Source organism: Rhinolophus sinicus, chromosome X, assembly GCF_036562045.2.
Source record: "Rhinolophus sinicus isolate RSC01 chromosome X, ASM3656204v1, whole genome shotgun sequence".
Lineage (NCBI taxonomy): Eukaryota > Metazoa > Chordata > Mammalia > Chiroptera > Rhinolophidae > Rhinolophus > Rhinolophus sinicus.
In genome coordinates this window covers 39,844,948-39,982,135 of record NC_133768.1, presented here as the reverse complement: position 1 = coordinate 39,982,135, position 137,188 = coordinate 39,844,948, and the positions used below count along the sequence as shown (strand labels likewise).

Sequence of the window (137,188 nt, the reverse complement as noted above, 5' to 3'; positions counted from 1 at the left end):
AAACTAGGAGAGTGTGGTGTCCTGGAGACCAAGTGAAGAAAGTATTTCAAGGTCAAGGAGATGATCAACTGTGTCAAACGCTGCCAATAAGTCAAGTAAGATGAGGTCTGAGACGGGACCACTAGTGTAACTACGTGAACATCATCAGTGACTTCAGCACTTTTGCTGACGTGGTTAGGCAAAAAATCTGATTGAGGCTGTTTCAGAAAAGCATTGGAGCCCTAGAGAAGAAGAACTGAAGAAAGGTGGTACAAAGTTTTACTGTGAAGGGAAGTAAACAGAGGGTGCCAAAAACATGTATACACATTTAAGAAAGGAAAAAAACTGTATTAAAATTGTAATACTCGATATATGCCGATAGCAAAAGATGAATACAAGTCACATCTGACTTCTGCAGTTACAAGAGGTGCTCAAAGTGGTTACCATCAGCGTCCGGACACTTCTGATGACGGTGAACTACTGCTCGAGCAACAATGACCAAAATGTCCACTTGTACATATTTTTTGGCACCCCCGGGATATGGTGTGTTATTTTGCTATGCAGTTTTTAATTTGCATGCAGTAAATATATCTACCCTTTCGAAGCTTCTGGGTTTCCTGTTTTGAGTTAAAAATGCAATGTCTGTGGACAGCAACTCTGGTATGAATTTTTTGCAGCACATTAACTCCTCTGTCCTTTCCGAGGCCTTCCCAATCTTGGAGGCAAAAGGGTCTCCCTGCTGGTGTCAAAGGCTGTTGTTGTTTTTTCCAGTGACTTCAAAACCTTGTGGCTGATTCACAAGCTATCCCCACATCCACAGCTGACCACATCCACCACCGCAACCAAGTGTGTGACACCAAACCCTCACGTGGCCACCACTCTTCCTCACTCCCTGGCAGAATGTGGCTCTTACCAAAGGACCTGCCCCTCAACGACCAGCAGACCACAAGGTGAGGTGACACAGATCCTCAAGGACATATTGAAGTAGCAGCAGCAGGCGTGACCATGTCCCACCCTTCATGCCCCACGGTGGCCCTCCCATAGAACATGACCACTCAGCACACACGCCTGAACAGGAAAACACTGCACAGCAAGACACATCATTTCTCATAGAGCTCTATTGTGGCATATAATAATAGTTACTCTATATAAATTAAATTAAAAATAAAGCTCCAGCAGGTTGCACAGGTTGGCTGTTAATAAATATATCTCTGGGTAATTGTGCCCCAAGACCAGCTCACGACCACTCTCCCTCATCCAGAGAATTATATAAAAATAAATACAGGCTCGGGGGACGGGTATGGGGGAAGGTAGAACATGCCCAGTTCCATTTTTAAAGTTCTCATTCCCACCATCCACCAGTCCCCTGTTCATCTCCACTGGTATCACCACAGGAGCCCTGTGCGGACTCGAGAGCTCAGGGTGGGGAGGTCTCTCTCCAGTCAAGCATTTTCCAAAGCAAAGGACCCCTCACTATACAGGCCCCTTGTCCCATCTGAATCCTCTCCTCTGGGGATGGTGCTGCCCCTCCCCAGATCCCAGAGAGGGAGACGCCTGTTATTGCTGGTCCCACAAGTAGCTCCTACGATAACCAAGCCAGAGAGAGGCACAGTACAAGTACCAGGAGGGACATACCACTGTTCAGAGCCACGGGGACCACCACCAGGCCAGCCAAGACTCCCAGAGTCTGGGTCAAGGGCCCCCAGAGCTGGGGAGGCAAAACACACATACATTCTGCAGGGGCTGCTAGGATGGGAGACCTCTTTGGGGACTCGAGGCTTAGGCTTGAACCCTCTTCATCCTGGGAGCTCACATGGGACCTGGCCAGGCTGGAAGAGCAGACTTCAGCCCCCAAGGTACCCAGGAGGGTGAGATTTTGCCCCTGCAGGACTGGAGCAGCTGGTTCTTTGCCAGATATAGGAACCCAGCTGTCTGCCCACTCAGTGGTAAACTCCTTCGGGGCTTCTGTACCTCCCAGGGACCCAGTCACCCCAGGTATCACCCTATTAACATGCAAAGAGTCAGTGTCCTTGCCCATCCCCTTCTCTGGAGCCCCAGTGAACTGACCCTCTGTACCCAGAACCACAGGGCTGTCACATCCTGAGCCCTCTGCCCACGGGAGCCATACATCTCCCATAGTAGCTACCACAGAATGAGCCCCGGAGAGGATTTCTGGAGGTGATTCCTTGGGGGTGCCCCCTTCTGGACTGGAGGGTATCACAGAGAGTCCCTCTTCACCCTCACCCTCCTCATCAGGGTCCTCCGTGTCCTTGATGAGCTCCACACCACGCCCCAGCCGGGCATAGTGCAGTGTGATCTCCTCAGCCAGGGCACTGTTCAGGGCCCGCTCAGGGCCAGGCCACTTCAAGATCAGGTCGCGGTCCGTAAGTATGCCCAGAGGATGGCTGGGGGACACCCCTCCATCTGTGGAGCCCTCCCCACCACTTCCTACCCCACCTGCGGCCACAGCAGCCCGCAGGCGACTCAGGTGGGACAGGTAGAGCTGCTCCAGCTCCTGGTCAATGGTGTCCTCGCCGAGCAGCTCTTCCAACCCACTCACAATCTCCAGACCCCCGGGGGGCTCATCCATAATAGCCCCCACCATGGAGTCCTTTCGGCCCCCTCCGTTTTCACTTGATACTTCCCACGTGGCCTCCACCCGTTGCTGGCTAGGTTCCAGGAGAGGCCCAGCTGCCCCCTCACTTGCATCAGGCCCTGAGGCCTGGTCCCTGGGGGAGCCACCCAGGCCATAGAGAGAGGAGGACGGGGGAATCCTGATGGCCGGTGCCTGATGGACCTCTGTGAAAGCCACAGGCAGCCTGCTTCTGGGGATGTCACCTTCCTCTGGGGGGTTGCCAGTCACTGTAACTTCAGACACCTGGAGCCATTGGGGGGGGTGGGAGAGGAAAAAAGGGGAAGGAAATGAAGTAGAGGAGGGGATAGGACAAGCAGAGACAGTGAGAACTGATAACAGCCCACACCCAGCCCCACAGGTGTTTCCAGATAAAAACGCCTTAAAGAACCCTCTATAATTCTCTAAATTCCAAAGATTATGTAATGAAGATTAAAATAACAAAATTAGATGAAGTCAAAGGGGGCTTCCCGCAAATCATAAAGCTGAGGAATTCAGCGGGCACCAATACTCAGTGAATGACTGTCAGTAAATACTGTTGGTTGACCTCTAAAACATATCTAGAATATCTTCATGAATTTACGTATTTTCTCTTTTTAAAAAATGTATTTCCTAGCTCTATCTTTTGACGAGGCCTAGAAACAATGACCGATCTCGTAGCAACAAGCACACCTAACACCCAGATCTAAATACCATTCTCCCCTAAAAGGAACCAGGGCTCCTTAAATAAATGGCTGTTTCTAGGTTGGGGGCAGGTAAAATACAAGATGAGTCTAGGACATACTGCCATACCAGCCTGTGAGAAAGCGCTCAAAGAACGATGGGTATGTGTCAAAAGGATTCTGAAGCCAATCTAAATAAGCTTCCACTGGCCAGAGACAGTTCAATTTAAGCATCAGAATAAATAAGGGCTATGGGTTGACATTTATCAAATATGTTTAAAATTCATGAGTTAATAATGATATACCAAAAACAAAAATCCTTTATTTGGTCACCTATGGAGAAGTTCATTTCTTCTAAAGACTAGAAAATCAAAGGGGAAAAATTAAGTATTTATGCAGCTTTTCTTATACAAACTATATACCTTCAAGGTATATACTGTCAAGGTAGCCAGACAGCTGATGTGAGAAAGTTTTTCTTTAGAGAAAAATTCTAGCTAATAAATGAAGTGGGAATAAGAGAATTAAACAGAATCAATTCTATTTTAATTAATAACAGATTATATCTAATAAATTATTTTCATTAAATTAATAGTTTACTAAATTAATTAAATGTAATAATGGATTGACTTAATAGAATTAATAAATTAATAAAAATAGAGTAAGAAATATGTTTCCACATGGATGCAATCAGCCAAATCCAGACTGTGGGAAACTCTATAAGACAAACAAGGTTTCTTGAACAAATTACAAGAAAAGTGGGGGAGATTTAAAACTCCCAAAAGACCCATCAACCAAATGTAATGTCTTGACCTTGTTTGGATCCTAAAACACTTATGAGGTAAGAAAATTACAACACTGACCAAATATTTGATGACACTAAGGAATTATTGCTAATTATCTGAAGTGTGATGATGGCAGGTTGTTGTTTTTTAATAGTTCTTAATTTTCTGATACAAACAGAAGTATTTATGGATGGAATAATGTCTGGGTTTTTTCCAAAATAATTCCATAGGGAACGGGAGGAAATGGGTGGAGTGTAAAAACGTAGGAATAGACATGTGTTGAAATTTGTTGAAGCTGGGTGATGAGTATATATGAGTTCATTACATTAGTCTCTTTATCTATACTTGAAAATCTTTGTAATAAAAGTCACACACACACACACACACACACACACACACACACACACACACACATTACACATTAACAACATCTCCAGAATCTCTCCACCTCCCTGCCAGCACTTGCGTCACTTGCCTGGCCCGCTGCAGTGGCCTCCTCCTTCACTGTCCCCCTGCTTCCTGCCCTCACCCCTGCAGTCTATTTCCCTCACAGCAGCCAGAGGGAGCCTGTGAAATCCTAAATCAGATCGTAGCCCTTCTCTGTTCACGACACTCCCGTGGCTCCCTTGTCACTCAGAGTAAAAGCCAGAGTCCTCTCCATGGCCCTCGAGGCCCTACACAATGTGTCCCCACCACCTCTCCAACCTCACCTCCTCCTGCTCCCCCTCACTCACTGCTCCTCGCTATTCATTACACACATTAGTCACGGCCTCATCTCTGGGACTTTGCACTTACCTGGGATGTTCTTCCCCTAGTTATCCACGCGGCTCACTTTCGCACCTTCCTCAGGTCTTTGTTCAAATCTCGCCTACCACTAAGGCCTTCCCTGGCCGCTCTAAAATCTAAAGTTGCAAACGTGTCTCCCCCCACCCCGTTCTTTCTCTCTCTCTCGCTCTCGCTCTCGCTCTCGCTCTCTCTCTCCCCCCCATCCCTTTATTTTTTTCCTGAGCACTCATCATCATCTACAATACCATATATTTGAACTATTATTTTGTTTTGTTGTGTCTCACTCCACTGAAATGTCAGTAAGCCCCATGAAGGCAGCATTTTTTGGCCACTACCATATTCCCAGCATCCATAACAGTGCTTGGCACAGAGCAAGCATTCAATAAATATTTGCTAGGTTAACAAGTGACATTTCAATAAGCCCAGGTGAATAACTGCATTCTACACCATCGAGTTCTGATTTAGGGGATGTTCTTGCAATCTAGGGTGGACCTAGAGCAAGCCAGCCCCCACCATCCAGCCTCCTATCGGGCTGTCCATCCAAAGGCTGCCAGGGCCTACTTACCTGAAGTGTCATCTGTGGCCATGGGCGGAGAGGGGTGGGGGCCACCAAGGGACCCACTGACTCCTGGATATCAGGGCGCTCTGCTGGAGAGAAAAGAAGGGCAGTGCTGGGGCGAGGCAGGCGGACAAGCAAGCCAGGTTTGGTTAAGAAAATCTGTTCTAGCCAATTGGCAGTTATGCTTCTGAAGCTTCCAGTGACAGTCTAAGGCAGAGGGTGCTTCTTAATTTGTATAGAAAGGAAAAGAAGAGGAAGAAAGAAATGGTAAATATAAGCGAAAATTCCCACCGCCTGCCAATTGCTTACCCACAGCAGGTGTATTATCATCCATGCTCTTCATCCTCAGCTCTTCCTCATTAGGCCTGTGGGGCACAGAAGAGAATGCATGGATCTAACACCCTGAGAGGCCAGTTCTGCCACCCACCAGCAACTTCTGAGCCTCTGTGGTGGTTCAGCCTCACCTGACAGCTGTTCTCTCTTCTGCTGCCTCCTTCTATCCCACTTATAAAAGTCCTACACACTGATTGTAGAAAATTTACAAAATACAGGAAAGCATAAAGCAGTAAAAAAGTCACACATCAGCCAGATGCAACCACCATTACCATTTTGGAAAACTTCATTGCAGACGTTCTATGAAATCATTTAGATTCTGCAGCTATAATTCCACAGCTGACTTTATCCATTTAACAGTAAGAAGCATCATGATGTACTTTTGTAAACATTGGAAATGGCTGCTTACTATTCCTATCCTATGGGCTCACCATAAGGTATGTAGCCATTCCCTTCCTACTGAGCAGCTAGGTTATTTCCTCCATTTTATTCTCACAAAGCAGCTTCAGCAGACATCATTGGGTATAGCTTTATGAACAATTTGGATCACTTCTTTAGGGTCTCTTCCTGGCTGTGGAGGAGCCCATCTTTTCCCAGAAAGGGCAGGCAAGGACTGGGGGGGGGGGACAGGAAGCAGCAAAGGGAGGAAGTGACTTGAGAATGGGAAGGAGGTCAGCAGAAAAGGAAGTAACTTGGGGTCACAGAGGCATGGTTCCCTCCGCCAACCCTCCAGCCTGGCAGGGCACATAACTTCCCTGAGCGTCACCCTCCTCACCTTAAAACGGAGCACAGGGGATCCAGGATGTGTACACCAAGCACAGGGCAGTCAAGAGAAATGAGGACATCAATCCAGACACCAGGGCCTGGCCCAGAGCAGGGGCTGAATCAACTGTAGATATTCGTTGGTCTTGGTCCTCCTTCACCAGGCAAGTCGGACCCCAAGGTCTAAGTGGCACAAGCTAAGTGTATTTAAGCCAGTCCCTGCCATGGGTGGGGTCACGGGGATCATGGAGAAAGCACTGTTCTCATTCTCACAAATGAGTATCAAATGTTTACAGATTAAGGCAGCGAGGAAAGCATTAACTAAAACATGTTCTGAGACCTCACAGGAGGCAATTGCTCAAACCTGTTTCTTCCTAGAGGTAACTTGATGATGTTGACATTTCTGAAAATGGTTACAATATTTTGAAAACATGTAATCAATTACCTTCACTCACACAGAATATGACTAGCTGACCCAAATAGTTACTATGGCATTAGGCACTGTTTTAAGTGTTCCACGTATACTATTAATTAAATCCTCACAGCAACCCTGAGATAGGTACTTTTAATCATCTGAAGTAGTCAGTATTATCCTCATCTTACAGATGATGAAATTGAAGCTGAGTAAATGGCTCAAGGTCACGCAGCATGGGTCAAAGCCTAGGCTTTCCAGCTCCTAAGTCTTCTCAAACAACAAACTGCTGCTTCTTGGGTGAGGGAGACTGGGGTTTTACCTCAACCTGATCTCCAATCCTTTCCAGGAGATCAAGGTAGGCAGCAATAGTAGACGCTCCCTCCCTCCACCTTCATTCAGGCTTTTCTTTGGACCTGCCTTTTGCCCACATAATTCATGCCATTTCCCTGCCTTCATGGGACATGTGGCTAGGAAACCACCAGACACAGAAGTGGCTGCAAGAACTGCTTTTTATTAGCACCCTTGGGCAGGAAACTTGAACCATGTACATGGATTTAGAGCCTGGAAGCTCCAGAAGGAACCATCCATCTTTTTCCATGGACTAGGGCTCACGTATCCCACCAGAGGTCTTTGAATGAGAATACTACAGGGCGTGGAGTGGGCGGCTCCAGGAGCCCAGCCAACAACTATACACGACAGACAAGAAAGGGGGATGTGGGCAAACCGGCTTGGTCCTGTACCAGTCCCCTCAGTGGCTCTAAAATCCAGGTTTTTGGATTTATGGCCTGACAAGACTTCTTTTGCTGGTATATTCCTTCATTAAAGAAAATGTCATCTTCCTAGGATCTTCTAAAGCAAGTCACTTTGAGAAGACTCACAAACAGACAGAAAGGCAGCTTTCTCTCCCAGAGGCAGGACTAGGCAAGCTGTCCCCTGCCATCTGGCCCAGGGCTGACATGCACAACAACCAAGCTTCTGACAGCCACTCCAGAGTCCTAGGTGTATGTAAGAGAGCGGGGGGGGGGGGGAATCTCAGGACGCAGTCAACCAGCAGGAAAAGAACGCCACAGGTCAGTTGAAGAAAGAGAAACAAATAAAATCAAATCCTCCAGCCCCCAGAGCATCTCTTCTGCAGCCAAGGAGGGTGAGAACAGGGGCAACATGCAAAAATCAGGTCAAACGATTTAGCCAATCAAAAGATCCACGAAGTGAGAAGTACACAGGTAACTCACAGGTACCTCCCTACCTCCAAAGTCAGCAATGAAAGCAGGAGGCACCAGCATCTATTGTCTGCGCCTACAGCATGGGCCCTTTTCATTGATACACCAAGTCATTCGAAAAACCTTCACATCTGTCCTTCAAAGCAACACCCTTCCCTTTTTACAAATGCAGAAACTGAGGCTCAAAGAACCATGTCTCTACACCCACTAACGATACATCACACAGATAATACCCAAAGAGGGCTCCATTTTGAAGACAGTGTTTGAAACTGTGAGCTTAAAAACAAAGGAAAACCTAAATATCCTTGAATGGTCTTTCACAGTAAACATTCGAGGGCAGCTATGACTTTAACCAAAAGGAGCATAGTGACAGAAATGGATTACCAATGTATACTGACTCACTGATCAGTAACAGAGAAGAAGGGTTCTTAGAAAAATGGGGAGGGAGGAGATTAAGAACAAAACTGTACCTCCAGTGTGCTTGATCATTTTTGAGAAGGAAGCCTGCTTTGGGCACCAGCCCCACAAATGCCACGTGGTATCTCCTCATGAGCAATGGGCAGCAGTGGGCTGGCACACACAAGCCCGGGGACATCTTGAGCACATGTCCTTCGGTTGCTTGTGAGAACCAGTCAAAATGGTATAGCCTAGAAGGGGCCTGCCTGTACGCCAGCCTCCTGGGTGTGAAAATTCTTCCTGCCATCAGGAAACTCAATGGCCACTGACCTCAGATGGCACCCAGAGACCAAGGGGTGAGATTTCAGAAAGAGGTACCATTGGCCCCAGCCTAGGTCAGCCGAGACAGAATAAAACACTGAATCTCCACAGAGTGAGCGAGCAAACGAGGCCTGACAACCCCCATGGGAAAGAGCAGAGCAGACTTTCAGAGCAGTCACATCACGGACAGCCCCACCACCGGAGTTCTCCGTGAGCACCCCCAACGCTCATGTTTTCAAAGAACTTGGCCAGCCAAAAGTGGGTCACACACTGAAACCCAAAGGCAAACTCAGCAGACCCCAGCAATGTGCAGTCAACCTGAAGATAAGGCTGACTCTCAGGGAAGGGGGGTGGGGACAGGTGGCTTCAGAAACCTGCCCTGTGATACTTGGAATCCCGGTTACCCTGAGCTATCTGCTTTCTGAAAAGAACAGGGTTTGAAGGCAGCTATGAAAGCCACCAAGTTGTGTGGGGCATTGCTCTGACTTCTCCAACTATAGTCTGTGTCAGTGTCAACTCTGGAACTTAGGGACAATCCAGGAGGGTGGAAGGAGGAGTATATTGTGCTAGGGGCTTGACAGCAGTGACTTCATTTGGCTATGACCCACAGTAAGAAACACATTGTGCATGATAACCCAGCACATCCCATACATATGTAAATATATATACATATATGTAAGAAACAGCTGTTCTTTGCATGAAACAACACTTACCTTTACTACATGTTGTGATTATTTCCTGTGCCGTTTCTTTTTTTTTAATGCTTGTTGGAATCCAGTACATGGATTTCACATCTCAATAATTAAGGGTCATGACACGTAACTTTGAATAAACCCAGCTCTGCCACCTACCAGCTATGTGACCTGGAGCAAGTTACTGTACCTCTCTATGCCTCACTTTCATCTGTGAGGAAGGAACAATGGTAATACCTACCTCAGAGAGCTGTTGGATGGATTGAGGAAATGGAGGGAAATCGCCTGTGAAGGGCTTACCAACCAGTAATCCCCTCCACATTCCCACTAAGGGAAATGGAGGCTCTGAAGAAACAACTTGTCCAGCATTGCCCAGCAAGTCAGATGTGTCACCCAGCCTGGTAGAGCAGTTAAGAACTGGGCCACTAGAGCAGGACCCCAACTCTGCCCCTCTCATAGTATGTGTCCTCAGGCCCACGTCCTTAACTACGACACTACCGGTTTTCTGTGGCATAAGAGTATCACTCACGTTAAGTCCTCACTCTCCAGACAACTAAGATCACCCCTGGCCCATCCTATTTCAACTTTGTTCTGGTTTCCCGACGCTGACAACTCAGAAAGCCAGTTGGGTTCCCACCCATTCAGCCACAGGTGCACCTAAAACTCGAGGCCTTACTGTGCATCAGCCCATGGCAGACCGTGGAGACACAATGGTGAGCAAACCCAACTAGGAAGCTTACAATTTAGTGTGAAGGAAAACATTAAAAAAATACTCACACTCAATCTTTCAACAAACATTTATTGAGCACCTGTTAAGTGCCAGGCACTGAGGCAGGCCCTGTGGGAATACAGAGGTGAACACAAGCGGACCATGTCCCTACCCCTCGCGGAGCTTACAGTCTAGCAGGGCAGAGTCATCCAAAAATCCCTTAATGAAGTCTAACTACAAACTGAGGTCAATGCCTTCAGAAAAGTAAAGAATGTCCCAGAACAAGGGGCCCTGGCCCGAACTACAGGTCAGGGAGAGTTTAGGATGCTTAGAAGGAAAACGGGCAAGGGAGGGCTAGGGGCGTGAGAGGCTGTATGGGAGGTGATGGATTCAATCTGGAACAAGGGGGAGTTTGAGGCATCTCTGGGACTTCAGCTAAGTGGAAACAAAAGTTTGGATACATGAGGCTGAAAGGAAGGGCAGGAGAAAGAGAAGGGCCAGGGAATTAAGAGGAAAAGCAGAAAAGTGTGGTCCCAGGGCAAAGGAAGAAAGTGTCTTAAGTAGGAGTGCTCAACCACTTCAAAAAGAAAGCCAAAATCCTAGCTGTGGAATCTGATAGATGCAAGGGGCCAAAGCAAGTGTAGAAACAAGTGCAGCAACTCTTTAGAGGGGATTCAGCAATGAAGGGAGGAGGGTGATTAGGTGCTGGCCAGAAGCAGCAGGGACAGAGGTGGGGTCAAAGGACAGATTTTTAAGGCAGTAGAGATGCTGGCATGTATAAAGGCCGATAGAGGATCAGGAGAGGAGGGCAGTGAAAAGCTGCCAGGAGAGAAAGGGAAACTGATTATGTCAGGTTCTGGAGCAAATGGCAGAAAATGGAACCCAGAGCACGAGTTGGGGGCCTGGCCTGAGGAAGAAAAGGACCCACTCCTCCCCTGTAACACAAGGGAGGGAAATCAGTTTGCAGGTTTGGGAACTGCAAGTTGTGGGGAGTTCCATTCTTACGGCTTCTATTTTGGTTTTTTGAAGCAGGAAGTAAAATCTGAAAGTAAAGAACATTTAAAAGAGTCACATCAGGGAAGAGACAAGAGTGGATCTACTGGCAGGCAGAGTGGAAAATGATCCTGAATGTCTGGCAATGCTCATCTGCTCTACTCCAAGACATTCTCTAACAGGGCTTGCATGGTTGGCTCTATAAGAAAACCGGGACCTGAGGAAGTTAGGATGGACAGGCTTCCTGGAAGAAGCCCTCTTAGAACTGAAGGATCAAAATGAGGAGCCTGCAAGGGGCACAGGACCAACATTCCCGGTGACAGAAACAGCATGGGCAAAGGCCCTGAGGCAGGAAGGGGCAAGGCACCTTGCAAAGACCATGGAGATAGGAGCTCAGAAGGCAGACGACGGCCTGAGGTGTGACTAGTAGCCATGGAAGCCAGGTTGGGGGAGAAGGCAGGGAATGCCTGCAGGCCACGCTGAGGCTTTCTTGGTCTTTGTTTTTAAGGGGACGAGGACACCTCCTAAGGATGTTAAGCCAAGGCAGACCAGGACTCCTCCCCACATCTGCCCTGGGACTGTGGACTCAGAGCCTCAGTTTGCTCATCCAGGAAAGAGGGATAAAACAGTCTATCTCACCAGGAACACTTAAAGGATTAGGTGACACGTTGCATGCAAATACTCAGCCAAGTGCCTAGCAAAGAGCAGGGTCTCTGCCAGGTCTCACATAAGCCCTCTGTGCCTGGCCCTTTCCACCCAATTGCACCACAAGCCCTCTGACATCTCAGCATCTTTTTCCTTGTTTGAACCTAGCACTGCGCCCAGCACATAGTAGGCCCTCAATAAACGCTTGCTGAGAAATCATCTCTAAGCTTAAGGGTTATCAAAAGACTGGTCCAGCAACCCAGGGAATGCAGCCATTTCGGTTTCTGAGCTGTCTCCCGATGGCTTCTCCCACGTCCTGACCTGATGTGGCTGCGCACAGCGGGCCTGCAGCCAAGACTTCCTGAATGGGAGGCCCTCCACGACAGGGCTCCCGCAGGTTAAGGCTATCTCCTGAGATCCTCCATTTCCCAAGAGGGCTGGGTCACAGGGGGCGGCTGTTCTTCAACAGCGCTCCAAGTCACCAGCAGCATAAAGGTTTTAAAACAATAATAAGTTGAAATGTACTCGCCAAGAAAGCCACCAACCTACAAAGAAAATCTTATCGCTGATCTTGCAATGAGCACCAACCTCTCCTTTGCAAGAGCTGAGATCAAAAGATTAAGAAGCTATCAAAAAGCCATCTGCCCACTTAAAATAATATCACAAGTCATGTTAGGAACCACAGACCTGGGGCCAGATACCAAAACAATTGTCTGAACGGGCTGCTTCAATTTCTCCTTAAAACCACCCATGTATTTTAAAAGAAAAACACCCTCTCCACCCACCTTGGCCCTGCAAGCTTCTGATTTCTCTGTTCCCTTCCTTTCACACTCTAAAATTACCAAACTCTATTACCCAAACTGTCGCATCTTACAGACAGGGCTCCCACGACAACCGGCTGGGATGACGACTTGGGAAAAGTGACATAAACAAAGGTGATTCTGGGGCACTGGAACAGCTGAATATCTTCATCTGGGTGATGGTTACACAAGGGCATAAATATGTAAAAATCCACTGAGCTCAACACTTAAGTTCAGTACACTTCATGTAGCTGTACCTCTCAGTAAAGCAAAAAAAAAGGAAAAGGTAACAAGCTGGGAACACCAGAAGCAAAGTGCGGAATCTGTCCCGAATCCTATCAGACCTTCAAGAGGACCAGATTCTTTTTCAAAAATGCCCCTAGCATCTCCTCCCTGGTCTTGCCACTCACTGAGTGAACTTAAACAAGCCGGCTCACCTCTCTGAGCTACCTCAGTTTCCCCCTCTATTAAATGGGCATAATCATGGCACTTAGAGCACACAGCATGCACAGCAGGACTCAGAATGGACTCGAAGCTTTAGCACAGAGATCAGTAAGTACAAGCCCGCCACTATTGTCTTTCGCGGCTACTGCCACGCTTCGGTTACCTTGCCCATGTTTGCTGTGTCCAAGCCAACCACACCAAGTGACTGTCATTCCCCTTTAGCAGATGATGAAACTGAAGCAACGCCATACAGCTGGTGGCAGGCAGAGCCGAGTTTGGAACAGGAACCCAAGGAACCGCATGTGTGATCTACTGAGTGCCAACTAGCCAACACCTATATGGCACCACTATGAGCAAGGCTCGATTCTGAGTGCTCTTACTTGTCACCTGTGAAGTAGGTGCTATAATTATCTGTTTTACAAATGAGGATACTGAGGCACAGTGCAGTTAAATGAGTTGGCCAAGGTTACAAGGCCAGTAGATGGCAGATCTGGGGGAGAAGGCAGGGAATGCCTACAGGCCATGCTGAGGCTTTCTTGGTCTTTGTTTTTAAGGGGACAAGGACATCTCCTAAGGGTGTTAAGCCAAGGCAGACCAGGACTCCTCCCCACATCTGCCCTGGGACTGTGGACTCGGAGCCTCAGTTTGCTCATCCAGGAGAGAGAGATAAAACAGTCTATCTCACCAGGAACACTTAAAGGATTAGGTGACACATTGCATGCAAATACTCAGCCAAGTGCCTAGCAAAGAGCAGGGTCCCTGCCAGGTCTCACACAAATCCCAGATGCCAGAGTGCACTCTTAACACTGTAAGGAAAGAGCATGCTGCCTGCCCCCCTTAGACTGTCTCAGGTTACTATGGAGCTCACAGGTCAGTAAGTGGGTGCTTGTGTGCTCGCTCAAGTACCCAGGCACATCTGCCCACTGCCTGAGCTAAACCATTCTGAACCACCCACAACCTAAGGCCTTGCCAGGACCACAAAACATCGCGCTGCAACCAGAGGCTTCTGATCCAGCATATACAAGGTCCAGAAAAGCACTTTTCCATTCCCATTTCCAGTCCTCTCAGGACCAGGGAAATGTATGCATTTCCCATGCATGCAAGGAGAATCTACATATCCCAGACTAGACTTTGGTAACCCCCAAAAGAATCAGGCCTAGCTGCTAACCTTGAAGAACATATAGCTTGATAGAGAAAACCTAGGAGAATCTTGTCTCAGGGCCTCTTGTGTTAACTGCTTCTCCTAGGCCTTGAATAGTCACAGGTGGTGTGGCAAAAACAAAGGAAATGAGCGTCCAAGTCCAGGCCCATCTGGTTCTGCCTCTGCCAGAGCCAATGCTTCCCTGTGAGAGCATGGGCCCAGCTCACCTCCCCAGGCCTCAGACTAGAGCATAACAGTAAAGAGTGCACAGGTTTCAAGGTTAGACGTGGCCAAATTGGAAAAGCCAGGTGGCATCACTTCCTTAACCAGTTTCTCCCTGGTTTCCTGCTGTCAAATGGATCAGATTCACTGCCCCCCACTAGCAAGGCCCCTGGTCCACACTACCATGTCACTGCAGTTGTCTCTACTCCAGCACACAGCCCATTCATACCGAGCTCATTCCCATCTCAGGACCTTTGCAATTGCTCTTCTCTCTGCCTAGAACATTCTTGCTCTCATGTGTGCATAACTGCTCCTCTTTATCATTCAAGGCTCAGTTTCAATGGCACCTCCTCGGAAAAGTCCTGTTTCCTTCTCTACAAACTTTCTCCCTCCATATCTGTGCATAACTCTTTTTATCATCATCCAGGACTCACCTCTTCAAAGGCCCTCCCTGAACACCCTGTCTAAAGCAGCTATTCCCTCCCAAACTCTCCCCTTATTTTACTTTCCTCTCAGCAGCTAACTTTATCCCTATGTTTCTTATCTGCTTGCTTGTTGTTTTTTCCAACTGTCTCCCATAGGAGCCTGTATGATCCTTGAGGGCAGGAAAGATGTCTGTCTTGTTCAGGGCTTTACAGTGGAATTCAATAAATGAATGAGTGAAACCCCAGTAATTAAAACAGAGCCTAGCACATGTTTGGCCTCCATTACTCTTTGACTAACTGACTGAATGTGCCCTCCTCCCTGTCCTGGAGAGAAGGCCTGAGGGGTTCCTGGGTCAGGATGCTTGTCCTCCATCCTAGACACAGCCCTGCCTTGGCGGAGGTGGCGCTGGCAGACATTACCTGCGCCTCACCGGCTTCATGCAGCTCTTCAGCTGCCTGGCCTCAGCCTCCACGGGACCCTGGCACTCGGGCTGTGGCTCCAGCTGCTGCTGCTGGAGCAGCCCTTCAGCATCAGTGGGTGTGGGAGCGGGTGCGATCCGTAGCAGGACTGTGTAGTTGCGGCCGTGGTTGTTGGCCCAGAAAGTGCCCTCGGGGGTCTCATAGCGCACCACGAAGTCCAGGCGCGCCCCATCGCCCGCGCCCTCAGCAAAGGGCAGCTGGAAGGCAAAGCGGTCTGTGCGGCCGCAGTCGTCGGGTGAGGAGGCAGACGCCTGGCCAGAGCCCAGGCCAAGGCCCGGATCCAGGATGGGATCTCCTGCTCCTGGTCCTCCCGCTCCTGCCCCCGGCGGGCTGCGCGGGACGTAGCGGGCTGGGTGGTCGAAGAAGGAAGCCCAGCCGTCGTGTGAGGCCCGCACGTGCACCGCCTTCTCGAAGGAGCGGTTCAGCACGCGCACCAACCCGCGCAGCACCGGAGGGCGTCCCCCAGGCACCCACACCCCGGCACCCCCGGGGACCGCTCCGGGAGGCGGCAGCAGTGCCTCCAGCTCCACCATGACGCGCCCCAAGCGCTCCAGACGACCCGGCGCGGGCGGCAGCGAAAATGTGGGCACCAAATAAAACCCCCCGCCGGCGGGGACAGGGCACAGCGACGAGGGCTCAGGGCAAGCCTCCTCTTCCTCCTCCCCTTCATCCCCATCCTCGCCATCGTCGTCCTCATCAGCCCCGCCACCTTCGCCATCTTGCCCGGCCGCCTCCGCCATCTTGCCCGCCCCAGGCCCGCCCCACGGCCGGTAGCGGCGCAGCTGCGCCAGAGGCAGCCCCAGGGCCTCGTCGGCGAAGAGCACCCTCCGCGGGGCCACCGCTGCCTCGACAGAGGTGCGGGGCTCGCCCACGGCTGGCGAGGGGGGGGCGGGAGGCCGCAGCGGGGGCTCCACAGGGGCCGTGCGCGCCATATCGGCGGCAGCCGCGGCACCGACGGCACCGGCGGCGGGACCGGCGGGGGCAGGGCCTGAAGGGGCGGGCAGCCAATGGGAAGGTCCGCGCGGGGGGGTATGGCTCAAGGGGGGCGTAGGCGGCGGGATGAAGACAGGTGTAGCAGACAGCCAATGGGGAGCCGCACGCAGGTGACGTAGCGGTGAATCGAGTGCCGGAGAAGCACGCCGCCAATAGGGATGCCTGAGAGTGGGCAGTGTAGGAGGCGGGACGATCGGTAAATCAATAGGGAGGTCTGAATGGGGGTGGAGTAGGTTCTGGGATGCAGAGAGCATCAGTAGGACTGCTAAGGGGAAGTGTGAGCAAGACTGGCATCTGGGTGGCGGGGAAAATGGAATGGCTATAGGCGATGGAGGCAGCAGGCAGCGAACGGAGAGGCCCGAAAAGTAGGAGATCCCTGGGTTGCGAAGATAAGTAGTGGGATGGAAGCTAGAGACAGCGAACAGCCAATGGGGAGCCGCGCGCCGGTGGTGTAGAGGAGGGGTGACGATAAGGGCTGCAAGGAGTCAATGGGGGGTGTTGTGTGCGTGCATGACACCCTCAAGGGGCGGTGCCAGGGCGGAATTAGCCAATGCAGAGGCTAGAATGCGTACAAGAGGTGGTTTGTGAGTCCTCGGAGGCGGAACTGGAGGGGCAGAGCCAATGGGCGTGGGCGGTGAAGGCGGGAGCAAGGAAGAGAGATGGTGGATAGCCAATGGGGGAGCCAGAGTGAAGTTGTGCCTCCCAAGGGCAGTGCGGAGGGACATGAAGGCGGGACGTGAAAGAGCAGAGCCAACCGGAGCGTTATAGATAGTGAGGGATGAAGAGCCAATAAGGAAGCCAGAGAAGACGGTACGTACGGTAGCCTTGTCTGGACTGTAGCGTGTTCTAGCAGCAGAACCGTAGAATGCCTCTGGTGAATGGATTTACCTTCTCCCTAACCTTCCATGACTCCCTATTGCCCCCACCAGCTGTGACTCCCCAGAGCCCCTGAAAGAACTAGACTGCACCCAAGCATGAGATCTAAGAAAGCAAAACGGATTCTCCTGTCGCAGTTACTGGGTCTCCTCTGCCCACCTCCAAGCTTTTGCTTGAGTAGTGGCACTAGCCAAGAATGCCCCTGATTGTAATCCTCAGCATTCTCCAGGACGTGGCACCGTCGTTGAATGAATGGCCAAAAGAGAAACTGAGCTTTTTAGGAAGATTAGCTTTTTCTAACCAGCTCAGCAAAACACTGAGCCTGACAATGCCGCCAAGAGTTGACCGACATAATCACAAATCCAAGCCCTGTCATTCTTGCCCAACTTGGCCCTCCACACCCCACAGTGGCCTCACTTTCTTTCTGTCTGTCCCCATCTCTGCTTCTGTTCCCTCTCCCAAGAGCACTGCCCCTTCTGCTTCCTCTGTCTAGTCAACTTTGACTCTCCCTTTGAGGTCTCACCTCCTGTGGGAACTGAATTGTAGCTTTTGGCCACTGATCATGTCCCTTCATACATTTTCCCCTCCATCCCATATGCAAGGTTTGACTCAGCATCCCTAGGAGGGAAGCGGTCCTCTCACCAGCTCCCCCCGCCTTGTGTCCCAGTGTCCAGGCATCATGGGTAAGGGAGGAATATGTTCCGCTGAAAGTAGCAGAGAAATCATGAAATAATGGGAGTTCAGCAAGGTAGAACTTTATTTTTTTTAATCACCTAATAGTTCAAGCTCGTAAGTAGCACAGAGACTCCAAGTTAGGGCATTGTCTGTGTCCTACTCTGGCCCCAAGACTCATCTTTCAACAGATCCTGTCAGCCCTCCATTCAAAATATTTCCCAAATCCATCCTCTCCTCACCCACTCCGCTGCCAGCACTGTCATTAGTCATCTGGACTATTGCAGTAGCCTGCCCTTTACTGGTTCCCCTGCTTCTACCTTCACTCCTACAGTCAGTTCTACACTCAGTAATCAGAGTGATCCTGTTAAATCCTAAGATAGCTCACGCCTCTCCTCTGCTCACAATTGTCCTGTGGCCTCCTCACTCACAGGAAAAGCCAAAGTGCTCACCATGGTCTACGAGGTCCTGCATCTTCCAACCTCCCTGGTCCCCTCTCTGACCTCACCTCCTACCCCTCTTTCTCTTGCTCATGCCACTGTAACCACACCGACCTCCTTAGTAGATTTGGAGTAAATCAGGCACACTCCCACCTCAGGACCTTTGCATTGGCCATTTTCTCCGGAATTACTCAGATATTGGCATAGCTCCCCCCCTCACTTCCTTCAAGTCCTTGTCAAAGGCCCCCTTCTCTGGGGACTTTCACCCACTTCTCTGTTTAATCCTGCACACTCTCCCCCAGAAGCTTTCCATGCAAGAGGATATAGTCCAGTACAGAGAGGAGGTGGTGACCTCTGCCCCTGTCTGCCTACCTGACCCCCAGTTGTCCCTTTGCAAGGGTCCTGGCTGTCAGCAGCAGCAGCAGTGTCACCTCTACCGCACTCCAGGCTCCACTCAAGTAGCCTTCTGGGACTCTTTGGGCCACCACACTCACTCAGTTTTCCTCCTATTTCTCTGGCCACTCCTCTCATGGAACAAATGACAATAAGGGAGAGATGATCTAGAAGGGTGTAAGGGAGGGGTGCAGCCCACACCTCTAACACTGAAAGAGAAAAACAGCCCCCTCTCTCAGGAGGGGCAGGTCCTGGAGCAGGGAACGAGACCTCGGCTTTTAGAACTGTCCTGGTTATTAGTTACACAGGTGGCGTAGAGAATGTTCAGGCCAAAGTCCACAGGAAGCAAGGGGTCATTAACCTTGCGGACATCCCTAAAATCGGCTCCCCAGGACTCCTTCTTGACAAGCACACTCCTCACCCCTTCTCTTTTCCCAACCACACGCCACATCTGTTAAGCCCCTGCTGTACACGGTCCCTGCAGGCCTTCACCTGAGGACCTCATCCCACCTTGGTGCATCCCCTGAATGCCTGGCGCACAGGCCGTCTTTGGGTCTCAGACATGTCCCACCAACTCAGAAGCCTCGACCAGTGAAAGTTTGTTTTGAACTAATGGTAGGGAGGGTTGGGTTTTTTTTTTTGTTTTTTTTTTTTTTTTTTTGCTTTTTTTTAATTGTTGTTGTTGGCTGATTTTTTTTTTTTTTTTTTTTTTGGTCTTCTTTTTTTTTTTTTTTCTCTTCACTTTTATTTTTTTCCCTTACCTTTACAAAGCCAGGCCATCAGGCCCCTCTGGGCTTTTCCAGAAAGGTGAGTCTGAGCTGAGGAAAGAGGCTCTCCTTCTTTTGAGGGCTTGGGAGGTTGAGTAGGAAAAGAGACAAAGGGGTGAAGGGGTGAAGGGGTGGGTCTTGGCCACTAGGTTTGTACTATGTGAATAAAAAGCTGTTTCCAATTTCTCTTCCCCAGGCCTGAAGCTAGTCTTGCAGAGGGTTTGGAGTGGACGATGGATGACAAAACCCTAAGCCATGCAAGGCGCTGGGGAGCCGCAGACCGGGAGTCTCAGCCATGGCCTGTCAGGAGAAGCCCCGGGGGGGCTTATCTCCCCTGTAGAACATTGGTTGGAGGGGGTATTTGCTAAGGTAAGGAAATGCCGCCGCCAATTCTTGGACAACCTTAAAACCTCACAAGCTTCAAGAATCTCCAAATCTCAGAACCTCCCTGTCATTGCATCCTAGAATTTAAAATCTCAGACCATTGGTCTCAAGAAAACCTGGGAGTTTCAAAGCCTGCCACCAAGGAACACAGAGCCCCCATTCATCAGCTCTGTGATCTGGGGCAAGTTGCTTGACTACTTCGCACCTCCGTTTTCCCCTCCTGTATAACGTCCATGATGACAAGATGGACCTCAACGGGTTGTGGTGAGGATTGAATGTGACCATTTGTGATAAGTGTTCAGCATTGTGGCACATGGAGAATTTGAGATAAGTGTCAGGTACGGGGATAATGACAGATATTTGAAATCCTAAAACCTTGGAAACTTAGATTTTTCGAAGTAGAAAATGTCAAAGGCTGAGGGCCTCAGAAGCATCAGGTCACGGTGTCCCTAACTACAAGAGGGTCGGAGACCCAAGGGTCTCTGGGCTTTGTGAGGATGGATGCATTAATACGGGTGTCCTGGTCAGTACCTTCCCTGTAGGGTGGCCTCCGGGTCAGAGCTCTCAGGCACCAAGACATAAGGCGAGACTTTTTTCCCTTTCTTCACTCAGTGATGCTCAGTGGATTCTGGGAGCCAGTGATTCTGAGACTCTTCGATTCTGTGAATTGTGGAGGGTGGGGAGGACTCCCTGCTTTTTACTCTGTGAAGTAACTTCCATGCCCCTCACCCTCTGTGGGAAGATGGATTGCAAGAGTGTCCAGAGCTCCCCGTCCCTGAGCAGTGAGAGTGGTGATGACCATATCAATCCCACCTGCAGGGAAACTGAGGGCTGGAAACCCAGCCCTATTCTGTCTCTTTCCCTGGTGTTTCCCATCCACACATAGGGCCTCAGCACCTCTTTTTCTTTCCCCAGAAACATTTAAATATCTACTCACTCACAGAGTGGCATCTCTGCTTGCCTGGGATGCCCCTGTGATTTAATTGAGTTCTTTTCCTTTGTTTTGGTTTGTTTTTTTTGTTGTGTGTTTTTTTTTCCCTGACTCTACACACTTTTGTTTAAAAAACTGTGGTTTCTCATGAGCCGTGTTATCTCATTGATACCTCTCACTTCTGTGGTGAGGGGAAGAAATATTTTAAGATGACTCGTAAAGGGCAAAGAAAAAAACCCAAAATTTCAAAATTTCCGTTAAAGTCTCATAATCAAGAAGAGGAGAAACAGCGAGAGAGAGCGAGAGAGAGAGAGAGAGAGAGAGAGAGAGAGCGAGAGAGAGAGAGAGAGAGAGAGAGAGAGAGAGAGAGAGAACTATGAGAACCCCCCCACCCCGTGATTATCAGCGCACACAGTCATCAAAAAATTTTGGATTATTAGAAGAGAGAGGTCTGTGGCTTCCACACCGTGGTTTTTCTTCTCGGTATAAAAGCAAAGTTGTTTTTGATATGTGACAGTTTCCCACAAGCCAGGCTGATCCTTTTCTGTTGGTCCACTTCACCAAGGTGAGTGTCCCCACTCTCCCCCACCAGAGGAGGGTCCAATGGCAGAGATGGCTGTGAGGTAGGCACTGGAGGGGCAGGCATCGTCCAGTCCAGTCCAAACGCATGCAGCTACCGTGCTCCTGGGCAGGTAAGGTATTTTTTACAATAATAATAGTAATAATCAATGCCAGAAGACTGATAGGTAAAGTACTTCATCAATGCTTGGCCAGAGGGAAAGATAAATACATTGATTGATATGTAGATTGGTAGGATTTTTTTGGATATGTCAACTGCCAGTCTTTATGAATTTTAGAGCTTTAAACAACTTGAAACACTGTGTATGTATAACTAGAAATTTCAACTACATCTCTCAACTCTCCGTCTCTTCTTTCTTGATAGCTCCCGTCCCTTTGTCTCTATTCACCCTGTCTCGCTCTTTGTGTGTTTCTTTGCCCTGTCTTTCTCTGTCTGTTTCCCTGGCACTCAGAGTCTCCATCCCTCTGTCTCTGTCTACTCTGACCATCTTCCCTGTCTTTGTCTCCTCCATCTTAACCATACTTCGTCTATCTCCTTTCCTCGGTCTTTCTCCCACTGTCTCTGCTGCTCTCTTGTCTCACCTTCCCCCACCTGCCTTCCCACCCAGCATCCAGCCCAGAGTTTTATACAGTTAGCACTTAATAATAGTGTGTTGAGCAATGTCAGTGAGGACATTTGCATTTTATGAGAATGAGCATCAATTCTGTTTGCTCCGATCAAAGAAGGATCGTGAACTGCTGGGTCAGGCTAAGCACTTCCCTGAACTTGTGCTGGCCCTGTGTGAGAGGAGACCCTCCTAGGGAGCCACTTCATGCCATTGTCAACCGCGGCTTAGCTGTATGGTCCTACGCCCAGGACCTCCTGTGTGTGTATGTGTCTGGCCAGAGTCCATGTCCAGAAACAGAGCAGGCTGTTCAAGTCTGGGGTGAGTTCGTTTCTGCAGGCTTAGCAAGTGCTCACTTTTAGCTGCTAGTATTTTTTTGACCAAATTAGAATCACTCTATCTATTGGCTTTGTTCCTGCTTTATTCAATTAATAGGTATATTTTTGTCGACCACTAAAACTTGTTTCAACATATGATCTTTCATGGCTGTCAAGACTGACCTCACATTGGTGTGAACCATGATTGGTTTGACCAAGGGCCGATTATTGGACATTCGAATTATGTCTCGTTTTTCCCTATAAATCATCCCTGATTAGTTCCTTGGGTTCCTGAAAATGGAGTTGCGTGAGCAAAGGGTATGTGCACTTTTAAGGTTTCTGACCCTCTCTGCAAATTGTTCTTTCAAATGGTTGTTCTGTTTTATGCTCCCTCTACTCAAGTTAATCCTGGGTGGGTATTATCATTTTTTAATCCTTTCTCAACATAACAGGTAAGAAAAAAATGCTACCACATTATTGAAATTTGCATTCTTTGATTCTTATACTGTTTATTGACCATTTGTGCTTTTGTTTTAGTTGTCTGGTCATATACTTAGCCCTAATAGGGTGTTCATCTTTTTTTCCTTATTTATTTGTCACAGCTCTTTATTTAGAAAGGATATTAACCTTCCATCAGCCATACATATATAGCAAATATTTTCTCCTATGCATCATTTGCCTTTTCTATTTGTTTATGGTGTTTTGTGATGCTTGTGATGTTTTTATATGCTAGTCAATTAGGTTAGTCTTTTCTTGTGTGGTTACTACCTCTGGTTTTGTGCTTAGAAAGTCCTTTCCCACTTGAAAATGAGATAAATGTTCACATGAGTTGGCTTCTAGTCTCTTTTATGGCTTCATTTTTTCCATTTACTGTAGAGGTTAAGAGTGTGGGTACTGGAGCCAGACTGTCTGGGACAAACCCAGACTCACCCCAAGCCATTTGTGTGATTTTTAGCCAGGTATTTAAACTCTCTGTACTTCCATTTCCTCATATGTACTGTGATGGTTATGATAATACCTACCTCAGGTTGTGAGAATTAAATCTATTAACCATGTTAAGTGCTTAGCATAGGGCCTGGCAAACAATAAACCCAAGATCAATCTTAGATATTATTACTTATCTGTTTAATGGATCTGGAATTTATTTTAGGGTATATGATGATGGTGACATTTCAAACTGGGCAGGGAGGGGTTAGTGGGAAAATAGAGTGACTGTTCATTCAATAACTTTATTTTTCCCTTAATTACCCCAGAAACATTTGTTAAACAATATATTTGTTAAGCAATCTATCCTCCACCTTCCCCCAGTTTGAAATGCCACAGTCATCACAAACTTGATCCCCTCTAGCCATAGGTGTGTGTTTGAGCTTTCTATTCTGTTCTTTTCCTCAGTGTCTGCTCTTGTACCAGGTCCACACTGCTTTGCTAATTGTTGCTTTGCAATACAATACAATACCCACCCCATCTTGCCCTTGGTTATTACTCGGTATTTCAGGCAGAGGCCAGCAACTGTTCTTATTTGAGGCCTCTCTCTCTCTCTCCATATATATATATATATATATATATATATATATATATATATATATACACACATATATATATGTGTGTGTATGTATATATGTATATATGTATATATATATACATATATATGTATGTGTGCGTATATATATATGTATATATATATAGTATCCTATGGATCCCACACGCACCCACTCTGTCTCTCCTTCTCTCAGTGTCTCTCACTGTCTCTCTTGTTCTTTTTGTCTCTCACTCTGTCTATCCCTATCCCACCTCATGTCTCTCCCATCTCTCTCTGTATCTCTTGTTCTCTGTGTCTCTCTCTTCCCCTATGTCTCTCTCTTTGTTTCCGCCTCTCTTTGTCTCTATGTATCCTTGTATCTCAGTCGCCTGGATAGAAGCGCAGTTGTCAGTCTGAAGCCCTGCAGACACGTAACAACAACTCACCCCGACACAGAACAGAAGGGCCCTGGCCCTCATCTAGTTCACACCTCCCCCCTTACCAGTGTACAAGAGAAGCAAACTGAGCCCCAGAGATGGGCGAGCGGGCCTCTCCCAAGGCCGCACAGAGATGTAGTGACAGAGTTGAGATCCAAACTCAGATCTCAGGACTCTTGGTGGGACCCTGACTTCATCCCTCTCCCCCACTGTGGGCCTCAATTTACCTCTCAGCACCCATGGTGGGGCAAGGAGACCTGGGCTGCCCCCCAGCTGCTGCCATTCCCCCTTCTGCCTTTTCACACGTGGGACCCTCCCTAAGGCAGGAGAATCCACAGTCACAGTGTGGGAATCAGCCTCCCAAGAGCTAGGCTGGGTGGGGTCCTGGAGCCCCAGGGGTCTGGGGGCCTCATGGCCAGAGAGTGGTGATACTGGAGGGACAACAGTCAGTCTCTCTGTGGGCCTGGCTGTGAACTGAACTCAGCCGTGTCCCCAGAGTTGTCACTGGTCCCTGGGAACGTCCATCCCAGGGCCTTTCCAGGGAGCCTGGTGGTGGGATGTCTCCTGGCAAAGGCCACGGCTTTTCCTGCTCCCTGCCATGAGGCCCTCCCCTTTCTTCCCTCCCCATCTCTGGCAGAGTGGCTGTGAGTCTGGGAACATTGTCCCAGAATGGACAGGGAGACCGAGGCCCTGCAGGTGTCCGTTCACCGATCACTGACATTTTGCTAAGCGCTTCATGTGCATTAACTTTGGAAGATGGGTACTGTTATTGTTCCAATTTACCTATGAGCCTGGGGAGAGTTGCAGCTATTTAGCGGCAGAGCCTGGCTCCAAGCTGGGAAAAGTGGACAGGGGTAATTCTGACCTTCCCGCCTTCATAGAACGTAGGAGAGAGGCTGAGGGGAAGCTTGCTGCAATTCCAGGCCTGGTAGGTGGGTGGCCTGATGAAGTAGTAAGCTTTCTGTCCTTCGGGGAGTTCCAGTAAGTTTGGACCCCAGGGATATTGGCCTTGACGTACTGAGAAGTTAGTCCCCCCGTGGCCCCCACAGAATGTATAGGTTCGAGATTCTGAGATTCTTTGAATCTAAGAAATGATGTTCTGTGATTCTGAGCTTCTGGTGTAGTATCATCTGAAGACCCTGAGGGTCCCAGTATTTGTAGGGTCTGCATGGCAGTCCCCAAGCATCAAACCTTGGGCCTCTCCATGGCCCAAGAAGGGCCAGGTCTACAGGGCCCAGGACTTGTCATGGTGGCCAGATGGACGTCACTCACCACATCCGCCAACACCCACATCACCCCACCTGGGCCAAGCGGGCTACAGGATGGGCCAGCCAATTCTCGGAACGAAACCCGTGGGGTGGGGTGTCTGCCCCCTTCTCTTCCTCCTTGGTGCTGATGAAGCCCAGCGCATCCGGCCGCCATGACGTCAATGGCGGAAAAATCTGGGGAAGTCAGAGGCTGTGACAACAGGGCCCAGATGCAGACCCCGATATGAAAACATAATCTGTGTCCCAGAAACATCCTCCATGCATCTTCTGAGAAATAGTCAGAAAGGGACGCCCCAACAGACAGTGCAGGAAGCTGGCTGCCCAGCCCGGCCCTCCAGTACCCCACTGCCAGACAGACCATATCCATGTCCCCTTTCTGAGACTGTATCTATGCTTCCCTGAGTCAGGCCATTCCAGATATTTGGGGAGGAGATTTCTTATCAACTCTGGCCAAGTGTCACAGCAGCTTCAGAGGTGACCACAGGCCAGCTGTGTGGGCCAAGCCAGAGTAGTGGAAAACAACCAAACATCCACTCACTCACTAAAATCAGTATTAGTGTGCTCAGGCTTCTGTAACAAAGTATCACAAACTGGGGGGCTTAAACAACAGAAATGTATTGTCTCGGTTCTAGAGACCAGAAGTCCTAGATCAACATGACCGCAGGGTTGGCTCCTTCCAGGGCTGTGAGGGAGAATCTGTTCATGCCTCTCTGCTAGTTTCTCATGGTTTGCTGGCAGTCTCTGGCGTTCCTTGGCTTGTAGAAGCATCACCGTGATCTCTGCCTTCATTTATTCACTCCTTCATTCACTCAACTCCTCATGGTCACCAGTGTTCTCTCAGGCCTTTGTTCTGAGCCTCCATAGACCCAGGCTCCTGATTCTCACCGAGTAATGTTCTAACCTCCAGGGAGTCCAAGGGTTGGATACCTGGATTCTCACCACACACCCCCCTCAGCACCACAGCTCTGACAACCCCCATGGGCTGACAGCAAAGAAAGGAAGGAGCAATTGCTCCCCCAGAACCCTCCGTGTACTTCCCCGAGCTGCTCTCGGCAGCTATGTGCCCAACCTGATGCTGCGGAGTGGGGGGGAGACACACACACACACACACACACACACACACACACACACGGCCCCGCAGCAGGGGGCTTATGACATGTGCACACATGCACACTTTCTGGAGAAAGAAATAGAGCTCTCAAGTCGAGCCGGGCCTGTGGAGCACTGCACCTGGGTATCCCCTTCCGTAAAATGGAGGTTGGACTAGTCAGGCCCTTCCAGCTCGACCTTCCTCTCAGACTGGGATTACAGGATTCTAAGAAACCAAGGCTTCAGCCATTGGAGAGTGTCGGATTCTGGAACCATTATAGAGGGCTTTCTGGATTGGCCTTGGCTAGGGGACGAGGAAGAAAAGCAGGAACTCCCGAGGGGCGAAACCGCGTGAGCAAAGACTCGGCGGTAGTCTGAGGGTGAACTCCGTGCGGGCTGAGTCGAGGAGCTCCCATAGACTCAAGAGAACCCATCTCTCCTCCTTTCTGGCACCTGCCATGCCAGCTCTGTGCAGGGTAGAGCCCTGAGATGAGTAGAACCTACCCTGCCTGAGCTCCAGACTCCTGTACTCAGCTGCGCACTCAGCATTTCCACTCATATGTTTAATGCCAGGCTCTTCATACCCATCCACACCCCCCACTCAGCTCCCCCCATCTCCCCCAACTCAGGTCACGTCAGCTGTATCCTTCCAGCTGCTCAGGCTAATACCCAGAAGTGCCTCCCTCTCTCACCACCACATCCAAGCTGCCAGAAAATTGTCCTGACTCCACCTTCCAAACATTCTCAAAATCCACCCACTTCTCACCATCTCCACTGCCACCACCCTGGTCTGTGCCACCTGGACTTTTACCAGTAGCCTCTTCACTTTTTAAAAGTCGTTGCTTACCTGGATTTTTGCAGTAGCCTCTTCACTAGCTTCCGCCCTCACCGTCCTAAAGTCTGCCCCTTTCACAGCAGCCAGAGGGATCTTTTGACTCCATGCCCCCCGCCACTTCCAGATATGCCCAAGTCACTGGGGTAAAATAATGCTCCCAGGAGAAAATCCGAGACCAGCCCCCCGCAGGCAGGATCAGCAGAGGTGGGGGGGCCTGTGCCTGGTACAGGGAGGATGGGAACACTGAGGCCAGAAGACAGGCCCCAAGCAGTGAGGGAAAGAGCTGACTTACCCTGGCTGAAGCCCCACAAACCCCCCTGAACCCCCCACCCCCCTCTGGAGGATAGATCCCCACCGGGGCTGTGCCAGCACGCACAGGCAAGATGTGCTGGACCTGTGCGAGTCTGCACATGGGGTGTGCGTGAAGACACAACACACCTGTGTTCCTGAAACTTGTGTGTGTGTGTGTGTGTGCATACACACACATATGACCAGAGCTGGGACCCAGCTGTATGTGGGGCCCTTGGGGACATGCCCCAGCCAATACCTGCTCCGACCAGAGGGAATGTCCACATGGTTCAGGTGGTTGAGTATTTTGCACATCCTTCGGCACATGTGTAATTCCTTCCCCCTGTGTATCTACAGCCTGCCCTCGGACAAGGACCCGATGCCCAATCCCAGGCCAGCCAAGCCCTCGGCCCCTTCCTTGGTGCTCAGCCCATCCCCAGGAGCCTCTCCCAACTGGAGGGCTGCACCCAAGGCCTCAGACCTGCTGGGGACCAAGGGCCCAGGGGCAACCTTCCAGGGCCGGGACCTCCGAGGCGGGGCCCATGCCTCCTCCTCCTCTTTGAACCCCATGCCACCATCACAGCTGCAGGTGAGGCCCGGGGCCCAGGATGGGGCAAGCAGGGTGGGGTACCTGGGCCTACAGGTGCCGACCTTTACTGTGGCACTGGGCGGGGGGCCCAGCTGGGGCACAGGAAGTGGTTTTCTGGGTCCCAGGCAAGTCTGTGACTTATGCAGATATCACAGGGCCAAGAAAGTCCCCACTTAGCAGGTCTCAGAGATTCAAGCCTCTCCCCGACCTCCCAATCCATCTCAGGAGAGGAGACCCTATCGTAGTGCCACAGGCGCATCCATGTGCCTCCATCCCCATGTGACCGAGAGAGGCCTGGGTCCCAAGGAGGTGCGGTGACAGGGTTGAGGCCACTCCAGCACTTACTAGCTGTTTTATCTTACGCCGCTCCGTCTCCCTGAGTCTCAGTTTCTACATATGTATAAAGGGGATGGTCATAGTCGCTACCATGTGAGGTTGTGGTGAGGAGTATATAAATTAGACATGTGGAACAGTGAGGGTGAAGATGGCCTCTCACCTTCCCGCCTTTGTCCCCCAGCTACCCACAGTGCCCCTCGTCATGGTGGCACCCTCTGCAGCGCGGCTGGGACCCTCACCCCACTTGCAGGCACTGCTCCAGGACAGGCCACACTTCATGCACCAGGTACCAACCCTGACCAGGCAAGGAGGAGGGAGCAGGTGGGGAAACTGAGGAGGGGGCCCAGCTGAATCATGGCCCATATGTGCCCCCAGCTCTCCACAGTGGATGCCCATTCCAGGACCCCCGTGCTACAGGTGCGCCCACTGGACAGCCCAGCTATGATCAGCCTTCCGCCACCCACCGCTGCCACCGGGGTCTTCTCCCTCAAGGCCCGGCCCGGCATACCACCTGGTAACACCACACCCCAAAGCTCCACAGAACCCCAAAGCCCCCAAGTCCTTGAACATGAGCAGTGTAGGCTGCTGAATCGTGGCCCTGAGGTCAGAGGTGTCAGGTTTCATCATCTTGGAAACTCCAACCTCCCAAAAATGTCAGGCTCAGAACCTGAAAGATGCAGAATGTCAAAATCACAGAACCACAGATCTTTGCAAAGTTAGTCAAAATGTCAGCACTTGCAAATGGCAGTCTTTGAGCTGCTGTACCAGAAGCCTTGGACATTAGGGACACCAGAGCTCCCTGGGAGTCAGGGCCCGCAAGGCTCAGGAGAGTGGGCAACTCAAAAAGAGAGGCCTTGCGGGCCAAGCTCCAGAGCCCAGCTTGCAGTCCCCAGAGGTGCCCTGTCCTCACCCGCAGGGATCAACGTGGCCAGCCTGGAGTGGGTGTCCAGGGAACCAACACTGCTCTGCACCTTCCCAAACCCCAGTGCACCCAGGAAAGACAGGTCAGTGGGCAGGACTGGGAAGGACTCTCGTCCTGCCATTCCCTCCCCTGACACCCTCTGTCCTTCCAGCACCCTTTTGACCGTGCCCCAGGGCTCCTACTCACTGCTAGCAAATGGCATCTGCAAGTGGCCCGGATGTGAGAAGGTCTTTGAGGAGCCGGAGGACTTTCTCAAGTAAGTAACCCAGGCCCATTCCAGTCCAGGGGGTTCCCCAGTTTGTGGAAGGAGGTCTGGGATGCAGGTCTCAGCTCAGGCCTCATCCTGATATGTAGTAAGATGAATGAGGCAAAAGCTGAGACTGGGGGTTCAAATCCAGACTCTGTCACTCACTGGCTGTATAACCTTGGGCAAGTTACTTAGCTCCTCTGGGCCTCGGTTTTCTCATCTGTATATGGGGCATAATAGTGTGCGCTGTTATTTACCTCCATTTTACAGACAAAGAAACTGAGGCCAAAGAGGTTAAGTGTCTTGATCAAGATCACCCATTTCCTAAGTGACAGAGCTGCAATTTGAACCCAGGCTCCAGAATCCACACTCCTAACTGCTTTGCCCTGCTACTCCTCATGCCAACACAGCAGCATGATTTTATTGATCCCCAAAGTCCCTGCACCTCACAATAGCTGTTGCTGCCTCACCTAGACCCCTCTCTCTCTCTCTCTCTCTCTCTCTCTCTCTCTCTCTCTCTCTCTCTCTCTCACACACACACACACACACACATTCTCCAGCCCTACCCAACTATCAGCAACAATTCAATGCATCCTGTCCTCTTCACTACCGGGCCTTCCCTCCATGTGGAGTGTGTTTCCTGCTCTCACCTACCTGACTGCTCCCAGCTCACCACTCTTCAAAATCATCTCCAACACCCTGGCTCAAGTGGCGAGCTCAGGCCTGGCGCACAGTAGATGCCAAGTAGCATGTGTTGAAGGAAAGATGGGTGTGAAAGGGAGACGGAGTAGGGGGGTCGGTGCTGAGGCTCTGAGAAGAGACTTCCCAGAGGGTCTAAGCCCTCCCCACTCAGAAAATGGATCCAGAAAGCCAGGCCTGCCATGGTCACCTACATAGCATCTCCCCCCACCCCAGGCACTGCCAGGCGGACCATCTCCTGGATGAGAAGGGCAGAGCGCAGTGTCTCCTCCAGAGGGAGGTGGTGCAGTCTCTGGAGCAGCAGGTGATGTGGGGCGGGGGGTATGGTGGGGAGGATGATGGGCAGAACTTATTTCCTCCCAATGCCAGGAGCCAGGCTCACCCAGGATGGGGGCTGGCATAAAGGAGGGAATGGGGAAGGGCACTCCCAGGGAAGACCACAGTCTGGGCGAAGACATGGTGGGGAGACCTGGTTGAGGCCTCACTTTGTGCCTGTCCTCACAGCTGGTGCTGGAGAAGGAGAAGCTGGGTGCTATGCAGGCCCACCTGGCCGGGAAGATGGCCCTGACCAAGGCTCCATCCGCGGTGAGCCACCCCAGGCCTGACAGCAGCACAGACTGCTGAGGCATCAGGGGAAGGGCCCTGCAGGGTACAGGGTACCTATCCTCACACCCAGGCCCTGGGATCTGTGGGCCCTGTCACATACCCAGACCTGAGAATTTGTCCCCCTCCACTTACAAACCCTCTGACCCTAAGCTCTTGAAACATTTTGTAAAGCAACAGCAAATAGCTAGACACTTACTGAACACAGACCACGTGTGGCTGGCAGGACTGGCTATAGAACTCGCCAGGCCCGTGGCAAAATGCAAATGCAGGGCTCACATTTCAAGATGACCACCACGGAGCATTCAACAAAGTGCAGGGGCTTGTGCAGCTGTACAGATCACACACCCAAGAGGTGGTATGAACTTCTTCAATTCTCACGATGGCATCCCTAATCCACAGATGAGGAAAACTGAGGCCGGGGAGGCTGACAGGACTTTCCCAAGTCACGCTTGGGTACCACAGGAGCCTGATTCAAGCCCAGCTCGCAGCCCTGGCATCGGTGCCCTACACACTAGTGTTCACCCTACACTCTGATCAATGTGGCTCGTGCGACTTTGTGGGAGTCCACATCGGACTGGAGTTGAGAAGAGGCTGCCCTTGCTTTTAAAAACACTTATTTAAAATTAAAGTGGAAAGTTTCAGCCTCTGTGTCACCAGCCTCTCCCTCCTCCCCCAGGTGTCATCCGACAAAGGCTCCTGCTGCATTGTAGCCTCTGGCACCCCAGGCACCACTGTCCCAGCCTGGTCTGGCCCCCAGGAGGGCCCCGATGGCCTGTTTGCTGTGCGGAGGCACCTCTGGGGCAGCCATGGACACAGCACGTTCCCAGGTAAGGATGGTCTGTGCCCTACATGGTGCCCCCCCCCCAGCCCCTAATCCCCAGACTAGCACGGAATGTGGGGGTGGGAAGGAGCTCCACGCTGCTCTTCCCTCCACCGCCACCGCCACCAGCCTTTGGGAAAACACATCTGCATGCAAAAGCTTCCTCTCAGGGTTTCAATGGCCTGCAACACCCCATTGTGGTCTCAGATGTGTAGTGCTGTCTTTGCGGGTTGGGGCTCACTCACTGTGCTGGGGATGAGGGTTTCTATTCTATTTGGTTATCAGAAGGGATGGAACTAGCTATGTGACTCCCAGAGACTATCCCCAAGGGAAAGTGGGGTGATTAGCCCAAGCTCATTTCCCTTCTTGTAAACCTCAGGGGGAAATAAGCCTTATTTTGGTGGGAGTGGTGCAAAGAGTAACTGATGCAAGTTATACCAAGTGCTCAGCAAATAGTCATTGTTTCCATGGAGCGTGGAGGGTGAGAGAGGGAGTGAGGAGTTCCAGATGGGGCCTGACTCCTCCCCCCCCCACAGAGTTCTTCCACAACATGGACTACTTCAAGTTCCACAACATGCGACCCCCTTTCACCTATGCCACCCTCATCCGCTGGGTAAGCTGGGCAGCTGAGGCCAAGGAGAAGGAAGAGAAGCGGGGGGTGGGGACCTGCCTCCCAAACGCCTGACTGCCCTCTGAGCACCCGCAGGGCAGGCTCCTACAGGAAGAAACCCATGCCTCAGATGGGATCCCCCACGTTGGCTTCACCCCAGATCTGCCCCAAAACCCAAACCTAAACCACCATCCAGGCCAGAGCAAGCCAAATTCGGGCCCTAAACCCACCCCTTTCCTCATGTCCAGTTCAACCCCATACCTAATCCCCTTCTGGACCTATAAAATCACCCAAAAACTAACCTGATCTCTGCCCCTTCCTTGCCTTAAACCCTCGCCAGGTATTACCCTCCTTCCCCAGCACCAACGTACCCCAGTATGTAAACGCTTCCCCTCTGGACCCCGTCCCTAACCCCTTCCTTGTAACACCTATCTGACCCTTAACCTCAACCCATCCCAACCCCTTCATCAGAATCTCCCTACTGCCTTCCCAGAACCTTCACAAGAGCCCACCCGGACCCTCATCCTAGACCCACACCTCACACCGAACCTGAACCTGAACCTAACCCCTACGCAATAGCACAGTCGCCTCCCTGGCCCCATCCTGAGCCAGAACTTCACTGCCGCTGTAGTCACAGCCCCGACTGCATCCCATTCCTAAATCCGACTGCATCCCATTCCTAAATCTGTACAGACTGAGTTCCCTGACCTTCAGCTCCCTGCACAGCTCACCCCAGCCCTGCCCCTTAACGGCAATACACAACTCACTTCACCTTCACAACTAATGTCATTCTTGACTCTGAACCTAACCACATTCCTGACCCATGAAATAACTAGATAACTAGGCCCACCTCTGACTCCTGACCTAATGCCACACGTCATCCTGTCCCACGCCCCTTGAATCCTCCCAGTCCATCCCCAGCCTGAGCCTTGACCCACCCCTTCCCTGACCTTTAGCTCTGGCTGGCCCTTTACCCCTTCCAAATCCTTAACTGGACCCCACTCCTGGCCTTTAACCTTCCAAACTCTGAGACTTCACCCCTACAGAGAACCCCTACCTTTAACCTAACTCCAGCCCTAACCCTGCACTGGACCCCACTCCATCCTCAGCCCTGATCCTTTACCTAACCCCATCCCGGCTCACCCTCATCCCACTTCTAATCCTGTCTCTGATCTATCACTTCACACATCTCCCTCCCTCCCTCCCCTCACCCCCACAATTGTACCCCATGTCAGATGACCCAGGGCTACTACCCCTCTCAGCCCAACTTTGGGGGAGCGGCTCCCCTTATCCCCACACCCCCTAACTTCCAGGCCATCCTGGAGGCTCCAGAGAAGCAGCGGACACTTAATGAGATCTATCACTGGTTCACACGCATGTTTGCCTTCTTTAGAAACCATCCTGCCACCTGGAAGGTGAGTACCTCTGGAGGTGGCGGTGGCTGGGGTGGCCTCAAATGCTACTGGGCGGGCCTGGGGCTGGGCTTGCAAACATGATGGGAAAGGGCAGGGCACTGGTTTTTGGTGGGGATGGCTGACCTCAGAGGATGACCGCTCGCCCCCTCCCTCACCCCGGCCTGGCTGGCTGGTCCTCCTTCCACAGAATGCCATCCGCCACAACCTGAGCCTACACAAGTGCTTCGTGCGGGTGGAGAGCGAGAAGGGAGCTGTGTGGACCGTGGATGAGTTTGAGTTCCGCAAGAAGAGGAGCCAGAGGCCCAGCAGGTGTTCCAATCCTATAGCTGGCCCCTGACCTCAAAACCAAGGAAAGGAGGGAGGACAGGGGCCAAAATGTGAGGCAGAAATGGCCGGGGGCAGGGGTCACAAGCCCTGGACATTCCCACAGGGACCAAGAAGTGAGGTGTGCACTGTCTTGCCTGCCAGGGGCACTGCTCCCCCCTGGATCATATGCTCTCTACCAAGGCTGCTCAGAGGGGCCCCAGCCCTGTGCCCCCACCCCAGCCCCCTGTGATGGGCTCTCCAGGCAAACTGAGCCTTCACAATCAACCACACACACAGCCTACATCAGTCATTCACAGACAACCTCGGGCTGGAAAAGACATGCAGACGGTCATGATCCTGTCCCTTGGACTCTAAACAAACCCCCAAATACAAAGAGCCTATCTCAGTACACTCAGACCACCTCAAATCTTCACAGTCACCTAGACAATCACGCCTGAGTGGACATGTCAACCACATACCCCAAAGCACATACCCAAAGCCAGCCTCCGGGCCCCAGGTCAGTGTCACATGGGGTATGCCCAGACATTCACACAGAAGCAGCCTTAGTGCCTTCAGGGTCTCACATCCCAGAAAGCTACAGAGATACATACTGGTCACACACGGTCTCATACAGGTCCTGTCACGTATACTTGGTCACACAGTCCATTAGAACTCAACCTGCTTACCACGCACACATACACACACATCCATACAGCACCCCAGTGTGTCTCCTGAGTCCCACGCAGACATGCACGGCCACACATACTGACTCACCAAAACTTACCCTGTGTCTCACCTGCCACCCACCCCGTGCCCCACCCTGAACCCTGTGCCCCCATCCATGCCTCCATGCCTCAGCTTAAACGAGAGACAGAACTCCTCATTTATTTGGGATCCAAGGCCCAACCCCCCAATGCCCTCTCCAATAAACCGCAGCCATGCTTCCACACTCTGGACGTTCACCCAGAAGAGGGTTGGGGTCAGGTGGGCAGGGGTCACCACAGCAGGAGGGACTGGACGGCAAACACAGGGAATGGCTAGGTCCAGCGCTTGGCCATTGCCTCCAACACTCCAAATCCCTGCTGAAGGCCAGAGTCAGGGAGACCTCTGCTGGGGCCCCCCTCAGGCCTCACGGACCCGCCCCAGGAGGCCAGCGTTCTCCTGGCGAAGGGCCCGATAATCCTCGCGGATCTTCTCCAGGTTGCTGAGGGTCTTCTTTCCCATCTCCGTCTCGATCTAGGGAATGTGAGTCGCATCCCTTCAGCACACAGGACCCCTTTCCCAGCTCCTGCTCGCCACCCACTTACAGCCACTCAGGGCCCTTCCCAGGGTCCTCCCAACCCCCCCAACAACAGCCTACTCTGTCCCACTGCCAGACTTTTGCTCGAGTCGTCGGTGCACCTAAAGCATCATTTGCTAAGTGGCAGGATTACCCACCACATACGCTAGCTGAAGCTTATGCCAACAGCCCCAGGAGGCAGGCGTGTGGACACTCAGGGCAGAAGGTGAGGCTCAAAGTAGACCCCTGGCCTGGCCCAGGTCACGTGCATGGATAAGGGGCAGAGCAGAGACATAAGCTGTGCCAGGTTCCATAGCCTGTCTTGGCACAAACTGAGGGGCTGTCCCTTGGCCTGCCTTGGTTTCCTCTGCCACCCCCAGGCCTCACCTGCTCCTCAAGGTCTCGAACCTCACGCATGATAGTGCCTGTGTCCTCAATGGTCTGGATAAGTTGGCTGCAGTTCTGGGGACAAGAACAGAAGGCTTGCAAGCCAACCCAGCCGCTCCCCAGCCAGCCCCCTAAGGCGTGCTTCTCCCCTCACCTCGTGCAAGGCAGCTAGATATTTGTAGGCCTTCCGAACAGCATCGTCCTTCTTGGCATCCTGACAATACAGAAAGGACCTCCAAGGTATCAGTGGGCTGCCCCCACCCTAACCCCTACATACCACCCCACAAGGCCACCCTCTCCCACCCCTAGAACGTCATCCTGCACAGAGCAAAGCCAGGCCTGAGCATCGGTGTAACTACGAGATGCACAAAGGGCCCAGCTCTAAGCCAGCCGGTGAGCAGAGGGGCCGGCAGCAGCCCAGCCCCACACCAGCCCTCCACCTGGCCCAGCCTGCCCCATACCTTGAACACAAGCTCATCAGTCACCGCAAACGTCCGGTCCAGCTTCCCAGACAGGGAGTTGATTTCCTTCTGAAGCTCCTTTGTGTCCGACAAGATCTGGCAAAGAACAGGGTGGCCATGAGCCCATGTTGCGGGTGGGGCAGCCAGCCAGCTGAGGGCACTCACGTGCCTGCATTCGCATCCAAACAGGGCCTGTGTCACTGCGTCAGGTGGGCGGAGTAGACTGTGGGGGACTGTTCTAGGTCAGGGTGTGGCTCTGCCTCTCGGGGTGGAAGGTCCCTATATGGCCACGCTGCACACATCAGCCCTTTGGGCATGTCTGCCCCCTGGCCACGGTGGCGTACCTTAGTGATCTCTTCCTTCTGCTTCCGGATGTTGCCCACAATCTCCAGGATGCGCTGGGTATAGGCCAGCCGGGATACGTCTCTGGGCAGGGTCTCCAGCTCGGACACCTAGGCAGGGACACAGCACACACTCCCCCAGGACCCACACCCCACCCACTCTGAGCCACCCGGTGCCCTGGCATGGGCCTTACCAGCTGCTTATAGATCTCCTCCTTCCTGCGGGCCTCCTCAGCAGCTGCCCGAACACTTTGGTGCAGCTCCTGGATCTCTGCCAGCCGTCGAGAAGATTCCAGCTGCCAGGACCCCATGGGGAGAGGGCAGTGAGCAGAGCACCAGGATGGCTCCAAGGGAGGGACCCAACCTGCCCCACCCATGGCCCAGGACCCTACCACCTACCTCTCTGCAATCCTGGAGCTTTCGGAGGTGGCGGTATTCAGCAAGGAGCGGGACCCGGTGCTTTTCCCACTGGCCCGCCAAGTGGATAACCCGCTGGGCACTACTCTCTACTACGAGCTGGGGGTGGTGATAGAAGGGGACATGTCACACAGGCTGGGCCCTTCCACCTCCAACCCTCCCCGCCAAGCCCCAGCACCAGCCCCACCTGCAGCCTGGCGAGGTTGGCAGCCCCATCCGGCAACAGCTCCACCGCCCGGCTCTTCAGGCGCAGGGCCTGCTCCCGCTCTGCTGTGCTGAGCTCACTCTGCCGACACTCGGTCTCCACCTGGCACCCCAGGACCCCCACTCCCAGTCAGCGGGGGAGCTCGGCCACACACAACAGTCCCCCAGCCCCACTGAGCCTGAAAAGCCCTGGCCTAACCCAAGCCCCCACAGATGGCAACATACCTCTCTAGCCCCTATCTGCTTCTTGACCCCCTTCTGATCATGACAGAGACCTATAAGCAGTGACGGGCACCCACAGGCCCCTCTGACCCCTCTACCTCCACACTGACCCTCAGGATCCGTAACGAGCCCCACATGCTCCTCCCTGTGCAATCCCATCATGCCCCACAGATGCCCAGAGACACTCACACACCACCTGATTCTCACAGACACCCACAAGGCCAGACTGATGCCCACAGACACCTCTCACCCCTACAGGTCCACCAAGCCCCCCAACCCTACATCCCCCTTTCACCCCCACTGATTCTCCTGAACCCACACATCCACCCAAAGGCCCCCATGGACCCTTCTGACATCTGCAGACCTCTATGGAGTACAACTTGGCCCCCTCAAGTCCCCCTAAGCCTTCTAGGCTCGACTTGTGATGTGCCCCCAGGCCATCGCCCCTCCCCCACCCCTACCTGTACGAGGCCGATTCCCAGTGTCTTCATGTTGGCTTCAACCTCTTCAATGTTGCGGTTCATTCCCTCCAGCTGCTCCTGAAGGGCCTCCAGCTCCTGCTCCTGAGCTGCCCGTGTGTCCTGGGAGGAACACGCCAGTCAGGGTGGGGGAGTCAGGCCCACTAGACAGGCAAGGGCCCAAGACACCCCCACTCACCTGTTCAGGCCGACCGGAGGTGGCCAGCACATCTGACACCTGGGCTGCCTGGGCCTCAGGCTCCTAGGGAGTCAGAAGGGAGCATCCTGGCTTAGGGGGAAGGCCTTGTCCCTCACAGCCCAGCCTCAACACCCCCCACAAGCACCCTCCCAGCATCGTACCCATGCCCACTCAACTGCTGACAGCTGTCAGACGGTGACTGTATGAGGATCAAGGCATTCTCTGTGACCTCAGACTAGAGTGTTTGCTCATAAAGAAATCTCCCTGACCCTGACACAGCTCCTGCTCACCTGCCCCATCTCGGACACCCCAAATGCCCATGACAAATGAGGGCCCCTCTGGGTGACCATCCAAGGAGAGAAGTTACGTCCAGAGGAAACTTCCTGGGGAAGGCTGGCGTTTGCACAAAGAGCACCCCTTTACCTTTACATGGTTCCCACCCCTCCTCCCTTTCTCCACTGAAGTCCCTGAGAAGCCAGCGGACCCCCTCTGTGTACCCGCCCCAAGTGGGGAGAGGATATGCCTGGTGGGAACACAGGCACCTGTGTGGATAAAGTGTGGTGCTTTTATATAAAGCAACCCTCCGGGCCAGCATGCCCCATGTTCACTCAGGCCCACCCACCAGATGGAAGGTGAACTTTTCTGAATGCGTGAAGCGGGAGCCCTTGGGAGTAGCAGTCCTGGCCCCAGCACCCCAGGCCTGAAGCAGCTCTCCCAGGTCTCGGACTTGTGGGGGTGGCCCCAGCCGGCCCCAGGTCTGGCGCAGATGCTCAGCCAGGTGCTTTTGCAGCCGCTGCCGCTGAGCCCGGGTATCCTCCTGGAAACAGAGGGTGGGACAAATGGGAGAGTGTAGAGGCCTACCGGGCACCCAATGCCTTGCCTCCTCCAGGGAGCCACCTGGCAATGTGCTACCGACAAGTCACACCCACCCTCCAGCCTCTTCTATCAAGGGGTCCCCAGACCCGCTCTCCTGTCCAACAGGTCTGGGAGCTTCCCAAGGAGAGGGTCTCCTCTTCCTCACAGACACACTTCTCCCCACCTACTCACTCCTCACACTGGAAGAGAATGCGAGAAGGTAGAGAAGCAGGCCTGCAACCCCCAAATCAGAGAATGACATGGAAAGGATATGTGGGGACAGAGCAGAGACAGAGTCAGAGGTGCTGGGCAGAGAAGAAGGTGGAGGCAGGGAGTGGAAGAGAGAGAGGGAGAGGGAGAGGGAGGGGGAAGGGGGGAGGGAGGAGGAGGAGGAGGAGAAAAAGAAGAAAGGAGAAGGACGAAGGGGGAGGAGGAGAAGGGGGAGGGGAAAGGAGGGAAAGGGGTAAGAGACAAAGAACAACAACAACAACAGAGGCAGTTTTGAGACAAATGAGGAGATCTGATTATGAACAGTATTAAGAAATCGTTCTTGGGCCGGCCCGGTGGCTCAGGCGGTTGGAGCTCCATGCTCCTAACTCCGAAGGCTGCCAGTTCGATTCCCACATGGGCCAGTGGGCTCTCAACCACAAGGTTGCCAGTTCAATTCCTCGAATCCTGCAAGGGATGGTGGGCTCTGCCCCCTGCAACTAAGATTGAACACGGCACCTTGAGCTGAGCTGCCTCACGGATGGCTCAGTTGGTTGGAGCGCGGGCTCTCAACCACAAGGTTGCCAGTTCTATTCCTCGACTCCCACAAGGGATGGTGGGCAGCGCCCCCTGCAACTAAAATTGAACACGGCACCTTGAGCTGAGCTGCCTCACGGATGGCTCAGTTGGTTGGAGCGCGGGCTCTCAACCACAAGGTTGCCAGTTCTATTCCTCGACTCCCACAAGGGATGGTGGGCAGCGCCCCCTGCAACTAAAATTGAACACGGCACCTTGAGCTGTGCTGCCGCTGAGCTTCCAGATGGCTCAGTTGGTTGGAATGCGTCCTCTCAACCACAAGGTTGCCGGTCCGACTCCCGCAAGGGATGGTGGGCCGTGCCCCCTACAACTAGCAACGGCAACTGGACCTGGAGCTGAGCTGCTGCCCTCCACAACTAAGACTTAAAGGACAACAACTTGACTTGGAAAAAAGGCCTAGAAGTACACACTGTTCCCCAATAAAGTCCTATTCCCCTTCTCCAATAAAATTCAAAAAATATATATATATATTTTTTAAAAAGAAATCATTCTTAATTTTGCTAGGTGTGAAAATGACCCAGGGCTACATTAACAAAAGAATGCCCTTATGAGTTAAGAGACATATGCTTAAGTATTTAGAGTTGAAATGACATGAAGTCTGGGCTTTGCTTTAAAATAATACAGAAAAAAAAGCTGAGGGAGAATAGATGAAGAAAAATTGGCAAAATGCTTCTAGTTCAAGGTGGATGACAGAGACAGGTACACAGGATTCATTAGAATAGTCTCTCTACTCCTGGGTTTGAAAATTTCTGTAAGTTTCAAAAAGAGATAATGATAAAGACAGAACACATGGCAGTGGGAGAGGTGGGGGGAGACAGAAAGAGACAGTCGCAGAGGTGGACAGAGTGAGAGAGACACAACACAGAAATGAGGAGACAGAGGGGCGAGAAAGAGGGGCAAAACCACGGAATGAGAAAGACAGTGACCAGCAGAGATAGTGTAGAGATCTTGAAACAGAAGAAATGAGCATGGCTGACAATGGCAGAGACAGAAGAAGTGTGAGAGCTGCAGGGGTGGGACGAAGGTAGTAGAAACAGGGAGTATGGAAGCACATCCTGACTGCTCTGATTGCTTGGAATCTCACGCACATTTTTCAGTCAAATGCAAAGCACTATCACCATCCATGTGTTAGAACAGGAAATTGAGACTCTGAGTGAGGATCCACAGCCTTTCTGACTCCAACGTTCTTGCAGGTGGGGAGCCGAGTAGGTGCACACAGAGGGGAGGTGACGGAAGAGAGGGACAAAGTGGGGAAAAGAGAGGGCAGAGGACCAATGGGAAACACAAATGGGAGCAGCAGGGAACAGCATCCTCGACAGCAGAAAGCCAAGCATTGTCGGGTACCTGGGTGGGCAGGCGGGACGCCCTGTGGGCCCAGTCTTTGTCCCTGGGGTGGTCCCGACCCATGTGCTGGCAGAGCTGGAGAGCATGGCATTCGAGGAGCGACGCCACCCTCCCAGCAGGCTGGCACACCTGGGTGGGAGCTGGTAGTAAAGAAGGACTCGCCTGGAACTCTCGGGGCTCTGGAAGCAGGAACAGAGTCAGCCAGCCCTCCCGCCTTGCCCCACAGTCAGGCCCACCTCTCCCCTTCTCTCCAGCACCTCCCCAAAAGCCCATACTCACCTCCTCTGGAACTCAATTCAGGCATGACCAGCCTGCTGGCATGGAAAGGCTTCTGGGGTGCTGTGCCCTGGTAGGAGAACAGAATCAGAGCCTCTAGGAGGAACTGGAATGGGGGACACTGATGGAAGGGAGACAAAAACCTGAGCACCCAGATGGGGACAAAGAAGGCAAGATCAACATAAGTTGGGGGGACTCACCTGGAGGTGCTGCAGCTTGGGAGTTCGAAGGAGGGGTGGAACCCAGGGAAGGGCCAGCTGGTCCCGGATTTGGCTCCCAATGGCCCGGAGAAGGATAGCTGAGTCACCTACGGGGAGTGGGGAGGGAGTGTCAATCAAGTGACAATACCACAACTCAAAAAATACATACCATGGGGAAACAGCCTCCTCCATCCCCAAGATACATATCTATCTAGCTATCAAACTCACACTTAGTCATTCAACAAACACTGAGCACTGACTGTGTACCAGTCACCACTCTAGACTCTCAGGATATCTCAGTGAACAAACTGATAAAGATCCTGCTCTCCTGGGGTGCAGGCCGGTAGAGAAGATAATGACTAAGGTCATAAGGACCACACAAAAAACTGTCAGACGGTGATTATGAAAGGAAAGGACGATAAGGACTGTTGAGAGGAGGATGTCACTTTAAATGAGGCGTTGGAAGAAGGGCTCCCTGAGGTGACATGTGATCAGAAATCAAGAGGCTATCTGAGGGAAGAATAATCCAGCAAATATAAAGGCCCTGAGACTACAACACACCTGGTGTGTGTGAGGTGCATCAAGTAGGCCAGTGGGGTTAGAGGGGAGTGGATGAGGGGGAACAGCGCAGGAGTTGAGGGGAGTTGAGGCAGAGAGGCCCCTCCTAGCACCAGCTCACCAGCCGGGTCAGCCCGAGCCCCGGCCCCTTGCCCCTGCCCTGCATCCCCTCTCCCAGCCCCAGTCTTCTCACCTAGCTCCCAGGAAGACATATACCCCCCCACGCCCCGTCTGTCAACCTTTTTACCACCCCCACCTCTCTCAGCTCCTATAATACCCAGGAACACTACCCTCTTCCCTGACTCTTACCATACCCCAGGCGCCCCACCGCATACCTGCGGGCTGGTCTGCATCGTCAGAAGCATCGGTGGGCAGACGCTCAGCCAAGAAGAGAAGCAGGTCCCGGAGGTCAGGCTCACTGGGGTAGAGGAAGTTCTGATAACCAAGCTCCAAAGGATAGCCCAGGTCCTAGGAGTCGGGGAGGGGGCCCCTATCAGCCAGCCAGGCAGGCTCCTCCTGCCCTGGGAGCCCTGAGTCTAGACCCCAGATGCTCCCACTCTCTCACCAACCACTACCCTCCGCACCTCCCCTTGGCTCCCCAAGGCCCCGAGGCCTCTCTGGGAGCCACAGAGCGATTCTGGTCAGTGTTACAGAAAGCAAGAAATAAGATTAAAGCTCTGGCCTTTCTAACTGTGGCTCAAAATCCAGGGACCATAAAATAGAAGATGGGTATTTCTGAACACATGAAAAGAAATAAAAATGTTAAAGGAAAAATATAACAAGCCAAGTCAAACGAGTAATGACAAGCTAGGAAAAAAAATTTGGAACTCCTATTATAGACAAAGAGTAAATCTACCCAGTATATAAACAGTGCCTAAAACTAAACAAGCAAAAAAGACTAGCAATACAACAGAAACATAGGCAAAAGACAGGCACAGACAGTTTACCAACAAAGGAATGAAAACAGCCCTTAAACATATAGGAATATGTCCAACCTGGCTTATACAAGAGATGTGAATCGAAGGCACACTGAGAGACTTCACGCAAGCATCAAGCATCCGGGGACAACCTGATGCTACCATCTCCTGGGGTGCACACTGGGAGGGAGATATTATCTCAAGGGCAGTGTTCCCTGAATCTACTCATGAGAAAACACTCAGAGCAATCCAGGCTGTGGGGCATTCCTCCAAACAACCAGCCTGCACGCTTCAAAAACATCTGTCATCACAAAAGAAACAAAGGCAAAGTAGGACTCTTCAATATTTAAGATTAGAAATGTAACAATGAAATAAAACGTGACCCTTGGTTAGACTCTGGAGTTAAAAAAACAACTAGAAATGATACTTTTGTAACAACTGGGGAAATCTGACCACTACTAGACCTTAGATACTATTAAATGTCCTGGGTGTGTTCATGGTATTGTGGTTACACTGAAGAACGTCTTTTTGCTAGGAAAGGGACTCTCAGCGTTTCAGGTATGAAATGTCATGAGGTCTGCTATTCTAAATGGTTCGGCACAAAAAGTGTGTATATGTATGTGTGTATATAAGTGTACCTATAGAGAGAAAAAAATGGAGCAAAATGTTACAATGTAGGAAGCTAGGAGAAGGGTATACAGCTGTTCACTGTTCTATTTTCATTTTTCTTTAAATTTGAAAATTCTTTCAAGGTACAAAGCTGGGGGGAACTATACTGAGATACCATTTCTCACCTATTGAATGGGAAAAAAATCCAAAAATCTGACAATAAACTTCAGTGGGCGAAACTGTGGGCAAACAGGCACTCTCTCCTACACTGCTGGTGGGAAAGCAAAATTAAACAGTCCCAGTAAGGGCAATCTGGCAAAATCTAACCAAACTACACCTGCATTTACCCTTCCACCTAGCAATACTACTTCTATGGGTTCATCATGAAGATATGCCTCCAACAATTCAAAAATATATATGTACAAGATTATTCATTATAGCATTCTTTGCAAAATATTGGAAACTCTGTAAATGTGCAATCATAGGAGAGGGCTTGAATAAACTATGCTACATACACATGACGAACTACTATGCCACTGTAAAAAGGAAAAAAATGATAAAGATCTCTATTGTTTGATATAATATGTTTCCAGGATATACTGTTAGGTAAAAAAAAAAATCTAAGAAACTAAGTATATACTTTCTTTTGTGTAAGAAATATATTGTTACTAAAATATATATTCATATTTGCTTATATCTGCATTCAAACATTGGTAAGATACACAAGAAACTAATCAAAGTAATTCTCCTATAGCAGACAAATAGGGGTAATGGGGTGAATGGTTGGGCATGTGAGTGAGATGTCTCAAAGTATTGTGCTACTTCTGTCACTCCTGGCGATCTCTTCTACCCTTTCAGTAGTTAACCACCTTTTACCTAGTTCACAATTCTTTATAATAAGATATCCCTGTTCAAACTGCAGCTGGGGTTTCTGCCTCGATTGGACCCTGGTTGATAAAATAACCTAGTCAAAGCAATAAATAATTTTTTTAAAAAGACACTACAGGCTTTGAAGCAAAAAAAAGATTGGGGTTCAAATCCAGCCTGTGCTACTTACTGGCTAAAAGACCTTGGACTGGTTATTTAAACCTAGAAGCTCAATTTCCTAGCTGTAAAATAGGGCTGACAGTTCTTTCCCTACGTGGCTGCCATAAGGGATAAAAGGGCCCTTCAGGGTTCTGGGTGAGAACTGAGAAATGGGCCCAGAAAGAAAGCCTTTTTCTGCCAGAGTTGCTGTTGGTCTGGAGCTACATGGATTCTGAAATCAGACTTTCCTAGATTCATATCTAAATTTTGCCTCTTACCAAATGTGTGACCTCAGGCAAATCACTTAACCTCTCTGGGCTTCACTTTCCTCATGTGAAAAAAGGGATACCAACAGTACCTACCTCAGAAAGTTGTCATGAGAATAAGTTAACACCATGTTACCACAGTGCCTGGCACAGAGTACACATTCAGAAAACTTTTTCTTTTTTTTTTTTTTAAGGAGGGCGCAGCTCACAGTGGCCTGTGCAGGGACTGAACTGGCACTCTCTAACCAACTGAGCTAACCAGCCGCCCCAAACTTTTACTTATTTAAATGTGTTTTTCCAGGACCCATCAGCTCCAAGTCAAGTAGTTGTTTCAATCTAGTTGTGGAAGGCGCAGCTCACAGTGGCCCATGTGGGGATCGAACTGGCAACCTTGGTGTCATTAGCACCACGCGCTAACCAACTGAGCTAACCAGCCACCCAGAAACCTTTATTATATGCATATGTGTGCACTGGGTCATGACATAAGATATATTTATTTCAGAGGGTCACGGTCAAAAAAGTGTGAAAACCACTAGCTTTTAAGCTACTTTACTTTGGGTTGTTTTTCCGACACCTGCAATCAAAGAGTTGTGACTGATACAGAAACTCATTCCAGGATTGGGGTGTGTGAAGTGACAGACACCAAAATATGGAGGTGGTTGAGTAGCAGAAATTGGTGGCAGAAATAGTGGTGGCACATGAAGAGACAGACAGCAGAAGGCAGCATTGCTGAATGGAAGTGGGCTCCAGGGGTGGCACACAGCTGAGTGAAGAGACACCCTTTCTGCTGGCTGCGGACAAACAGACGCTCTGGGGCCAATCACACGAACCTCCTGACCACTAAAAAAGCCATACTCTCGGCCCCACCCTAAATCCAGTGTGAGCAAAAGTAGGTCACCACCAAATCCAGGGGAACACAGCAGTGAGAGAAGAAAGGAACAGAGCACTGGGGAAGCCTGACACCCACCCCTCCACATCTCCCACTATGCACTGTCCCTTGCCAAAAAGAGGACATATCTTCCCCCTTATCAAGTGCCATCCTCGAGAATACATACCGGGGCCAGGGGACAGACTGCTTGCCTCTTAAGGCCACCACAAGCCCCAGCAAGAAGGACCTGAGAACTAGGCGAACCTGAGATGTGAGGGATAGGCAGAACACTGAAGCCTATTGCTGAGAGACAGACACTGCACAAGCAAGGTCCAAATTCAAGTAATCTGACCACCCTGTTCCCTGGGTCGAAGTGGAAGTGTTCACTATAGTTACTCTATTGTCCCTCTGCCACAACATACTGGGTATGTTGGACGCATTTACATTCATTATGTAGCCACAAGTTGGTGGAAAGCAAGCAGCCAGATCAGGTCTACCCAATAATAGTAATACCACTTACACAAAGCTAATTATATCCAGCTTTTCATATATTCACTCACTTTTAATCCTCATGGCAACACTATGTGGTAGGTACAATTCTTACACCCACTTTACACAGGAAGAATAGCCCCAAAGAGATGAACTCTTTTGCTGCCACATTTGGATATGGTTTCCTATGGCTAGCACTATCAACAATAAAGATGTTTTGTATGCCATATTGTGTAACATTTTGTAATGAATTTTTTATGTCATCAATGGTATTAGATTCTAATTTATCTATACTTAAATCTAATTGATGCCACTTAGTATGTTTTGTGTATTTTTTGCTAAAATTCAATAAAATGATAAACTTATTACCATATAACAAAGGTTTAAAATAAAAATAGTGTCATTTATGTACAAAACAGCTCACAATGTAACTAAACGCATAAAATAGTCAAAATATCAACTTTTTTTGTGCAGATTTTTGACACATTTTGAGAAAAAAAACACTTGAAATCAATTAACGCAGTGAAAGAGTTAAGAGACTGACCCAAAGTCACAGAGTTAGTGAGCCAGGAGAAATAGCATTACTGGGAATACTTGGATTAGCAACTGGACACAGGTCTGTACTGGGGAGGCACGGGTGCTTCATCAGAAGGCACATTATCTCTGTAGAGACAGTTTGGGGATTATTCTCACAAGAAGCAGGATGCATGTGGCTGTCATAGGACAGAGTGCAGTGTCAGCGCAGAAGTACAGAGACACTGTTTTAATTAACCAGCATATCTTCCTTTGGGTAACCATCCCTACCCTAAGTTCCTGGGATCCTGAAGGAGCAGCCTATCACGGTTCACCGTGGTTAATTCAGGAGTGAACATGTGAACCAAGTAGGGCCTTTTCTGAAACTGGTAAATGGATACTATCGGGGAAAAATTCTTGGTGCTAAGCTTAAAATGTGGCAGTCAGGGGCAGCTCAGGCATAAACTGGATCAATTCCTTTAATGTTCGTAACAACCCTAATTTTATCATCTTGATTTCACAGATAAGAAAGGACACTGAGGCCCAGAAGGGTTAGCGTCACACAGCAAATGGTGCAGTGAGGGTCTGAACTATTCAGACAGTTTGACCATAGAGCCAGCGGCCTTAACACTAAGCCACAAGGGGAGGTGACAGAGAGGAAAGGCAAAAGTTTCAAAAGAGCTTGGTAAACTGGTGAAGGAGGAAGGAAGAGGCTGTGTGTATTAGAAGGAGGGCACTCACCATGCAGGCCTGAGCCAGACTCATGGCCAGGCGGAAACGGGCGGACATGGCGATAGGCAGCAGGGGGCTGAGGCCAGAGCCCACTGCAGGGTTGATCACTCGAAGGCAGCGGACAACAGCTTCTACAACCAGCTCAGTGGTGAAGGCTCGCAGGGTCTGTACTTCGGGAGGAACTGCCCTGAAGAAGGGGGGCAGGCTTGATGTGGGGAGCACTCAGGAAACAGGGATCAGGCTGGACCGTGCTGCCTTCTGGAAACTTTAGTACTGGGGTGGGGGTAAGGACCATGGCCACGGTTCAGACAGGTCCTGTGTGTTGATGAATGTGACTTCCATTTGGAAAACTAAGAACAAAGGAAGTCCTCAGATCCTAAGAACTTGGTGTAGGAGAACGTTCTATGGAAGGGATATGAGCTGAGGAAAATCTCAGATTTCCCTATGCTTAAAAGCACCACATTTCTGGGGTCTGGCAGAGGCAAGGGGCCCATGTGACATGATCTCGTTTTCTGGGTCCCCAGATATAGCATTCCCTGCATGTCAGGGGCCCCTAGATACTGAGCTACTTTGGTTTTGAGACTAGATGTTGGGAGGCTAGGGTTTTCAGAAGTCCCAAATGTCAGGGTCCCTGAATACAAGATCCTTGGATATTAACACCACCTATTTTCAAGCAATTCAGAAATCAGGCTCTCTAGATGTTGGCATCCTGGGTTTTTAGGGCCCTCGAATGCAAGGACCCTGTGTGTCAGGGTTACCAAGTATCAAGACCTCCAGATTTTAGGGTCTGGGGTTTCAAAATCCCCAGGTGTTGGGAAACCAGGTTTGAAGATTCCCAAGTATCCAGTCCCAGGATTTTGGAGTCCCTGAGTGCCTGGGTCCTGGGGTTTAAGTTCCCTGGTTCTCAGGATACAGGTGTCTAAGAATCTCCAGATATCAGGGTCCCAGGGTATTGCTGTAAAGATCCACAGATTTCAGGGTCCCAGGTCTTGAGTTTCCAATGTTTTAAGGTCTCAAGGTGTCTAGGTCCTTGAGTTTGGGGTTTACCAAGTGTCGGGTTTGGGGGGCCCCTGATGCCAGAGTGTGTGTGTGTGTCTATATAAGGGGAGGAGGGCTTAGGGTCCTGGAAGTTGGAGCCCTGGGTGTCAAGGTCCATTGTTTTAAGGTTCCCAGGTGACTGAGTCCAGAGTTTTGGAGTCTCAGATACGGGCATTCCGGGGTGCGTGGGGGCTGTGTCCTTACGTGCCGGCCTGGCGCAGGGAATGGATGAGTATTCGGTCCGCCTCCTCCATGGTGGAGCTGTGTTCGACTTTGAGGCCGGGTCCAGGGCCGGGTCCGAGCAAGAGAGACAAACCCCGATCTGCGCTGGCGGTCCAAGGAGTGTCACGGGCTGCCGCTGGAGAGCCGGGAAGTGTAGTTCCGACAGTGAATACAGCGCGAGGCATGCGTCCTGATGCGAATGTGCGCGCGCAGCGTTGTATGCGCAATGGCTGCTGGGAGTTGTAGTTCTTTGGCCTGCGGTCCAGGGAGCTCTTCCAAGTGGGCAAGGGAGTGTATCTTGTGTGTGTGTGTGTGTGTGTGTGTGTGTGTGTGTGTGTGTGTGTGTGTGTGTGTGTGTGTGTGTGTGTGTGTCCACGCGCGCCCGCGTATGTGTTGGGAGGACGGGATGGAGGAGAGTGGCTTCTTGACTCATTCATTTAAGGCGGCATTTATCTTCTAGATAGTGAAAGTGTGCAAGTTAAGCGCAGGGGCTTTAACACAAAGGGACTAGGGTTGAGTCTCAGCTCTTTAGCTCAACTTGCTAAATGTGCAAGCGTGGACAGGTTGCATAACTTCCCTGTGTCTTAGTTTTCTCATCTGTAAAATGAGACTACAGCAGTCTCCTCCCCATCTATGGTTTCGCTTTCTGCTGTTTCAGTTACCCGAGATCAGCCGCCATCTGAAAATATTAAGTGGAAAATTACAGAAATAAATAATTCATAAGTTTTAAATTGCATGCCATTCTGAGTAGTGTGATAAAATCTCCCTCCACCCCGCTCTTTCCCCCACCCTCACACACGTGAATCATCCCTTTGTCCAGCGTCTCCTCGATGTATACCCTGCCTGCCCATTAGCCGCTTAGTAGCCTTCTCCATCATCAGATCCACTGGCGTAGTATCGCAGTGCTTATGTTCAAGTAACCCTTATTTAACTTAACAATGGCCCCTAAGTGCAAGACTAGTGATGCTGACAATTCGCATATGCCAAAAGAAAGCCAAAAAGTACTTCCTTTAAGTGAAAAGGTATGTATGCATAGGAAAAAAAAACATAATATACCTAGGGTTCCGTACTATTGCTGTTTCAGGCATCCACTGGGGGTTTTGGAACGTACCCCCATGGATAAGGGGGGACTACTGTACCTGCTTTCTAGGATTAAAACAGAATTAATTCGGGGTGGCTCAAGCGGTTGGAGCTCCATGCTCCTAACGCTGAAGGCTGCCGGGTGGATTCCCACATGGGCCAGTGGGCTCTCAACCACAAGGCTGCCAGTTCGACTCCAGCAAGGGATGGTGGGCTGCGCCCACTGCAACTAAGGTTGAACACAGCACCTTGAGCTGAGCTGTTGCTGAGCTCCCAGATGGCTCAGTTGGTTGGAGCACGTCCTCTCAACCACAGGGTTGCCGGTTCGACTCCCACAAGGGATGGTGTGCTGTGCCCTCTGCAACTAAGGACCATAATTGGACCTGGACCTGAGCTGCGCCTCCACAACTAAGACTGAAAGGACAACAACTTGACTTGGAAGAAGTCCTGGAAGTACACACTGTTCCCCAATAAAGTCCTGTTCCCCTTCCCCAATAAAATCTAAAAAAAAAAAAAAAAAGAACAGAATTAATTCATGCAAAGGACATTGTACTGTGCGCCTGACCCACAAAACAGTATGTAAGTTTTACTTACTAAGTATTCATGCGTTCAATATATGCTTTAAAGTTATACATACAAGTATGTATACACTCCAAAGAATAATTACACAGTAAACATTCATGTAACCACCATTCATTTAAAAAAACCACCCTGTTCTCACTGCTCAGTAGTGGGACATTTGTCATAAATCATGGGTACATATATGTGGGGCTCAGGTTTGGAACTGTTTTGTTCTTAATTACTGTAATTTTATAACAAGCCTTGATATCTGATATGGCAAGTCCTCCCACAATTTTTTTTTTCAAAGGATTTTGGCTTTTCTAGGTCCTTTGTATATCGATATACATTTAAAATCACTTTGTCTAATTCCACGGAAAAGTCTTCTGAGATTTTGTTCGGGATTGTATTAAATCTCTAGATCACTTTGGGAAGAATTGACATCTTCACAGTTTTGACTATTTCAATTAGTTAATTTAACATGTTTACCCATTTATTTAGGTCTCCTTTAATCACTTGATAATAGTTAACAACTTTTTTCATGGAGATCTTGCACATATACCAGGGGTGCCAAAAAATGTGTACACATGACTTATATTCATCTTTTCTTATTGGTATATAATGAGTATTACAATTTTAATACAGTTTTTTCCTTTCTTAAAATGTGTATACATTTTTTGGTACCCTCTGTATTATGTTAGGTTTATTCCTATGTACTTAAAATTTCAGATGCTTTTCGGAAAATGATGTCATTGTTCTTATTTTAGTTTCTGGCTCTTTGGTGCTGGTATATATTTTGTAAAAATACTTTTTAAAGAAATCAGTGCCTTTCCTGTTGCAAGGCTCTGCCCCACAAAAGTCCCATCTTCGACCCTGCTCACCCTCCCATCTGACCCTGTGATGGCCCCGCCCTGTGACCTTAATCCTTCCAAAGCTGGGGGAAGAGAGGGGAGCTATTTGCAGATGGCTCTTCAACCTGGAAAGAAGGATGTCGGCATCTGAAGGCGGGAAAGGTGAGAGCAGCCTTCTACCCCTGCAGACCCTTTGAGCAAGCCTGGGCTCTGCTCTACCCTTGGCCCCTCTGACCCACCCACTGCCCACTGGGACCCCACCGCTGGAGAGCCACCAGGGGACCAGAACCAAATCACCCTGTTCCCATCCCAGCCAGTCCCTTACACAGCCTCACTGCCAACTGAGCCCTGACACTCAGCCTGACCCAGACACTGTCCCCTATTGCCTCCTAGTCCTATCCACAGCCATAGTTCCTAGTTGAAATCCAAACCCAACCCTGGCCCTGACCCCTATCCTAGCTCCCACCCCAACTTCAACTCCAAAGTCAGCCCCAAGCTTAATCCTGACAAAAACCTTACCGACCAGATGGCAAACCCCTGTTAGAGTCCAAATCCCAACATGAATACAGACCTTACCATGAACTCTAAAGTCACCTAACCTCAACCCCAACCCCTGGAAGTCAATAGTGTTAGTGAATGGGTCTCTGACATTCCAGAAAGAATGCAGACTCGTTTTTAAGGATAAGGAAAATTAGGAAGACAGAAGAACACACAGTTAATGGTGGTAGTAAGTCATGAGGGCTTGGAGTCAGAGCTTGCCTGGGTTTGACCCCCAATTCAGTGACTTCATCAAATCACTTACTGCCTCTTTTGGCATCAATTTCCTTACCTGCAAAATGGGAATAATACTATGTGCCAGACAGTCTTCTGAATGCTGAACTCATTTAATCCTCACAACAACCCTATAATGTAGGTTCTCTTATTACAATCCCATTATAAAGATAAGGAAATTGAGGCTCAGGGTGGTTATGTAACTTGCTCAAGGCCACACACAACTACCAAGTGGTAGAGTCAGGATTTAAACTCTGACAGCTTCTTTTCTCCGAAGGTGGGGATCTTAACCAGGCCAATCTACTGAACCTCAGAAACTGAAACAAGGCCATGGGAATTAGGAATGGCCTTAGCTGAAAACCCCAATGCAAAACTCAGATCCCATCCAAACTCAATGTCAACCCTAACCTTGATTCTAATTCTAACCTCAGCTCATTCAAACACTCAGTCCTAACCCTAAATCATAACCTATGCACACTCCATTCCCACCTTTATTTAAATCCAACCCAGAAATCCACCAGGTGGATTTAACCCTAAATTTGCCTCTAGCTATACACTTAATCGTACCCCATGTCAACTTAAACTCTACCCCCAATCCTAAGACCAAACCCTACTTCACTTGGAAACATAATCTCACCCTCACTTCCCTATAAACTCTCACTCTACACCCACTCAATTCCAACACCAACTCTTACCTCCCAATCCTTAACTCAGGTACCCCCAACTCTTTCTAATTTTGCATGCTCTTTTCTCCTTCCCTCAGACAGAGAGATGGGATCAGGTAGGAGGCAGCGATGATTGCCCCAACAACCTGTCCCTCCTAACTCGGTTTCTCCACACAGACATCACCCCAGAGCCCAGTCCAACCAATGGATCAGTCCCTGGTCCCGAATGGGGGCTGTGCCCTGGGCCCCCAGAAGCAGGAGGTGAAACCAGCAGGGCATTGGGCTTAGGGACCCCTAAGCGAAGGACTCAGCACAGTAAGCACAAGACGGTGGCAGTGGCCAGTGCCCAGCGGTCACCCCGGGCACTCTTCTGCCTCACCCTGGCCAACCCTCTGCGGCAGTCCTGCATCAGCATCGTGGAGTGGAAGCATCCTGGAAGGCCAGGGGCAGGCATTGGGGTGAGGGTCATCAGGGTACCAAGGGTCAAGGATTGGGTCAGGGCTAGAACGAAGAAGGGCTACGATTACCAGGGTCCAAGGGTGTCGAGAACTGGCTTAAAGGGGGAGTTGAGAAAAGTGAAAGTCATCAGGGGAATCAACAGTCAAGGAGTAAGTCACAACAAGATTGAGGATGACTAAGCTTTGGGGGGGGGGTCAGAGTCAAGGCCTTGGACAGGGCAGAGGCTAGGAGTGTGAGGGCTGGTCACCTTGGGGTCAACAGTGAGCACTGGGTGGAGAGGTCAGCAAAGGAATGCGAAGGTTCTGAGGCTGCTCTGCCTGGGTCCTTGACTATGTCCACCTGAGGCCCTTCGACATCCTCATCCTGCTGACCATCTTTGCCAACTGCGTGGCCCTGGGGGTCTACATCCCCTTCCCAGAGGACGACTCCAACTCTGCCAACCACAACCTGGTGAGGCTCACCCCGCCATGCCCTGTCTTTCCAGTCAGATCCAGCCTTAGTCAAACTGCTCCTCAAGCCTTCCAGCCAGGCCCCACCCCGCACTGATCCAAATGACCCTCCCCTGCCCAGACCCACACTCTGTCCCAGCTATTCCCTCTTCCCTGCCTCCCCTCAATCCCCAACCCAAATACCTCCCCGATCTCCACTCTTCCCCCAGGAGCAGGTGGAATATGTATTCCTGGTGATTTTTACTGTGGAGACAGTGCTTAAGATCGTGGCATACGGGCTGGTGCTCCATCCCAGCGCCTACATCCGCAACGGCTGGAACCTTCTCGATTTCATCATTGTCGTGGTTGGGTGCGCATCTGCGGGGGACACCCCCACCCTAGTTCAACTTCCCACTCCAGACCCCCGCTTAATTCGGGGCTCAGGGAAGCGACTACTTCAGACTGTCCCCATTTGGCAGCCAGAATCAGGAAGATTAACATATTTTAAGCCTATTTGCTTTTCCGGTTACAGGGACTTGTTCTTTCCCGAGCAGAGAGGAGGCGTGGGAGAGGGTGCCAAGGCCTGACCCCCACCTCGTCCCTGGCTCTCCCATCAGGTTGTTCAGCGTGCTGCTGGAGCAGGGCCCTGGACGGCCCGGGGACGCTCCGCATACTGGGGGGAAGCCGGGGGGCTTCGATGTGAAGGCGTTGCGGGCATTTCGGGTGCTGCGGCCACTGAGGCTGGTGTCTGGGGTCCCGAGTGAGTGGAACGCCCCCGGGGTTGGAGGTGAGGGGGGAGCAGGAGAGGGGCTGAGCGGACCCTCCCCTACTTCGCCCACTTCTCGCTTCCCCTAGGCCTGCACATAGTGCTCAATTCCATCATGAAGGCGCTGGTGCCGCTGCTGCACATCGCGCTGTTAGTGCTCTTCGTCATCATTATTTATGCCGTCATCGGACTCGAGCTGTTCCTCGGACGCATGCACAAGACGTGCTACTTCCTGGGATCTGGTTAGCCAGTCTGCCCTTCTCAGGATAGGAAACGCCCTCTCCACTGGTTCCTAGAGCCCACGGTGTTCTCAAGGCAACCCTAATTCACAAGACTCCACCCACAGGTTCAGGCTCCACCCCCAATAAACAAGCCCTACCCCTATATTTAAAGCTCCGCCCTCAATCCCAGACTAAAACCGCCCCCCTCACTAATACCTCGGTCCTATCACAAGACCACCCTTCAGCCAAGGCCCTGCCCAGCACTTAAGATTCTAAGCTTCCCTACTGGCCCCATGTATTCAGGCCTTTCTTTCAGACACCAGCCCAAGCTGACCCCACCCTCTTTTTTTTTTCAATTTTTATTGGGGAATATTGGGGAAGAGTGTGCTTTCCCAGGACCCATCCGCTCCAAGTCAAGTCGTTGTTTTCACTCTAGTTGTGGAGGGCGCAGCTCACTGGCCCATGTGGGAATCCAACCGGCCACGCTGATGTTATGAGCACTGCGCTCTCACCAGCTGAGCCAACCGGCTGTCCCACCCCACCCTCTTTTAAAGATCCCCTCCCAAATCCACAAGACTCCACTGCCCCCAGTCTCATGCCTCACTCTTATTTACAAGATTCTGCCCCAAGATTTACAGTCCCACTCCCTAGATCCCTGTGGTTGGGGTTCAGCTTCCCAGTGATTCAGAATCCTGACCTGGCAGAGTCAGGGGCTAAGGGTTACCCTTGATTTAGAAAAGTCTAGGACCCTGAGTTGCACTTCCCAGGTGGGCGGGGCTGCAATGTGGCAGTGACTGTGGGTGAGTGTGCTTCGGAGCTCAGAGCTCCAGTCTTCCCACAGACACGGAAGCTGAGGAGGACCCATCGCCCTGTGCATCTTCGGGCTCAGGGCGTGTGTGCACCCTGAACCAGACCGAGTGCCGCGGGCGCTGGGCAGGGCCCAATGGAGGCATCACCAACTTCGACAACTTCTTCTTCGCGATGCTGACGGTCTTCCAGTGCGTCACCATGGAAGGCTGGACCGACGTGCTCTACTGGGTGAGGTGGACCGCAGGCACACAGTGCGAAGGCTGCACTTGCCTTTCCTCCCTGAGCTCAGGCGGGAGTGTCTGCATAACCTGAGGGATGCATGCTCTCTCTCTCCCCAGATGCAGGATGCCATGGGATATGAGCTGCCCTGGGTGTATTTTGTGAGTCTCGTAATCTTTGGGTCCTTCTTCGTTCTCAACCTTGTACTTGGCGTCCTGAGTGGGTGAGGAGCCTAGACACTCCCTTCATCTTGTCCTTCATTCTCCCATTATCCTGCCCCTCAGCCCTGTCCTTTATTTTGTTCCTGGCAAACTCCTACACAACCTTCAAAACACATCCAAAATAACCCTCCATTCAATCAACATTGAGCATCTACTGTATCCAAAGCACCGTTTTAGGAATGGAACAAGAGACAAAAATCCCTGCCTTCCTGGGTATTACATTCTGGAGGGGAGAGACAGATAACAGCAACATACACAATAAATAATATATATGTAGTGTTTTACATGGAATATGAGCTATGGAAAGAAAGGAAGGATAAAAATAAGAAGGGGAAGATCTTGCAACTATAAATAGGGACAGTCACGGCAGGCCTCCTTGAGAAGGTATTATCTAATTAAAAATGTGAAAGAGATGAGGGAATGAGCCATGTAGATATCTGAGGAAAAAGTGTCCCAAGCAAAGGGAACAGCCAATGTGAAGGCTCCAAAGCAAGAATGTGCTTGGCATAGTCAGTGAACAGCCAGTGTGGCTGGAATGGGGAAGGAGAGGGGGCAGGGTGGTTCCCCCACCTAGCCCCCTATCCTTCTCCCTCAGGGAGTTCTCCAAGGAGAGGGAAAAGGCAAAAGCACGAGGGGATTTCCAGAAGCTTCGGGAGAAGCAGCAGTTGGAGGAGGACCTGCGGGGCTACCTGGACTGGATCACACAAGCGGAGGAGCTGGACATCGAAGAACTCTCAGCTGATGGAAACTTTGGTTCTGTGGCTGAAGAGGGCCGAGCTGGCCACCGTAGGCAACCCTAATCTGGCCCATTCCCTGCTTCATGCAGGCGTCAGATGTGGGCTGCCCTCCTGAGACCCAGCCCCCAGTTGGACACAGAACCCAGACCTAGACCCAGATCCCCTTCCCAACTGTACCCAGAACAAAGATTCCAAGTAACAACTCCCCTGCCACACCCACAAACACACACCTACACACACATACGGCTGTAACTTCACTCCAGGCTGTGCTCCCTAACTGTCCTCCCTATACCCTCAGGGCCACAACTGGCAGAGCTGACCAATAGGAGACATGGACGTCTGCGTTGGTTCAGTCATTCCACCCGCTCCACACACTCCACCAGCAGCCATGGTGGGGCTCCATCCAGGTTGGGGAGAGGGGCGGGGTGGGTAGACAGAGGAGAAAACCAAGGATGGAACCCTCAGGCTTTCATGTGCTGACCTCTATTCCCACCCTATCCACAGCCAGCCTCCCAGCCAGTGACACTGGTTCGATGACAGAGTCTCCAGGCGATGAGGAAGAGGAAGAAGGGGCCCTGGCCAGTTGTACACGCTGCCTGTGAGGGTCCCCAACCCTTGACCTCTAACCCAACCCGGAACCCAGTCCAAACCCGGACCCTTGTAGTTACTTTAGACCCCAACCTTGACCTCAGTCCCTGACCTCCAACGCCAGCCGCTGTCTGCCCCCTCTGCCCCTTATGACACCTACCTCTCATCCCCCTCTTTTCCAGAAACAAGATCATGAAAACCAGGGGCTGGTGAGTTGGGGAAGTTATGTGACTTCTGGACCCCATGACTTTGTGAGCCCCACCCGAGCACCCCAGGGCAGGCTGAAGTGAGTGATCTCAGCCAGCTGGCTCCCCTTTCCTCCCAGCCGCCGCCTTCGTCGAGCCAGCCGGGGCCTTCGGGCCCGCTGCCGTCGGGCTGTGAAGGCCAATGCCTGCTACTGGGCCGTGCTGCTCCTTGTCTTCCTCAACACGCTGACCATCGCCTCAGAGCACCACGGCCAGCCTGTGTGGCTCACTCAGACCCAGGGTGCGCCCGCCAGCCTACCAGCTGTCTCCCCCGGACCCCCATTCCCTCCACCCCAGAAACGGCAATCCAGGATCCCTCAGGTGCCTCAGACCCCCCAACACTGCCTCACTGAGCAAGTACATGCAGAAACCTTAGCCTGTCCCATCCTACCTCGTAGCTCACGCTTACATAGTGCTTGCTGAGTGTCAAGTTCTATTCGCAGGGCTTTACATGTACTAACTCAGTTTCTTTTCACCACGACCTTATGAGAATGAAGTACTAAGGCACAGAGTACTGAGCACCAAGATACTGAAGAGTTAAGTAACCAATCCCAGGACTCAGCTAGTGAGTGGCAAACCCAGGCAGCCTGGCTTCAGAGTCCAGGCTCTTAACCCCGCGCTGTCGGGACAAGTCAACCCCTCTGTTCTTCAATTTCCCCATCTGCAAAATGGGGCTAGTAATGGTATTCACTTCATGGTGTGGTTAGGAGGATTAAATGAGTTAAAGTGAAAAGTGCTTAGAACATTGCATGGCCCACGTAAAGCTAACACTTTGTAAGTGGCAGGTGCTACCCCAATATTAATATTTGAGCACTCTTCTAACCCAAATCTTCAAACCAGCCCAGTCCTAACTAAACCTCAGCCTCTAACTCTACCCTTAAAATGTAGCTTTTCTGGGCTCTCAGAAGCTGACTGAGGCCCCACCCCAACTCTGTCCCTTGCCCCAGCTTCAAGCCCCTCAAAACCTCACCCACTCTGACCTACAAACTCATCTTAATCCCTAACCCTAACCCCACCCCCAGCCTGTGCCTGACCTGCAATACCAGCTACCCCAGATCACCCCATGACCACTACCTCCCCACATGTCACCATGCAAACTGGCTAGCCTGGTTGCCCCTCCCCCTCTCCCCACAGAGTATGCCAACAAAGTGTTGCTCTGTCTGTTCACCCTGGAGATGCTTCTCAAGTTGTATGGTCTGGGCCCCTCCGCCTACGTTTCCTCCTTCTTCAACCGCTTTGACTGCTTTGTGGTCTGTGGTGGCATCCTGGAGACCACCCTGGTGGAAGTGGGCGCCATGCAGCCCCTGGGCATCTCGGTGCTCCGATGTGTGCGCCTCCTCAGGATATTTAAGGTCACCAGGTGTGTTTGGGGGGGAGGGTGGGTAGGACTGGAGCCCCAAAACAAAGCCCAAACAGTCCCCACCCCAGCTCCAATGATAACTTTATCCATATCACCATTCATTTCGCAAATATCCATTGAGTGCCTACTGTATGCCGGGCACCCTTCCAGGTCCTAGGGAAACACCAAAAATCAAAGCAGACACAAGTTCCTGCCTTCATGGAGATTCAAGTCCGGTGGGGAGGTTGTCTACTCCATTTCTTTCCCCTTCCTTAAACTCAACCCTGTCTGTGAACTCAATTCCATACTCATGTCCAACCCAAACCCCATCCCCAACCCCCAACCATAGCACCAGCTCTAACCCAACCCCAACCAGTCATCATCCACAAGCCCATTTACAACCCCAACATGCAATCCCAAGCCCATCTTCAACCTCATCCCTAACTCACAGCCTCATCCCCATCAATAACCACAACCCCCATCCATAACTTCTCACCGTCAGCTCATCTCCAACCACAACCCGTTCTCAGCCCCAGCCCCAATCTTATTCCCATCCTCTCCTGTCTCAACACTCAACTCAAACTTGGTCATCTGCAAATACTCCCTATCCCCGAACCCCCATCCCATCCCCATCTCCAATTCCTAACCCCATCCCCAGTCCTGGTCCCAACCTCAAACCCAATTCTAGCTCCATCAACTTCCATTTACCCTCCATCCTAACCTCATTTCCCATTACACCCCTAATGCCAACCCTAACCACAAACTCAGCCTTCCCCTCACTTCTTATTCTCAACTCACCCCAACTACAAAATTACTACCAACCCTGACACCAAAGGTCGTTTTAACCTAGCCTGCCCCAATGCATCCCAAGCTGGAGCCCTACCCTGGTTCCTGACTCACCATTCGACATATCAACCTTGCCTCCTCCATTTCTGCTGCAGGCACTGGGCATCTCTGAGCAATTTGGTGGCATCCCTGCTCAATTCAATGAAATCCATCGCATCCTTGCTGCTTCTCCTCTTCCTCTTTATCATCATCTTCTCCCTGCTTGGCATGCAGCTGTTTGGGGGCAAGTTCAACTTTGACCAGACCCACACTAAGCGAAGCACCTTTGACACCTTCCCCCAGGCCCTCCTCACTGTCTTTCAGGTGGGGCCTGGAGACCATGGGATGGGCAGGTCATGAGCATCCTAGAGTCGGGGGAGGGTCCCAAGAGCTTCATGGTGACCTCCCACCCCCAGATCCTGACGGGCGAGGACTGGAATGTGGTCATGTATGATGGTATCATGGCCTACGGCGGCCCCTTTTTCCCAGGGATGCTGGTGTGTGTCTATTTCATCATTCTCTTCATCTGTGGCAACTGTATCCTCAGAGCCTTGGGTTGCTGGATAGTGGCAGGGTGGGCGTGGATGGAGGGACTTGGGTGGTCCAGAGGCAGGCTGCTTCTCCATCCTTTGCAGCCTGAGCTCACTCAGACATCCTGTTGAACGTGTTTCTTGCCATTGCTGTGGACAACCTGGCCAGTGGCGATGCAGGCACTGCCAAGAACAAGAGCAGGTGATGTCTGGCTCTGCCTCCAACACAATCTCTCGCTGGGTCCCTGCCGAGGAACCCCCCCACACACACACATCCCACACCACCAGAGATGGCTCGGTCATCCTGGCAACCCCTACCCGCAGATCCAACCTGCAGTCCTCATTCATTCCACATGCACTTATTGAGCACCAACTTTGTGCCAGGCTCTGGTCTAGATACCGAGACAGCAAGGGTCAAGGTAGACAGAGTCCTCTCCTTCATGGAGCTGACATTTGAGTTGGGGAAGGCAAGCAAAACACAAACAACTGAATATATAATATACTTTAAGTATGTTAACAATATAATGAAGAAAATGAAAGCTAAATAAAAGAATAGAGAGAAACGAAGATTGCTATTTTGGTTAGGGTAGTCATGGAAGGTCTCTATGCAGAGGGGGCAGTTGAACCGAGACCTGAATAAAGTGAGGGAGAAAGCAATGAAAATACTTGGGGGAAGAATGTTCAAGGCAAGAGGACAGCATGTGCAAGGGTCCTGAGGTGATGATACTCTAAGCACTTTCAAAAAACACCAAGGAGACCAGTGAGCCTGCAGTGAAATAAGCAAGGAGGAGAGTGGTAGGAGATGAACTCAACTGAGGGGATAGGGAGGCCAGATTGAGGGCGTTCTGAGCCACAGTGAGGACTTCGGTTTCTGCTCTGAGTGAGTGGGAGCCATGGGAGGAGTATGAGCAGAGAAGGGATGTGCCAGACTTAGGATTTAACAGGATCCTTCTGGCTGTTGTAAGAAGAACAGACTGTGGGGGTGAGGGCGGAAGCAGAGAGGGTCTATGACGTCTAAGAAAGGTCTGTTCTGAGTGCAACACCCACCCCCCGCCCCAGCCTCACCCATCTGTTGTAATCCTTAGCAATCACCACCACCCCCATTTTCTCACACAGGGAGAAGAGCACGGAGGGGAAATCACCACAGGAGAATGGAGCTTTGGTGAGTTAGGAGCCTGAGTACCATCTATACATCATGCTACCACCAATACCCGTCTATGTGTTTGTGTCTAGCCCTCAACTTCTGCCTATGTATTCCTTCGTTATTCCACCCCTCCCATGCCTCCCCTGTGTCCATCTCCTGGTGTCTCCTCCACCTTTGGTGACCCCCCACCTTCCTGTTCCCAGGTGCCTGGTGGGGAGAATGAGGAAGAGAAGGGCGCAAAGAATGAAGGAGCAGGCAAGTGGCCAGGGCCAGGTGGAGGAGGTGTGGGACCTTAGGGACATCACGCAGACAGAGCTCTTGACCCCTGAGATCCTCTTCTCTGGAGAGCAGGCTTTTCTGAAATCATCTTGAAAATAATGGGCTTGGCAGGTGGCCAGCAATGTTTGGAATGTTGAGATTAAAAAAGATAAACATGTTTTGTTTTACTGCAGAACTTCTCAGAGCCTTTATGTTATAATAGTGTGTATATGACTGTAAGGATGGCAATGTTCATTCAACACACATTTACTGAGCCCTTACTGTATCTCAGGCACTGATCTAAGTGCCGGGGACACAAAACAAATTCAAATCCCTTCTCTGAGGAGCTGACATTCTAGCAGGGAGATGGGAAGAATGTACCATGTGACAAATACTGTTCTACGTATTTTACATACATTTTCTCAATTAATTCTCTCTCTTTAGAGCTTCTGGTGCCAGGCATGGAGGAAGAGGAGGAGGAGGAGGAAGAGGAGGAGGAAGAGGAGGAGGAAGAAGGGGGTGCAGGGCGTGTGGAACTCCTGCAGGAAGTTGTACCCAAGGAGAAGGTAGTGCCCATCCCTGAGGGCAGTGCCTTCTTCTGCCTCAGCCAAACCAACCCGTGAGTACCGGGAATAGATGAGGGGGTGGGGCAGGAGGGGCTGGGGCAGGTGGAGGGCCAGGCAGCAGCCAAGGCTGGAGGAGGGGTGCACAGCCTGATGCAATAGGGTCTGAGCTGCATCCCTCAGGCTCTCCCAATCAACTCTGTGGTCCGGGATTCTGACCATGGCCCATTCCCTACTCCCCAGATTGAGGAAGGCCTGCCACACCCTCATACACCATCACATCTTCACCAATCTTATCCTGGTGTTCATCATCCTCAGCAGTGTGTCCCTGGCCGCCGAGGACCCCATCCGAGCCCACTCCTTCCGCAACCATGTGAGCTTTTGGCTGGGGGCTGGGGAGCACTCCCAGGGGTGTCCTACTGGGCACAAGCTGGGGTCAAGATGGAGACAGGGAGAACACCCCTATCTAGGTAGAAAGAGAGGGGCAATAATGGCAGCTGCTGTGGTGTCAGCCTTTACTGTGTGTGCAACAGACTTCAGGAAGTGCCAGGGAGGAAGGAGATCAGTATTCAGCTGAGAAGGAAGCTGTACTTAGAGAGATTGAGTGGGCCAAGGGCACCCACTTGGCTGGGTAGAGGCAGAGGAGCCCAAGTTTGAACTCTGGTCTTTCTGATGGCCAAGACTTTTGCCTTGTAGAGAAGTTCTTGATGATCATGAGAGAGAGAGGGAAGGACGCAAGGAAGGATGGATGGAGGGAGGGCTATGCTTGTGTAGAGAGGTACAAACACACACACACACACACACACACACACACACACATATGCCTAGGATCCCCCTCAGCAATGACTCAGTGACTCCCCCTCTTTCTCATCCCCCAGATTCTGGGGTACTTTGATTATGCCTTCACCTCCATTTTCACTGTGGAGATTCTACTAAAGGTAACTAATGGGCCCCCAATCATACCCCAAGTGGCCTCAACCCACTCCCCACCAACCGCCACAGCCCACCTTTACTGCTTCTTTTCCCTCCTCCCCCTTCTATCCCCAAATCTGGGGTCTAGCCTTATGACCTCTTACTTCCCAGATGATGGTGTTTGGGGCTTTCCTGCATCGAGGCTCCTTCTGCCGTAGCTGGTTCAATCTATTGGATCTGCTGGTGGTCAGCGTGTCCCTCATCTCCTTTGGCATCCAGTGAGCACCCCTTACCCACCCATTACTCCCAGAGCCCAGACCAGGCCCCAGCCAGGGCCTGAGGACCGCCCTTTCCCCAGCTCCAGCGCCATCTCCGTGGTGAAGATTCTACGAGTACTCCGAGTACTTCGGCCCCTTCGAGCCATCAACCGGGCCAAAGGACTTAAGGTAACCCCTCCACACCCAAGTCCACAAGTACCAGGCCCTGCCCCACCTGAGGGGCCAGGATTACTGATCAGACTGACCATTTGCATTGATGCATGACCACACAGCCTGGACCTGACATGTAGCCACATGTACGGGACCACTGACCATGTGGCCTGACCCCTGTTCCTTACCAATGGTCACATTTCTCTGATCCGAGTTTGCAACATGTGGCCACTCACCCCTGCCTGGCAAAAACTTATTGCCGGTTGGTGTCCTCATATCCCTGGGCCACATCACTGCCCTTTGACCATGTGTTCCTGACCACATATTCCTGACCTGAGACCACATGTCCCAGACCCAAGTCCCTGAGCCCCATCCATTCCCAGAGTACCGGCACCATGGCCATTGTGGCCTGCAATGTCCATTACCCATATCTGTGGGTGCCTGCAGCACGTGGTGCAGTGTGTGTTCGTGGCCATCCGGACCATTGGGAATATCATGATTGTAACCACACTCCTGCAATTCATGTTTGCCTGCATTGGCGTGCAGCTCTTCAAGGTGAGAAGAAATGCTGGAGTGAGGCTCAGGCACAGGTTAAGGTGGGGATTAAGGGTAAACCTGCTTGACAAATATCTTCCCTGCAGGGGAAATTCTACAGTTGCACTGATGAGGCCAAACACACACCCCAAGAATGCAAGTGAGTGGCTAAGACCCTGCATTCCATGGGGCACAGGACACCTCCCAAAGGCCGCAGAGGACCCTAGAGCTCACCAGCGCCCCTGAAATCCCTAGAGTTTCCTCCCAAGAACTGCAGAGACCCCCCAGATTTTATCAAGGCCCCCAAGACTCCCAGAACTCCCCAAATCCCAAGATACACCACCAGAACTCTCCCAAGAACTACAAAGGCCCTCAGATCTCATCAAAGACTATGAGGCCCCCCAAAACCTCCCCCAAACCCTTCTCCACATTCCCCAAAGTTACCTACAGTCCACTCCAAACCTCCTAGAACTCCCCAAACACACCCCTCCCCACCCCCGCCGAATCCCCAGTTTCGATCTTTGAGACTCATGTAGAGGGTAGTGGTTTAAAACATGGGCTTTGAAGTCAGACATTCCTGGTTCAAATCCATCCCATGAGACTTTTGTTAACCTTGTAATTTCTTACATTTCTTAACCTTGCTGAGTCCCATTTTTCTTAACTGAAGAATGGGGATAAAAAGAGTATGGATCTCATAAGTTTTTTGTGAGGAGTAAATGAGTTACTACACAGAGTGTACTACAGTGTAAAGTTACTCCATGTAAAGCCTACCACCACGCCTTGCATAGACTTAGTCCTCATCAATGTTGGTTATTATTAGTATTATTTTTTTTCTGGGTGGTAATGATGATGATGATAATGGTGATGAGAGTTAACATATGTGGTGCCAACTATGTGCCACACATTATTCTCTTTGATTGACTTTACTAATCCTTGTAACAAGCCAGGAAATATGTTCTGTTATTATCCTTATTTCGTAGATGGGGAAAACGGAAGCACAGAGAGGTTAAATGCCCAAGGTCACCCACCCAGTAAATGGAGGGGCAGGATTTGAACCCAGGCTATTCAGCTACATCACTATGTCCTGCTGCCTCCATGCTGGAGACCCCAGTCCCCTTTCCACAGCTCCCCACCCCTCCTCACCCACCCAGCCTGTCTGCAACATCCACAGGGGCTCCTTCCTGGTCTATCCTGATGGAGATGTGTCACGGCCCCTGGTCCGGGAGCGGCTCTGGGTCAACAGCGATTTCAACTTTGACAATGTCCTTTCAGCCATGATGGCTCTGTTCACTGTCTCCACCTTTGAAGGCTGGCCTGCGTGAGGGGCAGGGCCCCAGGGACGGGCAGGGGACTGGGAAAGAGTCTCTAGGGGACTGGCTTAGAATCTGACGGGGGTAGGTGGGAGAGTATCTTGGGATGAGATAAAATTCTCTTGAGACTGGATAGGGTTTTCTCGGGGCTAGTGGGCATATCAGAGGACTGGGTGAGGGTCTCCCAGTAGCTGGCTGGGGTGCTTTGGGGACCTGGGTGGGTGGGGTCACCAGGAGTTGGGTAGAGGTCTATGAGGGACTTGGTAGAAGTCTAGAGAGGACTGGGTAGGATTTAGGGAGGACCGGGTAGGTGTCTGGGGGGACTGGGTGGAGGTCTCAGAGGAGATAGATTGGGAGGTTCAAGGATTTCCAGGATGCTGCACGATTCATTGCGGTACTAGTTGGAGATCTCGGGGATGATGGGACAGGAGATTTACAGATCTTTGGGGGCTGGTGGGGGAGTTCTGGGGAAATGCGTGGGGATCTCCAGGTGGCTGGAGAAGGGGATTTGGGGGTCTGTGGGAACTCAAGGGATTTCAGGTCTTGGAGAGCCTGGTGGAGGTCTCTTGGGGTATGAATGGAGGTCCTAGGTGGTTAGATCAGGGGAATTAGGGGTCTTTGGGGTGCCAAGAAGGAGATTCTGGGGTGTCTATGATGAAGGGTCTGGGGGGAGGTCTGAGGGGGCTGGGATCGCCCCTCACCTGCCTCCACCGGCTCCCTAGGCTGCTATACAAGGCCATTGACGCACATGCAGAGGACGAGGGCCCCGTCTATAATCACCGTGTCGAGCGCTCAGTGTTCTTCATTGTCTACATCATCATCATTGCGTTCTTCATGATGAACATCTTTGTGGGCTTTGTCATCATCACCTTCCGCGCCCAGGGCGAGCAGGAGTACCAACACTGTGAACTGGATAAAAACCAGGTGACCGCTGAGCCCTAATCCATGACCCCAGCACCATACACACCTCCTGGCCTCTGGATCCCACTGCTCACTCATGTCCTGAACCCATATGCAGCGCCAGTGTGTGGAATACGCCCTCAAGGCCCAGCCACTCCGCCGATATATCCCCAAGAACCCACATCAGTATCGCGTGTGGGCCACTGTGAACTCTGCTGCCTTCGAGTACCTCATGTTCCTGCTTATCCTGCTCAACACGGTTGCTCTAGCCATGCAGGTCTGAGATCCTCCCCTGCCAGACACCCTAACCTGACCACACAATCACTTGGGAACCATTAGGAACACTTTAGGCTACCAGTAGCAAAACTCCCAACTGACAGAGACTTAAACTATAAAGATATTTGCCACATTTCTTCAAATCTAAGGGCAATAACTGTAAGTTGCATACTGATTTCAGAGATCTAAGAAGTGAAAAATAAGTAGCAGATGGCAATTGTAAGTTGCCACTGATTGTGGAGTGCATCCCAATTTCAGAAATTCTAAAATGTGAAAATATGTGTATCCTAGAGTCAACGAAATATGGTAGCTACCTCACATAACAAGAAGTGTGGAGGTAGGCTGCATGCTCATGCTCATCAGAGACTCAGGCTCCATCTTTCTGCTCCTTTCATTCTCATGCTTGTTGCTTTATGGTCACAAGGTGGTTGCCACAGTTCCAGGTGTCAACACTACATTCAGGGCAGGAGAAAGGAGGGGAGGTTGTACCAGAGGGCTGTCCCCATTTGAGCCTTTTATTGGAAAACAAAAATATTTTTCACAGAAGCTGCCCAACCAGCAGCAGGCTTGTTTCTGTCTCAGTCAGAACTAGCTGCAAAGGAAGCTGGGATTTCTACAATCCACAATGGGAAGCAGACAATGTGAGGGGTTGGGCCAATGCGTAGTACTACCACACCCCCAGACTCACCTCAGTCCAAGCCAGAGAACATTTGGTTGGGGGTGGGGAGCATCTCTGCTTCAGGATCTGTCCTCACATCTGATTTTCTTTCCCAGCACTATGAGCAGACTGCTCCCTTCAATTATGCCATGGATATCCTCAACATGGTCTTCACTGGCCTCTTCACTGTTGAGATGGTGCTCAAAATCATCGCCTTCAAACCCAAGGTGCTCCCCAGCCCTAGACCCACCTGTTCTGTGGGAATCCCTTGGGGTGGAACTCATTGCAGAGCTCTTAGGGGGGCAGCAACCAGGGAGTCGTGAGACTAGGGAGTGAGAGGGATCCAGAGGTAGGCCAATCATGTGATCCAAGCTCGGCCCTGCCTCCCCAGTGCCCTTACCACTACTGGCCCCCTACCCAGCTTGCTGGCTCTCAGAAGACAGGGCACTGCTTTCCTCCTGCCAACAGCATTACTTTGCCGATGCCTGGAACACATTTGATGCTCTGATTGTGGTGGGCAGCGTAGTGGACATTGCCGTCACCGAAGTCAACGTGAGGACTGGCCTCTCCACTAACCCACACTCCCCCTACTAACCTTTCCTCATCTCAACCCCGGGGCTTTCTTTCAAATGTGTATGTGGCTCCCACTCCCATCAACCCCACTCATGGAGACTCAGTGCTCCTCATTCTAGCTCTATCCCTTCTGAGTTCCTATTGGGTTCAACCAAAGTCCCCCTCCACCAGCTCCCTCATTCCATTTGCAACCTATCCTCTGGTTCCACCATGACCTAAAATGACTCTGTTATTTCTATTATTTCCTTTATTTCCTCTACATTCCCCTCCATTGGCTCCATCATCTCTTCTGACTCCTTCATCGGCTCCATTTCCTCCACTGACTCCATCATCTCCGACACTGGGTCTTTCATGCCTGTCATTACCACTGACTGCACTGTTGGCTCCATAATCTCCTCCACTGGGTACTACATGGTTCTATAACCCTGATTGACAACACTGCTGCTTCCATATCTCCATCACTGACTTCTTCATTGGGTCCCCCATTGGTTCTCTCATCTCCATAAAATAAATGGCTCCATCATTTCCTCCACTGGCTCCAATATGTCTCCTCCATCATCTCCTGTACCATCTCCTCTCCTTCCACCCTCATTGCCAACTTTTCCCACAACCATCTCGATCCACTACCACATAACCTTCCCCACCATCCCTTGCATAATGACTCTGCCATCCATCATCCCCTATAACTGTTCAATCATTTCTCTCCTGGTTCATTTGGGGCTGTGATCTCATTATCTCCTCTGTCACCTCTGTCTTGGCCATATCTCCCTCCAGAATGGTGGCCACCTTGGCGAGGTAACCCCCCCACCTCACACCAGGGACTCTCTGCTTCTTTTCTCTCCCACTCTCCCTTCCTTTTTTCCCGATGAGTCCTTAGATATGCTCCCTGACCACCCTGGGCCTGATTTCTGAGGGATTTAAGGGCTGGGAGGGCCAAAGCATGAGACAGGGAGGCTTCTGGGGCAAATGTGGGCTGAGCATACCCACCACACCCCGAACCCCAGAGCTCTGAGGACAGTTCCCGCATTTCCATCACCTTCTTTCGCCTCTTCCGAGTCATGCGGCTGGTCAAGCTTCTCAGTAAGGGTGAAGGGATCCGCACATTGCTCTGGACATTCATCAAGTCCTTCCAGGTAACACCCCCATCCTTTGACCAACCCCTTGCCCCCACCTCACACCTCTCAGCCTGCCTTTTACCACCCTCAGCACTATATCTCCCATGACATACCCACCTGCAACCTATCATTTCCAGTTTTCCCTCTTTTCTAGGCTCTCAATCCCCAACGTGCCTTGGCCCTCACTGTGCTCACATTTGGGAGACACTGGTAGTCATAACATGTGCACTTGGTGGATGGACCACATCTCTCAGCAGGCCCAGGCTTAAGGGAGCAGTGCATTCTGGGGATTATGGTTCTTTGCCTGGACCTGAGCATCTGTCTTCCTCTCCACCCCCATAGGCTTTGCCCTATGTTGCTCTTCTCATCGCAATGATATTCTTCATTTACGCGGTCATTGGGATGCAGGCAAGTGGGGACCCTAGGGAATATCTCTCAGACACTCCTCTGCTGAGGGGAGTTGAGTATGAATAACCCAAAAGTGGGGTTGGTGGGTGGAAAGACAGACAGACACGCTGGATGACCCTGAGTCAGTCCACATGTCTGTAAAATGGGATTATCAGTGCCTACTTGTCAGGGTTGCGAGGATCCTTTGGGGATTAGGAGTTGTGAAGTGGGTGGGAACCTGTGGAGGCATTGGTTCACCCCTCTGTCATAGCCCCTGTGTGCCCACAGATGTTCGGCAAGGTGGCTCTTCAGGATGGAACACAGATCAACCGAAACAACAACTTCCAGACTTTTCCACAGGCTGTGTTACTTCTGTTCCGGTAACATCTACACCCTTCCCTGCCATCTCGGCCCCCAGCATGCCCTTGTGTGCCCACACACCCTGTCTGGGCCCCAGATTGCTTGAGCTGTAAAACTAACAGGGCCGCGTGGAGTTCCATATTGCCCGAGATTTTTCTTCCCTGTGATCTGAATCTTTTAAAATATTCTAGCCTGATCCATCCTTTTTCTGGCTGTAAGATGTATCCCCTTCTTAGGCTTCAGTGTCCCATCTATAAAATGCTAACATGACTGTCATCAACATGGCATGCCAGCTTTTTAAATGTCAAAATGTTATCTGTGCCAGATGTAGCCCCTGACAGGAAGTGAGTCATCTAACCCCTCCAGCCCCCACAATGCCACTTGCCTTGACTTCATAGCCTGCTCTCCAAGATGGCACCCCCATGTGATCCCCAGGTGTGCCACTGGTGAGGCATGGCAGGAGATAATGCTTGCCACCCTTCCTGGGAATCGGTGTGACCCTGAATCTGACTTTGGTCCTGGAGAGGAGTTTACTTGTGGTAGCAATTTCGCCATCGCCTATTTTATCAGCTTCTTCATGCTCTGTGCCTTCTTGGTGAGGACCATTTTTCCACAACCACCACCACAGCCATGGGGGCTTGTCCTGAAGGGTCTGGGGATGTCAAATGAAGTGGGGAGCCCAGATCTTCAGAGTGGATGAAAGGGTTGACCTGGTGACAAGATCAACCCAGGAACTCATGACCTAGTGACCATATAACCTTACGTCAGCCTCTCACCACCCCCCATACCCTGTTCTGCCCTTCACCTAACCCTCCTGCTCACTGTCCCGCAGATCATAAATCTCTTTGTGGCTGTGATCATGGACAACTTTGATTATCTAACCAGAGATTGGTCAATCCTGGGCCCCCATCACCTGGATGAATTCAAGAGGATCTGGTCTGAATATGACCCTGGAGCCAAGTATGCCCTCTAACCCCATACCTGGTATCCCATGGGACAATGCACTGTTCCACACAGTACCCCAGCCCCACAACGTCTGGCCTACTCCTCCCATTACCTGGTCAGTAGATGCCCCAAGGTTGCCACTGCACCTGTCCTCTGCCCCCGCCACACTCTCCTCCAATTCTTCCCTGGCAGGCTCTGGGGTATTGGTGGGGAGAGGTAGTGATGAGCTGGTGGGGCCCTGAAAAAGGGGTAGAGTGGGTATCTCCAACCCAGTAGTGCCTCCCGCCCACCCCCACCTGCCCAAGGGGCCGCATCAAGCACCTGGATGTGGTTGCCCTGCTAAGACGCATCCAGCCTCCACTGGGATTTGGGAAGCTGTGTCCACACCGAGTGGCCTGCAAGGTCTGTGCAACTGCCCACCCCCCACCTTGCCTCTTAGAGGACTGTCCACTGTCTGGCAGGGGTGGGCAGAGACTTTACCTTGGATAAGGAAGGGGTGTTTGGTTGCATCATCAAAGGTTTCTGCCTCTGGGCATTCGTCCCTGCATTCCTGGCACTTGCCCAAAGTGAGTTTCATGTCCCTGGTGTGCACAGAGACTTGTGGCAATGAACATGCCCCTCAACTCAGATGGGACGGTGACATTCAACGCCACACTCTTTGCCCTGGTTCGGACATCCTTGAAGATCAAGACAGAAGGTGTGTGGGGAGGGGACGGGCGGGAGTTGGAAGGTTCCCTGGGGAGGTTACAGGAAGCAAACTGGAGTGACTCACGGTCCCAATCCTAGCTCTGAACCTCAAAATGGGTGACTTCAGCTTTTCTAGGCCTGTTCCCCCACCTGTCCGATGGGGGCGGTGCATGACTGTGGTAGAAGCTTGTGAAGCCCCTCCAACAGTGAGGGAGTGACTGTGAAGGGCTTTCCCTATTGGTTCATGCCCCACATCCTCTCCTGATGCAGGGAACCTGGAGCAAGCCAATCAGGAGCTCCGAATTGTCATCAAAAAGATCTGGAAGAGGATGAAGCAGAAGCTGCTAGATGAGGTCATCCCTCATGCTGCCGGTGAGCAGGCCCCACCCCAGTTCCTTGAGCCAACCTCTGAATGGCAGATGATTGATTGCTCGCCACCACAAAACCAGCACTGGCTGGAGGAGTGGGGACAAAAAGGGGATTCCATGCTGTGCATAGGGTGGGGGGAACAGAGAACCCCGATGTGACCCTGCTTCCTCTCCCTTTCCCCCAGAGGAAGAGGTCACTGTGGGCAAATTCTACGCCACATTTCTGATCCAGGACTATTTCCGCAAATTCCGACGGAGGAAAGAAAAGGGGCTACTAGGAACTGAGGCCTCCCCAAGCACCTCCTCTGCCCTTCAGGTCTTCAGGGCCGGGCCTGGGTGGGTGGGGGTAGGTGGGAGCACTGTGGCAGAAGCTGACTACCCTCTTGATCTCATGGAACCCATGTCACAGATGAGGAAACTGAGGCCCCACGATCCACAGAGGATCAGGGGTGGATGAGGGGCTCCTTCCCAGACCCCACACTCCTGCATGGGAAGGAAGCTCAATGACAGGGGAGTGTAGACCTTGAGCTGTCCTGCTTCCCTATTTTTCCACCCCCACAGGCTGGTCTGAGGAGCCTACAGGATTTGGGTTCTGAGATCCGGCAAGCCCTCACCTGTGACGCAGAGGAGGAAGAAGAGGGGAAAAGGGGAGAGGAGGAAGATGAGAAGGACACAGAAACATACAAAGTGAGGACAAGTTTCCACTCCCCCAGGATTGTAAAATACTCCCTCAATCCCCGGACTTCCACACTGCCTCTGGGAAGAAGCCCCCCAGAGAAGCAGTCCCTGCAATAGACAAATGTTTGTTTGGCACCTGTCATCCACTGTTAGGGGGCAAGACCCAGATTCAGCCCGGCCCCTGGGGAACTTATTGGAGAGAAACTATATGACCAAGTGACTTCCATATAACATGGATGCAACACTCAGTCCTGTGACTCCCACAGGCCCCGATGGGCTCCCAGCCCCCATCCCGCCAGAGCTCCATGATTTCTGTGTCTCTGCCTGCTGGGAATAAATTCCGAGAGTCACTCTCCCTTGGGCCCAGTGATGACGAAGAGGGAGCTCCCAACTCCAGACAATCCAGTGTGTCCCAGACTGGATCCCACGTCCACAGGTACAGCCAAGAGTCTGAAGGAAGATTGGACAGTGCTGCCAGTGACCTGAGGGAAGGAAGGGACTAGCCACTGTATGGGGGTAATTCAGGGGCATTGGAGGAGGGCCTAAGAGGGCTTTCTAATGGAAGTTTGGTAAAGATGGGAGCTTAAGTGGGAATAAAGGGTAATAAGAGATTCATGTGAGAAAGGCAATGCAAAGACAAAAGGTGTATAATGTGGAACTAAATGGGTTTAAGTTCAAAGCCTGAATTAGCCATTTGCTAAGTGACCTTGGGCCAGTCACTTAGTTTTCATGGTCCTCAATTTCCTCACCTGTGAAAGGGGGATAATAATGGTACTTACCTCATGGAGATAATGGACTGATGAAATGAGGTCACACCTAACTTTTACAGCTTCCTCTTCACCTCCCTCAACACACCGCCAATTCTTGTGCTAAAGTTGTCTCTTTAACAGACCAACTTTGGTTTCTTTTCAAATATTGGGTCCCTCCAACGAGACAAACGTCTATGAAAAGAAAGCCCATGTCTACTTTAAAATGATGACAGGTTAATTTTATGTTATGCGAATTTCCCCCTAATTAAAAAAAAATTAGAAGCCCAGCATTTCTGTAAGGGAGGGGCATGGAGTGAGAGAGAACCAGGGTCCCAGAACCACATATTGGGGGAATCTGATCTGCCTAACTTGTCTCACTTTCTCCAGGAGAAGCTGCGGGGCTCCCATTTTCACCATTCCAGAAGAAGGAAGTTCTCAGCCCAAGGAAACTGAAGGGCAGGAGAAACAGGATGAGGAAGAGGAGGTCCCTGGCCGGTTCTCTGACCATGACCAGTAGGATGAGCTCATGAGCCACGTGTGGGAAGGCAGGGCTGATAGCACCCCATCACCCATGCCCAGGCCTGAGCTCACCTGCTGCCCTCCCTCCCTCCCACACAGGCTCTCCTACTTAGATGAGCAGGCAGGGACTCCCCTGCACCCCATCTTTTTGCCACTTCACAGACCCCAGAAATATGGAGATGAGCACCATGCCACACGCCGCCGTCTGCTGCCCCCGACGCCTGCAGGTGAGAGTGGGAGTGGGTCCTGGGGGCCCCCAAGGGCCAGCAGGGCAAAGGACTGGGGAGGCACTGATATTCCTCTTTGCCCTGGGTACCCCCTTCCTCCCACCCCCAGATCAGAAGCCCTCCTTCACAATTCAGTGTCTGCGGCACCAGGGCAGTTGTGATGATTTGCCCATCCCAGGCACCTATCATCGTGGGCGCAACTCAGGGCCCAGCAGGGCACAGGTGAGGCAGGGAACAGGGTGGGGGCAACCTAGGCTGAGTTTATCAGGCACACTACACGTCAGGTCCTTCTGAAGAATGGAGCACCTATGGATTCACACAATCTTCCCTGTAACTGTGAGGTGGGTACTATTATCAGCCCCAGTTTCCAGATGAGGAAACTGAAGCCCAGAGCGGCTCACTCAAGCTAGTATGTGGCACAGCTGAGATTTAACCCCAGGTGTTCTATGCTTTTAAATAAATTCAAGTCTGATTTACACACATTCAGTTTGACTCCAGTTGTGTTTGCAGGTAAGAGGTAGGCGCAGGAGTGAGTCCTGCACCCTCACAACCCACCCATCAATCACTGTCCCTCTGATGTTTATTCTGATCCAGGGTTCCTGGGCAACCCCTCAACGGGGTCGGCTACTGTATGCCCCACTGTTATTGGTGGAAGAGGGTACAGCAAGGGAGGGATACCTCGGCAAATCCAGCGGTCCACTGCGCACCTTTACCTGTCTGCACGTGCCTGGAACCCACTCAGACCCCAGCCATGCCAAGAGGGGCAGTGCTGACAGCCTGGTGGAGGCTGTGAGTCCAGAAGGGGCATGGGCAAGAGGAATGGGGAGGAAGGAGAGGAAGCGGGAGCTTGGGAAGGAGGGAAAAGGGGTCCCCAGTCCCTGTGCTGTGCCTGTAGCTCTCCCCTTGCTCTGTGACTCCTGCTTAGCACGCTGTGTGCACCACTGCCCCCCACTGACTTCCCTGCATGCCCCAGGGCTATATCATTTATCCACAGTGCCCCCTCTGTGAATGCTGCTTCGACTTTATGCTGTGCCCTCTGTCAATTCTGATCCCATCTGTGCCCCCAGGTGCTCATCTCCGAGGGCCTGGGCTTCTTTGCCCAAGACCCACGCTTTGTAGCCCTGGCCAAGCAGGAGATTGCGGCTGCGTGTCACCTGACACTGGATGAGATGGACAGTGCTGCCAGTGACCTGCTGGCACAGGGGACCAGCTCATTTTATAGTGACGAGGAGTCCATCCTCTCCTGCTTTGATGAGGAAGACCTGGGAGATGAGATGGCCTGTGTTCATGCCCTCTGAATTCCCAGCCTCCCCACTACTCAATAAACCTCCTGCCCTCCCTTCCCCAGAGGGAGACAGGCAAGGACCACACCCTTGGATTTTGGTGTCTTTGCACTGGGAACCTAGAGCGGCCCAGCAGCCCCCATCCATCCATCCTTCTGTTTCAGGGCTGAGCCACTGCCCACACACGGGTATTTCCAGAAACCAGGACAGCCAGGTCTGATTCTTCAGCGTCAGTGAAGGAGGGAGGAGGAGGAGGAAGAGACAGCAGCCAAAAAAAGCTGGAGACAGATTGGAGCTGGTGGGGGAAGGGGACGGTACTGGACGGACATGGAGGAAAGAGGAGAGAGGGGACTTGGATGAGGAGTCAAGTCAGAGATTCCACAAGGGGTCAGTCAGGTCTGACTGAAGAAGGGCAGACGGATGGGAAGGAATGAAGAAGGAAATCCAGAGGAGAGTACTGCCAGTAGAAAGGCCTAGAGGTTGGAATTAGCCTAGTATGTGACATGCCAGGCCGAGGGGTCCTCTGATGGCAGTGGTAATTTCAGGGAGGCTAAACTGGGATCACCCTGTCTCCCACCTCCCACCTTCTCCCTGAGAAAATGAAAATCTAAATCCATTGACAGAAGACATGGGTGGCAGCAGAGGGTGGGTCTCCAGCCTGGGGGAACACACTCAGGGTCACCTAGCTTTCCTGAGACCAGCTAAGAGTTACCCACTCCCCTGCTACACAGACCCCAGACAGATCCCAGAGCTCCTCTTTCTGCTTCTTGCCTTACCTTTAGTCATTGCCCAACCTTTGGGGTCTCATTCACTCAGCAAATGTTTATCAGGCATTTACTTTGTGCCAGGCACTGTTCTGGGCTTCCCATAGAGAAAACTGAGCTGGTTTAGACATGTGACAGGACTTGTTCAAAGTGGTAGTCAGTCCCACTCCAAAGGAATTGCAAGCAATGCTGGGAGTGACATCGGATGGGGCCACCACTTGGGAGGGTATGACCTAGGGTCTCCTCCCAGCTCTCAGAGGAGGGGTTTCTCACTTGCATAATTGGTGGCAATCAAGCCACTGAAATTTGAGGAAAGCCAGAATTGGAGACTGGGACTTAGAATATAGAGTTGCACTAGGCCTTGAAACAAAGATGTGGAGTGGATGGGCTGCTGTACTGTGGGGACAACAAGTCATGGGCAGGATGTAGACAGTGAAAGGAGACTTGAGGGATGAGGTGGGAGAGGCCACCTGAGGCCAGATGATGCTGAGACTATCAATGCCAGGTCCCCAAATCTGGGACTTTTCCTAACATCAGTGGAAAGCCATGGGAGGAATTTCAGCAGGGTAGTGACATAGTTAACTTTGCATTTTAAATAGATGTTCTCATGGCTGTGCTGAAAACAGAAGAGAGGGGGAAGGGACTGGAGATGCTAAAATTGGCAGGAACAATGGTCGCCTTCGCCAGGGGAGGTGGCAGTAGAGATGATGAGAAGTGAGTGGATTACAGAGATGTATAGGAGGTAAAATGAACCACTTATTTGGCCCTGTGCTAAATACATTGCAGTTGGTTAATTTGTGCAACAACCCTATAGGTACCCTTTTAAACCATTTTACATGTCCAAAGTCATACAGGAATAAATATTAGAGGTGGGATTTAAATTCAAGCAATTGAATGTCAAGATCCATGCTTTTCCCCCAGTGAGGCAATACCTGGGAAATATCCATTACATGCTCATGTGAATTTGAGTGTGTGTGTTTTTAAATATAGGTATACATTCAGATAATTAAGAATTCAAAATGTACAAGGGTATACAATGAAAAGTCTCCCTTCCCCCAGTGTTATCAGATGTTTTATACATACATAGGATGCTATACTGATAAGTTAGCACCGTGGCTAACAGGTCCTGGAGCCAGACTTCCTGGGTTCAAATCTTAGTTCCACTATTTACCAGCTGTGAGACCTTATAAGAATTCTTTTGCCTCTCTGCACCTTAGTTTATTCACCTGTAAAATGGGGATAGTAATAGTAACTGCCTCATAGGGTTGCTGTGAGGATTTAAATGAGTGATTTATGTGAAGCTCTCAAAACAGTGCTTGACACAGAACAGCCACAATTTAAAATGTTAGCTCTTCTCTCTATAATTTATAACATAAGCTTTCCCTTCTCTTTGTACACAATTCCTACACAATTTGGCATCTTGCATGTCTTAACTAAACATCTTGGTGATTATTCCATGTCTCCATATTATTATTATGACAGTTGCATAGTACTCCATTTTGTAGCTGTATCAGACTTTATTTAAACAGGACGCCAGTAATGAGCACCCAGGGAGTATCCGCTCTTTCTTATTATAAACAAAGCTGCAGTGTATCGTCTTATACATCTTTCAGCACATGTATGAATCTATCTGTAAGATAAATTCCTAGAAGTGTAAATGCTGAGCCAAACATTATATGGGTTTGTTGTTTGCTAGATTTGGCTAAATTGCCCCCTACAGAAGTTATACCAATTTCACTTCCACTAGCAACTTATAACAATGTCTGTTTCTGGCCAACCTGCCAATATTGAGCATTATCACATTTTTTTATATTCACCACCCTCAAAGATGAAAAACAGTATCTTAGTAGTTTTCATAGGCATTTCTTTTAGTATGAGTGAGGTTGAGCATCTTAAATTCCAATTGTGTTTATTCATTGGATTTTACAACATGGCAATCACTGTTGATCTTGCTGGGTCCAGTTTTAGTAGCATGAAGAAGGGGTAATTCAATTAAGAGAGGGCTAAGGAATAAACAAGATGTAAAGTGCAGAGTTGGAATAGGCAAGAATTTGACTAAGAGGAAGAGAGAAATAAGGGAGATGATTGGAAGAGGAAGGGAGGGGTTCTAAGATGTGCTTAAATGAAGATGAAAAGAAACCCTCAAGACCTTTAACTATGTTTAAATTACAGGGACTTTGGGCACTGCCAGTTACTAGCTGGGCGACTTTGTGCAAATCACTTAACCTCTCTGGGGACTCATTTTTTTCTCATCCATAAAAATGAAGCTAATTAATAGTCCTACTACATAGGGCTGTTGTAAGGATTAAATGAGTGAACACATTCTACAAACTCAGTAAAGGGCCTGGCAAAATGTCATACTGTAGGGCTGAACGATCCTCCTATCCTCAGACCTCTAGCTGTGTTTTCAGAGAGGACTATCTTCCTACAGGATTCTCATGCCTCCAGCCTCGGGGCTGGAATGGCCGCCAGCGACTTAGAAACTGCCGCTGTGCGCAGGCGTGCGCGGCCAGAGAGGCGGGGGGCGCGAGGGGCGGAGCTGAGGCCGTCTGGGCTGTTCTGAGGATCGCGCGCTACCCCCCCGCCGCGCCCGCCCTTGCTAGCAGGCTCCTCCCGCCCCCCGCATTGCTGATGCTGCTGCTGGCCGACATGGACGTGGTGAATCAGGTACGCGTTCCAGCACCGCGGACAGAGCCCGCCGCTGCCCAGCCTCCCCGCCCGGGTCGCAGCGGATCCGCCGACTTTGAGAGGTGGTAGTCGGGGTCCTGGCAGCGGACCCCGGGTCCCCCGCGCTGGGGCTGGGGTCTGCGGCAGAGAGGGAAGGGGAAAGTGGAGAAAAGAAGGAGTGCACCCTTTGCCGCAGCGAGGGCCGTCCTCACTGCCGCAGCGGGGGCTGCCACAAGCCCGGTTCCCTTACAAGCGACGAAGGGAAGAAGAGGGGGTCTTGGGACTAGGGAATGGGCAAAGGGGGAGGAGGGCAGAGTGGAAGGAAGAAGGAGGGTGCTGAGGATGAGCTAGGAAACAGAGCGACAGAAGGCATGGGGGGGGGGGGGGGGGGAGGGCTGACACCCGCTCCTCCCAAACACAGACGGTACCCCAGTGGACGACCACCCCTTCCCCCAAGGCAGACCAAGAGGGTCGATCTGGTTTTGTATCTCCAAACCCCCAAGTCTTTCCTCCCCCAGCACATATCCAGTGAAGCCTGTCCCAGCCCTCCCCCACCTTCATCAGCCCAGACCCTCTCTGCCATCTCACTCTTCACCACCTCACCCCCTCTCTAATCAATACCAACCCCTCCCCATCCTCATCACCTCAGACCCCCCCATCACCATCATCTGACTCACGTTTACCGCTGCAGACCCCTCCCCCACCCTAGCCAATCTGACTCTCTCCCTGTTATGACTCACCTTCACCACTGAAGACCCCTTCCCCCACCCCAATGAACCCCGACTCATTTCTCACTCTCTGCACCTGATCCCCTTCACCATCTGACTCACCTTTACCATTTCAGATCTCACCTTCCCTAACCCATCCTGACTCCACCCCCATCTTCCTCACCCCGACTCCCTCTGCCATCTATCGCACCATCTCCCCCGACCTCTCCACCAGTTCTGAACTCCAGGGGTCTTCTATCAGAGACCCAGTGCCCACACCTTCCCCGAAGTGTCACTTTCTCTTTCTCATCCCCTTTCCAAACAAACGTCGTCACTCCCTCCCGGAGGTCACATGCCCTATCCCCAGGGAGCAGCGCCTGGTGGCCTTACCCCTCACCTCCCTCTCCATCCCCAACAACCCCACCCCCTCCCCACCGATTTTCTCTTCAGCTGGTGGCCGGGGGTCAGTTCCGGGTGGTCAAGGAGCCCCTTGGCTTCGTGAAGGTGCTGCAATGGGTGAGTGTGGTCTGGGCCATGGGGACAGAGGAGGGAGGTAGTGGGGTCCGGAAGAGCAGGGGTGGAGTAGGGGTGGGGAGCAAAGAATGAATGGGTGGGTTGGGGTGGAAGGGAACTGTAGGGTGAAGTCCCAAGGGTTTGGGGCCAGAGAATGGATGGGCCGTGAAGTGACAGTCACATAAGGCCAAGGGTACCCCCGTTGTGAAGTGGAAGATTGTGACGTCCTACCTCCTCTCCTGAGGTGAGAGAGGCAGGAGAGGTGGAGCCTGAAGCTGGTTGCTGCGGGAGAGACGCAAAGCCAAGAGAAAACCAGAGACAGTGAAAAAGACAGAATGAGAGACAGGGAACGATGGGGACAGAGATGGAAATACCAAGAAAAAAGAGATACAGAGATAGGAGAGAGAGCAAAAACAAACAGGAAGAGACAAAGAAAAGGGAGACAGAGAGAGATGCACAGAGAAAGAGATGCAGAGGGAAATAGACACAGGACGAGAGGCAGAAAAATGGGGTTGGGGAGAGAAAGAGACAGAGAGAAAAAGAGACACTCAGAGAAAAGAGAAAAAGAGAGACTGATAGAGAAAGGCGCGAGGGAGACAGAGCACCATACAGAGACTAAGTGAGAGACAGAGCAGGGAGATAGAGACAGACAGACTGAAAAACAGAAAGACATAGAGAAAGACATACATTCACACAGAAAGAGATAGAGAAAAAGAGACAGAAAGAGACACTAGAGATACTAGAGACGCAGAGAGACAGAGAGACATCTGAGAAAGAGACATAAAGAAACAAAGACAGAGATGCCGAGAGAAATAAAGACAATAGAGAACAACAGAGACAGACAAAAATGCAGAGAGACATAGAAATAGAGAGACTGAGACAGAAGAGAGAAAAGGAGGGGGCCAGAGCACTGAGAGGTAGAGACAGAGAGAGACAGTAGGAGAAAGACAGGAAGAGACAGCCACACCCCTGTAATCAGCTTGTCCTTGGGCCCGATGAGCCCTGATTAGGGTGTGGGGGTGGGGACCGGTCCATCTGCTGCTGCCTGTGCTGGGCCCTGATCTGTCCAGAGGAGGGCACCCCCATCCCACATGCACACAGGCTCACCATGGCCATTTCCATCCCTGCTGCCAAGGTCTTCGCCATCTTCGCCTTTGCCACATGCGGCAGTTACAGTGGGGAGCTCCAGCTGAGTGTGCTTTGTGCCAACAAGACCCACAGTAACCTCAGCATCAAGGTCGAATTCGAGTACCCCTTCAGGTGTGCCCCCACCCTGCCCCACCTCTGGGACCCTGAGAGAGGGTGGTGTGGGGTGGGATATGCCAACAGTTCTTCCTGGGTGGCTCCTGCCTAGCCCCCACCTCAGGGGACCACACCTACTCAGGTCACTGGGCATGCACTGAGCACCTACGTTGCGCCTGACACTGCTCTGGACGTCTAGGACATGTGATAAGCAAGACAGACATAGGCTGTTGCCCTCTGGCTATTGTCTAGTGAAGGGAGGGGCAGGAGATGGGCAATAAACAAGGTTCAAAAGTAAAAGGATATAAGTAGATATAGCCTTAATGCAGAAGGTACTCAACTAATGTTAGCCAATGTTATTATTTAATTCCCATTCATTCCATACACATTTTTTTGAGAATCTGTTGTATGACAGGTACTACTCAAAGTGCTGGGGACATAACAGTGAACAAAATAGACCAAGCTCCCTACCCTCATGGAGCCAACATTATAAAAAATTAATTAATAAAGAGGATAATTGCAGATGGGGAGAAATTCATGGAGAGGATCCTCACGCAGGGTTTTATGACAGAGAATAATGAGAGAGTGCTATTTAGCTAGAGGGAATGATTAAAACCAATTACACAATTCTGATATGTATTGAACTCATACTTTGTGCTGGGTGTTAGGTACATGAGAGTGAGCAGAAGCAGGCAAGGTCACTGCCCTCAAGGAGATGCTTACCTCCTGGAGGCTGGGGAGACAGAGACCCACAGACACAATTTCAATAGAGGCTTCTGGGGCTCCTCCACTACTTCTACAAATCACGTAACTGCTCCAGATCTCAATTTCCTCACCTGTAAAATTGGACAATAATACTCACCTTGCAGGGTTATGATGAATATGAAATGAATTAATACTTGTAAAGTGTTTAGCACAGTGCTGGGCACACAGTAAGTACTCCATAAGTGTTTGTTAACATAAAGAAAATAAATAAGTTTAAGGGATTCAGGAAAGAGGTCACTAATTGAGTTGGAAATTGGGGGATTTTGAGAACTAAGAGTAAATGGAGGCTCAGGAGAGCACCGAGGGTGAGAGGGCAGAGTGAAGAGAAGAAAGCCCAGCACAGGCCCTGAGCAATCGTTGAAAGAAAAGGAGGTGCCAGGAGGCCTAAGAAGCAGGGGAGCAACCAAGGATCCATAGGCTCACAGAAGCCAGGGAACCAAGTTTGAGGGAGTTGGCAGCATGGGATGCTTCTGAGAGCAGGCCCTTTGGGAATCCAGAAGACCACAAAAATCTGTGGATCCCCCTCCAACACCTCCAATGCCTAAGACCTTGGGTCCTGAGGATCTGACCTTTACCCACAAGTCTCCCGGGAAAAGTCCGTGCCCTTGGTCCCCCTAACCAACCCACCCACGGCCCCAATACCCCGCAAGGGCCTTTCATTACCCCCTCGGATACCCACTCTCCTAACCCAGCACACTAGAAACTCAAACCCAGATTTAACTCTTAGCTCCAACATTTAGCAGCTACACAACCTTAAGCAAATAACCTTGCTGAGCCTCTGTTCGTCTATAAAATGGGTATAATAATACCTGCTTTAGACAATTGTGGGTGAGAGGGTCATTAAGTGAAGAAATTATGTAAAGTGGTTAGTAGGGGATCAATACTCATAAGCTTTAGGACCTTTGCTGTACAAGGGCACTGGCACCATTTGCTCAGTCTCAGGATCCTGCCCCCAATCTGAGGTGAGAGCTCAGGGACCCCACCCCAGTCCTCCACACACATATTTATTTTCTCGCTATGACCCCTCCTCCATCACAGCACGGGAAAGGCCTCAGCCCCATGCCTTCCCAGTGTGCCCCTCCTGCCCGTATATACACATCCCGTTCCAGGGTGCCTTCTATCCCACTGTCTGCCCGTCTCTTCCTATTTTGTAGTCTCTGGGCTCTCCTCTGCTACGCATACATTTCCTTCTCTTGGGGACCTGAAGTAGGATGAGTAGAAGCGTCAATATGTAGGGGGAAAACATAGGGTTCAGATCCCAACTCTGCCATTCCTTTGCCAGCTGAGTAACTTTAAACAGGGTAATGTACTTCACTGAGCCTACGTTTCATTTACTAAACATTTATTGAGCATCTACAATGCAGCAGCACTGTTTCAGGCCCTAGAAACACCACAGTAAACAAAACAAAGGGAAAAGCCCTGCCTTCTCCCTGTGGTGTCACAGTGGTTACAGATGCTATCGAAAAAATCGAGAAAAATCAGCAAAAATCAAGAAAAAAATGGTATGTCAGATGGGGTATCACTGCTATAGTGAAAAATGGAGCAAGGAAGGGGACTAAGGAGTGCTGGAAGGGAATGGTTGAACTTAATTTTAAATAGTAAGATCAGGGAAGGCCTCACTGAGAAGGGGATAGTTGAACAAAGCTTGGAGGAGATGAAGAGAGTAAGACATAAAGATATCTACAAGGACATTCTAGTGCAAAGGCCCTGGGGTGGAAGAGTGTTTAGTATGTTCCATGAATAACCAAGAGGCCCAAGGTGACTGGGTTGGAGTGACAGGTGAATAGGACTTATTTCCTGGGGGTGCTATGAGCAATCAATGAAATGTGACTGGTACACAGTAGGTGCTCTGTGGATGGTTATTTCCGCCCCTTCCTGGGACCTTGTCAATTTGGGGGACTCATGGCTGGGCAGGGGGGGAGGGGGTTCTTAGGGTCTGGGCTACACCTGCCCACCTCTCTCTGCAGGCTGCACCAAGTGTACTTTGATGCACCCGACTGCAGAGGGGGAACTTCCAAAGTCTTCCTACTGGGGGACTACTCCTCATCGGCAGAATTCTTTGTCACCGTGGCCGTGTTTGCCTTCCTCTACTCCATGGGGGCTCTGGCCACCTACATCTTTCTGCAGAACAAGTACCGAGAGAACAACAAAGGGCCCATGCTGGTGAGCCCCCACAGCCACTTGCATGCAGGGGCCAGGGAACACGGAGCCTTGGGGAAACAGCCATGTTCATGGGCCACACCAAATCCCAGATCGGCCCGCGTGCAAGCAGCCACCATAATAGCCACACATGTTACTGCTGCTGCTGCCGTTGCTATGAGCATTACCGTGTTTCCCCAAAAATAAGACCAGGTCTTACATTCATTTTTGCTCCAAAAGATGCATTAGGGCTTATGTTCAGGGGATGTCATCCTAAAAAATCATGCTAGGGCTTATTTTCTGGTTAGGTCTTGTTTTCGGGGAAACACAGTAGGAACACCAAATCATAGAGTGACAGGGACACACTTTTAGCCCACACAGAATCCCAGACAGGCCTACACCTGGAAACCTGCCACCTCTCACACAAGCACACAGTATAGATCAAAGGAAGGCACACAGAGGTTCACTGTGACAGTCATGCTATGCTGTCATGCTATGCCACAGACACACTGATTCCTACACAGCTGTACTCATACACTTTCCCAGACACGAGATGACACATATTCCCACATTCAGATCAAAGTGGAAAAACACATTCCTTTCCACAGATTTGGCAGCCATCCCACAGAATCCCCCCACCCTCACACCCACATATCACTATTATACTCCCACATCTTCTGTGTCACGTACACACACACAAGCCCCAGCTAGGAGGGCCACCTTCAAGTGAATGTTGGGGAAAAGGCAGGAGACAGACAGTCCTCTTCTAGGGGAACCGCCCCCTACCAAGAAAGCTTGTGATCTGAGGAGGTCCCACAGCCCAGCATGAAGGCGCCCACTCACAGTGCCGTCTTCCTCTCTCCACTGTCCATCCTAGGACTTCCTGGCCACAGCAGTGTTTGCCTTCATGTGGCTGGTTAGCTCGTCGGCATGGGCCAAGGGGCTGACAGATGTGAAGATGGCCACAGACCCAGAGACCATTATCAAGGGGATACCTAGCTGCCACACGAAGGAGAATACATGCAAGGAGATAAGAGACCCTGTGACCTCTGGACTCAATACCTCGGTGGTAAGCCCTGGGAAGTTGGCTGCGCTGGCTGGGGAGGGGAGCTGGGTCCCTTGCAGTCCGGCATGAGGAATGGTGGAGGGAGAATGAGAGGAGAACTCAGAGGAAATCCAAGAGGGCTTCCCGGAGAAGGCATGCCAACAACAGAGCCTTGAAGGATTAGATAACAACTGCAACCATCTTGACACCACAGACTGTCCCCAAGAGGAGAACATAAGATCTTCTGTCCAATTAAGTTTGGGAGACCTGGGTCCCAGGCCCAGCCTGGTCATGTAAAATCTCTGGCAAGTCAGTACCCTCTCTGGACTTTAGTTTCCTTATATGCAAAATGACTAACTTGAAATATTTCCCACCTGGACTCCCCCTACTGGCTGGAGTCTCTCTGAGCTCAAATCCCAGCTCTGCCACTTGGAAGCTCTATGACCTGAAACTAGTTATTCAGCCTCTCAGGCCTCAGTTTGAGCATGTAAATTGAAAACTTAGAATAGGTCCTGTTCCAAAGTTGAGTATTTAGTGAGCTAATAACATACAAAGTGCTTAGAAAAGGGATTGGCATATGGTAAGTCATATACAAATGTTACAGATGTCAAGAGTCCAACTGTCTTTCTGGCTGAATCACTTGCTGGCTGAGACCTTAGGCAAATTAGCCTCTCTGGGCCTCAGTTTCCTCAACTGTGGATATTAGTTCCTGTCCCAAAATTGAATTATATTGTATCTATTTAAAATAGATCATATAAAACATATTTTTGTGTTTATAAAACATGAATGTTTTAATATAGAAGTATATATTTATATACTTCATACATGTGTAGTTACACAAATTTGAGTATACATGTGTACTTATGCATCTATTAGTGGCACATTTACATATTTAATCAGTTATGCTTAACATTTTATTAAACTTTTAAACTTGTTTACTGTATTTTATACATGTATAAACGTGTATATGTAACATGTAGGTGAGCAAATATGTAAACATATATATGTAATATTACTAGATCTCAACATCCCTGGGAATCTGAATTCTAACGCTCCCTGCCCCTCCCCACCCAAGGTGATTTTTCTGCACTTTGATGTTCACGCGCCGGGACTCGGAGGGTCCGGGTTTCAGAAACCACCTCCCTTCCGGGGCCCGCAGATCCATGCCCGACGCGCGCGGCCTCAACGTTCCCCGGGTAATGGGCGTGGGACGACAGCCGGGCTTTTTCTCCCCGCAGGTGTTTGGCTTCCTGAACCTGGTGCTCTGGGTCGGCAACCTGTGGTTCGTGTTCAAGGAGACAGGCTGGGCCGCTCCATTCATGCGCGCGCCTCCCGGAGCCCCCGAGAAACAACCGGCGCCCGGGGACGCCTACGGCGAGGCAGGCTACGGGCAGGGCCCCGGCGGGTACGGGCCCCAGGACTCCTACGGGCCCCAAGGCGGCTACCAGCCCGACTACGGGCAGCCGGCCGGCAGCGGTGGCACTGGCTACGGCCCTCAGGGCGACTACGGGCAGCAAGGCTATGGCCCTCAGGGTGCGCCCACCTCCTTCTCCAATCAGATGTAGTCTGGTGAGTGACGGGCGGGCGGTGTGGCCAAGGAGGGTACCAGAAAGGAGATGGGCGGGTCAGTGAACCAATAAGAATCCGGAGTAAATGGTACGTGAGATGCTGGAGTTTGCAGGAGCCAACAGAGAGGCGGAGCTACAATGCTAAGAGCGAAAATTTATCCAATGAATGGAGAGCAGGAGTAGTGGTGCTTGAAGATGGGCAGAATGAAGAGCCAATGGGAGAGGTAGAAGTGCAGCTCTGAGGGAAGGGATGGAAGAGAGAAACGAACAGAGCAACCAATGAAAGGAGGGAACAATAGGGGGACTTAGCATAGTAGAGAATCAGCGGAGCGGTGGAGGGAAGAGGAGTGATTAATAAGCCAGTATGTTATAAGGCCAATAGATGGTGAGGATAAACAGGTTTGGGTCATGAAGGTCAGACAAGCTCACCAATCTGGGAGGAGGTGATAGATCTGCCACTTCTCTCCAACTCTCAAGGTGAGGGGGGTGGTGTGGAATTTCAAAGAAGGAAAATGGGCGGGGCAGGGGCATTGGAAAGACTTGCTGGCCTTCTTTCTGGACCTGAAAAGAGAAGTGAGAATTCTCTCACATGTGATGGGGGAAGTTGGGGAGAAGAGGCAGGGGGATTGTGTGAGAGGGGAAAGACAAGGAGGTGGCAACACGTGGGTGGAGGTAGCTTCTGGCACTTGGAAAGGATGGAAAGGGCAGTTAGGAGTTTATTACCCATCCCACATCTAATTCATCAAAAAATCCTGTTGGCTCTACCTTCAAAATATATCCATAATCCTCCCACTTCTCACTGTCATCTCCCCTGGAGATTTCCATCCCCATTCCTGTTCTGTTCTATTCACAGCATTAGGAGGGATACCATTAAATCCTAAGTCAGGCCACCATCCTCCTGGGCTCAGAGCTCTGCCTGGACTCCCACCTCACTCAGATTAAAAGCCAAAGCCTTCACAGGGCCCTACACAATCTAGCTCCTTTCCTCACATCTCTGACCTCTCACCTTCTACCACTCTCCCCCCACACACACACACACTCTGTTCCAGTCACACTGGCCACCTCCATGTGCCAGGCACAATCCAACTTCAGGGCCTTGATACTTGTTTTCCCTCTGCAGTTTCACAGCCTCACACACTTGACCAACTCCTCACAAGTCCCCTTTTGTTACCTCTCACATAGTACCCTGTGCTTTTCTTTACCAAAGTCTGTAATTATTAGTTTATATATTTATTGACTGTCTGTCCCAGTAGACTAGAGGATGTGACCATGCCTTATTCATGCTGTACACATATCAATTAGAGCACTGCTAAGAAACACTTACTGAGGAAATAATAGAAACAACATAGCATGAGACTTTTTACTCTCATTTTACTCTCCTCTGCTCAGAATCTTCCCATGACTTATACCTCATCTAGAGTCAAAGCTGAAGTCCTCACAACCTAGTCCACAATGCCCTATGTGACCCCATTACCTGCCTCCCTGACATTAACTCCCACCACTCTCCCTTGCTCATTCCATTCAAGCCCAACTGACTTCCTTGCTGTTCCTCAAACACACTAAACATTGTCCCACCCCAGAGCCTTTGCATTGTCTGTACCCCCTGCCTGGAATGTTCTTTCCCCCAGTTATCTGCATGCTTCATTCCCTCACCTCCTTAACTCTTTATTCCAGTGTCACATCTTCAATGAGGTCTTCTCTGGCTACCTTACTTACTACCTTACTTACTACAGCAAACTTCCTTCCCCTACTGGCACTCCTAATCTCCTCATCCTGGTCTACTTTTTGTTTTTCCATTTCACTTATTATCACCTTATGTTATGCTAGATCACTTTATATATTATGGTCATTGTTTGAAATCTGTCTCCCCTGCTACAATGTAAGCTCCACAATGATGAGAATCTTTGTTTGGTTCAATATAGTTAATAACCAATGACTAGAACTGTTCCTGTTAATGGATCTCTTTGGGTTGGGGGAGTGGGGACCATAATTTCTTTGGTACCTAATCTAGTGGGGCGAGGTATATCAATCCCAGTAGGGGCAGCTGGGATGAAACTGACTCCAGGACTCTGAGTGAAAGAAAAAGGAAGAAAAGGCATGCCAGGCAGAGGGTAAAGCCAGGGCAAATACATAGCATCCCAGCCCCTCCCTAAGGGGTCCACCTGTGTCTGGACCCCCTCTCCTTTCTGTGTCTTTTGTCTTCACAGGTCAGTGCAGCCCGGGAGGACCCCATGGGTGGGCAAGAGCTCAGGAGAAGGCCTGCCCCCCTTCCCAACCCTACACCCCAGGTCTCCGTCCCTCAAGCCAGGAGACCCTTAACTGTCTTTGATATATATATATATATATATATATATATATATATATATATATATATATATACCTATATATATATCTCACATATATATAAATATATATAGATATCTATTTGTCTGTCTGAGCCCTGCCCCCACTCTACTCCCCTAATGCATTAAGACCCCAATCTTAATGGGGCTCCTCTCTTACCCCTAGCCCTTCCCCTGCATCCCATGGCCCCTCTCTGTTCCTTGGCCCTGTGCCCTGAGGTTGGGGAGGACTCTGAAAGGGGGACAGGGAGGAGACACACCTAGGCTGTGTGGGGTGGGTGGGCGTGACTTCAGACTGACTTCTCTTCTTCCCCTTCTCCCAACATTGACCTTGATTCCTCCAGCAATGCTTGAACAGGGTCTATTACGGAAAATTCAACCCTGAGAAAGGCAGAGATTGGGGGCTTGGGACCCAAAGTGGTCTTGGAGAGGAACTCTGGGGTGAAGGGGACTAGTAAGCAGGTGGGTTGGGTTCCAGACATACTGGCAATGAAGGAGAGGAGTGCCCTAGAGCATTCTGGAGTGGAGCTTGGAAGGAGGCCGAGGGCGTGGTTCTAGAAGGGGCAGAGCTTTGAGTGAGGCAGCGGGTGGGCCACAGAGTGGCAAGGCTTGGAGTAGGACTTGGTTCTATGGAAGGGGTATGACTTGGGGACTTGGGGGCTTGGGGACAGGGTTTGGGAGAACGCTGAGAGTTCTAGAACAGGTGGGGCTTGAACCAGGCAGTGGGTGAGTCTCCAGAGTGGGTGGGTCTTAGACTGGGACCTGAGCCCACGGAAGGGATGGGGCTTGGAACATTCAGATGACTGAGTTGGGTTCTAAGGGGGCAGGAAAGAAGGGGGATTCAGGAATGGGCCGAGCTTGGGTGAGGGCGTGGTCAGGGTTCTAGATGGAGTGGGGCTTAGAGAGGGGCGGGGCGTGCTTGATGGTTTCGGAAGGGACAGTGAAATGGGGCAGTGAAGAAACTATGTTTTAAAGTGGGAAGGTTTAGCAGTGGCTAGGGCCTATGGGATGGGTTTTGTTAGGGGTGGAGAAGAGCATCCCTGGCCAAGGCTGGGGACTGAGGGATCCTGGGAAGAGTGGAGAGGTATGGCTTGGAGGGCAAGGGGTGGGAGCCAGAGGGAAGTACCCTTGCCCTCCCCCGCTACGTGACAGCTAGGTAATCAGAGGACAGAGCCAATGGGTCTGTGGGGCCAGCCCACTCCTCTCCCCCTTTTCTCGTGACTGCTCCCTCCCTCCCTCTACACCCCCACCCGTCCCGGGGTGGTTGGAGGCTTGATCTGGACCCCCTATTCTACACCTTCTGCTGTGTCTGTGATGTCAGTAGTGCCTGTGACCGTGTGTTGCCATTTTGTCTGGCTGTGGCCCCTCCCCCTTCCCTCCAGACCCTTACTCTTCCCCCTACTCTTCCTGTGCCCTTCGGTATTGTTTGAAGACTCCCTCCCCGAGGAAGAACAAATATTAAATCTCCTCCCTTAAATAAACTCCTCAACCACCTAATCCATCCGGCTCTGACTTGTCAGTGTATCCTTTTTTGGGGAACACAAAGCGAGGATGGGGGTGAGGAGGCGAGAGGAAGCTCCGCCCCCGACCTGCTGGGCGCCGCCGTTCAAGTAACCCCATTTTAGGCACTTCCAACAGTGTTTGGCCGAGCAGCCTCCTCGGTGAAGCCTCGCCTGCTGTTCTAAGTCACCCTCTGAGTAGCCTTGCCCAATGCCCCACTACAGGCCACAGAAAGCCCTGTCTTTCTAGGGTTCACTTTTTTTTTTTACTTTTTTTTAAAATAAATTTTATTGGGGAATATTGGGGAACAGTGTGTTTCTCCAGGGCCCATCTGCTCCAAGTTGTTGTCCTTCGACCTAGTTGTGGAGGGCGCAGCTCAGCTCCAAGGCCAGTGGCAGTTTTCAATCGCTGTTTTCAATCTTTAAGTTGCAGGGGCCGCAGCCCACCATCCCATGCAGGAATATAACCGGCAACTTTTTTGTTAAGAGCTCCCGCTCTAACCAACTGAACCATCCGCCAGCCCCTAGGGTTCATTGCTAATTCTGGTCCCTAAGCCGGTGCGTCTTCCCAGCCCTGTCCTCACATCCCCCACGGGGTTCGAATACGACCCCATACTTCACAGGGAGATTTCTCTCTACCCACCCGCCTCGTATACTTCAGACCGGGCTGTTTCTCCATTTCCTAGTCTCCGCCCCAGCTGGAAAGCCAGGAGACCCGCTAGGCCGCACCGCCAGTAGGCGGGGCGCCGGGTTGACTTCTTAGTTCACACATTCCCTTTAACCCCTCCCCGACTCGTCCCTGGGGCAAGGAGAGGCGGGAAGTGATAGGGACGTGCGTAATGGGGCGGGAAATCCCCAGCTCCCATGATGAAAGTCCCGGCTGATCGCCACCTCCGCGGGGCCTAATTAGAGACCCCGGCCCCTCGTCGGAGTTCTGACTGCGGGCGGGGGACCCTCTCCTCCCAGCTCTGAGATAGAGCAAAGCTTGAGAACACCAAGGAGAGGCTCCCAGCTCTGGGACTGAGCTCAGGGAAAGGGATATCTAACTGGAGAGAGAAAAATGGGAGCAAGGGAGGGGAGGCTTTAAGATCTATTTCTCAGGATTTAGTGGGGATAACATCTGGGCCTATAAGGATGGGGAGGGAGATGGAAAGAGGGCATGGGACCTGGCCAGTGACTTTAACCTCCTTCCCACAAATCTCAAATAATCCTTGCTTTGAAGCGATGGGAGCGGGGGTTGTGTGGGGGTGTATAAGATCTAGCTCTCTGATGGGGGCGAGGGAGCACCAGCTGGGGCTGCAATGGAGTTGGGGACCATTCTTGCAGCATTCATCCAGGGGAAAGAGTCCCTCAGAACGTCACCAGTGGGGAGGGGGCCAAGAGGTAGCTTTAACCCTCCCCCAAATAAACATGCAAGATAAATCAACACGAAACGCCAATACAATTACCCTAGCGCACCACCCCTCGCAGTCAGGTCGCCACTTCGATCCCCCCTCACCCACTAGAGCCCTCAAGCCCTAGAATGTCCCGCGAGAGGCCACGTGGCACCTTGGGGTTCTGGAGCCTTTGGCAGTAGGGCAGGGGAGCTCTCCTGCACGGAGCTCCTGGGCTGCGTGCCCTTCACCTCTAGGCAGGGGGCGCCTTGGCCCTAGAGAGACAACTTGCCCAGAGGCCGGCGCTGCGAGGCGTGCTCCTCCCCCGCCGGTTTCAGATTTACAGAACAGAGCTTCCAGGCAGGACGCGCGGTAGCCTGACGGCCGCGAGGATTCCATTCCCCTGACCCGGCCCGGCTTGACCCTGCCCGGGAGCGCCATGTTCGTGCGTGGGTCCCGAAGGCGCCGCTCGGCGCGCACGGTGAGCGAGACTCAGGGCAGCGGCGGGCGTCAGGGGTAAACTTAAGCCCAGGAGAGGGGGCTGGGGATAGGGATAGCGAGGAGGTGCTCGAAATTCACAGAGGGTCTGGGAATCCCCATCCCCAGAATTACCAGAGGGGTTGGGGTAGCTGGAAGCGTGTGGATGAAGGAACGTGGAGATTTGGGGGCCCATGCTCCCTAATCACCTCTCCGCACACTTTTTATCAGCACCCCAAGGACTTAGTGTGCTCCCCTCTTGTGTGAATTATGGAAGGGGATTCTGAGGGCCAAAAGATTGGGTCTCCTGGTCCTGGATTAAACAGTGGCCTTTTGAGCTTCTGAGGGAAGGGACCACCCCCTGTACCTTGGGGGAGGTGAACTAAAGAGTGAGGTGGTGCCAGAATAATGAGGGTGGAGGGATTGGGATTTGGGGAAAGAGAGCTTCCAGGCTTTCACTTCTAGGGAGTCTTTGAGTTCCTAGATAGGAGGGTCTCCGGTCTCGCTCTTCCTTTGGAGGGGGTCTCTAGGTGGGGTCTGTGTTTGGTGGTGCAGAGGAGTGAATAGCCCTAGGATATGAGGGGTAAGGGCCAAGGCTTCTTGGGGCGTGGAGTTTCTGAATGGATTAGGGGCCTCCTGAGGTCCTGGAGGAGGGTGTCCAGTTCCTTGGGTATGAAAGGGTGAAGCCAGCATTTGGGGGAGGGGTTCATGTGTGGATCCCTTGTAAGGAGGGGGTCTGAAACTCCTACCCTGTGGAACTGGAGTGCTGCTGGCCTCGTGGTGGAGAAGGGGCCCGAGATGAAGCCTGGGGGAGACACCCAGATTAGGGACTCTGTGCTCTGGGCAGGCAAAGTACTGAGTTCTGGGGGAGGTGTTTGAGGCCTGGAGGAGTCAGAAACTGGTGGGAGGTGTCCAGGCTGGGTGGGGGGAGTCCGAGGCTGGCCTGGGGAAGAGACTTCCTTGACAAGGGGGCATATAGAGAGGTGGCCTCAGCTCTCCCGCCTCTACCACTGTTGTGTCCCCCTCCCCCGCGCTCCGGGCGTTGTCCCAGCCTGCCCAGCGCTGCCCTGGTGGGACAGGCCCCAGCGTGCGGTTGTGGGCCTTGGAGTTGAGAGGCGGGCGTTGACTTCTCCCTCCCCGCCTCTGCGACTCTCCTGGTCCCGCGTCTGCCTCCGCCCACTACAGCCTCCAGAGGCAGAGGACCCAGACCGAGGCCAGCCCTGCAATTCCTGCAGGGAGCAGTGCCCTGGCTTCCTGCTGCACGGCTGGAGGTAGGTGACCATCCCAGGGCCTCACCTTTGTCAGGGCCCCACCTTCAGGGGAATCCCCCAGAGATTTAGGCCAGTCCCCTAGGCTTGAGCCAGGGGTAAGGATCTGGGGAAGGGGGGTGGTTCACAGAGGAAGCTCAGTTGGGGAAAGAGCCTGTATCTCTGATTCAGAACCCTGCCCCCTGACTCATTCCCTATTATCCCTTTCCCAGGAGAGCTCCACCCACGACACTGCCCTAGACTTGTCCTGCCCAAGCCTGAGTCCCATCCCTAGGAAGATCCTCGGTCCTGGGCTCTGAGCACGGCCCACTGACCTCCAGACACCTTCTTGGACTAGGAACTCCTCTCCCTGACTTAGTGTCCTCTCCTCCTGCTGTAGTCCTGTACCCAAAACGTCCCATAAAATACCACAGACAGAGCCGTATCCACAAGTTCAGAGCCTCAGCACAGGTTAGAGCCAGTCTCCAGGGAGAGTTCCCCCACAATGTCCAGAGTCAGTCCTGAGGGGAAGCCCCTAGCTGTATAACTCCAGTCTCAAGCTCAGAGTTTCACCCCTACTCAGGCCTAAGTCCCAGAGTTGAAAGTTATCGGACTGCCTTGAAACCCCACAGCGCCACCCTTCCACCTCCTGTGCCCAGGCTCACAGCCCCATCTCTCAGCCCTGTCCCCAGGCCCCGAGTCCTCTGGTGGTGATAATCTGAATGCCCTTGCCTCTAAGTTGAACTTACTTGGGCTGTCAAGGGATCCGAGTGGGCTGACTGAGCCTTAGTAACTGACCCCCATCCCGGCCCCCTCAGAAAGATCTGCCAGCACTGCAAATGCCCACGGGAGGAGCATGCCGTGCACGCGGTGCCTGTGGACCTGGAACGCATCATGTGTCGGCTAATCTCAGACTTCCAGCGCCACTCCATCTCCGATGATGACTCGGGCTGTGCCTCAGAGGAGTATGCCTGGGTGCCCCCTGGTCTCAAGCCAGAGCAGGTGACCAGAAGGCACCACCCACTCTTGCTCTCCAATAGGCGCACACACAAGCATAAACACACACACTCAGGTGGAAACTTATTTCTGAGGCAACCCTGGGGTGGGTGGTCAGACCGCACCTGTCTTTCTGACCTCTCTATGATCTTAGAGGTGGTCAACCCCCAAAATTCACAGGGAATCCTCAGTGATCACTGAGCCATTTTCTCAGGACCTGCTTCATCCCACTCCTATTCTATCCCTTACCTCGAGGCTTATCCCAGCACTTCATTCACCACATCGCCATTGATTAATTCATTCAACAGTTATTGAGTGCCTGCTGCATGGCAGACACTGTTCTAGGCACTGAGGACACAGCAGTGAACAAAACAAAAATATATATATGCCCACATGGAGATCAGATTCCCGGGGGCAGCAACAATGAATACACAACCCTGTAAAAATATGTCAGATGGTGTAAGGTCTGTTAAAAATTTCTTTAAAGGCAGGGGAGATGGAGAGAGACTTTATAATTGTAAACAGGGTGCCCAAGTAATCCTCTGTGAGAATATGATGTTTGAACTTTCTGAAGGAGGTGAAGAGTGAACCACACAGAAATCCGAAGTTAGAGAGATCCAGGCAAAGGGAATAATTACTGCAAAGGCCCTGAGACAGGAATGTGCATGTGTGAGGAGACCAGTGTGACTGGAGCAGAGTGAGTAGAGAAGAGTGGAGGTGAGGTCAGAGAGGTGGCGGGGAGAGGACTTGGACTTGGAATGAGGGAGAAACCACAAGAGAGTTGTGAGCAGAGACGGGATGTGCTTTGTCTCAGGATTTATCGGGATCCCTCTGGCTGCTGAGTATAGAACAGACTGTATGAGTGCAGGTGGAAGCAGGGGACCAGTGAAGGGGAGGCTATTGCAATAGTCTAGGTGGCTGATGACAGTGCTGGCAGTGGAAGGAGTAAAGCGATGGTCAGATTCTGGTTATAAATTTTTTTTAAAGATTTTATTGGGGAAGGGGAACAGGACTTTATTGAGGAACAGTGTGCACTTTCAGGACTTTTCTCCAAGTCAAGTTGTTGTCCTTTCAATCTTAGTTGTGGAGGGTTCTGTTCAGCTTCAAGTTGTTGTTCTTTCAGTCTTAGTTGTGGAGGGCGCAGCTCAGCTCCAGGTCCAGTTGCCTGTTGCTAGTTGCAGGGGGCACAGCCCACCATCCCTTGCGGGAGTCGAGGAATTAAACTGGCAACCTTGTGGTTGAGAGCCCGCGCTCCAACCAACAACTGAGCCATCCGGGAGGCAGCTCAGCCCAAGGTGCTGTGTTCAATCTTAGTTGCAGGGGGCAGAGCCCACCATCCTTTGCGGGACTTGAGGAATTGAACTGGCAACCTTGTGGTTGGGAGCCCACTGGCCCATGTGGGAATCGAACCGGCAGCCTTCGGAGTTACGAGCATGGAGCTCTAACCGCCTGAGCCACCGGGCCGGCCCCTCTGGTTATAATTTGAACGTGGAGCTGCTGAGAGGATTTGTTTGTGGGTGTGTAAGAGAGAGGAGTCAAAGATGACCCTAAAGATGGATGGACTAACTGCTATGGGTCAGGCCAAGGTGGGAGCATGTTTGAGGTCTAAGAGCATAAGTTTGGTGTTGACATCTGGAGTTAGAGATGACCATTAGACATCTGAGTGGTTGTCTCAAATGAGAGGTCAAAGGGCTGAAGGCATGCGTTTGTGAGGTATTAGCTGCAAGATGATATTTATAGTCATAAGGTTGGATGTGATTCCCATGCGAGTGAATGGAGACAGAGGCAAGAGGACCAAGGACTGAGCCTAAGGACCCTCCCACATGTAGGGGTCTGCTGGTTGAGGAGAAAACAAAATGACAGAGGAGTTGGCCAATGTTTCCTTTCGGTAGAAGGAAAACCAGGATGGTGTGGTGTCCTGGAAGCCAAGGGAACAAAGTGTTTCCAGGAAAAGGAAGTCATCAGCTGTGTCCAGTGCTACTGATGGGTCAAGTTGGATGAGGACTGAGACCCGAACAATGACTTTAACAATGTAGATGTCATTGAAGTCTGTGACAGGAAGAGCTTTAGAGGAAGGGCAGGGACTGAAGGGACAGGGAAGGCTGACCGGAGTGGGGTCTGGAGAGGTTGCGAGGAGAGAAAATGGAGACAGTGAGTGTGTATAACTCTTTTGAGGAATTGTGCTCTAAAGGGAAAGAGAAAAGTAGAGCAACAGCTATAGGGAAAAGTGGAGTCAAGACACGAGGGAATGCTCGGCCTGTTTGGGAGGTGATGAAAATGATCTGGCTTGTAGGAAGGAGAGATGGAGGGAGTCAGTAGAAGTTCCCTTCTGATGATTTTAATTTTCTCAGAGAAGTAGGGACCCACCATCACACTGCATTCCAGGAGCTCACTCCTAGTCTCAATTGTTTTCTCTCATCCTCCATTTCCTCCCAGGTATACCAATTTTTCAGCTGCCTCCCAGAGGACAAGGTCCCCTATGTCAACAGCCCCGGGGAGAAATACAGGATCAAGCAGCTGCTCCATCAGCTGCCCCCACACGACAGTGAGGTGAGGAGGGAGAAGACAGGAAGGGCGTGATAGGTAGGGGGCACAGCCTGGGCACATGCTGGCCAGCTGGACAGAGATGGGCAGGGTCAGAGGGGGAAAGGTGATCTGAGGTGAAAGGTGTGGACAGTCAGGGGCAATCAGGACATTCCTTAGCAAAACCACAGCTGGGCCTTGGGAGAGGTCAGAGGTGGGTATTTCAGGCAGGAAGCACCATCGATACAATGGCCTAGAAGTAAAATTTCTGAGTGTGGATGACATTTGGAAGAGGGTTGGGATGCAGACATCAGAGGAGGTGCCTGGATGACCCCCACCACCTTAGGCACAGTACTGCACAGCACTGGAAGAGGAGGAGAAGAAAGAGCTCAGAGCCTTCAGCCAGCAGCGGAAACGGGAAAATCTGGGGCGTGGCACTGTGCGCATCTTCCCAGTGACCATCACTGGGGCCATCTGTGAGGAGGTGAGTCATGGAGGGCCTCGGGGAGTGAGTGGTGCTTTTGCTCCAAGCCCTGGGGATACAGGGCCCATGTCTCAGACCCTGGAAAGATTAGGCCTGTCACTGAAGCCCTAGTGGTCTGTCTCTAGTTTCCCCTCTACTGGATGGGCTCTTTTCCTCACTTCTCACTGTTGGGCGAAGATGGTTTCTAAGGCCTCCCTGGTCAGCGTTGTCTGTGTGTAGGGCCCCCTGGTGGATGGGACCTGTCTCTCAGATCCCACTGTTAGGTGCCGTTTGTCTCTAAGGAGGCCTTAGCAGGCCTTCTTTATTAGTTTCCTGCCCTCCACACAGTGGACGTGGGGCATGGCTGTCTCTCTGGTCCTCTTGTGATCAAGACTTGTCCTTAAGAACCCACCCACAGTGGCAGGGCCTGTCTCTAGAGCCTGGCAGTGGGTGGAATTTGTCTCCAAGCCCCTCCCTCGACCCCCCGTAGGTGGAGCCTAACTTTAGATCCTACTGTTAGGTGAGGTCTGTCACTAAGGTCCCCTCACTGGGCCTTGCCTGTCTCTATGATTTCCCCAACCTCCCGAGGGCAAGACTTGCCTGTAAGGCCCCCCATGTAGGCAGAGCCTGTCTCAAATTTACCCAGTGGGTGAGGCCAGTCACAAAGGTCTGCCATGGGGAGGGCCCAAGTATGACGCACGCCTTGGCTGATCCCCATCCATCTAACCATCTTGGTAAGTATAATGGTGTCTATTTGTCATCTGGTAGTGTGGGAAGCAGATTGGAGGTGGGGACATTGCAGTGTTTGCCAGCCGCGCAGGCCTGGGTGCCTGCTGGCACCCCCAGTGCTTTGTGTGTTCCACGTGCCGGGAGCTGCTGGTGGACCTCATCTACTTCTACCATGCTGGCAAGGTCTACTGTGGTCGCCACCATGCCGAACGCCTGCGCCCACGCTGCCAAGCCTGTGATGAGGTTTGTGCCTCTCTGCCCAGGGGTAGGAGTGGAGGGTGGGCAGGGCTAGGGGCAAGCCTCGCTGACAGCCACAGATGGCCTGCGCCACAGATCATCTTCTCTCCTGAGTGCACGGAGGCCGAGGGCCGGCACTGGCACATGGGTCACTTCTGCTGCTTCGAGTGTGAAACATCACTAGGAGGGCAGCGCTATGTCATGCGTCAGAGCCGCCCCCACTGCTGCACCTGCTATGAGGCTCGTCACGCGGAGTACTGTGATGGCTGTGGGGAACACATTGGTAGGTGAACGTAGCACTGGACAGAGGATGGATGGACAGCTGGGCCACAGCACATCCCTATATTCCTCCTTTCCTTCAGGCCCCATCCATGGTTGTCCCCCATACTTTCGGTCTAGCCCCAGCATCATAGACCTATACCCTTCACTGCAAGTCCCATCACCAGTATCCCTCATCTGCCATACTTTCTAAACCCCACCTACACAGCACTAGGCACTAGGCACCACTACACATTTAGGCCCACCTCCAGAGTGCCCTCTAATTCCCAGATCCCCCCAGAGCTACCCTCTCAGTCTAGCCCCTATACCCCAAGCCAAACCCTATCCATCAGCCTAGGTACATCACAATTTCTAAGCCACACCCTACCCTCTAAGCTCTACTCCGTTCCCGCCAAGGCCCCGCCCTACTTTCTAAGCCCTGTCCCCACAACCCAGGCCTCTTCTTCAGGTCCACCTTTCACTCTCCTACTTGAAGCCACCTCTTAATGTCTAAGCCTGACCCACATCTTAGTGTCCAATTGCCCAACCCCCTCTCTGGGAGGGAGCACCCTGGGAAAGAAAGGGAGGGGGAGGAGGAGACATTTATCAGCCAGTTCATAGGAGAGCATGAGGAACCCTGAGATGAGGATCAAACCTCAGGTTTCCTGCTTCCTCCAGAGAAGGGCCCCATTTTGGAGAGGTGGCAGGGGGAGGGCGTCTCCGGGTACCCTGCCTCAGATTCTTTGCTTCTTCCTGAGAAGGGCCCCACTCAGGAAGGGTGGGGATATGCCTGGGGGCTCTGCCTGAGTTTTCCCCCTCACATCGTCCCCGCAGGCCTGGATCAGGGCCAGATGGCTTATGAGGGCCAGCATTGGCACGCCTCAGACCGCTGCTTCTGCTGTAGTCGCTGCGGGCGAGCCCTGCTGGGCCGCCCCTTCCTGCCACGCCGTGGCCTAATCTTCTGCTCGCGAGCCTGCAGCCTGGGGTCCGAGCCCACGGCTCCGGGGCCCGGCCGCCGCAGCTGGAGCGCGGGCACAGTTCCCCCACCGCTCACAGCCTCCACAGCCTCTTTCTCTGCTGTGGAGGGGGCGTCCGAGACCTCCACCAAAGGTGCCAGCACGGAGCCAGCGCCTGGTGAGTTAACCTTCGAGTCACGCCCAGCCACTCAGCATCCATCCCCAATCCTGGCCCCTCTCAGTGACTCGCCCAGGCCTTTCACCTGCGGCATCCCTGGCCCTGCCTCCAAACCATTCCAAGCCTAGTCTCCACCCAAACTATACCCCCTCGTAAACCCTGGTTCTGCCCCCTTCTGTACAAGGCCCTCCCGTATCTCAGCTTGTACATGCTTGAGCCCAATTCCTCCTTTCCTCCAAACCCTTGACCCTCCACCCCATCACAAACCTAAACTGCTCCAGCCTATGCCACGCCCCCATGCACCCATCCAGTTCTGCTCCTGCGTTCCAACCTCCCTCTCCCCACCTCCACTCGGAGCCTGTCCAAGGCCTCATATTTCCCGGACTCCCCACTTCACTGCCCGTCTCCGACCTTTGCCCCACTTTCCCAGCCCTGATGGGGGAAAGAAGGCCCTTACACAGGCCTCCCCTTGGGGCAGAGGCAGATACAGGGACTCCTTCCATCTCTCCAGCTGCAGGTGAGGAGCCCACCCGCTTTCTGAGAGGGGCCCCTCACCGCCACTCCATGCCCGAGCTGGGGCTCCGCAGCGCCCCGGAGCCACCCCCAGGGACCTCGGGCCAACCAGACCTGGAAGATTGTGCCTTTGGTCGTCAGAGCGCCCCGCGTGTCAGTTTCCGGGACCCTCTGGTGTCTGAGGGCGGCCCACGGCGGACCCTGAGTGCACCCCCAGCCCAGCGCCGCAGGCCACGTAGTCCCCCTCCCAGGGCCCCCACATGTCACCGCCACCACCATCAGCACCACCACCACCAACATCGCCGCCGCCGTCGCCGCCGCCGAGGTCACCACCATCAGTGTGACTTGGCATCAGGGTCGGACTCAGAATCTTGCTCCAGCTCGCCCTCCAGCTCTAGTTCGGAGTCCTCAGAGGACGATGGCTTCTTCCTGGGGGAACGCATCCCACTGCCCCCACACCTATGCAGGCCAGTGCCCGCTCAGGACACTGTAACAGAGAATCTCAACTCCCCATCTCCACCGCCCCGGGGGAACTCATGTCCAGGGATGACTCGCCAGTCCAGAGACAAGAACTGCATCGTGGCCTGAAGGTGAAGCAGTCCTGGGGGGCTCCATTCTCAAGTCAGTGTAGCTGGTGACCTATCCCCCAACCTAAGTCATAAATCCCCTTCCTTCCTCCCTCCTTTGTCTGTTTGTACTATTGAAGTAATTTAACATGGTGTAAAACAGGCCTGGTGGCCTTTCTCCAGCTGTCCCCACTTCCCAATTTTCCCCATTCTGATGCTTGAGATTTGTTCACATTTGATCAAAGGATTAATTTATTCATTATCATATATTCCAACAATCCGTTTATTTATTTATATTTATCCCTCCACATAACTGCCCCCACAGTGAGGTTATTTGGAGCGGGTCACAACCTGGGGCCTGGAGCCTGAAATCTGAGGCACTCTTCTCACTCATCTTGTGGCTTAGGTGGGGCATAGTCCATGCAGAATTGGTGTCTCCTTTCGGGTACTGCAGAAGGGGGACCTAGGCACACCCATAAAGGTGGCCACACCCAGGAGGGTTGATTGGCAGGCTGGAAGACAAATTCTCCCAATAAAGGCACTTGTACCTCAATAGGGGGCTGGGTGTTGGCTGGGAGTGTTGTAGGGGCCGGGAGGAGTCATTTCAATGGAGGTGTTGTTTGCAGGTTGCAGAGAGAAACGAAGAGAGTTCACCTACACCTTATACCGGGCCATCTGAAGGGTCTGCAAATGAGGGAAAAAAGAAAGCATTGGTTGGGTCCATATGCCCATTTTATAGCCAAGAACACTGAAGCTTATAGTACTTATTGGCACTAAAGCCATAAGTACCAACAAGGGACAGAGCTTGCATTCATGCCCTTGGGAGATCCCTTTCCTTCTCTCCTCAGCCCCCTCAGCAACAATCCCCTACACACACACACACACACACACACACTTACCAGTAGGGGCTGCTGTATGTCTTTGCTGCCTCAAGGGGAAGGTGACATAGGCATCAAAGCCAAAAAGGCACGTAGCGATTAGGCCCAGTACCTGGGGGTGGGAGTGGGAGTGGGAGTGGGGGTGGATTAGGCTGGTCAGCCTCATACCTCCTTGTATCCACCACCTCCAATGACTGTCCCATGCAAGGAAGGTGACCAAAACCCCAGTTGGGGAAGCCAGAGAGCCCCAGGGAAAGGCCAGGAAACTGGACACTACCCCCACCTTCACTCCTCCTGGTACCGCTCAACACAGGATGGCCACATGGTGGCCCCACATATAGGTGTCACCATTCACAGTAACATTTGAGACAAAGTTCTAGCAGATGCCAGTCTAGTGTGTTGAGAAAGGTCCTGTGTCAGACAAGGGATGGCCTTTTACAGCAAATGATGGTCTTCGAAGGAAAACCAGGAAAAGGGCCAGACTTTCCTACAGGCCCTGAGGACAAGTGTGGCCTACTGTGGGTCCCATACTTTCTGCCAAATCCCCCTGTCTGTGCTTTGGAGGTGCCTCCATGGCCTTTACCCCTGCGATGATTTTGGAGGAATTTCCTCTCTCAACGAGAACAACAATGGAGGTGATCAGGTAGAGGATGGCTGCTATGAGAGTTCGGAAGAAATCCTGTAAGGGGTAGGGAGAAGAGGGAAGTCAATGAGTGTCCAGAGTTCCCAGACAATCCCAAGTACCTGGGCCCTTCCCTCGCATTGCCATTTCTGGCCCCTTTCTCACACTCCAAGGCCAGTTGATGATCTGTATCTTGGTGTGCAGGTCACACATGTAGATGACAAAGAAGACAGCAGCAAGGATCATCTCAACCACTGACAGAGAGGAGTATGCTGATGTGGAGGTGCTGAAGCAAATCAGAATCACCAGGCACAATATCTGGAAGGATGACATGAGGAAAGGGGCCTCCATCAACTCCTGGGGCTGAGGGGATGGGTTGAAATCAGGGGTCTCAATCATAACTGAACACTTCTTGTGTGCTCACTGTGTTCCAAATATTGTTCTAAAAGCTGGACAAGTATTAATTCACTTAATCATCCCAACAACCTAATGAGCTGGGCACTGTTATTAGTATCTTTATTTCTATAGATGAGAAAAGTGAGACAGAGACAGTAAGTGACTTGCCCAGGGTCACCCAGCTAGTAAGGGGTAGAGTTGGGCGTCTCCGGTTCCCCCTTTTCCCCTTCTAAGATAGGGGTGGACTGCAGGGAGTGGCCCGGCCAGGTGTTTTATGAGCACTGCTGGAGCCAGCTTGGGGCCTTGACGGGACAGGACGTGCGGTTCCCCCGGCAACCCCTTTGGGAAGCGGTGAGAGCGACACCCGAGGGGCAGGACTCCGGTTAAAGGCGCCTCACCCCTTTTACAAGTGACTCAAAGGCAGCGCCCACTTTGACGGGGGTGGGAAACCGAGGCTTCGTAGCAGCCGAATAGCTAAGGACCTCCCACTCCACCGCAGCAGGGCGAGGATGAACTGAAGAACAGCGGAGCGCCCTACCCTGCGGGACCAGCGCGCGGGGCTCCACCCCAACAGGCCCCGCCCCTGGGCGAGCCGCCAGCCCGCCCGACAGTACCCAGGCCGTGCCACGCCCTGCCACAGGAAGCCCCCCAACTCCCAGGCCCCTGGGACCCCTTCGGTGAGTCCAGCAATGAGTTCAAGCGGTCTCCCTCCACGGCCCCCACCATATGCGCCGTGGACCCCTGACCTCACCCCGTGGCCCAGCAGCTCGCGACCACCTTCTCCAAACCCCATTGACTCGCCCTGCACCCCTGGTTTCGGCCCTCGGACACTAACCCACACACCCCCACCCATGGCCCAGAGCGCCCCGCCACGCGCCTGCTTCTCCGGGGTCTTTCTGGCTCTGAGTGATCCAGCCACCCCACCCGCCTGTCCCAGGACGCTCACAATCTCAGCAAACAGAAGAATTCCCTTGGGGGTGCGCCAGAAGTTGGTGCAGGCAGCCCAGCAGCCAGGGGCCGAAAGGCGCTCCGAATCCGCCATGGCGTGGGCTGGAGTCCCTTGGGGCACGGAGGATCTGCTCGCTTGTTCGCAGGTTCGAGGACACTGCACACCCAGCCGTCTTGCCCGCCGTCTGGCCGGGAAGGGGGCCCCGGGGCGACGGAGGCAGTGAATCACCGCGCGGCGCAGAAGCGGGCGGGGCCGGAGGGGGGGGCGGGCCAGGTGGCAGCCGCCCCGGAAGCCCCCTCGCCCCGCCCACCCTGGATACTTCCCACCGGGGCGCTACATCTCCAGGGACGCCAGCCTCTGAGACTTGGCAGTTAGGGGTACCTTGAGCGGTAATAGCGAGATACTTTGCCCTTTTCGGATACAAACGCTCCTGGGGCTGCCACATCTCAACCGGGAGGAGCTGCCTTTGGGAGGGAGTGACTCAGTTTCCTTAGCTGTAAAAATGGTCGAGGCCCTGGTGAAACCCAGGTATTTTTCCAGAATTAGGAATATTTCGAATTTTAGAAAGTTTTCCTGGTGCATATATGGTATACTACTTAACACTCTCAGTGGGGTCTGAGGCTGCCCTGTTTAAAAACAAAAACAACAGCAGCAACAACAACAAAAAGTTAATATTTCCTCAAGCGAAAGTGTGGATATTGACAATAAGGTGGGATAAGCCTGTACTGAAAATTGTGCTTCATTAAGTCAGGTCAGGTTTCATAGTCGAGTGGTGCCAAATTGTGGGGAAACTGTTGGTTTCCGGAGCTTCCAGAACTTTGGAATTGTGGATAAAGGATTGTGGATCATAGAATAAACCTCTTAGCAGTGATGGGAATGAGACCACGGCAGTGCACACCCAAGCTGAGAGAGAACAGGGCCTAGTGAGCATCAAGCTGCTCAGTAAATGGGGGCTGACATTATGAATAGTGTCAGAGCCCAGGTTCTGTCTGATTCTCTGTTCTGCAGTCCGAGGGAAGTCGCGGCCCTAAGTGCTGGGCCTCCATTTTCTGGTTCTAAGAAGGGGCTCTTAGCCCATCCCTAGATGAAGAATGAAGGAACACAGGTTTTATTGCTGGGAGCTCCTTGGCAAGATGAAAGGGTCAGGCTCCTTGGCTGCCAGGCTGGGCAACAAGGCTGACGACATTTGGAGAGTGTGTTACCCTGAGCAAATAATTTCTGACTCAGCCTGGATTTCTGCATGTGAGACAGGCACCTGGTCACTGGAATCTGGCTCTCCCCGGAGGTGTGTTGCGGGGCACGCTCTCTAAACTGGACATTGGTTTTATTCTCATCTCATTTGAGGAGGCGAGAGTCATGGCTGGAAGGCCAGGATGGTTCAACCCAAGGGCCTGCCTGCTCTCCACCTCCTAGCTTGGGGCCCCTCAAAACCAAGGAAGGGACTCCCCTCTTTCATCCCAGTGAAAGAGTGGTTGGATAATGGAAAGGGTGAAACATACTTTTACCCATTGCTAAGTGTGTGCTTTCCAAGTCTGTGAGGACATGCCTGAGTTTCTAGAGCACAACAAATTACTCTGCCTCAGAGCCTCTTTGCACTTGCTGTTCCCACTGCTGTCAGTGCTGTTCCCCCAGCTCTTTATCCATCTGGCTTCTGGTCATTCAGGTCCCTGCTCAAATGTTGTCTTCAAAGAGGCCAGCAGCCCACCATCATTACTTCCCCCAACACAACCTCCTTTTGCTATCTTTATAACTCTCACTTCTCTCTGAAATTACTCATTTTCGATATGTCAGTACATCAGCTACAGAAGGATAGAAATTTTTGTTTTGTTCCTCCAAGCATCTCCCCAGTGCCTATCACAGTTCAAGGTAAACAGCTGAAGTTCAGTTAATTCTTGTCAAATGCAGGTGAGATTAAGGTTTAGGAATGAAATCTTGATTAAATCTTGCTTCAACCCCACCCCCACCCCACACCAGCTATATATATTCTTTGGGCATCACTTCCCTCCTTTGTGGAATGGACATATCAGGATTATTGAGTAGATGTGTAAACAGATGAAAATAGACAGTGCAAGTGAAGCCAGTAGCAGGGATAAGGCTAAGTAAATGGTGGCTTGGGTCACTATTCTTAGTCTCCTGGGTGTGACTGTTTTATAGGACTGGGGCTCTGGAGCCCTTTCCTGACTGCCACAGAGCCACACCTCCACCAGCCTCTGAGTCAGGGGCAGCACACTCCCCCACAATGTCTACAGGGCTAACCACTCAAGGGTTCACCTCTTTATACCCCAACTCCAGCCTGGCTATTCTGTCCTCCTCTTTTTCCCAGTGCCACCTTGGACACTCACACTCCGGTCCTTTCATTTCTCTCCCCACTCCTGGCCTCTCCCCATAGGGGTGAGAATTGCCCACTCCCGCCTGACCACAGCTTCCGTTGTTGAAGAGGATGGGGCCCTGTGTTCAGGATGTGGTGAAAGCAGAGGTGACTGGACATTTCTGGCTTGGGCCAGCACTGGCTTTGGGGATACCCTAGTTGGAGTCCCGCTGGCTATATAAGCCCCCGGCTTTAGGGCTCTGTTCCCAGGATGGAGGAAACTCGGACCTCTCCCAGGACCGGGAACGCCCAGTGTGTGGCGTGTGCACACAAGCTCGCAGCAGTTTGTCACCATCTACGGAAGGGGGTGGGGAATGCCGCCCAAATGTTCTAACAGCCTTTTACTCTGGGACCGCTGACTCACACCTTCCCAGCTCCGCCCCAAAGGGGGCTCCAGGGCCCCAGCCCATGCCCTTAGGGTGTCAGCCTACAGGGCAGCGAAAGCTGACCAACCAGGCCGGAAGCGAGAGACCGCAGGCTCCCGACAAAGGAAGCCGCAGGGCTTCTAGCCTTGCTGTCCGGCGGGCCGCTGAGGGTCTGGATGATTCCTGGCCAGGGCTGTGGGTATACTGGTGCACTCTCGCCACAACAGGCCCACTTCTGCATTCCCCACGCTAGGCGGAATAATTATCTGTTAGCCCTGCACACCTCCAAAAAAGTGAAATGAATGAATGGGTTGAGAAGCAGGAATTGGCGAAGAGAAACGGAGTGGGGAGAAAGCACAGCAGGCTGAGGACCAGCAAAAGCAGACCCCTCTAGAGGCATGAAAGAAACAGCACTTGGTAGTGTGGTTGCCAGAAGAGGCCCTCCTCTAAACCGGATCAATCCACCCCCTCCTTTACTGGGTGGACTCGGGAGCCCCACCCGGACTAGAGCACCTGGCAAGTCAAGACAGGATCTGACCATTTTTATTGCCTCCCCCGCCCGAAACAAGAAGTGCAGGCTGGCGAGTCAGGGAGGGCTGTACCACTGACGCCGCGAGGGGAGCACGGGCTGGTCGACTGCGCAGTAGGAGTGGGGACAAGGCCAAGTGGTAGTTCCGCCTGCGATACTAGTGCGCGGTTGGCAGAACACACCGGATAAATCCAAGTGGGACACTACGAAGTGAGTACCCAGCCATCAGACTGTGCTCAGTGCCTCCGCCTTCCAGCTGCCATCTCCAGGGCGAGCTGCGCGGCCCCAGGGACCCCTAGAGCCCGTGAAAGCCGTTCCTCACTCGGCACCAGCCAGGGTCCCGGGGAACCCAGGATTCGGTGGTCCGGGTCCTCCGTGCGGCGCTCAAGACGAGAAACCGTGGGACCATCCGCTGACCCCTCTGGGCTAGGTGCTGGGCTGCCCCCGGTTTTGGGCCTCGTAGATTGAGGGTGCTGAAGTGGGGAAACGCTCGCACTACAAGACCTCATCACCTCTGGTCCTCCAGAATCTGGGCTGCGACCTGGGGATGGTAGGACTGAAAGATAGATGGGGTAGGGTGGGGAACGGTGTGCTAGGCCCCTTGGCCAAAGGTGGCCAGGAGACTCCAAGGGTTGAGGCAGACAGAAAACCGACCCTTAGAGAAACCTTCCATCAAGGCCTGGACTCACTCTTCGAGAACCGACACCACCCCCTCACTACCTCCCCACACACCTCCTTTTCCAAGACCCCGCCCCTTCTAGACCAGAACACGCCCCTAAGAAATCATTTCCCACAATCCCCAAAGGAAACAAACCCTGACCTTCTAGATGCCAATCCCCTCCCATCTAGATCCCTAAACTCTCCCCTTGCTCAACCCACCTCCCTCTGCTTCCAACCCTTTCCCTTATAGACCCCTTGTCTTTAGAAACTAGACCCCCTACCCTCTGCATCCCAGCTCCATCCCCTCCCCGCTGAGACCCACTGCGTCTTCCCCTCTGAGGGGCATGACGCTTCCTTATGAATACCTGCTTTTACACCAGACCCCTTCCTTCCTCTCCCCTCCTAGTACTTTGAAAGCCTCCTCTTTGAAATCCACCTTTATATCTGTCCTGGAAGCCTGCCCTCCCTGCTCCCAGTTTTGAGAATGCCATGACGCCCTCACAGACACTGAACCCCCAACCCTCCCCCCTGAGACCACCCAATCTCGCCAGTCTGGGACTCTCTCCTTCCCCTTACAGAACTCAGACCCCTCTCCTATGGAAAACCCATCATGTCCTTACTGGGGCCCTCCCGCCCTCTCAGACTTGCCTGGGTGTGTTTCAAGAGGCCTGCTTAGCACCAGGCGGAGCCGGGGGCCGCCTGTGCGAATCCGCTCCACGACCTGGTCATGGGTAAGGCCCTGAGTTGACTCTCCGTTGATGTGGAGCACGAGGTCGCCGGCCTGCAACAGGGCAAGGTGAGGGGTGTTATAGGAAGGGCAAATGGAGAGCACCAGACAAAGGATGAGAAGGCTATAACGCCATGGAATGGAGAATGCCTTGTGGCTCACCTGCAAGCGACCACAGCGTTCTGCGGGCCCGTCCTTCAGCAGTCGGCGCACTGCCAGTGGAGCGTTGCCGACTGCATCGCGTCCTCCACTTAATGTGAGACCAAAGCCTGCAGAACCACGAACCAGCTCCACACAGAACCGACCAGAGGCCTGGGGCAGCTTCGAACCACAACGTGCCTTAACCTGAGTCACTTGTGGTGGCCTGGTACACGTACCCAAGGTCTCTGACCGGTGATGCTGGAGTAAGAACATGAGTGTACATACATTGCCAGTCGCGAGGCACGTGGCCTCGATTAGGAGGGCGAAGTGGTACCTGAGAGCGATGTTCCAATAAAGCGGAATTAGGCAGGCGACTGTCCGTGACCTCTATGTCTGCAGAATCCAGCTCACTACTGGCTGTGGGATGTAAGAGGGAGTAAGGGTCGAATTCCATGTAAATTACCTATGTCCTGTCCCTTGAGTTGTCATTCTAGCCTCTTCTCATTGCCTTGCTTCTAGATTCCACAGACAGATTGCCACCCATTTCACTAGCCTCCTCACACTCAAATAACTGTCCTTATCCCGCCTTCTTAAGTAATAACCCTGGGACCGGCTGCTTGAATCATCCTCCAGACCTTCCTACTCCCCTCTAAACACGCAGACCCTGCCCCTCAAATAACAGCCTAGGCCCACCCGGGAGGGCGCACTCTCCAGGATTCGACTCCTGAACATTTCAGGCTCCACCCTCTAATTAGCCTACACACCTCAGCCATTCCCGACATTTCGAGCCCCGCCCACACTGCATTTTTAGGGCCCACCCTCCAGACAGCACTCCAGTCCCACCCCTTGGCTAAGTGCCGGCCACCAACACGCTCCAGGCCCCGCCTTCTCAGAAATGCCATTCTAAGCCTCGCTGACCTCGCTGGGGATAACCATCCATCCTCGCACCCTCATCTAATCTTCCAACACTCACCTACGGTCCTGCAGTAACCCTCCCAGGGTCACCTCCTAGAGGAATAAGCTAGGATAACCCCAAGGCCCCGCCCCAGAATCTTCCTCCGAGCCCCGCTCCCTAACTCACACCTGCCACCTCAGAACTCAGCTGTACTCCAACCCCCGCCCCCAGGGAGGCCCCGCCCCCGACACTCACCGTCCTTGGGGAGCAGGCGCAATGTGGCGCCCGCCTTGCGTACCAGTACCGCCACGTCCGCCGCAGCTCTGGCCGCCAGGGGTCGCGCATCCAGCCGCGCCAGGAGCCCCCAGGCTCTGGGGCTCGCCCGCTGGGGAGGGCGGCGGCCTGGGAGGGGGGGAAAGAACCAGTCAACACCCACCCCGAGCCTCGGCGAACCCCCACACTCCCCGACGTCCGAAGACTAGAATGCCCCTAGGATCCTCAGAGCCCCGACCACTCCCTCCATAGTTCCAGAGGTCGCCGACTGTCCCTGTCATCTCCCGCGACCCCAACCATCGCGGGTACGCGCGTGGACCCCGCCGGCCCCACGATATCCCTAGAGACAGCTGTTTGACCGCAGTATTCCTGGACACTCCGAACACTCTGTGACTATCTCTGGACGTCTCCGACTGCCCCCTCATAACCTCCTATTCCAAACTCTTAACCCCGCAATATCGAGAGGGACCCCGATTCCCCCAGATGTCCCAAGAGAACACGGTCTGACCCCCTGTGGCCCTGAGACCCTCGACTCCCCCTCCAGATACCCTAGGCAACCTTGGTGGCCCACGTAGCCCCAACCGCCCCTCCACTTATCCCCAGAGGCCCCCGCCTAAGCCCCCTCAATTCACCAGAGACCGTGAGTGCCCAGGTGTCCCCAGTGACCCCGGGCAGACCTCTCCGGCGCATCTCCGGAGACCCCTGAGAGCCCCCGAAGCCGGTGCGCGGCCCTGCGGCACGGGTGTGGGTGCGGGTAGCGGGCCACGAGCCCAGCCGGGGTCGCTGGGTCCATACCCGCCGCCGCCGCCGCCGCCGCCGCCTCGCGGGCACCAGGCCTGCCTTGTTTACCACCTGTCGGAAGGGAACTGGAAGGAGCAGACAGGCGGGGCGAGGTGTGGCGGGGAAGCGCCTACCCCATCCCCACCCCCGTACCTCCTCTGCTCCCCCTAGGGTCCGTGGCGACCCCCGCGCGTGGCTCCATGACTTGGAGTCGCTCGGGTGGACGCACGGCCGCCAGCGACGCGTTTTGAGCTCCCGCGCGCGCTCACCTGGCTGGCCGCCCGGGTCTAGACGCGGTGAGGCCGACCTGTCCCGTGCTCGGCGCCACAGCCCGCACGGTGACCTACCTGGCCGCAGGCAAGGAGGCCTGGCTTGGGCGCCAGCGTTTGGCCTCGCTCAGCCTCGGGGCGTGCCTCTGCTATCCCAGGGCCCTGGGCTGGATTCCACCTTCCACCCAGGGGATGTTGTTATTCCACGTGTGAGAAGGGGAAGTCGAGGCCCAGAAAAGTTAAAGGCCCCGCCGGAGCCCTGACTCCTAAAAACCCGGATGCAGAACTGGAGCCTGTTACCTGGGAATTCTGCAGCCTCCGGCAGAGCTTTGCATATAGTAGGCACTCAGTAAATTTACAGTGAGCGTCTGCCTAAGCCAGATCCCTACTGGAGAACTGGAAGAGTACGGTGGGCTGGGAAGGGGGCGCCCTTGGAGCCTTTCTGGCTATGGGAGGGCTTGGGGCCCTGAGTCTTACAGGGTTGGGGGTGCTCAAAAACCCAGGGAAGGGCAGGTCTCCCGGAGACTGGAGGGGTGGTAGGGGCCTGCACTTGAGGAGGCTTTGAAGGCACCTGGGTGAGAGGGGATGCCAGCCAATGAGAGGAGAGAAATGGGGCGTCTTCTAGGTTTGAAAGGGGGTTCTGGGGACACAGGCCCCAAGGGGGGAGCGCTGGGGCACAGTCTACTGTAGTGGAGAAGGAATGGGGAACAGTGAGAGATGGCCAGTGGCCGCTGCTTTTTGGAAGAAGAAACTGAGGCCTGGAGGGCCTCAGGCACCCGCCCAGGGCCCAGCAGCCAGGCGACAACAGCTCCCATCTCAGGCAGCTCACCCCAAACATTCACCTGATCCATGACTGTTTCATTGTGGGCTGTGGATGCACCGTGTCCTGATGTGCATTCTGGCTGGCTGGACAACCTCTCTTACCCACTTTAGGGTCCCAGTGTTGTCTGATCTGACCTTGTCTGAGGGGGATACACCGGACTTCCTTCACTGCTCTGTCCCTTTTGTGCCAAACACATCATCTGTCACAGCTCCCCATATATGCCCATTGTTTGTCCTACCGTCCTGTGTTTGCCCATGCTTTGCCCTCTGTCTGGGAGACCCTTCCCAGTCTTTTGTTCACCCTAGGCTCCCACGTCCTCTCCTTCACTGGGAAGCCTTCCCACTTTCTTCCAAGGCCCAATCCCCTCACTCCTCTCCTGGGGAGTACCCCAAATCTGCAAGGCATTGCTATTCACCAGGGTCACTGACCTCTCTGAGCCTCCATCTGCCTGAACTGGGATCCACTCTGTCACTCTTGGTTATCTTCAGGAGTCAAGAGTGGGCGGGTGCCTGAGGCCCTCCAGCCTCAGTTTCTTCTTCCAAAAAGCAGCGGCCACTGGCCATCTCTCACTGTTCCCCATTCCTTCTCCACTACAGTAGACTGTGCCCCAGCGCTCCCCCCTTGGGGCCTGTGTCCCCAGAACCCCCTTTCAAACCTAGAAGACGCCCCATTTCTCTCCTCTCATTGGCTGGCATCCCCTCTCACCCAGGTGCCTTCAAAGCCTCCTCAAGTGCAGGCCCCTACCACCCCTCCAGTCTCCGGGAGACCTGCCCTTCCCTGGGTTTTTGAGCACCCCCAACCCTGTAAGACTCAGGGCCCCAAGCCCTCCCATAGCCAGAAAGGCTCCAAGGGCGCCCCCTTCCCAGCCCACCGTACTCTTCCAGTTCTCCAGTAGGGATCTGGCTTAGGCAGACGCTCACTGTAAATTTACTGAGTGCCTACTATATGCAAAGCTCTGCCGGAGGCTGCAGAATTCCCAGGTAACAGGCTCCAGTTCTGCATCCGGGTTTTTAGGAGTCAGGGCTCCGGCGGGGCCTTTAACTTTTCTGGGCCTCGACTTCCCCTTCTCACACGTGGAATAACAACATCCCCTGGGTGGAAGGTGGAATCCAGCCCAGGGCCCTGGGATAGCAGAGGCACGCCCCGAGGCTGAGCGAGGCCAAACGCTGGCGCCCAAGCCAGGCCTCCTTGCCTGCGGCCAGGTAGGTCACCGTGCGGGCTGTGGCGCCGAGCACGGGACAGGTCGGCCTCACCGCGTCTAGACCCGGGCGGCCAGCCAGGTGTGCGCGCGCGGGAGCTCAAAACGCGTCGCTGGCGGCCGTGCGTCCACCCGAGCGACTCCAAGTCATGGAGCCACGCGCGGGGGTCGCCACGGACCCTAGGGGGAGCAGAGGAGGTACGGGGGTGGGGATGGGGTAGGCGCTTCCCCGCCACACCTCGCCCCGCCTGTCTGCTCCTTCCAGTTCCCTTCCGACAGGTGGTAAACAAGGCAGGCCTGGTGCCCGCGAGGCGGCGGCGGCGGCGGCGGCGGCGGCGGGTATGGACCCAGCGACCCCGGCTGGGCTCGTGGCCCGCTACCCGCACCCACACCCGTGCCGCAGGGCCGCGCACCGGCTTCGGGGGCTCTCAGGGGTCTCCGGAGATGCGCCGGAGAGGTCTGCCCGGGGTCACTGGGGACACCTGGGCACTCACGGTCTCTGGTGAATTGAGGGGGCTTAGGCGGGGGCCTCTGGGGATAAGTGGAGGGGCGGTTGGGGCTACGTGGGCCACCAAGGTTGCCTAGGGTATCTGGAGGGGGAGTCGAGGGTCTCAGGGCCACAGGGGGTCAGACCGTGTTCTCTTGGGACATCTGGGGGAATCGGGGTCCCTCTCGATATTGCGGGGTTAAGAGTTTGGAATAGGAGGTTATGAGGGGGCAGTCGGAGACGTCCAGAGATAGTCACAGAGTGTTCGGAGTGTCCAGGAATACTGCGGTCAAACAGCTGTCTCTAGGGATATCGTGGGGGCCGGCGGGGGTCCACGCGCGTACCCGCGATGGTTGGGGGTCGCGGGAGATGACAGGGACAGTCGGCGACCTCTGGAACTATGGAGGGAGTGGTCGGGGCTCTGAGGATCCTAGGGGCATTCTAGTCTTCGGACGTCGGGGAGTGTGGGGGTTCGCCGAGGCTCGGGGTGGGTGTTGACCGGTTCTTTCCCCCCCTCCCAGGCCGCCGCCCTCCCCAGCGGGCGAGCCCCAGAGCCTGGGGGCTCCTGGCGCGGCTGGATGCGCGACCCCTGGCGGCCAGAGCTGCGGCGGACGTGGCGGTACTGGTACGCAAGGCGGGCGCCACATTGCGCCTGCTCCCCAAGGACGGTGAGTGTCGGGGGCGGGGCCTCCCCGGGGGGCGGGGTTGGAGTACAGCTGAGTTCTGAGGTGGCAGGTGTGAGTTAGGGGAGCGGGGCTCGGAGGAAGATTCGGGGGGCGGGGCCTTGGGGTTATCCTAGCTTATTCCTCTAGGAGGTGACCCTGGGAGGGTTACTGCAGGACCGTAGGTGAGTGTTGGAAGATTAGATGAGGGTGCGAGGATGGATGGTTATCCCCAGCGAGGTCAGCGAGGCTTAGAATGGCATTTCTGAGAAGGCGGGGCCTGGAGCGTGTTGGTGGCCGGCACTTAGCCAAGGGGTGGGACTGGAGTGCTGTCTGGAGGGTGGGCCCTAAAAATGCAGTGTGGGCGGGGCTCGAAATGTCGGGAATGGCTGAGGTGTGTAGGCTAATTAGAGGGTGGAGCCTGAAATGTTCAGGAGTCGAATCCTGGAGAGTGCGCCCTCCCGGGTGGGCCTAGGCTGTTATTTGAGGGGCAGGGTCTGCGTGTTTAGAGGGGAGTAGGAAGGTCTGGAGGATGATTCAAGCAGCCGGTCCCAGGGTTATTACTTAAGAAGGCGGGATAAGGACAGTTATTTCTGTGGGCAAAGCCTTGAAAGGACACTGCTTAGGTAGTTAAATGGTGGGCAAAGCCCTATGTAAGTTCAAAGAGATGAAAGCTAGATTGTTAAATTAGGGGGCGGGGCCTACGTGGCTTCTATGGAGAGTCCCTAACAGCTTTGATAGCCTCTGTCATCCCCCAGCAGGTAGCATGTTGGACTGTAAAGACAGTAATGTGAAAAATAAAAAAGACAGTAATGTCACGGAAAATCTCCTGTCATGGAAGGCCCCCTTGCTTCCCACTCAGAGTTCCCAGCATGGCAAACACAGTAAGTTGTGAAATACCTTGGATTTTTTGCGGAGCTTAAAAACTCCATGAGCTGGAGACTTGCTTAAGGAACCTTGGGGAGGGAGAGGATAGCTTAAGAGGATGGGAGCTGCAGGAGAGCAATGGACAGGGCCAGCCTGAGAATCCAGCACAAGTCAATGTTGGATGTCTCTCCATTTATTTAGGTCTTCTGCAATTTCTTTCAACGATGTTTTGTAGTTCTCACAGTACATTTGTTACACTTCTTTTGTTAAATTTATTTCTATGTATTTTATTATTTTAAGGCTTTTGTAAATGGAATTATTTTCTTAATTTCGTTTTTATTTTGTTTATAGAAATACAATTGATTTTTGTATATTGATCAATCCTGTAACCTTGCCAAACTTGCTTATTAGTTCCGATAGCTTTTTAGCTGATTCCTAGAATTTTCTATAGAATGTCATCTGCAATAGAGATGGTTTTACTTCTTCCTTTCCTATTTGGATACCTTTAATTTCTTTTTTCTTGCCTATCTTCCCTGACTAGAACTTCAAGGACAATATTAAATAGAAGTAGCAAGAGCAGCATTGTTGTTTTGTTTCTGATCTTGGATAGAAACTATTCAAAATTTCACATTAAGAATGATTTAGCTGTCTACTGAACCCATTGCTTGTGATAGTAGATCAGCTTATAATGTTACTGGGGTTACCTTGTATGTAAAGAGTGATTTTTCTCATTGGTTACCAGACCGAAGTCCGTGTGCCTGATGCTTGGACAAAACTCAAAACATCATAGAGTTTGGAGTAAGGAAAGGTTTATTGATTGAGAAGGCACCAAATGAGAAGATGGGAAACCTCGTGGTGCTTCAATGCCATCTTGCTCGCTGGACCAGGCCAATGGTTTTTAAGGGGCAAGGGAGAACAGGTACGTGGAAGTTCTGGTAGGGCAAGTTTTAATTAGAGGAACTTGGATCTTGGCCATTGATGGTAAAGGTGCATCAACACCGGATCTTCCTGGACAATGGAACTCTTGGCTTCTGAAAGGGTTCTGGTGTTCAAGTGCCGGTTATGTCCTGGTTCTTTGATTCCATGAGTTGGGGGACAAGACTTTGGTTTCAGGTGCAGCTGGAGGCTAAAGTTCTTTCCTCTGCACATGCCCTGGCTGCAGACTTGCAGTCTTGGTCTGTAGTCTCTGAAAAGCAACTCAGTATCTCTTTGAACAGGATAGGACCGTTTTGAACTTGTTCTGGAACTACATTTGTGCTTGCTATGTTTTCTCTTTGGATTTCGATATTTTGACTATGATATGTCTGGGTATTAATCTCTTTGCATTTATCCTACTTGGAGTTCATTAAGCTTCTTGAACATGTGGATTAAAGTTCATTAACCAAATTTAGAATGTTTTTAGCTATTATTTCTTAGAATAATTTTTCTGCTCCTCTCTCTGTCTCCACTTCTTCTGATACTCCCATTGGCACATATGTCAGTGAACCTAATGGTGTCCCATATTTCTCTAATGCTGTGTTCATTTTTCTTGATTCCTTTTACTGTCTGTTCTTCACATTGCATAATCTGTATTGATCTCTCTTCTGGTTCACTGATTTTTTTTTCTGCCAGTTCAAATCTACTATTGGCCCTTCTGGTGAATTATTTTCATTTTGGTTATTGTACTTTTCAACTCTGGGATTTCCATTTGGTCAGTTTTTTTGGTAATTTTATTTCTTTATTGACATTTTCTATTTGATGAAATACTGTTACATACCGTGTTTCCCGGAAAATAAGACCTAGCTGGACAATCAGCTCTCATGTGTCTTTTGGAGCAAGAATTAACATAAAACCTGGTCTAATTTTACTATAAGACCTGGTACAATATAATATAATATAATACCGGATCTTATATTAATTTTTGCTCCAAAAGGCTCTTTAGATCTGATTGTCCGGCTAGCTCTTATTTTGGGGGAAACACAATAGCATACCTTCCCTTAAGTCTTTATACATGATTTCTTTTACTTCTTTGAACAAATTTATAATAACCACTTTGAAATCCTTATCTGCTAGGTCTGACATTTGGGCCCTCTAACAGGCAGTTTCTGTTTCCTTTTCCCCACCCACCCCCCACATATGGTTCACACCTTTTTGTTTCTTTGCATGTTGCATAATTTGTTGTTGAAAACTGGACATTTTATATAACATTGTAGCAACTCTAGGTACTGATCTGCCCATTTTTGTTATTGTTTGCTTATTTGTTTAATGACTTGATTACACTAATTTAGTCAAATCTGTTTCTGCGTGATGAACCTCTACAGAGGATTCAGCCTTGGGCATGAGCACAGACGCACTGAAATGACCTTACTTTTATCCAGGCTCTCTTTGTTTCTTTCCCTGATGTCCTAGTTTAATTTCTGGCTGGTCTGCCTGTATTGATACCATACCCAGCTGTTAATCTAAACTAATTTTTGACAATGCCCTAGGGCATAATTTGTTCCATAGTTTTATCCAATTAAAGTCAGGCCTTTTGTATGTGGTAGGTAGGCTTTGAGGGTAGTCTTTGCAGCTTGTTCTGACCTTAGAAGGGCTCTCCTTAGCTGTTTCTTTCCTGTTTTGCTTGTTGCTATCATGGAGATACCTGCCTCCTCTTAATTGCTCACAAAGCCCTTGTGGACAAAAAAGGGAGGGGCACTATAATAAATCTAATCAAAAGTAACCTCATATGGTGATCAATCATAAATTCCTAATTGGGTAGGTCATGGTGGGTAGTCTCATCCCAGACATATAACTTCTTTAGTAAAAGGTTTATCTTGGCCTTAAGCAAGCCCCATCCATTGTTTCTGTGCATCTAAGTTAATACACCTTTGAAATGTCTCTTTTTCAGACCCCTGAAGTGTAACCACCCTCAAGAGAGCACATAATCTTGTTAACTATCCTGTAGGTGGATGTGGATGAAGAATATACAGGAACTCTCTTACTATTTTTAATTCTAAAATTATTTCAAAATAAAAATTAAAAGACGTTTGTTGTTGTATATTTTGAAAACCACAGTGGCTACTCTTTTGAGATTCCAGGGCCCTTTCCAGGATGCCTAGGGATTCTAAGCCTGGAAACATGGCCATGAGATTGATCAAATAATGGGCTTCCTGTTTTCAAGACCATCCTCTGACCCCACCATACGATTCTACTTTCCAAACATTGTGACTATATCCCCATTTCATGTCGTTATATTTATAGCTTCACATTTAAAGGCTCAAGTATATGATTTCCACCCAAGACATGTACTATAATTCCTTTTGCCTCATCCCCTTCTGTTGTTCATTTAAGAGGTCTTCAAGATCTTGCTACAATAATAGTATGATGAATCTCATATAAAAATCCTTTTGCACATCGTCAGTGATTTCTTTGGGATGAATTTTTTGTAGATTTGTAGTATTCTTTCTTGTGACTATTTGTTTAAGTAACAGTCTTCTACTTTACAAACTCTTAAGGTCATACACAAGGGGAACCTGTCTAATCTTTTGAAGACTTAGGACCTGGGTCTCACAACATATTTAATGTTGATAGGAAATATTTTTAAATATTTGTTTAAGTGTCATTGCTCCCCACTGCACTATGAGGCTCTAGAACGGAGGAGGTGCATTTTTTATTAATAGTTGAATCCAGAGCTTGTCCAGTATTAAATCTGGTATCGGTAGGCACTATTTACATGGCTCTATTATTATTTTTTATGGTACACGACTGACATTCACACTTTTTCTTAAATGATTTATCTTACCTACACTTCTCACACCAGTAGGGCACAGTTACGTGCACACAGTAGGCGATCAATAAATACTTGTCAAAGTATTTACACGAAGGAATGAATATCTGCTAAGAATGAATCAGCCTCCTACCACGCCTACCTCCCTGAAGAACTACATTTCCCTATATGCTTAGCGCGACGCGCTCCTATGAAGTAAAAAGGGCGACAATTGCTTCCCACCGCGCGCTTTCACCTGTCGATGTCGCAGTATTTTGTGGGAAGGTAGGTAGTTCTAGCGCTAGTCGTCAGGCCCCGGGCAACCCGAGCCCAAACTAACCTTCCCAGAAAGCAGCTCACCGGCCTGAGAAGAGGGGCAAGATGGCGGATGCGGAAGAAGGTGTTTTGCGGCCAGCGGGAGCCTCCACTGCCCCGATTTCGTTCAGCTTTAGTCGCACGTCCGCCCGGAGACGGCTGGCGGGCACAGGAGACGGCGCGGGTGCGGCACCGGAGGAGAAGGATTTCTTGAAGACCGTGGAAGGGAGGGAGTTGCAGAGGTGAAGCGCCGAGTCTTTCATCCCTTGGAAGTCGGTGCGGTGGGTGCAAGTGGGAGGGTGCAATCTGAGTTGATTGTCTCGGTGACAGTGACCTGGAAAGCCTGAATACCGCCAGAGGAAATTCGTGGAGGCGAGAAGGCGGGAGTTTGTAGGACAGGTGGAGAAATTGAGCCTGATGGCCGTGGGGATTGACAAGAGAGGATGGATTCCTGAGAGAGAGTGTCTTTAGGACTTAGGAACCCTGAGGTGTGTGCGTTCTGAGAGAAGGAAAAGAGAGAATTACAGGACCCCTAATGTCTCAACTGATGCGGTGGGGCTTCTCTGATACGGGGAAACGGGATGGAGCGACAGGTTCAGGTTGGAGGATGCCTTCATCAGCTTAATCCGCAAAGGAGAGTCTGAGGGAGGGACTTCCAGAAGAGAATCAACCAGCTAAGGAAGCAGGTGTGGAGCCTGGAGCTGGGGAGAGAATCCAGGCTGAATATAGTCATTTGTGGGTCATTGTGGAAGCCATCGACTGAAGACTGATTCCCCAAAGGCACAATTAGGAGTTGGGGGTAGAGGAGAGAATCCAAAGAAAGTACCATCAGAGACATAACAGGAGAGCCAGACAGAACTGAGGGCGCTGTCCATGGGACTTGGGGTGAGCTTGACTCTTGTGTTTTCTCTGAATGAAGGGGTGTGGCTCAACCCACTGACCATACTACTCTCCCAACTTCACCCTTCTGTGTTCCCATTAGTGTAAAGCCCTCCGAAGCCCCCAAGGAACTCGTCATCCCCTTGATCCAGTATGGCCATCGCAAGCAGCCACCAACCCAGGCCCCGGGGCCATCCACAGATATTGAGGCCGTGGGGGATGGGGTGCTGTCCCAGGCTGTGAAGGAGCTCATTGAGGGTGAGTGATCCCCCATTTGCCTTGTCCCAGTAAAGGAAGAACAGGAGGAAAATGGAAGGGTAGGGTGGAACCTCATTGCTCCCTCCCATTCTTCCTTAGAATCCAAGAAGTCTCTGGAGGAGAGCGAGAATGCAGGTGTTGACCCCACGCTCGCTATCCCCATGATCCAGAAAGGATGCACCCCCAACGGGGAAGGCACAGACAGTGAACCCCAGGCTGAGACAGTGAGCTGGCCCCTCGCCCCCCTCCTCTCCCAGCCTCTTCCCTGTCTGATAGGCTTGCCTGCGTGCACACAGCAGAAGTCTGTGTGTGTATGTGATGATGCATACTACTTATCCCTCCTTCCATCCTTTGGAGTGTTTGAGGAACACCAAGGAGACTGATGTAACCGAAGTGGAATGAGGGAGAGGGAGGGGTCGTAGATGAGCTCATCAGTGGGAATGCTGAACTAGGCAGGGCCTTGTGGGCCGTGGTGAGGATGTGGATTTTACTCTGAATGAGATGAGAGGGCTCTGAGCAGAGAAAGGACACGACTTATGTTTTGACAGGATTTCTCTGGCTGCTGTGAACAGAACAGACTAAGTAAGCAGAGGTGGAAGCAAGGTGACCAGTAGTCCACCAGTAGTGATGGAGACTGAGACCAGAGTGGTAGGAGTGAGGCCTGGAAGGACAGGTAGGGTTTAGTGAGAAAGGGGAGAGCAGGGTGAGTACTCCTAATGGCAGCAATGACCCAGACCATGGCATGATGTCAGGAAATCAATGTGGTGTGTGTCCGACAGTAAGGCAATTTATGGTGTATCTGGAGTGAATATAAAGAACTGAGGGAGTGATGATGGGAGGTAAGGGGTGTATATACATAAGTAACCAAGTCTGTCTTTCATACCCATGGACCCTCTTTTCACCTCTTCATTCACAGTTTGGTTTTTGCAGTGCTTTGGAGCCTGATTTTCCTACAGCCCCAGACCACCATCTCTTTTGACTGAACTTTCTTATTAGCCTTCAGATGTCCTCTGGTTTCTTTCATCATAAAAAAGAAAAAAAAGACTTTTCACTCTCCATCCTCTTCCAGCTTTGGCCTCATTTCTCTCATTTTTCCTCCTTGCTCAGCTTTCCACATCTCAGTTGATCACATTTACATCCATCCTTTCTCTTACTCAGCCTAAAAACCTTAGCACCATCTTTGACTCACCTCTTTATTTCATACCACAATACAATCTTTCAGCAGAATCCTATCATATTCCTTTTCAAAATACCTCTAAAATCGGAACACTTCTCCCCGTCGCCACTACCACTGTGCTGGTCTGAGCCACTAGCATCACTCTGCTGGCATCTGGACTACTGCAGTTACTGTCTCAATGGTCTCCCTTGTGGCTCCTGCCCAGCTCTCCTAATTAATCTCTTACCACCCCTCTCTGCATCCATATCTCTAGTTCAGTCAGGTTGACTTTCATGATGCTTTTCAGACATACCAGATCTTGTCCTGCTTCAGTACCTTTGCTCTTACTGTTCTCTCTGCTTGGAACACTTTTCCTTCTCATATCCTCATGGCTTTCTCTGTCATCTCCTCTGGTCTCTGCTCAAATATCAACTCAGTGACACTCCCTTCTCCATCCTTCTGCATCTCCTTAACCTGCTTTATTTTCCTTCACATAATTTATTACCACCTGACATATCCTGTTTTATGTATTTTATTTATTGTGTGTCCCGCAACTGGAATGTAAGCTCCACAAGAGCAGGAGTTTTTGTCTGATTTGTTTACTGCTTTCTCCCCAGCACCTAGAACAGTACCTGGCACAGAATAGGTGCTTTGTAAATTTCTGTTGAAAGACTGAAGTGGAGGAGTAAAGTGAGGGATGGTGAGGGGAAATCAAAAGTTACCCTTGAGCTGACTGGAAAAGAAGCAGTGAGGATCTCAGTGGGAAGTAGCAAATGCACTTCGGAGGGCCCACCATGCGCAAAGCCTGACCACCCTTCCTCCGCTTGAACGTGTAGGTGCCGGAGGAGGCCAATTACGAGGCAGTCCCTGTGGAGGCCTACGGGCTGGCCATGCTGCGGGGCATGGGCTGGAAACCTGGCCAGGGCATCGGCCGTACCTTCAATCAGTGAGTTCTGGGGTAGGGGCAAGGGGACAGTAGACAAGGCAATGAACAAGACCCCTGTGGTTACTGCCCCCCCAGAACCATCCCAGTACGGGAAGGGCACATTACCATCCTAACCAATTCAGCAGTCTCTTCCACTACTGCTTCAAACTCCTATTTGCCCTTTGAAAATCCGTAACGGGATCCGATTTATGGAAATATTATTTCTCTGGGCGTCAGCTTCCTCATCTGAAAAATGTGGATAATAACAGCACTGACTTCCTAGGTCAGTTGAGAATTGAGTGAAATTATACATGTAAAGCACTCATAGTTGGCCCTGGACCCAAATAAGCATTGACTGGACATTTACCGTTATCACGTGGACTTACGTTCCCTTCACAGTTCTGAACTCCAAAGAATTTTGAAAAACAAGTATTTTTTTCATAAACCCTTTGGCAGCCAAATGTGATCTGGATTGACATTGAATTTTTTATAGTCTGTTTCTCCTGTTTGGTGTGAATATTTGTATGATTTCCCTTGTAGAAATATTAGTGTATTTGGTTACACTTAATGGATGGTATATACAACATGTTATTAGGTTGAACCAAATGAAATTGCCATTTCTATAGGTCAAAAACAGTCCCAACATAGGATGGGGAAATATATTATTGAACATATTGGTAGGGTGGGATTTGGCGAGGGATACAGGGGAGTGGGGCATTGAAGGCCATTGCATCCCCCAACAAGCCCATATTCTGTGCTCCCTGCAGAGTGGTGAAGCCCCGTGTCAACTCACTGAGGCCCAAAGGGTTAGGGCTGGGCGCCAACCTGACTGAGGTCCAGGCCCTGGCCCCCACAGGGCCCCACCGCCTGCTGAGGCCAGATGAGCAAGAGAAGGATAAGGAAGACGAGCCTCAAGGCCTGGTGCCTGGAGGAGCTGTGACGGTTCTTTCTGGCCCTCACCGAGGCCTCTATGGGAAGGTAAGAAACCAAGATGTGCCTGGAACCCAAGACAGGCAGCAGAGAAGATTGATGTGAGATTCAGAGGGCGGCAGAATTAGGTGTGGGGTAGAAAGGCTGGATGGAAGTCTTTGTCTTTTAGGCCTGCCTGGCTTGTTGCCTCATTCGGTAACTCAGGACCACTTTCGGGGCCTTTCTGAGCCTCAGTTTCCAATTGAAAGGAGAGGTCATACCACAAGTCCCTGAGGATTAAATGCTTAAAATATGTCCAAGCCCCACCGTCTGGTAGGGGAGACATAGGGATCTGGCCTCGTCCCCAACCTCAGGGGTTACAGTCTGCTTAGGGAGATACAGTGACCAGGCCCAGATTCAGCCCTCCGGGGTCAGTTTGCTGGGGGAGGCACAGGGGTCGGGCACCTTGGAAAGAAGGGTGAATAGTTTGGTCCTAGGAATGTAGGTCGAATTCACTCAGCTCCTTCCTCCACTGTAGGTGGAAGGCCTCGATCCTGACAATGTTCGGGCCATGGTTCGTCTGGCTGTGGGGGGCCGCATGGTAACTGTTAGTGAGTACTGCCTGCGGCCTGTCTCCCAGCAGGAGTTTGACAGGAACTCCTTGGATCTCAGTGAGTGAACCTCTTACCTAGCTGGAGGAGTCGGAGAAGCATTCCTGGGGTGGTTGGGCCTGTTTTTTGGGGGAGAGGGTTAGACCTGCAGAGGGCAGGGTAGCGGTCTGCCTGGCAGGTTTGCCTTCTGCTCCGTGGTCAGGACATGAAGATGCTGAGAATGAAGATAGTGGTTTCTTCAGTTTGACTGAAGAAAGTTTGGTCTCATAACCCTGGGTCTTTAGCCTTTTTCTGAAGGAGAAGAAACAGGTGCGGAAACCAATTCTTACCCTCGGGAGGTCTTTGTCTGTTTGGGGTGATGAACCTTTCTTTTGCTAGGGAGTCAGAGCAGCTACCTAGAACAGGTCGTGACCAGAGAGGAAAGAATTCTAGATGTGTCGGTAGGACGGGGCAGTTTGGCAGATAGGAGCGCTGACAGCACTCTCCTGGACTCCTAGCCCACATGGCAGTGACTCCGGTACGCACTGTCAGCGCAGGCTGGGGTGATGGAAAAGGGCTTCCCAAAGGAGGCCGAGACTGTTGAAGGAAGGGAAGAGTGTTCCAATAGACCAGGCAAAGATGTGCTGATGAGAGGGGATGCTTTGGCAGATGGGAGGTGGCCTGAGGCTGAGACGTGGCCTGGAAGGAAAGAGAGTGAGACACTGAAGTTCTTTCCTGATTCTCCCCACACCCCCTTGAATAGGCCAGGTGAGCAAATCATCCCCAAGGCAGCAGAACGGAACAGCCTCATCAGAGAAGGCCCCCCAGGATCAGGACCTCCCCACCCGGCAGGAGGATTCAGCGAGGAAACGGAAACACCTTCCAGACCGGTGGGACTTTGGGCATCTGGGATGGTAGAAGAGGGTAGGGGTGGGGGGAGCCTCCAGCAGTCAGAGAAAGCTTCCAGGGCAAGGCAAGTGCATAGAAGGAACTAGGAATGCTACTATGGGTGGGTTTCACAGCATCAGAATGCACGTCTGACTAAGCCTGGTGTCTGTCCGCTCTCCACAGACAGGACGAACCTATAGCCAAGAGTGACAAAACAGCCCCCAGGAGTCAGCACTGGTTGCACAGGGACCTGCGTGTGCGGTTTGTGGATAAGCTGCACAAGGGCGGCCATTATTACAATACCAAGGTGGGCACCCCACAGCCTGGGTCCCCTTCCTCCCCCAGGGACTGGGCCCCCTTAACTCGCTAACATTCTCATGCCCCCTGACCCTCTTCCCAGATGACAATTGAAGATGTCCTCAGCCCAGATACCTGTGTGTGTCGGACAGATGAAGGCTGGGTTCTGGAAGGTGAGTCTGAGGGATGGGCCATTGGGTCATTATCGTCCTCGAGGCTGAGCAGCGAGGCTGGCTGAGGACGAGAGCCTACCCAGGCAGAGGCTGGGAGGTTGGGCAGAGTTCAGGTGGTTTTGCAAGGCCCAGCATCCTGTGACAGAATATTAGACTCTTATCTGAGCCCCACTTTTCCCATCTGCAAAATTAGCATGGAAATGACCTGTTTCTCCTTCTGTGGTATCTTGTAGGGGTGTGTATGGAGCTCCCTGTGCAGGGTTGGTAGGGCTTCCAACACAGCTATGGTAAGCAGCTTCTGCTGGCACCACTACCCATTGTCACCTTACATAACAGCTCCTCTAGTACGGCTGTTGCTAGGCACTGCTCCTTAGGTTTCCTCACCTGTGGAATGGGTATGGTGGGCCTCCCATCTGTCAACAGGGTGCAGAGTGGCTCCCGGGAATACAGGAAAGGCCTTTCTGACAGGACCCTGGTGGGCTGGCCCTTGCTGCAGGCCTTACTCGGCTCTCCTTGTCTGTAGGAATCAGGGAAGACATGCTGGAGACCCTTGTCCCCAAAGTGGAGGGCAACCGGGTGATGGTGGTGCTGGGGCCACTGGCTGGAAGGGTGAGTCCCAGACCTGGGAATCAGGTGGGGGGAGCATGCAGGGGATATCCCGAGGTCTGGGTTGGCCTAGCTGACTCCCCCCGCCCCTACTCTAGCTGGGCCGTCTGCTGGGCTGGGACAGAGAGCGGAGCCAGGCTTTGGTGCAGCTTCGGAGAGAGAATCGGCTGGTGGAGCTTCACTATGATGCTGTCTGCGAGTACGTGGGCCCCCGTGACTCAGATGAAGACTGACCCGTGGGCCCACCCCGTCCCCGAGGCGGTTACCAGTTCTGTACAGTGTGAAAAGCCCACCTTGGTGAAGGTGGTGGGGTCGTTGTTCCATCCTGCACTTACAGTGCAGCCCTGGAACAGAGACAGGGCACGTGATGGGTGGACTAGAAGGGAGGCTAGAAACAAACCTAGTATTTCCCAGCACTTAGTATATAATAAAAACCATTTCAACTACTTAGTAAACCAGAGCGCTCATAAATGGTGTGCTGAGCTGTGAGTGGAGGTGGGAGCCACGGTGAGGTGGGAACCATTCCATTTTTCAGACCCACCACCCTGCTTGGGCTGCCAGAGAAGTTAAAGTATCCATTCGCTCACAAGCTCACTCTCGGAACACAGAAGCTATGAAATCTGTCCCCTAAGCACGTACTGTGCAGCTAGAATGCCACATCTCAGGACAACTTCCTAAGCAAGCATCCTAGCAGTGGCTCTCTTCTACTCTTCGTCCAGAGCAGACGCCCAGAGGATATCTTGAGCCGATGATGGGAGTCCAGATGAAGGGAGGCATCTACCCACAAGTGGGATGGGTTAGCACTACTTTCCAGAGGAGCCAGTTAATTTTGGGGGCCCCGTTTTAGTCCCAAGACTTTGGCTTGAAGGTAAAAAGTTTTGTCTGTCTCGGGTAGAATTTCTCTAGTTGCTCCAGGTAACTGGATTCTCAAAAAGGTTATTAGCAAAGAATCGTCAATCTTTTTCCTATGTAACAGTCTGAAATACAAAATCAGTGAGAGAAGTCAGAGCTTTAGGCATAATTGATTCTAAATCATCCCCAGTCACTAAGTCATTGATGTAATAAGTGGTACTTGAATTAAACCATCAGTATAAAGTCCTGAAGGGTCAGAATGTGGCACAGTGCTGGAGAGTTTAAACACCCCTGGAGCAGGGTAGTAAAGGTGAGCTGCTGTCCCTGCCACCGAGCAGAGGCAGGCTGCTGTTTAGAGCTGAAGTGAGCTGGCCAGATCAATGACCATGTGCCCCTAAGGTAGGGGGTGACTAGAAAACCTTCCAATATTTACTAACCCCAACAACAAGTACACTTACAGACTGATTTACTTTTTTGTTACCCCTAATTAATTCCAGAACTCTTCTGTTTTCAAGGTCAGACAAAGAGGGTTGTTACAGCAGACAGCAGGGGACAAACCCCCACCCCAAGTTCCTCCAGTTCTTGAGTCCTCATGATTGCATGCACTGCCCCCGAATTCCAGTCTGGGTTGTTTTTTTAATCTTGGGAGGAAGAGTTGGGATTCTAGAAGTTCCCAATCTGGTACGTCCAGTAGTGAGCTTCCTACGCTGTACATGTTTCACCCAGTCAAGAAGGCTTTCTCCTTTCTCTAAATCATAAATCGATCTTAGAAATACCCTCGAGAAGGGTTTAAAGCTCCCCTGGGAGGGTCACTGGACCCCTGTGTCTGCCCTGTAATGTGGCATATTCATCTGGCAGTTTTGGACAGTCCCTCCGTCTCCTCCACGCACTGCAATACTTAAAATAGATCTTTCATCAGGTTCCGATTTCCTGGAGTTAATATTTCTCCCCAGCCTGCCTTTGAAACAGGGAAGTTCTTGAGTAGGGCCCCATGTCCAGAACACCTAGCCCTAGGCAGAGCGCCTGGCTCCCCCGACAGGTCACTGGTGCATTCCCTGAGAGGATCCCTCCCGGCCCTCAGTCTGAAGACGGCTCCTTATACTTTAGGAAGTGTAGACAGTATCAGAAGGATTTCCCAATTTGCCCTTTGTTCACTGTGCACAAAGACATGTTTCTCAGACCCTTTGAGTCTGTGCCGTTTTCTCTCGGCTTGTTGCCTAGCACTTGCCTGCTGCCAAGGTTGCCCCTTGGGTCGTGGTTGCTGTAGCAACAGCTTCCATGAGCCCTTGAATTCTCCACTCACAAGCTGGGGACCGTGACCCATTTAATCTGTCCAGACTGGCTTCTTCCACATCACAGAGACTGAGCAAGATGTGGGTGAAGAAGCATCTGCCTCTTTTGCCAAATGCCCAGAAGTTTCCCTGGCAGGGTGCTGCTTCTGTTAAAAACTGTCTAGACACTGGGGCGGCCAGATGGCTCAGTTGGTTAGAGTGTGAGTGTTTAACAACAAGGTTGCTGGTTCGATTCCCACATGGGCCAGTGAGCTGCACCCTCCACAACTAGATTGAAAAAACAATGACTTGACTTGGAGCTGAGCTGCGCCCCCCCCACTCCCCCACAACTAGAGTGAAAAACAACAACTTGACATCCTGGAAAAACATACTGTTCCCCAGTATTCCCCATTTAAAAAAACAACTGTCTAGGGCCAGCCCGGTGGCTCAGGCGGTTAGAGCTCCATGCTCCTAACTCCAAAGGCTGCCGGTTCGTTTCCCACATGGGCCAGTGGGCTCTCAACTACAAGGCTGCAAGTTCAATTCCTTGACTCCCCCAAGGGAAGGTAGGCTCTACCCCCCCGCAACTAGCAACGGCAACTGGACCTGGAGCTGAGCTGTGCCCTCCACAACTAAGACTGAAAGGACAACAACTTGACTTGGAAAAAAAAAGTCCTGGAAGTACACACTGTTCCCCAATAAAGTCCTGTTCCCCTTCCCCAATAAAATCTATAAAAAAATAAATAAAATTAAAAAACAACCGTCTAGACGCTAAACCAGGTATTTGTGGCTGCAGACTCAATAAGCAGTTTCTTTGCCTTTCAGTGAGAAGTGAATTATTGGGGTGATTGGGACTGCTGCCTCAGCTAAGCTCGGGTGGCAGATACATACCGTTAGACTCTCTGACATGCCTTCCGCAGCTGGGGTGTGCTCCCCTCCCGCATCGGAGCCTCTGGACCTCCATGTTTGCAGCATCACACAGATGGATAAGTACCCAGCACTTTGGCAAACTACATAAAGGGGAGTTGGGTACTCACCACATGTCCCTATTGCCCTCGATTCACTCTACAAGCACCTGTTGATCCCCTACTGTATGTCAGGTACTGTTCTGCATACTGGGGATCCAGTAGAGTAAATCATTCCATCCAACAAATACCGAGTCCTTACTATTTGTACGCCAGGCATGATTCTACATCCTGGGAATATAGCCATGAACAAAACAGATCTTTGCCCTCATGAGACTGACTGACATTCCAGTGGGGCTGAGAGACGATAAGTAGCAAGCATAAGAAGTAAATTATCTAGAATGTTAGAAGGTGCTGAGAAGCATGGCGGGGAAATAAAGAACAGCAAAATAAAGGGGACCCAAGGTGGGCAGCTGGCAGTATTCATAGGACGGCCAGGGAAGGCTTTACTTCAAGGGTGACGTTGAGCCAAAGAGAAGGAAGTGAGGGAGGGTCATGCAGCTATCTGGAGAACAAGCAGTCCAGGCAGGGGAAACAGTGCAAAGGCTGTGTGGTGGCACCATTGCAGGTGTGCTTGGGGAGCAGTGAGGAAGCCAGTGTGGCCACAAGGGAGTAAATGGGGGAGACAGAGGTAGGTGGTTAGGTCAGACAGGTACTGTAGTGCTTCAAGGGCCACACACACACACACACACACACACACACACACGCTCTCACGGCCACACTAAGTACACCGACCCTCCAAAGCGTTGGCCAGTCTGACTGATTTCCACTATTTGGAACTGATTTTCCCCTGGATGCCCAGTGGGGCTGCTGGAACTTCCCGGAAGGCTTACCCCTTCATCAGTGCCAGTCGGGGTACTTGCCCCAAACTTGGGAAGCATCTGCCTTCCCAGGTCTCAGAGGGACCCTCAGCACCTGACTTCGTGTACCCCTGGTCTTTTACCACTTCTCTGGGAAAGTTCTCATTGCCTGAAGATCACCAGACACCAGCAGCTAAAGGGGAGAAGCACCGAGCGTGTCCTCTGGTTTCCTTACAGCATCTGACAAAAGGACTAAATGCCACAACTTTGCTCACTAATTGTTTGGGAGTTCTGATTTTCCTCATAACCTCATCCCATCTCGTTACAACTTTTCACATTTGGGGCCCCAAGAGATGACTTTTTATGCCCTCTATCAGAAACATCACAAGTGACATGCCCACGGAAAGGGACAGTGATGGCCTATGAAGGCAGAAGACGGGTTGTATTATTTCTAAAATGGCATGTATATACCGGTGAAACCACCACCACAATCATAATGGTAAACATATCATGACCCCAAAAAGTTTCCTCTGCCCCTTGTCAATCCCTTCTTCCTGTCCCACCTCCATTCCCAAGCAACCATTGATCTGCTTTCTGTCACGATTTAGTTTAGTTTGCATTTTCTAGAGTTTTCTACAAATGAATCAAGTATGTACTGTTTTTTATCTGACACACTCTGCAAAATTATTGGAGATTCATCCATATAGTTCCATGTATGTTAACATACCATAGAGTCCACCTCTTTAAAGTATACAATTCAGTGGTTTTCGTACATTCACAAGGTTGTATAACATCACCACTGATTCCAGAACATTTTATCACCTCTAAAAGAAACCTCATACCAATTAGCACTCACTCTCTATTTGCCCCTTCCCAAGGCCCCTGGCAACTACTAACCTATTTTCTGTCTATGGATTTGCCTATTCTGGATATTTTATATACATGAACTATACAATATGTGGCTTTTTGTGTCTGGCTTCCTTCACTCAGCATAATGTTTTCAAGGTTCATGCATGTTATAGTAGTATACATCTGTACTTCATTCCTTTTTGTGGCTTAATATTCCATTGTATGGATAGACCACCTTTTGTTTATCCACTTATCTGCTGATGGAGATTAGTGTGCAAATCTTTGTATGGATTTGTATTTCTTGTGGGTAAATGCCGAGGAATGGAATAACTAGATCATATAATAAGTATGTAAATATGTTTAATGTTTTAAGAAACTGTCAATATCCTAATTATCCAGCATAATATGTAGTATATAGTAAGCTTTTTATGAGTAATTGTTGTATGAAGAAAAATTGACTTTATGACAAAAAACAAAAACCCTGCTGAACTACCTCCAAAGGTGGCTGTACAATTTTACATTCCTACCAGCATGGTGGACGTTCTAGTTCCTCCACGTCCTTGCCAGTTTTTGCTATGGTCAGGATTCTGAGTTTTCCATTCCAATATATGTTTCCAGTATCGCATTGTGGTTTTAATTTTCATATCTCTAATAACAAGTGATATTGAGCATCTTTTCAGGTGTTTATTTGCCACCTGTTTATCTTTGGGGAAGAGTCTGTTCAAATCCTTTGCCTATTTTCTTTAAATGGGGTATTTTCTCATTGAGTTTTGTGAGTTCTTTATATATTCTAGATACAGATGTTATATCAGATAGACACTTTGCAAGTATTTTCTCCCAGTCTGTGGCTTCTCTTTTTATTCTCTTAGCAATGTTTTTTGAAAAACAGAAATGTTCAGTTTTGATGAAGTCCAATTTATCAATTTGTTCTTTTTGGATTGTCCTTTTGATGTCGTCTCTAAGAAATCTTTGCCTAATCCAAGGTCACAAAGGTTTTGTAGAATTCTTATAGTTTTAGATTACACATTTAAATCTTTGATTCATTTTGAATTATTTTTTGTGCATGGTGGGAGGTATGAATCCAGGCTATTTCTTTTGCATGTGGATATTCAACTATTCCAGCACCATTTGTTGAAAAGACTATATCCTTTCTCCACTGCATTGCTTTGTGCCTTTGTCAAAAGCCACTTATTCACCACAATGAAAAGAAAAAAAAAATCAGTTGTTCATGTATGTATGGATTTATTTCTGGACTCTATCCTGGTCTAGTGATGTATTTATCTATCTGTATGCTTTGATCACTGTAGCTTTATAATAATTCTTGAAATCAGGTAGTGTTAGCAAGCCCTGCAACTTTATCAGTCTTTTGCAGAGTTGTTTTGGCTAATCTAGGTCTTTTACATTTCCATATGAATTTTAGAATCTGTTTGTCATTTTCTGCAACAAAAGGGCCTATTGGGATTGATTCAAATGTATAGATCAATTTGGGAAGAATCGACATGTAAATAACATCTAGCCTTCTGACTCATGAACAAGGTACATACATATATATATATATATATATATGCCTTCTTTAATTTCAGCAATTTTTGTCATCTTTGGTGTATAGGTCTTGTACATCTTTTGTCAGATTTATTGATACTAAGTACTTCATATTTCTTGATATTGTACAAATTATTTTTAAATTTTAATTCCTAATTATTCATTGCTAGTGTATAGAAATACAATTGATTTTTGTACATTGGTCTTGTATCGTGCAACCTTGCTAAATGTATTAATTTTATTAGCTGTTTTACAGATTCCATTGGGTTTTCTACTAGATGATCATGTTGTCTACAAATAAAGACAGTTTTACTTCTTCCTTCCCAATCTGGATGCCTTTTATTTCCTTTTCTTGCTTTGATGCGCTGGCTAGAATCTGTCAATACAATGTAAAATAGCAGTGGTGAGAACAGATATTTATCTTGTTCCAGGTTTTAGGGGGAAAGTATTCAGTCTTTCATCATTAAGTATGTTAACTATAGGTTTTTCCCTCTCCAATGTACCTATCATTTATTAAACATTTGTTACCAAGCAGGATCAACACCTCCTAATCATAAACCTGTTTGTAAACTTCGCAAAGTGCTAACTTCCTGTCCTGCTAGGGACTCTGGTCATACCTTGAATCAAGAGTTCCCTTGTAGAGGATGAGACAATACTCTAGGAGCAGAGCTCTGCTACTTTGTAGTATCAGGCAACTGGTGAGATTCAAAATGTGGACCCCAGACCAGCAGCATAAGCATCACCTGGAAATGGTAGGAATGCAATTGGCAGGCCCCTCCTCGACCTAATGAATTTGACATTCTGGGGTGGGGACCAACTCTCCTGGGACTTACGACAGAACTGTTGTTCCAAAAAAAATGGCAGAGGTAGTTCTGTTTCAGGGTCAAGCCTTGGGCAATGCCTCTAAGGACAAAGGCCACAGTCACAGACTAGACTGTCATGCTTGTTAATGCAAGATGAAGAGGGCTTTGAAATAGTTTAACCAATCCACATATCCTTTTTCTTTCAAGGAGCTTTTATGATTTTTATTTTATTTGATTTGATTGTGATAAGAACACAACATGAGATCTACCCTCTTAAATTTTAAGTGTGTAATGCGTGATTGACTATAGGTAGAATATACAGCAGATCGCTACAGTTTATTCATTTTTCTTAACTGAAACTTTATGCCTGCTGATGAGTAACTCCCCATTTCCCTGTCCCCCAGCTCCTGGCAACCACCATACCAGCCTTTGGTTCTATGGTTTTGACCACTTTGGACACCTCATATAAGTGGAATCATGCGTCTGTGTCTGGCTTATTTCACTTAGTAAAATGTCCTCAAGGTCCGTCCATGTTGTCGCATATTACAGTATTTCCTATTTTTAAGGCTGAGTAGTACTCCATTGTACGTGTACACCACATTTTCTTTATCTATTCTTCTGTTGATGAACATTTAGGTTGTTTCCACATCTTAGCTATTGTGAATAGTGCGGCAATGGACGTGAGAGCACTAATATCTCTTTGAGATCCTGATTTCATTTCCTTTGTGTAAATACCCGGAAGTGGGATTACTGGATCATATGGTAGTTCTATTTTTAATTTTTTGAGGAACCTCTATACTGTTTGCCGCAGTGGCTGCACCATTTTGCATTCCTACCAACAGTGTGCAAGGGTCCCAATTTCTCCACATCCTCACCAGCACTTGTCTTTCATTTTATTGATAATGGCCATTCTGACAGGGATGAGGTGATATCTCATTATGGTTTTGATTTGCATTTCTCTGATGATTAGTGATGTTGACCATTTTTCATGTACCTGTTGCATCGATGCTCTTCATCAGGTTGAGGAAGTTATTTTTTGTTCCTACTTTCCTGAGAGTTTTATCAGGAAATCATGTTTCATTTTATCGACTTCTTTTTCTACATCTATTGAGATGATCTTTGTTTTTTTTCTTTTGTTGTTTGTTAGTATGGGAAGTTACATTGATTGATTTTTTTTGAATGTTAAAGCAAGTCTGCATTCCTGGGATAAACTCTATTTAATCATGCTGTATTATCTTTTAAATATATTTTTGGAATCAATTTGCTAAAATTATGTTTAGAATTTTTGCATCGGTGTTCATAAGGGACGTTGATATTTAGTTTTCTTTTCCTGTAATGTCTTCATCTAGTTTTTAGTATCAGAATAATGCTGGTCCCATCGAATGGCTGGGAAGTATCAAATTTTTGGAAGAGTTTGTGTGGCGTTAATATTATTTCTTCCTTAAATGCTTGATAGAATTCACCAGTGACATCATCTAGGCTGGGAGTTTTTTTTCTAGGAAGGGTTTTAACTATAAAGTCAATTTATTTAATAGATATAGGGATATTCAGGTTACCTATTTCTGTTTTTTTAATTGTGGTAAAATACACAACCAAGTTTACCATTTTAACCATTTTTAACTGTACAGTTCAGTTGCAGTAAGTGCATTTGCCTTGTTGTTCAACCATCTTCACCATCCATCTCCAAAACTCTTTTCATCTTGCAAAATTGAAATTCTGTTCCCATTAAACAATTACTCCCATTTTTTCCTTTTCCCAGCCACTGGCAACTATCTATTTCTTCTTGTGTGAGCTTTGGTAATTTGTGTCTTTTGAGGAATTTGTACATTTCAACTAAGTTGTGGCATTTATTAGCATAAAGTTGTTCATAATATCTCTTTATCCTTTATAGTATCTGCAGAATCTGTAGTGATGTCACCTCTCTCATTCCTGATACTGGTAAGTTGTATCCTCTCTCTCTCTTTTTTTATGTCTTATAAACTTTATAAGTTTATCAATTTTATTGATCTCAATTAGCCAACTTTTGGTTTAGTTATAATTTTCTCCACTGTTTTTCTGCTTTCTATTTCCATTGATTTTCACTTTGATCTTTATTATTTCTTTTCTATGGCTTACCTTAGGTCTATTTTGCTCTTATTTTCTAGTTTCTTATGGTGGAAGCTGAGGTAATTAATTTTAGACCTTTCTTATTTAGTCCTTTCTTCTTTTCTAATATTGGCATTTAATGCTATAAATTCATTCCCAAGTACTGCTTTAATGGCATTTCATAAATACTAATATGTTGAATTTTCAATTTCATTCAGTTTAAAACGTTTTCTTTTTCTTTTTTTTATAACACTTTTATTGAGATAAAAGTTACATACCATAAAAGTCACCCCTATAGCGTATGTAATTTAGTGATTTTTAGTATTATCCAAAGAGTTGTGCAACAATCATAACTATCTAATTCCAGAACATTTCCATCACCCCCCAAAGAATCAAAATGTTTTCTAATTTCCATTTTAATTTATTCTTGGATCCATGGCTAATTTTGAAGTATGTTATTTAGTTTCCAAATATTTGGAGATTTTCCAGCGATCTTCTTGTTACTGATTTCTAATTCAATTCCATTGTGGTCAGAGAGAATACTTTGTATAACCTGAATCCTTTTGCATTTATTGAGACTAATTTTATGGCTCAGAATATGATCTATCTTGGTAATACAGGGGGACTGCTTCATGCTGGTGCCTTGAAGACCTTGCATATAGCTCGTGTAGACAATGCTTAACCATACCTGATCTATCTCTGTCTTGGCAGAAGCCTTGTGATTATCCCAGAACATGAGAGCATGGGAAGCTTGTGAGGAGTGGCTACAAGGCCATTCCCTCCCATTTTCCTAGCTTCCTGAAAATCTGTCATGAGACTTTCTCATCTCCCAAGTTCTGATGAGATATGAGGCTTTCTGTCTCACCCGTAGGGTTCAGATGCAGGCTATAAAAGTACTTATTTACAGCATGAAATCACCTCTTCAGCAACAGTGTGTTCCATCATTTGTGTTGCAGGCATCTGGCCCCTTTTGTTTTGGTGTAATCCTTTGGGACAGAGGATATGGAGAACTGGAAGCTTTGCTGCTCTCGTTTTTGCTATTTATGTAAGTAATAATCTGTCTGAATTTAGCAAAAACTTGTTCCTTGACTGGCTAAATCTTTTGGCTTTGCCTCACAGATAAGTGGTCTGTGTGCATTTGAGAAGAGTGTTATTCTGTTGTGGTTGGTTGGATGGAATGTTTTATAAATATCAATCATGTCAAGTGGGTTGCTACTATTGTTTTGTTTTGTTTTTTAAGATTTTATTGGGGAAGGGGAACGGGATTTATTGGGGAACAGTGTGTACTTCCAGAACTTTTTCCAAGTCGTTGTCCTTTCAATCTTAGCTGTGGAGGGCGCAGCTCAGCTCCAGGTTGTTGCTATTGTTAGTTGCAGGGGGCACAGCCCACCATCCCTTGCGGGAGTTGAACTGGCAACCTTGTGGTTGAGAGCCCACTGGCCCACGTGGGAATCCAACCAGCAGTCTTCGGTGTTAGGAGCAGGGAGCTCCAACTGCCTGAGCCACCGGGCTGGTCCCATCCTTTGCAATTTGTAATTTTGGACATTTATATAATGGGGCAGCTCTGGAATTCAGATTCTCTCCTCTCCAGGTTTTTTTGTGGTTGCTATTTATTATTTTTGTTGCTGCTGTTTCTTTAGTGACTTTTCTGGACTAATTCTGTAAAGTCTGTACTCTTTGTTCTGAGCCGCCAACAAAGTTTCTGCTTTATTAGCTTAGAGGTCAGCTAATGGTTAGACAAATATATCCTTAAATTCCTTGAACTAATATGTCTTCAACCTTTGCCTTTTGTTTCTGTGTGTGCTGGAGCATGCCTTGAACATTCCAACAGGTAGTTTACAACTCTGCCTCGGCCTGCACTCTTGCTTGCACAGAGCCTCAAGGTCATCCAGAGGTGACAGCTTAGGGCCTCCTCAGTTCTTTTCTGGGCATACTTACAGCCCTGCATGTGGCCTTCCAGATTCCCAGGTATATGTCAGAGCTTTTCAAAGGCCCCTCTGGATATCTCATTCTCCAGCTTTTCCTTTCATGTTTTTTGGTCAAGTTCTTGTTTGCTCTAGTATCACCACCTCAGGAAGCTGTGATGCTAAACAAGCCAGTCACAAAAAGACAAATACTGTATGATTCCACTTACATAAGGTACCTAGAGGAGTTAAATTTAGAAAAACCTAAAGTAGAATGGTGGTTGCCAGGGGCTGGGAAGGGGGAAATGGAGAGCTGTTGTTTAATGGGTATAGTGTTTTAGTTTTGCAAGATGAAAAAGTTCTGGAGATCTGTTTCACAACAGTGTGAATATACTTAACACTATAGAACTGTACACTTAAAAATAGTTAAGATGGTAAATTTTATTTTACCACAATAATAAAAAATAACAAAAAAGGTTAAGATGGTAAATTTTATGTTATGTGTATTTTCTTACAATGAAGGGTACA

General features: G+C 50.9%; 10 protein-coding genes across 26 annotated transcripts; 6 read left to right on the top strand and 4 right to left on the bottom strand.

Annotated features, from left to right (window-relative positions):
• Positions 1-1,079: 1,079 nt before the first annotated feature.
• PPP1R3F (protein phosphatase 1 regulatory subunit 3F) lies at positions 1,080-16,418 on the bottom strand. Of its 3 annotated transcripts, none has more exons than XM_019714308.2 (4): positions 15,339-16,418; positions 5,710-5,765; positions 5,407-5,489; positions 1,080-2,857 (listed from the first exon to the last, which is right to left on the bottom strand). In XM_019714308.2, the coding sequence occupies exons 1-4, from the start codon at positions 16,328-16,330 to the stop codon at positions 1,562-1,564; spliced, it is 2,427 nt and encodes an 808-aa protein (XP_019569867.2). In that variant the 5' UTR covers positions 16,331-16,418; the 3' UTR covers positions 1,080-1,561. The 3 variants fall into 3 exon arrangements, with proteins under 3 accessions (XP_019569867.2, XP_019569868.2, XP_019569869.2); XM_019714309.2 differs by having other exon boundaries at positions 5,407-5,486; XM_019714310.2 differs by lacking the exon at positions 15,339-16,418 and adding an exon at positions 6,509-11,101 and having other exon boundaries at positions 5,407-5,486.
• Positions 16,419-16,552: 134 nt separating this feature from the next.
• Positions 16,553-35,290, top strand: FOXP3 (forkhead box P3). 9 transcript variants are annotated; one of them, XM_074324227.1, is made up of 13 exons: positions 16,553-17,201; positions 19,736-19,908; positions 20,005-20,261; positions 28,149-28,380; positions 28,898-29,002; positions 29,092-29,230; positions 29,633-29,894; positions 30,801-30,888; positions 31,089-31,169; positions 31,867-32,017; positions 32,547-32,623; positions 33,934-34,035; positions 34,223-35,290. In XM_074324227.1, the coding sequence occupies exons 4-13, from the start codon at positions 28,171-28,173 to the stop codon at positions 34,370-34,372; spliced, it is 1,365 nt and encodes a 454-aa protein (XP_074180328.1). In that variant the 5' UTR covers positions 16,553-17,201; positions 19,736-19,908; positions 20,005-20,261; positions 28,149-28,170; the 3' UTR covers positions 34,373-35,290. The 9 variants fall into 9 exon arrangements, with proteins under 9 accessions (XP_074180328.1, XP_074180329.1, XP_019569890.2 ...); XM_019714331.2 differs by having other exon boundaries at positions 16,554-17,201; positions 20,005-20,187; XM_074324224.1 differs by lacking the exon at positions 16,553-17,201 and adding an exon at positions 19,482-19,579 and having other exon boundaries at positions 20,005-20,187.
• Positions 35,196-49,213, bottom strand: CCDC22 (CCC complex scaffolding subunit CCDC22). The gene is made up of 17 exons (XM_019714328.2): positions 49,009-49,213; positions 47,776-47,953; positions 42,682-42,814; positions 41,789-41,895; positions 41,592-41,658; positions 41,313-41,491; positions 38,932-39,126; positions 38,310-38,372; positions 38,114-38,233; positions 37,414-37,533; positions 37,209-37,325; positions 37,004-37,105; positions 36,813-36,920; positions 36,469-36,564; positions 36,162-36,221; positions 36,008-36,082; positions 35,196-35,577 (listed from the first exon to the last, which is right to left on the bottom strand). Exons 1-17 carry the CDS (start codon positions 49,209-49,211, stop codon positions 35,464-35,466), a joined length of 2,037 nt encoding a protein of 678 aa, XP_019569887.2. The 5' UTR covers positions 49,212-49,213; the 3' UTR covers positions 35,196-35,463.
• Positions 49,214-51,649: 2,436 nt separating this feature from the next.
• Positions 51,650-75,293, top strand: CACNA1F (calcium voltage-gated channel subunit alpha1 F). Of its 2 annotated transcripts, none has more exons than XM_019714274.2 (48): positions 51,650-51,677; positions 53,129-53,378; positions 53,755-53,860; positions 54,069-54,208; positions 54,456-54,598; positions 54,694-54,846; positions 55,667-55,863; positions 55,974-56,077; positions 56,671-56,828; positions 57,111-57,203; positions 57,317-57,410; positions 57,583-57,609; positions 57,726-57,886; positions 58,780-59,005; positions 59,926-60,133; positions 60,226-60,346; positions 60,460-60,541; positions 61,456-61,501; positions 61,687-61,738; positions 62,201-62,360; positions 62,548-62,677; positions 63,183-63,242; positions 63,388-63,494; positions 63,575-63,662; positions 64,092-64,199; positions 64,286-64,338; positions 65,350-65,496; positions 66,211-66,412; positions 66,507-66,665; positions 67,439-67,549; positions 67,791-67,874; positions 68,670-68,690; positions 68,900-69,028; positions 69,353-69,418; positions 69,686-69,777; positions 70,193-70,352; positions 70,590-70,717; positions 71,008-71,104; positions 71,297-71,399; positions 71,660-71,761; positions 71,943-72,073; positions 72,319-72,444; positions 72,702-72,871; positions 73,572-73,679; positions 73,803-73,930; positions 74,040-74,152; positions 74,525-74,719; positions 74,998-75,293. In XM_019714274.2, the coding sequence occupies exons 1-48, from the start codon at positions 51,653-51,655 to the stop codon at positions 75,226-75,228; spliced, it is 5,895 nt and encodes a 1,964-aa protein (XP_019569833.2). In that variant the 5' UTR covers positions 51,650-51,652; the 3' UTR covers positions 75,229-75,293. The 2 variants fall into 2 exon arrangements, with proteins under 2 accessions (XP_019569833.2, XP_019569831.2); XM_019714272.2 differs by having other exon boundaries at positions 56,671-56,861.
• A 3,260-nt stretch (positions 75,294-78,553) lies between these two features.
• Positions 78,554-90,462, top strand: SYP (synaptophysin). The gene is made up of 7 exons (XM_019714288.2): positions 78,554-78,644; positions 79,802-79,867; positions 81,000-81,124; positions 83,839-84,034; positions 84,888-85,079; positions 86,294-86,624; positions 88,831-90,462. Exons 1-6 carry the CDS (start codon positions 78,609-78,611, stop codon positions 86,618-86,620), a joined length of 942 nt encoding a protein of 313 aa, XP_019569847.2. The 5' UTR covers positions 78,554-78,608; the 3' UTR covers positions 86,621-86,624; positions 88,831-90,462.
• Positions 90,463-91,755: 1,293 nt separating this feature from the next.
• On the top strand, positions 91,756-101,093 carry PRICKLE3 (prickle planar cell polarity protein 3). The gene is made up of 9 exons (XM_019714287.2): positions 91,756-92,318; positions 93,500-93,585; positions 94,380-94,563; positions 96,994-97,107; positions 97,427-97,564; positions 98,312-98,515; positions 98,606-98,792; positions 99,602-99,901; positions 100,413-101,093. Exons 1-9 carry the CDS (start codon positions 92,277-92,279, stop codon positions 101,000-101,002), a joined length of 1,845 nt encoding a protein of 614 aa, XP_019569846.2. The 5' UTR covers positions 91,756-92,276; the 3' UTR covers positions 101,003-101,093.
• Positions 101,094-101,245: 152 nt separating this feature from the next.
• On the bottom strand, positions 101,246-104,077 carry PLP2 (proteolipid protein 2). Its single transcript, XM_019714289.2, has 5 exons — positions 103,823-104,077; positions 102,646-102,798; positions 102,442-102,537; positions 101,880-101,970; positions 101,246-101,664 (listed from the first exon to the last, which is right to left on the bottom strand). The coding sequence occupies exons 1-5, from the start codon at positions 103,916-103,918 to the stop codon at positions 101,642-101,644; spliced, it is 459 nt and encodes a 152-aa protein (XP_019569848.1). The 5' UTR covers positions 103,919-104,077; the 3' UTR covers positions 101,246-101,641.
• A 3,008-nt stretch (positions 104,078-107,085) lies between these two features.
• MAGIX (MAGI family member, X-linked) lies at positions 107,086-111,454 on the bottom strand. 6 transcript variants are annotated; one of them, XM_019714270.2, is made up of 7 exons: positions 110,833-111,454; positions 110,416-110,649; positions 109,766-109,912; positions 108,950-109,032; positions 108,637-108,873; positions 108,396-108,528; positions 107,086-107,628 (listed from the first exon to the last, which is right to left on the bottom strand). In XM_019714270.2, the coding sequence occupies exons 2-7, from the start codon at positions 110,471-110,473 to the stop codon at positions 107,324-107,326; spliced, it is 963 nt and encodes a 320-aa protein (XP_019569829.2). In that variant the 5' UTR covers positions 110,474-110,649; positions 110,833-111,454; the 3' UTR covers positions 107,086-107,323. The 6 variants fall into 6 exon arrangements, with proteins under 6 accessions (XP_019569829.2, XP_074179938.1, XP_019569828.2 ...); XM_074323837.1 differs by having other exon boundaries at positions 110,461-110,649; positions 110,833-111,453; XM_019714269.2 differs by having other exon boundaries at positions 107,086-107,643; positions 110,833-111,452.
• Positions 111,455-111,532: 78 nt separating this feature from the next.
• On the top strand, positions 111,533-117,873 carry LOC141569576 (uncharacterized). Its single transcript, XM_074323296.1, has 6 exons — positions 111,533-111,542; positions 112,858-113,310; positions 113,862-114,008; positions 114,761-114,886; positions 115,612-115,788; positions 117,736-117,873. Exons 1-5 carry the CDS (start codon positions 111,533-111,535, stop codon positions 115,629-115,631), a joined length of 756 nt encoding a protein of 251 aa, XP_074179397.1. The 3' UTR covers positions 115,632-115,788; positions 117,736-117,873.
• Positions 117,874-118,706: 833 nt separating this feature from the next.
• Positions 118,707-126,044, top strand: GPKOW (G-patch domain and KOW motifs). The gene is made up of 11 exons (XM_019714335.2): positions 118,707-119,150; positions 119,891-120,045; positions 120,145-120,269; positions 122,038-122,147; positions 122,894-123,104; positions 123,574-123,706; positions 124,389-124,515; positions 124,697-124,820; positions 124,914-124,983; positions 125,507-125,592; positions 125,688-126,044. The coding sequence occupies exons 1-11, from the start codon at positions 118,975-118,977 to the stop codon at positions 125,820-125,822; spliced, it is 1,452 nt and encodes a 483-aa protein (XP_019569894.2). The 5' UTR covers positions 118,707-118,974; the 3' UTR covers positions 125,823-126,044.
• The last annotated feature ends 11,144 nt before the right edge of the window (positions 126,045-137,188 follow it).

Excerpts from the sequence above, each read along its gene's own strand:
- GPKOW (XM_019714335.2), top strand. The coding sequence starts at position 118,975 with ATGGCGGATGCGGAAGAAGGTGTTTTGCGGCCAGCGGGAGCCTCCACT. Across the intron at positions 124,821-124,913 it reads GCCATTATTACAATACCAAG|ATGACAATTGAAGATGTCCT; the intron begins GTGGGCACCCCA and ends CCCTCTTCCCAG. Across the intron at positions 124,984-125,506 it reads TGAAGGCTGGGTTCTGGAAG|GAATCAGGGAAGACATGCTG; the intron begins GTGAGTCTGAGG and ends CCTTGTCTGTAG.
- LOC141569576 (XM_074323296.1), top strand. Across the intron at positions 113,311-113,861 it reads TCCGGAGATGCGCCGGAGAG|GCCGCCGCCCTCCCCAGCGG; the intron begins GTCTGCCCGGGG and ends CCCCCCTCCCAG. Across the intron at positions 114,887-115,611 it reads TTCCCAGCATGGCAAACACA|ACCGAAGTCCGTGTGCCTGA; the intron begins GTAAGTTGTGAA and ends ATTGGTTACCAG.
- PRICKLE3 (XM_019714287.2), top strand. The coding sequence starts at position 92,277 with ATGTTCGTGCGTGGGTCCCGAAGGCGCCGCTCGGCGCGCACG. Across the intron at positions 92,319-93,499 it reads GGCGCCGCTCGGCGCGCACG|CCTCCAGAGGCAGAGGACCC; the intron begins GTGAGCGAGACT and ends CGCCCACTACAG. Across the intron at positions 98,793-99,601 it reads TGGCTGTGGGGAACACATTG|GCCTGGATCAGGGCCAGATG; the intron begins GTAGGTGAACGT and ends TCGTCCCCGCAG.
- PPP1R3F (XM_019714308.2), bottom strand. The coding sequence starts at position 16,330 with ATGGCGCGCACGGCCCCTGTGGAGCCCCCGCTGCGGCCTCCCGCCCCC. Across the intron at positions 5,766-15,338 it reads ATGAAGCCGGTGAGGCGCAG|GCCTAATGAGGAAGAGCTGA; the intron begins GTAATGTCTGCC and ends TGTGCCCCACAG. Across the intron at positions 5,490-5,709 it reads TGATAATACACCTGCTGTGG|CAGAGCGCCCTGATATCCAG; the intron begins GTAAGCAATTGG and ends TTTTCTCTCCAG.
- CACNA1F (XM_019714272.2), top strand. The coding sequence starts at position 51,653 with ATGTCGGCATCTGAAGGCGGGAAAG. Across the intron at positions 53,379-53,754 it reads ATCAGCATCGTGGAGTGGAA|GCCCTTCGACATCCTCATCC; the intron begins GCATCCTGGAAG and ends TGTCCACCTGAG. Across the intron at positions 70,718-71,007 it reads GAATATGACCCTGGAGCCAA|GGGCCGCATCAAGCACCTGG; the intron begins GTATGCCCTCTA and ends CACCTGCCCAAG.
- FOXP3 (XM_019714329.2), top strand. The coding sequence starts at position 27,991 with ATGACCAGAGCTGGGACCCAGCTGTATGTGGGGCCCTTGGGGACATGC. Across the intron at positions 30,889-31,088 it reads TGCAGTCTCTGGAGCAGCAG|CTGGTGCTGGAGAAGGAGAA; the intron begins GTGATGTGGGGC and ends CTGTCCTCACAG. Across the intron at positions 32,018-32,546 it reads TGGACACAGCACGTTCCCAG|AGTTCTTCCACAACATGGAC; the intron begins GTAAGGATGGTC and ends CCCCCCCCACAG.
- SYP (XM_019714288.2), top strand. The coding sequence starts at position 78,609 with ATGCTGCTGCTGGCCGACATGGACGTGGTGAATCAG. Across the intron at positions 79,868-80,999 it reads TCGTGAAGGTGCTGCAATGG|GTCTTCGCCATCTTCGCCTT; the intron begins GTGAGTGTGGTC and ends CCTGCTGCCAAG. Across the intron at positions 84,035-84,887 it reads ACAACAAAGGGCCCATGCTG|GACTTCCTGGCCACAGCAGT; the intron begins GTGAGCCCCCAC and ends TGTCCATCCTAG.
- MAGIX (XM_019714269.2), bottom strand. The coding sequence starts at position 110,473 with ATGCGCCGGAGAGGTCTGCCCGGGGTCACTGGGGACACCTGGGCACTC. Across the intron at positions 109,913-110,415 it reads CTGGGCACTCACGGTCTCTG|GCCGCCGCCCTCCCCAGCGG; the intron begins GTGAATTGAGGG and ends CCCCCCTCCCAG. Across the intron at positions 108,874-108,949 it reads TATTGGAACATCGCTCTCAG|CATCACCGGTCAGAGACCTT; the intron begins GTACCACTTCGC and ends TTCTTACTCCAG.
- PLP2 (XM_019714289.2), bottom strand. The coding sequence starts at position 103,918 with ATGGCGGATTCGGAGCGCCTTTCGGCCCCTGGCTGCTGGGCTGCCTGC. Across the intron at positions 102,538-102,645 it reads TCATCAACTGGCCTTGGAGT|GATTTCTTCCGAACTCTCAT; the intron begins GTGAGAAAGGGG and ends TACCCCTTACAG. Across the intron at positions 101,971-102,441 it reads CCTCCAAAATCATCGCAGGG|GTACTGGGCCTAATCGCTAC; the intron begins GTAAAGGCCATG and ends TCCCACCCCCAG.
- CCDC22 (XM_019714328.2), bottom strand. The coding sequence starts at position 49,211 with ATGCCTCGCGCTGTATTCACTGTCGGAACTACACTTCCCGGCTCTCCA. Across the intron at positions 39,127-41,312 it reads CGTCCCGCCTGCCCACCCAG|GAGGATACCCGGGCTCAGCG; the intron begins GTACCCGACAAT and ends CTCTGTTTCCAG. Across the intron at positions 36,083-36,161 it reads ATCTAGCTGCCTTGCACGAG|AACTGCAGCCAACTTATCCA; the intron begins GTGAGGGGAGAA and ends TCTTGTCCCCAG.